The sequence below is a fragment of the Cherax quadricarinatus genome, chromosome 35, assembly GCF_038502225.1.
Source record: "Cherax quadricarinatus isolate ZL_2023a chromosome 35, ASM3850222v1, whole genome shotgun sequence".
In the NCBI taxonomy this organism is placed as follows: Eukaryota; Metazoa; Arthropoda; class Malacostraca; order Decapoda; family Parastacidae; genus Cherax; species Cherax quadricarinatus.
The window spans coordinates 8,637,118-8,739,355 of NC_091326.1; the positions used below are offsets into that span (position 1 = coordinate 8,637,118).

The window sequence follows — 102,238 nt, forward strand, 5'->3', positions numbered from 1 at the left end:
ATTATTATTATTATTGTACCACATAAAGAAATACAAACATGCATTTGTATTTCAAGGACCTCATTGAAAATAAGTTACTTTGTCTACCCTTTTCTGGATTATCATCAGCAGCTTACACTATGCATGATAATTATACTTAAGTGCAGCGCTGTATGACCCTTATGAGTTTAGTACTTAGTTATGACTGTAATAATAATGTACTTACATGTGCCTGTGCTTCAATAGACTTATTTACAAAGATGTAAGCTTTAGCGGCCCTTAATCCTGCCAACAACAAGAGCCGCCTGGACCAGCGGTCAGTCTCATTACTGACACTAGTTCCTTAATGTGTTAGAAAATTCCCTTCATATTTTCATCATGGGTGAATTTGAGGTGTCTACGAGGGACAGGGTGAGTGATATAAAGCAAGTGTTTAGCCTTATAATGAACCTAACATATTGTCACAAGTAGTGTATTCATTATCTCGCTGTGTCAAACAGAATTATACAAATGGATAAAGAAATACTTAGACAAGTCAAGTTTCTGTATCTCTCAGTAAATTAAACTAGTTAATTATGTAAAATTAATTCCTGCTATAAATTTAGGGTATAGCATATTAACCCTACTGAAAGCACTTTTGACTGGTCACTAATTATCATAACATTGTGCATAAAGTGCCACAAAGAACCACAAGCATTAAGTAACCTTGTTAAGTAACACTACTGCAGTGTTAGTATATATGTAAGAAAGTTTATTTAGGATGATTGCAATTGTCTTACATAGAATAATAAGGGACCCTCGATCCAAGGAATCGGAGTGGGTTCCCAGCAGGAAAGTACAAAGAGCAATATGTCAGATGATACATGCCCTAGTTGGAGAACAAGTTGAACTAAATGATGAATGATAAATAAGGCTTCCAGTTAAAGATCAGAAATAATCAGATTACTGTATTTCTGAACAGTAAGCTTTTAGTTTAACAAATTTTAATTTAACAAATTGTTAAACTAAGATTAAAGATGAGATTGTTTTGTCATTTTCATAAAAACAACATCCAATTCTGTAGCCAATGGACTTTGTCCATTGTTTCTGATTCAGTGGTTTCAGGAGATTTTGTCTTATCTTTCCAAAGTCTATTAAATTGAGGTCCATTTAAAAAAGGATTTCTCTTAAATGGGTTATCTTTATATTACTGTAGAGTACGTATATAGATTCAGTATCTCTATTTATTTTATTTTAAATACAGTAACTTTTTTAATCAGGTGGTGGAACTTCTGAATGCTGCTGCATTTATGCCATCAGAGAAGGAAAAAATTGCAAACCTTGCTCAGGTCCAAGAACTCATCATTCATCATAACCCGCAGCTGCTAGACTCTTTCTTTGAGGAAGTTGCTGCATTTCAAAATGATAGAAACTCTGATGTTCGCAAATTTGTCGTTGGCTTTATCGAAGAAGCATGGTAAGTGGGCAGGATGGTGATTGCTTAGCTAAAAGCAACATAATAAGTAGTAATGATGAAACATTTTGGCCCCAGAGCTGAAGCTTGAACTCCTGTAAGTCTTAATCATGTACATTACAGAAAACCTTAACAGAACTTACTCTGATTTAACAGATTTTGGATTTAATGCACAAAACTTTGCCTAGACAATGAGTGACCACAAAGAACAGAAACCCATTAAATCTGGAACTATCTGTTTGCTGGGTAAATTGATTTTGGATTTAACAGGTAGTCTGTTAAATCCAGAACTGAGTGTTACTGTCATGGTTTGCTGGGTGAATTTATTTTGATTTTAGCTGACAAAGTCCATGTAATCTGGAGTTTTCCACTATTGTTGAGTCCATGGTAAAACAACTTTATAATAATACTGATTCTGATTTAACAAGACATCTTGCATTAACAGACACCCCCTTCCCATATTAGTTCATTAAATTGAGGTTTCACTATACATTATAATTTTTGGTTACCTCTATATAAGATCAAAATTAAAATATTCAGTTTTACTAGGACATCTTGACCATAAAGAACATAACATGGAAAAAGCTGTGACATTATAAAATATTAATTACAAAGAAAGAAAAAGAGACCAAAGACACATTGGTAGTATACAGGAGGACAAAATGGTGATAAGATAACCACACAACAGGTTGTAAAAGGATATGAAAATAGATAATGAAGAGTTTTTGACACAAGTTACTGGATACAAATTACAATATGTTTTAATGCAGAGTAGTATGTATATGTCCCTCTTTTTCCATATTTAGTTTATCACAAAGTTTCCTGTGGTTGCAACATGTATACAGTACCTGACTCGTCTTGTATCTCATTACAGCTGCTGCATACTTATAGCACTGTATCTAAAAAATAATTCTGGCCTTGAAATATTACAGCAAAAAGGATGTGGCTATGTTGCCACGGTTGGTTCCCAATATCCAGTTGCTGCTCAGCGATCAGGCAGTTGCTGTTGTGAAACGTGTCATCCAGGCTGTTGCCCAGCTTCACCGGGCCACTCTTGCCTGGCTTTCATCAGCTCGTTCTACAACTCCAGAAATGGAGCAAGTTTGGCTTATTATCACAATAATTAAAACTACAATTATCACCATGATTGATCATGATAATGATGGGTAAGTTTCTGGATTTTATACCATCTCTTCATTTGAAATATTGCATATTATGTGTATATATATAGTACAGGTCGGCCATCACTAATCCGGCAATCAGTTATCCGGTTCCATAAGTAATCCGGCACTGATTTTGGCTAGCATACTTTTAAATTTCATCATTATACTGACTCAGAAATTGTGCAGATAGTTGTAAATCCACAGCAGCAAGCCAGTGGAGGTAAAAGCAGTGATGAAAATGAGGAAGATGTGGCAGAGTCTCTCTTGATAGGTTTATTAAGTTCTCTAACCAAACCACTCTGTAATCCAGCAACCTCACTAATCTGGCACACTACAGGTCCCACTGATGCTGGATTAGTGATGGCCAACCTGTACCATGTATAAAGTGGGAAAAGGATATTGATAAAATATACAATGTGTGTAAAGCAGTCAATACTCATTGCAGCTCTTACCCCCTCAATGGAAGCACTATGCACGACCCACCATGTCTCCCAGTCTTGCAAGAGGCACTGATTCACATTCCATAGTTTTCCAAGAATGCTCCTCCCATGCCAATCAATGGCTTCTTCTATACAGTCTCTTATAGGTTTAAATTTTTAACAATGTACAAGTGTGTTATTCTCAACACTATCTGATCCTGTCTTGTCTGTAGTAACTCTCCATCCTTTCTGGGAATGAGCCTTCTTACCCCATTAAAATGGTTAACTGACATAATAAGAAGACAAAGACAAGTTGCAGAGCAAGCTTTTATTGGCACAACTTTTTATCTGGTGTAGGGCTTCATCAGGTCATAGAGATGTTGCAGTTATCACACACATACTGTTGTGTTATGGTGATGATAAAATTGCTCGTGAAAATACATCTAGTCACATAAATTTTGATTACAGAGTGAGAACACAGGCTATCAAGTTTCTAGAGGCACTGGTACTTCTGCAGACATATACAGAATCTGACTCGGTAACACGTGATGGAGAGTTCAATTTGGATCAGGTGCCTCTCACTCTCAAAGTTGCAAGACCCAGGAAACTGGAGGAGGAAGCAAGGTATGTAAAAAGTTTTGTATAAGAGTGGTGCTCCAAGCCGGGTCTGTGAGGATTAGAGAACCTTTAAACTTAAAAAGTGTTTATATACGGAAGGAATAAGTCATCTACTTGTATTGTGTGTACATTTCTCTTTATTTTCTAATAATAGTAACTAATAATAAAACACATTGTTGTTCTTAACCTTAGTATTTATAAGTGCCTATTTGTATTGCAAATAAGTATTTTTGTATTGTTTTATGAGTACTGTATATGTCGTTATTTTGTCCTTTCTTTTTCCTCCTACAGACTAATGAAGATATTTTTTTGTTAGTCTTTCTCTGTAATTTGAACATTTTACCTCTGAGATCCACTGGGCATTTTTTTTTAGTGCATGTATGTCTTGGAATATGTAGCTTTCTGATCGCAATTTTCTATTCCCATAAAGTTGCTTATTGTTAAATATGCTGGGAAGGAAAACTGGATACCTCTGTGTTTGCATTTTTGCAGTTTGCCATTAAAACTTTTATTACTTGTAGATTATAATTTTTCTTCTTCCTTTCAACGCACCGGCTGTATCCCACCGAGGCAGGGTGGCCCAAAAAGAAAAACGAAAGTTTCTCTTTCTAAATTTAGTAATTTATACAGGAGAAGGGGTTACTAGCCCCTTGCTCCCGGCATTTTAGTTGCCTCTTACAACACACATGGCTTATGGAGGAAGAATTCTGTTCCACATCCCCATGGAGATTATAATTTTTATTTATTATTATTATTATTCTTTCTTTCAACACACTGGCCGTATCCCACCGAGGCGGGGTGGCCCAAAAAGAAAAACAAAAGTTTCTCTTTTTAAATTTAGTAATTTATACGGGAGAAGGGGTTACTATCCCCTTGCTCCCGGCATTTTAGTCGCCTCTTACAACACGCATGGCTTATGGAGGAAGAATTCTATTCCACTTTCCCATGGAGATAAGAGGAAATAAACAAGAACAAGAACTAGAAAGAAAATAGAAGAAAACCCAGAGGGGTGTGCATATATATGGTTGTATATGTATGTGTAGTGTGACCTACGTGTAAGTAGAAGTAGCAAGACATTCCTGAAATCTTGCATGTTTATGAGACAGACAGAAGACACCAGCAATCCTATCATCATGTAAAACAATTACAGGCTTTTGTTTTACACTCACTTTGCAGGATGGTAGTACCTCCCTGGGTGGTTGCTGTCTACCAACCTACTATCTAGGATTATTATTATTATTATTATTGTGACTTGCATGTTTGATGCTGAAGCCCTGTATAATCAGCATCTGTCCTTTTATACTCTCTTCTATCTGTCTATAGGTAACTTCATTTATAGGCCTTCTTATTTCCAATTTTTTAGTGCAGTACACACATGAGAATTTTGAGTTAGCTTTTGTGGATATGAGCATCATATATCTTTGATGTATTTGTCCATGTAACTTTTTTTTGTATGATGGTGGTATACTGACAAATGTGCTTTCTTTTCTTTTATACAGAATGGTTCTGAATAAACTGCTAGCTTTTCAAGGGTCTATCCACATCAGCTCGGTGAACCTAATGACTTGCATGTCTTCACTCACCATTATTGCTCGAGCACGGCCACAATTCCTGGGCAAGATTATCAATGCCCTAGAGATTCTACATGGTGAGTTTCTTATGTATTTTGTGTTTCATAATACAGTATTTCATATTCCTGTAGATATCATTTCCAACTTAGGAGACCTGGTTTGAGATTGGGCTGTGAGGCTGATGAAGCCAGGAATCATTAACATATAGAATATATATCATATGACAATAGCATGATGATGAGTTGAAAGTAGAATACACATAGGCCTAATGACAATAGCATAGTGATAACATTGAAGGTACAGTATGTGCCACATGACAATAATGTGATGATTAGTTTGAATACAGTGGAGAAAATTCTCTATAAAATGTATTTTTTGTTAATATTTTTGGGTGTCATAGGTAGTAGGTTGGTAGACAGCAACCGCCCAGAGAGGTACTACCGTCCTGCCAAGTGAGTGTAAAATGAAAGCCTGTAATTGTTTTACATGATGGTAGGATTGCTGGTGTCCTTTTTTCTGTCTCATGAACAGGCAAGATTTCAGGTATGTCTTGCTACTTCTACTTACACTTCGGTCACACTACACATATATGTACAAGCACATATATACACACCCCTCTGGGTTTTCTTCTATTTTCTTTCTAGTTCTTATTCTTGTTTATTTCCTCTTTATCTCCATGGGGAAGTGGAACAGAATTCTTCCTCCGTAAGCCATGTGTGTTGTAAGAGGCGACTAAAATGCCAGGAGCTAGGGGCTAGTAACCTCTTCTCCTGTATATATTACTAAATGTAAAAGGAGAAACTTTCGTTTTTCCTTTTGGGCCACCCCGCCTCGGTGGGATACGGCCGGTGTGTTGAAAGAAAGATTTTTGGGTGTCTGGACCAGAATCAATTAACCCTTAAACTGTCCAAATGTAGATCTGTGTTCATGTGCATATTGCTCCGAACATAGATTTACGTTTGGACAGTTTAAGGGTTAATATGTTCCAGACACCCAAAAATATTAACAAAAAATATATTTTATAGAGAATTTTCTCCAAGAATTTTCTCCAACTAGGACATACGAAAACCGAGGTTCCACTGCACTTTTGAATGTCTCCAGAAAGGACATGTTGCAGAAATGTTAAGATATTCTAAGGGTTTTGATGTTACAATTTCCAAGAGCTTGAGTGAAGATGACATCATTGATTGTCATCACTTACTCATTTCACAAGGCCTGATAAAAAACAATTTTTTTTTACAGGAGGACCCCGCTTTATAGTTCTTCGCTTTATGGTATTTCACTAATACAGCGGTTTTCAGTTATACCCATTCTTCATTTATTCAGACTACTACTTTCAACAAACCAGCCGTATCCCACCATGGCAGGGTGGCCCAAAAGGAAAAACAAAAGTTTCTCCTTTTAAATTTAGTAACATATACAGGAGTAGGGGTTACTAGCCCCTTGCTCCTGGCACATTAGTTGCCTCTTACAACACGCATGGCTTACGAAGGAAGAATTCTGTTCCACTGCACTGTGGAGATCGGAAATAAACAGGAACAAGAACTAGTAAGAAAATAGAAGGAAATGCAGAGGGGTGTGTATATACGTATATGCATCTACATGCATGTGTAGTGTGACCTAAGTGTAAGTAGAAGTAGCAAGACATATCTGAAATCTTGCATGTTTATGAGACAGAAAAAAGACACCAGCAATCCTACCATCATGTAAAACAATTACAGGCTTCCGTTTCACACTTACTTGGCAGGACGGTAGTACCTCCCTGGGCTGTTGCTGTCTACCAACCTACTACCTAGGTTATTCAAACTTCCTACAATAAATATATTCACTACTCAATATAATCTAAGGATGAAAATATTTTAAGGTAAGTAATATATGTACTGTATGTGCATTTTTTAAGCCTGGTTCAATTGCTCACTTAATATATAATAATGTAAACATGTTATCAGGCTTTCATGTGGATTTGAAAGTGAAAAAAAGGTTGTTTCATAAGAACATAAGAAAGGAGGAACACTGCAGGAGGCCTGTTGGCCCATACTAGGCAGGTCCTTTACAATTCATGCCACTAACAAAACATTTGCCCAACCCAATTTTCAATGCTTCCCAAGAAATAAGCTCTGATGGGAAAGTCCCACTTTCACTTTAGTGATTTTTGCTTTACAGCAGTAGCCCGGAACTAACCTGTATAAATAGGGCCTGCCTGTAGTTTTTTATTTAACTTTTCATCTCTTTTACAGTCATTGTGGTCCCATTACATATATTCTGTATTCATTTTTTATATAACGGAAGCCTGTAATTATTTTACATGATGGTAGGATTGCTGGTGTCTTCTGTCTCATAAACATGCAAGATTTCAGGTACATCTTGCTACTTCTACTTACATTTAGGTCACCCTACACATACATGTACAAGCATATATATCCACACCTCTCTGGGCTTACTTCTATTTTCTTGCGAGTTCTTGTTCTTGTTTATTTCTACATCTCCATGGGGAAGTGGAATAGAATTCTTCCTCCGTAAGCCATGTGTGTTGTAAGAGGCGACTAAAATGCCAGGAGCAAGGGGTACCAGAAATCTTGCATGTTTCTTCTTTCTTTCAAAGCAATGGCCGTATCCCACCAAGGCAGGGTCGCTCAAAAGGAAAAACGAAAGCTTCTTTTACATTTAGTAACCCCTTCTCCCGTAAATATTACTAAATGTAAAAGAAGCTTTCGTTTTTCCTTTTGAGCGACCCTGCCTTGGTGGGATACGGCCATTGCTTTGAAAGAAAGAAGAAACACGCAAGATTTCGGGTACATCTTTCTACTTAGGTCAAACTACACATGCGTGTACAAGCATATACATGTACATATACACACCCCTCAGAGTTTTCTTTTTTCTTACATGTTCTTGTTCTTGTTCATTTCTTTTTATCTCCACGGGCAAGTGGAACAGAATTCTTCCTCCGTAAGCCATAGTTGTTGTAAGAGGTGACTAAAATGCCAGGAGCAAGGGGCTAGTAACCTCCTTCTCGTGCATACATTACTAAGTTCTTAGAGAAACTTTCGTTTTTCTTTTTTGGGCCACCCTGCTTTGGTGGGATATGGCTGGTGCATTGAAAGAAGAAGAATATTATTTATTTAGAAGCCTCTTGAAAGCTTACTTCATTTGTAAGATAGAAAAAATATTTGTGCTAACATATATATATATATTTTTTTTTTTTCAACAAGTCGGCCATCTCCCACCGAGGCAGGGTGACCCAAAAAAGAAAGAAAATCCCCAAAAAGAAAATACTTTCATCATCATTCAACACTTTCACCACACTCGCACATTATCACTGTTTTTGCAGAGGTGCTCAGAAATACAACAGTTTAGAAGCATACACATATGAAGATACACAACATATCCCTCCAAACTGCCAATATCTCAAACCCCTCGAAAGGGTTGGAGAGAGGGGGTAAAGGAGGTTTTGTGGGCAAGGGGCTTGGACTTCCAGCAAGCATGCGTGAGCGTGTTAGATAAGAGTGAATGGAGACGAATGGTACTTGGGACCTGACGATATATTTTTATCATCATTTAATCTCATTTTGGGACTTATTTTAATTGCAGTACAACAGTTGATTATTTAAATACAGTGGACCCCCGGTTAACGATATTCTTTCATTCCAGAAGTATGTTCAGGTGCCAGTACTGACCGAATTTGTTCCCATAAGGAATATTGTGAAGTAGATTAGTCCATTTCAGACCCCAAAACATACACGTACAAACGCACTTACATAAATACACTTACATAATTGGTCGCATTGGGAGGTGATCATTAAGCGGGGGTCCACTGTATTTCCTTTTACTTAATGTAGTAATCTTCTTTTTTCAACATACCAGCCGTATCCCACTGAGGTGGGGTGGTCCAAAAGAAAAAACTAAAGTTTCTCCTTTTAAATTTAGTAACATATACAGGAGAAGGGGTTACTAGCCCCTTGCTCCCGGCATTTTAGTCGCCTCTTATGACACGCATGGTTTACAGAGGAAGAATTCTGGTCCACTTCCCCATGGAGATAAGAGGAAATAAACAAGAACAAGAATTAGAAAGAAAATAGAAGAAAACCCAGAGGGGTGTGTATATATATGCTTGTACATGTATGTGTAGTGTGACCTAAATGTAAGTAGAAGTAACAAGACGTACCTGAAATCATGCATGTTCATGAGACAGAAAAAAAGACACCAGCAATCCTACCATCATGTAAAACAATTACAGGCTTTTGTTTTACACTCACTTGGCAGGACGGTAGTACCTCCCTGGGCAGTTGCTGTCTACCAACCCACTACCTAGAATGTAGTAATATCATCATATAATATTTGAATATTTGATGGGTTGTTGGTGTGTGAGCAGGGTAATATGTTGTGAAGGGATTCAGGGAAACCGGTTAGTTGGACTTGAGTCTTGGAGATAGGAAGTACAATGCTTGCACTTTAAAGGAGGGGTTTGGGATATTGGCTGTTTGAAGTGATATCTAAATTGTTGTATCTGGGCACCTCTGCAAATACAATGGTTATGTACGAATGATGGTGAAAGTATTGAACGATGATGAAAGTTTTTTTTCTCCCTTTTTGGGTCATCCTTCCTCGGTGGGGAATGGCTGATGTGTTAAAAAAAAAATGAATTGTGATGTAGAGCACTTCTGGCAAGACAGCTAAGAATTACTGATGGTGAATGTGCTGAGTTATTCTTTAGGTCACCCTACCTGTGTGGGGAACATCTGACATGGACTTTATATTGCATTATTCCAAATTTGTATAGTATTAATCCCTATTAAAATATCAGTAAAATATATTTATTTTGTTTTCAGCCAATCTGCCACCAACACTAACAAAGTCCCAAGTGAACAGTGTTAGGAAGCACCTGAAGATACAGATGTTAAACTTATTGAAGCACCCAGCATCCTATGACTACCATGAAAACATTACTACAGTCCTCAATGATCTGGGAATTACAGCAGCTGAGGCATGTTTGTTAATGGAATTTATTGATGTATAATTTCAAGTGGTACTGAATTTTATATACAGTAGCTCATTGATTGTCCAGTGACCAGTTAACTGGTGTCCAACAGTGATCAGGGCCCCTAAACAGATAATGCTAAAATAAGGAGTGCGCAGAAAATAGGACTGTAAACTAATGTGAACATAAGGTGATGAAAATCCAGGAGTTTCCCTCCTAACCCTGGCATTTCTGAAGGCACTGGGTATCAATGGTATACTGTATCTTGTACAGTGCTTGTTTTATTTTGGTCTTGATGCATTTTTGCTGTTTAGTTACAATGTAAAAATCACTGGGAATAATGTAGCAAGTGCTCACATATGATAAAGAAAAGGGCATAGTAGTAGGATTGCAGTTGGTAGAGTTTTCGAGGATTTAATAGATGTTTGGAGAGGGCAGAAATACTTAACATAAATTTAATTTAATGCTGACAAGTACATAAAAGCTGTATACTTGAGATTTTAGGGGACTGAATAAAATTAATATTTACCAAAAATAATTTTCTTGGCTTTCTTTCATAATTTTGCAGGTCAACAAATCAATGCCAACTAAAGAAATGATTCGTAAGAGAGTGAGAAGGGATAAAAGAGGTGAGGAAGTGACTGAATCCTCAAGTAAGAAGGCTCGAATAGAAAAAGAAGAGAAGAAAAGCAAGACTGAGGAAGTTGTTGGGAAGAATTCTGCTGTAGACATTACCCAGCGGTGGTTAGTGGAAAAACTTACTGCAAAGACTGTAGCCAACTTGGTTATGGTCACAATGGTGAGAATGATTTTGTCTTGAATCCCTTGGATTTTTTTATATAATAACTATATCTATTTGCTTTGTGTTTAACCTTGAAAATATTGTAGGAATATTAAATTTTCATAAAAATGTTTCTATAGCATATTGAGGATGGGTATCTTAAACTTCAGAACATAAGAATGGAGGAAGGCTGCAGAAGGCCTATTGGCCCATACAAGGCAGGTCCTTATCAAAACAACCCCTATGCAAAGCTTTCCAAGAATATCCTCCTGTACCCAATGACACCAATCAAACCCAGTCCCTCCCACTCACATTTTTTTATTAAATAGAAAGTAGTGGGTATGTCAAAGAAGGAAATTAAATGTGAACATAGGAAACAGCAAGGTGATGAGGGCAACAAAACAGTCTAGGCACTGCTATATTGAATGACACTGCTATATTGAATGACATCCACTTCCTCCATACTGAGGAAGTGGATGCATTTAAATATGTACCGGCGTACACTGGTACCAACACTTTTATGCAGGTATGAGCCATGGGTTTAAACATTGTGGTGTGAAAGAGGCTGGAGGCATTAGAGATGTCATGTTTGAGAGCAATGTGTGGTATGGCTTTTGTGCAGAGTTTGAAGCATAGTCATTAAAAACCAATGTGGAATCAAGGATATAATTCAGAGGGCTGAGAAAGGGTTGTTGAGGTGTTATGGCATGTAGAGAGGACAAAGAGGGTGTAGGAAGGGTAGGGATCATCCTAGGAATAGTTGGAGGGAGGGGGTAAAAGAGGCTTTTTGAGTTGTAGGGCTTGAGCATCCAACAGGCTTGTGTGAGTGTGTTAAATAGCAAGTAGTTTTTAATGGACATGCTGTTGGAATGTAAGCATGGAAACTTTTATGAAGGTCTTTGGGGAAACTGGTTACTAGCCAGGACTTGGGTCCTGGAGATGAGAAAGACAATGCCTGCAGTTTGAAGGAGGGTAGAGGTATTGCAGTCAGAGAGTAATCTGATTGTAATGTCAGCATACTTCTGGAAAGATGATGATTGAATGAAAGTTGATGGATACAGTTTCTGCTTTACATCACCTTGCCTCAGCAAGAGACAGCTGTTGAGTTAAAAAAAATTTTTTAAAATTTTGTGTTTCAGCTAAATCTTCCTGATGAGATGCCAGCTTTGTTTAGTGTTGGGTACAGCCCCATAACAGCAGCTGGAACACCAACACAGATACAGCATGTAGCTCGACTTATAGCATCCCAGTTGACTGCTGCAGGTGTGGGACCTGGGGTGGAGCAAACTGAGGAAGATGAGGTAACATTTGTTATTTTTCTACTCAAAGTTTATTTTTTACAAGGTAAGTGCTGTTATCTTGCTTCTACTGACATCAAAGCCTAGTTCTTGCTATTGATTATTACTTTTCAGAATATTACCCACAACTGTTGACCTATACCTATATTTTGCTAAGTTAACAGTGATAGTGGGTGTAAGGCAACTTACCTGTACCTCCTACTCTGCTCAGGAATTGAACTGGGACCTTTTGTTTGTGAGAGAAATGCTCATCATTATTATATATACCTTATAGTTTCTGCTTTACTTCTTTTTAAACTAGAGAACCTTGAAATATTTGTATTTTATATGTGAACCTGATTTTAATTTTGGTGAGGTAATGTAGCTCCTCTGATTGCATTTTATACAATTACCTCCTTGGCATTTGTTAGTTTTCATTTCTATTTAAGATCTCTCTCATTATAACGAAAAAAGGTTATTTTGGTATTCTGGTAGCGGGTGGTTAATGATAAACTTCTTCGGAGGCTTCTTTGTTTATTAATAATGTCGTGGTGGGTACACAGGCTTGTGTTGTGCCCATGGCCCGGGAGGGCCATCCCACGAGAGAGAGCTGGGAGGCCTTGTGTCTTGCTGCTAGGCCGCTGTGTGAGTGAGAGAGAGGCAAGTCTGGGCATACTGAAGTGGCAAGGCCTACAGAGGGCAGCACCTGAGTGGCGCGAAATATGAACTAAGCTGGCAGACAGCAGGGGCTGTCTGCGCAGACAGTACAGGCTGTCTACACACGCTCGGCCACCTACCGCACGTCGTCCCGACGCGACAATACTGGTGGTAAAAGAAACTCAGTCTCTCTCTCATAGGAACAGGGCACAGAACACAAAATAAAAGCATATATATACATATGGACATGGAAAAAAAACTTCCTACAGGGAGGGAAGAAAAAAACCTGTCGGGTGTGCTAAACATCGTGGTCATAGGCAGTGAGCGTCGAAGGGCATCACTGCACGCCTTCCTGCATCTGGACAGATACTGCAACACAGGAGACATCGCTGCGGCTGAGCTGTGACGTAACAGGTTACGGTCTCCTCTGGAACGGTGAAGCAGTCATCGTAGGAGTCGCTGCAGGTTTTCACTCAACCTGGGGCACGACATGCTGGTGCCCTCGAGTGAGGCGTCGACAAAACTCAGCAACTGGGCAGGACTTCTGGCAAGCGACTCAGGAGGACACTTCTCGACTGGTACTGTCGCTGGGCTGTCACTGCCGGCGAGCGTGGAGCGAGTTGTGGAGCGAGTCGTGGCAGAGACGACTGGGCGAAACATCTGGGAGTCGTAACATCATACACCAGACTGCAGTGAGAGAGCTAGCAGTCAAAGTGACATCTTTGTGCAGGCTGCTCACTGAAGCTTGTGACACGAGGCTGACACAGTGTCTGCTGACAGGCCTGCCTGCGGCTTGACGAGTATCATCTCTCGACAGTTGGAGTTATAGCAGAGGTTAGTCTAAGCATCCCCAGACTTGTTTCTCTACATATAACTGCACTCTGACGGTCTGGAGGTGAAGTGAAACAAATCTCGATGGGAATCGTAGCAGGTACGATTCTGCAGAACAACACGAGCGACGAGCATAAAGGCTTTCTGTACAAGAGGGCTCATACGCTCAGGGCTGAGTAATCAGCTGTCAAACACACTGGTCACATGGGTGACTTAGCACAGTGGTGCTACTCAGGTCTGGCTCAGACCTCACTGGACACACGGAAACTTTAAAAACACACCGCGGTACAACATGTGAGAACACTGACTGAGAGGAATTAATTAGCACACGACATATATTTTCTCTCAATCTTCTCGACAATATTAAAATAATTACTAGAAACACTCGATGTGACATCATGTGATGTCAGGCGTGATGTCGCGAGGTGACGACAGCAGCACTGTGACGTCAGCAGACATCTCGAGGTGACGTCAGCAGACATCTCGAGGTGACGTCAGGCAGACATCGTGAGGTGACGTCAGCAGACATCGTGAGGTGACGTCAGCAGACACCTCGAGGTGACATCAGCAGACATCTCGAGGTGACGTCAGCAGACATCTCGAGGTGACATCAGCAGACATCTCGAGGTGACGTCAGGCAGACATCGTGAGGTGACGTCAGCAGACATCTCGAGGTGACGTCAGGCAGACATCTCGAGGTGACGTCAGGCAGACATCGTGACGTCATGAAGTCGGGCAGCATCGTCGGTGACGTTAATGTGATGCGAGCAGCAGACCACAGCATGTGGCCTGGGACATCTGGTAACTCACGTGGCATGTAGATCCACGTGACATCGTCCACACCCAACGTGGCGTTGTGATCCACGTGGTGTCGTGATCTACGTGGCATGCTGATCCACGTAACTTCGAGTGGCCTCGGGCACTCGGATACACAGCTCTGGCAATGAATCACATGAAAAACAGCAGAAAACACAGCAGAGGGAGAGGACAGTGGCGAGTGGTGTATGGTAGACGGGTGAGCGAGGAGCGTGGGTGAGTGTATGGCAGGGGAGCATCTGGCCATTCCTCCTCCTCCTCCACCCACAAACACGTGGAGAAGCTCACACTGGATGCAGAAATCACCAAAAAACTCACCTCTGGCTTGCTGAAACAGCTGTGCTGAGCTGAACAACAACAGCAACATACAAGTGACGCTGAACACGTGACTTGAGAAACAGCGTGGGACACTGTAGCGTGGAGTCACTGTAGCGTGGGGTCACTGTGACGCCACTTACAATTCTCGGAGAATTTCGGCAAATTTCGGCCTGGATCCTGCTTGTCCCTGTGTCTGGATGCTCAAACGTGCAGACACGACATCAGGATAACTTGTTGAGAGACGGATGCTTCTTGTGTAGGGTGATGAAGTGAAGATGACTTCATACCTCTTCCTTCCTCTCTCACGGGCAAACAACTGCTGATCCCACCGCTTTCCACCAATTATAACGAAAAAAGGTTATTTTGGTATTCTGGTAGTGGGTGGTTAATGATAAACTTCTTCGGAGGTTTATTTGTTTATTAATAATGTCGTGGTGGGTACACAGGCTTGTGTTGTGCCCATGGCCCGGGAGGGCCATCCCACGAGAGAGAGCTGGGAGGCCTTGTGTCTTGCTGCTAGGCCGCTGTGTGAGTGAGAGGCAAGTCTGGGCATACTGAAGTGGCAAGGCCTACAGAGGGCAGTACCTGAGTGGCGCAAAATATGAACTAAGCTGGCAGACAGCAGGGGCTGTCTGTGCAGACAGTACAGGCTGTCTACATCATTTTCTGTTCTTGTCTCCACCATTAGTAGTGAACTCTGCCTCTCGGTCTCGTCTCTTAACTTTCTGCTCACTGACATCAAATATCTTTGTCATACTTAGACTTTTAAATGAAACCTACTTCCGCTGTGTTATTCTTAAGTTTACTCCATATCTTTTGCTCCTGTATATTGAATAGATGTTTTCAGATCTTTCTTTCTTTCAACACACTGGCTGTATCCCACCGAGGCGGGGTGGCCCAAAAGGAAAAACGAAAGTTTCTCCTTTTCTTTCTTTCTTTCAACACACCGGCCATATCCCACCAAGGCAGGGTGGTCCAAAAAGAAAAAGGAAAGTTTCTCTTTTACATTTAGTAATATATACAGGAGAAGGGGTTACTAGCCCCTTGCTCCCGGCATTTTAGTCGCCTCTTACAACACGCATGGCTTACGGAGGAAGAATTCTGTTCCACTTCCCCATGGAGGTAAGAGGAAATAAACAAGAACAAGAACTAGAAAGAAAATAGAAGAAAACCCAAAGGGGTGTGTATATATATGCTTGTACATGTATGTGTAGTGTGACCTAAGTGTAAGTAGAAGTAGCAAGACGTACCTGAAATCTTGCATATGTATGAGACAGAAAAAAAAAGACACCAGCAATCCTACCATCGTGTAAAACAATTACAAGCTTCAGTTTTACACTCACCTGGCAGGACAGTAGTATCTCCCTGGGCGGTTGCTGTCTACCAACCTACTACCTAGTATGTTTTCAGATCTTTCTTTCTTTCAACACACCGGCCGTATCCCACCGAGGCGGGGTGGCCCAAAAGGAAAAACGAAAGTTTCTCCTTTTACATTTAGTAATATATACAGGAGAAGAGGTTACTAGCCCCTTGCTCCCGGCATTTTAGTCGCCTCTTACAACACGCATGGCTTACGGAGGAAGAATTCTGTTCCACTTCCCCATGGAGGTAAGAGGAAATAAACAAGAACAAGAACTAGAAAGAAAATAGAAGAAAACCCAAAGGGGTGTGTATATATATGCTTGTACATGTATGTGTAGTGTGACCTAAGTGTAAGTAGAAGTAGCAAGACGTACCTGAAATCTTGCATGTGTATGAGACAGAAAAAAAAAGACACCAGCAATCCTACCATCGTGTAAAACAATTACAGGCTTCAGTTTTACACTCGCCTGGCAGGACAGTAGTACCTCCCTGGGCGGTTGCTGTCTACCAACCTACTACCTAGTATGTTTTCAGATATCTCTAGATATTTTAATGTGTGATTTTCAAAAGTGTCTGCTTAATCTTGGTTTATCTCTGATAAAGAGCCTACCCTTGTTGACCCTGTACATGCCCCACAGTATTTTGTGTTATGATCCTACCCTCTTTTGGTCTTCATTCTTCCAGATTCAGGAGACTTGTTGGTTGCATTTTTCATAGCTTATTTTCCTCAGCTCAGACATTAATTTGAATGTACTAATTTTATGCTTTCTTAAGGGTTCCATTGTGGTGCTGCATACTCAAGAATAGGTCACAGGTATGAAGTACAAGTGTTTGGAATATGTTTTATTATTTTTTGGTTTCTGAATGTGTGTGAGCTTAGCTCCCCTGCCCCCTCCTTTTTTTTTAAGCCTTATGGGTTTCAGGTTTAGGGTAGTGTTCATTCTAGAGTCTTTCCTTAACTAATTTCTTTATCTTCTCCCCTTTCAACAAATGTTGTTTTCAATCTCCTTTCTTTCTCTGTCATTTAATTTTATTACTTTACTTTTATTGAGGCTGAACTCCATTAAACATTTATTTGTCTGTTACTGAAGTTTGTTGTGGTTCTCCTGTAGACTTCCCTCACATTTCTCCATTTGTTTTTTCCTCATCAATTTGTCACCTGTTGCTGCAAAAAAAAAAAAAGTACGTGTAGTTTATTTACATTGTCAGGTAATTATTATTCATTGGGATTAACATGGGATCTATCATTAATCCTCATGGGATTCCACTAGTTACACAGAAATCTTGGTATTGCATCCTTCACAGAAACATTTTGTTTTCCATCATTTAAGTACATGTACTGTATTCTGTTACTCATGTTAATGTCTATCCTGTTATATTTGTGCATATCTCTGAAACAGCTTGTGTTCTAAGTTGCTAACCAAAAGCTAGCCATCCGCACAGGATTTTATAAGGAAATTCCATTTGTATTTAGCCTTAATATATTATTGTTCAAAATGATAAACCTTTTTTTTTTAATGTAGTTTAATTGACTAAAACCATTATCATTTTTTTTTTTCAACAAGTCGGCCGTCTCCCACCAAGGCAGGGTGACCCAAAAAAGAAAGAAAATCCCCAAAAAGAAAATACTTTCATCATCATTCAACACTTTCACCACACTCGCACATTATCACTGTTTTTGCAGAGGTGCTCAGAATACAACAGTTTAGAAGCATACACATATAAAGATACACAACATATCCCTCCAAACTGCCAGTATCCCAAACCCCTCCTTTAAAGTGCAGGCATTGTACTTCCCATTTCCGGGACTCAAGTCCGACTATATGAAAATAACCGGTTTCCCTGAATCCCTAATCCCTAATCCATTATCATTAATGAGCATAAATGTAAGTATAGGAATTTACTCAAACTTTGTTTCATTTTTTTTTATTTTGTTAAAATTACCTATGTACTGTTTTTGTGCTTGCTTCTATAATATATTTTGAAATACTACAGGACAGCTACTATACCATTAGGTTTTTCTGGAACATTGATGAATAAGCCCTAAGAGGGAATCTGCTCTGATGCTGGTGAAGGGCTTTCAGTCCAAGGAATTGGAACTACTCTACTGTTGAATCATACCTGCTTATCTCTCATTTCCCATTCACTTCACCATAATTATAATTTTTTTTTTTTTTCAACAAGTCGGCCGTCTCCCACCGAGGCAGGGTGACCCAAAAAAGAAAGAAAATCCCCAAAAAGAAAATACTTTTCATCATCATTCAACACTTTCACCACACTCACACATTATCACTGTTTTTGCAGAGGTGCTCAGAATACACAGTTTAGAAGCATACACATATAAAGATACACAACATAAGAACATAAGAATGTAGGAACACTGCAGAAGGCCTACTGGCCCATACGAGGCAGGTCCTTATCAAAACGACATCTACCTAATGCTACCCAAGAAATAACTCCTGTACCCCATGACACCAATCAAACCCAGCCCCTCCCACTCATATATTTGTCCAGGCCCTTCTTAAAGCTACCCAAGGTCCTAGCCTCTGTCACCCCACTGGGAAGACTGTTTCACGCATCTACAACTCTGTTAGAAAACCAGTACTTACCTATGTCCTTTCTAAATCTAAATTTATCCAACTTAAATCCATTATTCCTGGTTCTTACCTGGTTCAACACCCTCAGTACTTTATTAACCCTTTCAGGGTCCAAGGCCCAAATCTGAAGTGGTGCCCCAGTGTCCAAGAATTTTCAAAAAAAAAATTTGTTATTTTTTCTTATGAAATCGTAGAGAATCTTTTTGTGAAGGTAATAAAACAAAAAGTACGAAATTTGGTGGAAAATTGACGAAATTATGCTCTCGCGAATTTTGATGTGTCAGCGATATTTACGAATCGGCGATTTTGCCGACTTTGACTCCCATTTTAGGCCAATTACATTATTCCAATCAACCAAATTCTTAGCTATTTCACTAGTATTACTTCTATTCTATCGATTGAGCACAAGAAATCGCCAAGTCAACTGTTTCAACTACAAAATAAAGTGATTGGAAATTGTTAATTTGGCCAATTTAACACAAAGTTCAAAATATTCCAATTTCAAAATAGGCTCCAGAATAAACAATGTAGGTATTCCTGGAACTAAACTAACATTTCCTCTGTTCATTAGTTACATTTTGAGGCTTTACAAATAAATTCCATTTTGATTTTTTATTCACATAATGAATTTTTATTCACACCAAAAAATAGAAGATTTACTGTTATGCAATACTGTAATAATTGTATAAATATCATCACCATATTTGTGAATGTATATTAGACCCACCAGCTGACGTGTATTAGATGTGTGAGGTCGTTTGTTTACTCTTGAATATCGGCAAAAATTTAACATTTCCACTACTTTGAGCTCAGTTTCAAGCCATTTCCAGTGCTAAAACCAATCAAAATCATCTCTATTTCTGTAATATGTCTTTCATTCTATCAAATGAGATCAAGAAATCGCAAATACAACTATAAAAAATATACGAAAAAACACTGCAAAGTCGCTGTTTTAATCGAAAAATCATGATTTCAGCTTTTTTCTCTCATTATACACAGTGTGCTGCAGGATCTGTTTTATGTGGTGCACACATACCACATAGATGTATTCTCTCATATCTAGGCCCAAATGTACCACTCACAGTTTATCAGAGTGAGCTGAGCTCATGGCGTAGATCTACGGTTTGGACACTCACCGTAAAGCCGTAGATCTACGGGACGGACCCTGAAAGGGTTAATGTCTCCCTTGTTTATGCCCCTCATCCACTTATACACTTCAATGATATCTCCCCTCATTCTACGCCTCTCCAGAGAGTGGAGATTTAAGGCTTTAAGTCTATCTTCATACGGGAGGTTCCTTACACAGTAAATCATTTTAGTCATTCTTCTCTGTATGTTCTCTAATGAGTCTATGTCTATCCTGTAGTAAGGGGACCAAAACTGAGCAGCATAATCTAAATGAGGCCTCACTAGTGATGTATAGAGCTGTAAAATAACTTTTGGACTTCTGTTACTTACACTTCTTGAGACAAATCCAAGTAACCTGTTGGCCTTGTTGCGCACACTAAGGCACTGCTGTCTTGGCTTTAGATTTCTGCTTACCATGACTCCCAAGTCTTTTTCACATTCTGTATGACCAAGCTCTACTTCACCTAGATTATAGCTTCGAGGGTTATTTTCATTACCAAGGGCAAGTACCTTACACTTATCCACATTAAACTTCATCTGCCATTTTTCAGACCAAGACATTAATTTGTTCAAATCGTCCTGGAGTTCATTGATATCCTCCTCAGAGTGAATTATACGGCCTATCTTTGTATCATCGGCAAACTTACTCATGTCACAAGTAATCCCTTCATCAAGGTCATTAATGTAAATTATGAACAGGAGAGGGCCTAAAACTGATCCTTGTGGAATGCCACTAGTGACTAATCCCCATTCAGATTTCACTCCATTAATGGTAACTCTCTGCTTTCTATTGGTAAGCCATGCCTCAATCCATGGTAGAACTTTACCTCCTATACCATGAGCTGCCACTTTTCTTAAGAGTCTCTTGTGAGGTACTCTGTCGAAGGCTTTACTAAAATCCAAATAAACAATATCATATTCCTTATCACTGTCAACTGCCTCAAATGTTCTATTGAAGAACGTCAGTAAGTTTGTCAGGCAGGAACGACCTCTCGTGAATCCATGCTGAGATTCATTTATCAAGTTATGCTCTTCAAGGTGACTTCTGATAATGTCAGCTATAATTGATTCTAATAACTTGCCCACTATAGATGTCAGGCTTATTGGACGGTAATTTGAAGGAGTGGACTTATCCCCTGATTTGAATATAGGAACCACATTAGCCATCTTCCACAACTCTGGCACAACACTGGTAAGGATGGACGCATTGAATACACTCGTTAATGGCTGACTAAGCTCCATCTTGCATTCCTTAAGTACCCTTGAAAACAACTCATCGGGCCCCGGGGACTTATTTTGTTTCAGTTTGTCTATCTGTTTAATAACCATGTCCCTCGTGACAGTAATATTAGTTAACTTAAATTCATCAGGAACTAAATAATTGTTAATTACTGGAATCTCATTTATATCTTCCTGTGTAAAAACTGACAAAAAATAGTCATTAAATAAGGAACACATTTCCAGTTCATTATCTGTCAGATGTCCATTCCCAGTTTTCAGAGGTCCTACTTTTTCCTTCACCTTCGTCCTATACACTTGAAAGAACCCCTTTGGATTAGTCTTTGATTCATTAGCAACTCTAATTTCATAGTCACGTTTAGCCTTTCTAATCGCCTTTTTTACTTCTCTTTTAAGCTGAACATATTGGTCAGTAAGGTTAACCTCTCCTCTTCTGATGTGCCTATAAATTCTCCTTTTCTCCCCTAATAGATGCTTTAGCCTCCTGTTAACCCATTTGGGATCGTTATTATTAGACCTAATTTCTCTCTGGGGAATGTATATACTCTGGGCACTGTGTACATTATTAAGAAAACAATCATAAAAGCAGATCCCTTCATATTCATAAGTATTATTATCGTTAATAAAATCATTAGCTAGATAACCCCAATCAAGATTAGACAGATGTTCCCTAAGTCCATTATAATCGGCAGAACGAAAATCAGGGATTTTTACTGTATTATCATTATTCTTGCATTCCCAATTAATGCTAAAAGTGATGGATTTGTGATCACTTGCGCCAAGCTCTTCAGTGATCTCCAGATTATTCACAAGTGTTTCCTTATTTGACAAGACTAGGTCTAGCAAATTATTACCCCTGGTAGACTCAGTTACGCTCTGTTTCAGAAAACAGTCCTGAACTGTTTCCATAAAGTCACTGGACTCTAGATTACCTGTCAAAGAATTCCAGTCAATTTGACTAAAGTTAAAGTCCCCTACTATGACTATGTTACTGTGTCCAGAAGCCCTAACAATTTCGTCCCAAAGAAGTCTCCCTCTATCGTGATCCAAGCCTGGAGGTCGGTATATTACACCTAGAATTAGTTTTTCTTGACCCTCCACGAACTCTACCCAAACAGACTCTGTTACTGCTCCATCTATTTTTATACCTCTTTTTATGCAACAATTAATATTTTCTCGAACATACAGTGCAACTCCTCCCCCCTTCCCATTACATCTATCCACATTGAACAACTTAAATCCCTGAATATTACACTCAGCAGTCATATCCCGACTCTTTAAATCATACCATGTTTCAGTTAATGCAATGATATCAAAGTTCCCAGCACATTTACCAAACGTAGTTCATTAAACCATACCCCGGCCGGGATTGAACCCGCGGTCATAGAGTCTCAAAACTCCAGCCCGTCGCGTTAGCCACTAGACCAGCTAGCCACAATAAGATTCATCCAACTAGGTATATTTCTACACCATAGGAAAGTTAGCACAGGCACCTCTGTGACCACAAATGCAAGTTTTTACAGACGAATCTCCAGCTAGCGTGGCCGTGACGAACTGGAGATTCGTCTGTAAAAACTTGCATTTGTGGTCACAGAGGTGCCTGTGCTAACTTTCCTATGGTGTAGAAATATACCTAGTTGGATGAATCTTATTGTGGCTAGCTGGTCTAGTGGCTAACGCGACGGGCTGGAGTTTTGAGACTCTATGACCGTGGGTTCAATCCCGGCCGGGGTATGGTTTATTTGCAATCGTGTCATTACGATTTCTTGAGTCATGTAGTTCATTAATTTTATTTCTTGCACTTTGACTGTTAGCATAAAATACCATCATATGTTTTTTCTTCTGCACATTTTTCCTATTCATCTTTGTTTTTACACAATTTCTGAAATTATCATTACCCAGAGTTACTCCATGACAGTTACTATTAAGATTCTTAATATCAGAGCATAAGTCAATATATCCATACTCATTATTTATCATTTCTAAACCCATACCTCTAACTAATCCTAGTTTAAAGTCCTAACAACCCCCTCAACTGAGTTAGCAAGAAAACCCACACCTGCCCTGGATAAGTGAACCCCATCCCTGGCATACATGTCATTTCAGCCATAGAAGTTGTCCCAGTTGTCAATGAATGGTACTGCATTATCCTTACAGTGTTTATCCAGCCAACAATTAATACCAATTGCTCTGGACAACCATTCATTACCAACACCTCTTCTTGGCAAAATGCCACATATAACAGGGCACCCCCCCCTTCTTCCTAATTATGTCTATAGCTGTCCTGAACTTTCTAACTAAATCCTCACTTCTACGCTTGCCTACATCATTGCCTCCAGCACTGAGGCAAATAATAGGATTGATCCGATTACCGTTCATGATGTTGTCAAGCCGGCTAACAATGTCCTCCATCCCAGCCCCAGGAAAGCATACCCTTTGTCTCCTACTCCTGTCCTTCAAGCAGAATGCCCTATCCATGTATCTAACCTGGCTATCCCCAACAACAACAATATTCTTACCTTCCTTGTTGTCGTTCGTCGTGACGATCCCAGTAGTCGACTCACATTCGTCAGGTAGCACCGAGAATGCGTTGGAGGTTTCCACAGGAGTTTCCACAGCAGTCTCTTTCTTCTTCATCGTTTCTGGCTTTCCATTCGTCTTCTTGATTGTCAACTTCGTCGTCCCCTGCTGTCCAGCCACTGACCACGATCCCTTCTTGACCTGAGGACTCGAAACAGGAGGACTACTACGAATCCTCTTGTTTTCCTCGGTCAATCGCCGTATCTCCATCTTCGCTGCCCTCAATTCTTCCTTAAGTTGCTGGTAAAGTTGCTCGATGGAGGGCATCTTGGTTCAGTCCACGGGAGCACACAAGACACTTCTTCACAGAGTTAAGTACAGGTCACCACTGGGTTAAGTACAGGTCACCACTGAGTTAAGTACAGGTCACCACTGAGTTAAGTACAGGTCACCACGAACATATCCCTCCAAACTGCCAATATCCCAAACCCCTCCTTTAAAGTGCAGGCATTGTACTTCCCATTTCCAGGACTCAAGTCCGACTATATGAAAATAACCGGTTTCCCTGAATCCCTTCACTAAATATTACCCTGCTCACACTCCAACAGATCATCAGGTCCCAAGTACCATTCGTCTCCATTCACTCCTATCTAACACGCTCACACACGCTTGCTGGAAGTCCAAGCCCCTTGCCCACAAAACCTCCTTTACCCCCCTCTCTCCAACCGTTTTGAGGACGACCCCTACCCCGCCTTCCTTCCCCTATAGATTTACATGCTTTCCATGTCATTCTACTTTGATCCATTCTCTCTAAATGACCAAAACACCTCAACAACCCCTCTTCTGCCCTCTGACTAATATTAACTCCACACCTTTTCCTAATTTCCACACTCCGAATTTTCTGCATAATATTTACACCACACATTGCCCTTAAACAGGACATCTCCACTGCCTCCAACCGTCTCCTCGCTGCTGCATTTACCACCCAAGCTTCACACCCATATAAGAGTGTTGGTACTACTATACTTTCATACATTCCCTTCTTTGCCTCCATAGATAACGTTTTTTGACTCCACATATACCTCAATGCACCTCATCAATTCTATGATTAACCTCATCCTTCATAAATCCATCCGCTGACACGTCAACTCCCAAGTATCTGAAAACATTCACTTCTTCCATACTCCTCCTCCCCCATTTGATATCCAATTTTTCTTTATCTAAATCATTTGATACCCTCATCACCTTACTCTTTTCTATGTTCACTTTCAACTTTCTACCTTTACACACATTCCCAAACTCATCCACTAACCTTTGCAATTTTTCTTTAGAATCTCCCATAAGCACAGTATCATCAGCAAAAAGTAACTGTGTCAATTCCCATTTTGAATTTGATTCTCCAAAATTTAATCCCACCCCTCTCCCGAACACTCTAGCATTTACTTCCTTTACAACCCCATCTATAAATATATTAAACAACCATGGTGACATTACACATCCCTGTCTAAGACCTACTTTTACCGGGAAGTAGTCTCCCTCTCTTCTACACACCCTAACCTGAGCCTCACTATCCTCATAAAAACTCTTTACAGCATTTAATAACTTACTACCTATTCCATATACTTGCAACATCTGCCACATTGCTCCTCTATCCACTCTATCATATGCCTTTTCTAAATCCATAAATGCAATAAAAACTTCCCTACCTTTATCTAAATACTGTTCACATATATGCTTCAATGTAAACACTTGATCTACACATTCCCTACCCACTCTGAAACCTCCTTGCTCATCCACAATCCTACATTCTGTCTTACCTCTAATTCTTTCAATTATAACCCTACCGTACACTTTTCCTGGTATACTCAGTAAACTTATTCCTCTATAATTTTTACAGTCTCTTTTGTCCCCTTTCCCTTTATATAAAGGGACTATACATGCTCTCCGCCAATCCCTAGGTACCTTCCCCTCTTCCATACATTTATTAAACAAAAGTACCAACCACTCCAACACTATATCCCCCCTTGCTTTTAACATTTTAACATTTCATTGTCCTTTCCAGGTGAAAGGCGGATATGACAGTGATGAAGAGAGCAAGATTTCACGATTAGTGGGTGGCCAGGTGCAGACACAAGAAGACACAATGCAGGTTGTAATCCATTGTAAATTTGTAATTCTTTTAATAGTATACAGAAGTTAGTTTGAGTAAATTACATAAATTGTACATTAGGTTGATTGTGGAAAGCCATAATCATGCACAAATGCACTAATTCTAATTACTACTGCATCATGTTTTTTCACAGTTTCTTGTTTGATCTTCCTGGTGTATACCTGGAGGGTGTTCCGGGGCTCAACGCCCCCACAGCCCGTTTACGTCTAACTTTAGAGGCCATAATTAAATCACAAATGCATTTTATGTCTCAAATTTTTCATCACAACTCTTAACTAAGGCAAATTGTACCACAATTGTCACTTAACTAGAATAAATTGTACCTCAAAATTACCATAACTCCAGCCCATTGTATCTCAAGGAACCACTGTACTCTGTAAGCAAGTACATTACAGAATGTACTTACAGTGCCATTTTTTTTTACCCCAGTAGATTTAATATGCTCCATTGATCACTGCCCTTATAGTATTCTTAGATTTTGAAATCAGGTCTGAATATTAAGGAAGGCATGCCTGTACTGTACAGTGGTACCTCAAATTTCGCACAGCTCCCAACTCAAACAATTATGTAAGTGTATTTTTGTAAGTGCTTTTGTAAGTGTATTTTTGGGGGTCTGAAACAGACTAATCTAATTTACATTATTCCTCATGGGAACAGATTCATTCAGTAACGGCACTCGAACAGCCTTATGGAACGAAATATGGCCGAAATTCGAGGTACCACTGTATTTGTTAGTTGGATTTTCTATTCATGTTGTGTTGCACTTGTGTTATCAGGTGATTATAGTTTCAGAAATAAGCACAAATACATATTATTTTGATGTTGCCAAAAAACTTAGTCACTCAGAACTTTGTATTACTTTCATCAGTTAATACAGTTCTGTAACCTTTATCATCGTTTCATGGGGAATGAATGTATCATGGACAATAATGCTATCAATTGATACAACAGGTAGAGTCGATAATTTTAGTCTTCTTGAAATCTGCCTCTGCAAACCATTTTTTCTTTCCATGATTTTCAGTTTCTTTATAAAAGCTCTTAAAAAAAAAAGCATGTCCATTACATGAAACTCACCAACTTATGACCTCCTGACCCTTGGGGATTCTCCTCTTCCTCTGCCCCTGCATTTTTGGCTATTTTTACTTGGTGAGATAAGGCTACAGTAACCCAAACTTTAAGGTATGCAATTAATTTCCAGGAATGGAACCCTTATTTATAATATTGTGCCTGTGGGCAATAATGATTCAGGCTGTAGCTGCTGAACAAATGATGGCTCTCTTCATGCCAGTTAGGTCATGAGTACTAGGATTACCTGTATGTAATGTCATATGCCACTTTACACTGTAATCTCTGCCAGTATTGTATTTTTTCACCAGTCTTTCATTAGATATGAATTCCAAATGGACATACTTTCTCAACCATCTCCTGTTTCTGTTCATTGGCTGCTTCATTATATGGATATTTTTTGCATCTTAACAGTACCTTTTCTTAATTTTAATTATGCTACAAAAGCAGCATGTGATGCTCTTTCTAAATTAACAGATGCTAAGTACTGCCTTCTCCAGATCTTTCTACATACACACTTGCCTCTCAATTTTTTTTTATCCTGTTGTCTCTACTTGGCTACCTTGTGTCCTCCCAGATATTTTCTCACATGAAGCATTACTTCTCATTAAGTCTTCTGTCCATGTTTGCTCCATTTGCTTGTCTAGTTCCTTGTCACTCTGGCAGTTGTTTTTATCCCCCTCCATCATTTGCACTTTTCCTCATTAGGTAATTCTCCTCATAGATTTTCCCCTCTCCTAAGTTACAGCTTTTATTGATTATCTTCTGTGATCTGTAATAAATTTACTGAGCATGAAGTTTTCTGCATTGTTTCATTGTTGTATTCAGGAAGAACTGATTTTATTCTTTCATCTTAGCCATGATACCTGGGACATTAAACTTCACTTTATGCATTTTTCTTCATATGTGTATTTTGTTTGCAGGGATAAAAATTTAATTTTTTTCTGCATGCATACCTTAAGCATATAACCTTCTCAGTGGCACTTTGTTTCATTTGATTGAGGTCTGCCTCTGGCTAATTAATCTATTCTGTAAAAAATGAAATATCCCATAAAAATGTATTGGTAGGTTTTCCACTTCAGTAACTTTCAAAAAACTAAAGATCACTGTGCAGTATAGTTAAGTTTCCTTTAGTACAAATTGGTGTTTTAGTCTCATTTAATACATATTTTTACCCTTTTTCATAATGACTGACATCCTTAACTGTGGGACCGACCCTGGCTTTGAAGCCAGAGTCGGTCCTGTAGTTCTACACCATGAGCTCAACTCATTCATATAAGCTGTGAATGGTAAATTTGGGCCTTGAGATGAGAGAATGGGTCTATGCAGTAAGTGTGCACTATATAAAAAAATCCCGCAGCAAGCATTGCATAATAAGAAAAAACTGTGAGCGTGTTTTTGGTTTAAAACAGTGACTTTGTGGTGCATTTTTGTATGGTTTTTATAGTTGTATTCACAGTTTCTTGGTCTCATTTGATAGAAATAGAAATGGTTTTGATTGGTTTCAGGACTGAAAATACAGTGGACCCCTGGTTTACGATCAGCTCCCAATGCGACCAATTATGTAAGTGTATTTATGTAAGTGCATTTGTATGTGTATGTTTGGGGGTCTGAAATGGACTAATCTAATTCACAATATTCCTCATGGGAACAAATTCAGTCAGTACTAGCACCTGAACATACTTCTGGAATGAAATAATATCGTAAACCGGGAGTCCACTGTAGTTTGAAATTGAGCTCAAAGTAGCGGAAATGTTCGATTTTTGCCGATATTCCAGAGTACGCAAATGATGTCCCTCATATAATACATGTCCATCTGTCCAGTCTAATATGCTTTTAGGAATGCACTGACATTATTTATACAATTATTACAGTACTGCACTAGTCTTCATAACAGTAAATTTTCCATTTTTGTTTGAATAAAAATTCTAAGTGGAATTCATGTGTAATATTGGAGAGGCCTGGGGATGTAACTAATGAACAGAGGAAATTTTAGTGCCAGAAATGTCTGCATTGTTTATTCTGGACACTATTTTGAAACTCTACAGCCTCTCCTTACTTAGCGATGTACTCGTTTTAGATTTACGATGGGCTCTCTGACCAGTATGCATACATAAATATTGTATATTAGAGCTGATTTCCTCTATTCTGTTCCCTTACCTGCAAAGCGCTGTTTCTCTAATTTGTTAAGGATACAGGGAAAATATAAATGTAATTCTTTCTTTCAACACACCGGCCGTATCCCACTGAGGTGGGGTGGCCCAAAAGGAAAAACGAAGGTTTCTCCTTTTACATTAAGTAATATATACAGGGGAAGGGGTTACTAGCCCCTTGCTCCCGGCCTTTTTGTCGCCTCTTACTACACGCATGGCTTACGGAGGAAGAATTCTGTTCCACTTCCCCATGGAGGTAAGAGGAAATAAACAAGAACAAGAACTAGAAAGAAAATAGAAGAAAACCCTGAGGGGTGTGTATATATATGCTTGTACATGTATATGTAATGTTACCTACGTGTAAGTAGAAGTAGCAAGACGTATCTGAAATCTTGCATGTGTCTTCTTTCTTTCTTTCAACGCACCGGCTGTATCCCACCGAGGCAGGGTGGCCCAAAAAGAAAAACAAAAGTTTCTGTTTTAAAATTTAGTAATTTATACAGGAGAAGGGGCTACTAGCCTCTTGCTCCTGGCATTTTAGTTGCCTCTTACAACACGCATGGCTTACGGAGGAAGAATTCTGTTCCATTTCCCCATGGAGATAACAGGAAATAAACAAGAACAAGAACTAGTAAGAAAATAGAAGAAAACCCAGAGGGGTATGTTTTTTTTGTTTTTTTTCAACAAGTCGGCCGTCTCCCACCGAGGCAGGGTGACCCAAAAAAGAAAGAAAATCCCCAAAAAAGAAAATACTTTCATCATCATTCAACACTTTCACCTCACTCACACATAATCACTGTTTTTGCAGAGGTGCTCAGAACACAACAGTTTAGAAGCATATACGTATAAAGATACACAACATATCCCTCCAAACTGCTAATATCCCGAAACCCCTCCTTTAGAGTGCAGGCATTGTACTCCCCATTTCCAGGACTCAAGTCCAGCTATATAAAAATAACCGGTTTCCCTGAATCCCTTCACTAAATATTACCCTGCTCACACTCCAACAGATCGTCAGTTCCTAAATACCATTCGTCTCCATTCACTTCTATCGAACACGCTCATGCACGCCTGCTGGAAGTCCAAGCCCCTCGCCCATAAAACCTCCCTTACCCCTTCCTTCCAACCTTTTCGAGGACGACCCCTACCCTGTCTTCCTTCTCCTACCGATTTAAATGCTCTCCATGTCATTCTACTTTGATCCATTCTCTCTAAATGACCAAACCACCTCAACAACCCCTCTTCAGCCCTCTCACTAATACTTTTATTAACTCCACACCTTCTTCTAATTTCCACACTCCGAATTTTCTGCATAATATTTACACCACACATTGCCCTTAGACAGGACATCTCCACTGCCTCCAACCATCTCCTCGCTGCTGCATTCACAACCCAAGCTTCACACCCATATAAGAGTGTTGGTACTACTATACTTTCATACATTCCCTTCTTTGCCTCCATAGATAACGTTTTTTGACTCCACATATACCTCAACGCACCACTCACCTTTTTTCCCTCATCAATTCTAGGGGTATGTATGTATGTATGTATGTATATATATACTTTTTTTTTTTTTTCAACAAGTCGGTCGTCTCCCACCGAGGCAGGGTGACCCAAAAAAGAAAGAAAATCCCCAAAAAGAAAATACTTTCATCATCATTCAACACTTTCACCACACTCACACATTATCACTGCTTTTGCAGAGGTGCTCAGAATACAACAGTTTAGAAGCATATACGTATAAAGATACACAACATATCCCTCCAAACTGCCAATATCCCAAACCACTCCTTTAAAGTGCAGGCATTGTACTTCCCATTTCCAGGACTCAAGTCCGACTATATGAAAATAACCGGTTTCCCTGAATCCCTTCACTAAATATTACCCTGCTCACACTCCAACAGATCGTCAGGTCCCAAGTATCATTCGTCTCCATTCACTCCTATCTAACACGCTCATGCACGCTTGCTGGAAGTCCAAGCCCCTCGCCCACAAAACCTCCTTTACCCCCTCTTTCCAACCCTTTCGAGGACGACCCCTACCCCTCTTTCCTTCCCCTATAGATTTATATGCTTTCCATGTCATTCTACTTTGATCCATTCTCTCTAAATGACCAAACCACCTCAACAACCCCTCTTCTGCCCTCTGACTAATGCTTTTATTAACTCCACACCTTCTCCTAATTTCCACACACTGAATTTTCTGCATAATATTTACACCACACATTGCCCTTAGACAGGACATCTCCACTGCCTCCAACCGTCTCCTCGCTGCTGCATTTACCACCCAAGCTTCACATCCATATAAGAGTGTTGGTACTACTATACTTTCATACATTCCCTTCTTTGCCTCCATAGATAACGTTTTTTGACTCCACATATACCTCAACGCACCACTCACCTTTTTTCCCTCATCAATTCTATGATTAACCTCATCCTTCATAAATCCATCCGCCGACACGTCAACTCCCAAGTATCTGAAAACATTCACTTCTTCCATACTCCTCCTCCCCAATTTGATATCCAATTTTTCTTTATCTAAATCATTTGATACCCTCATCACCTTACTCTTTTCTATGTTCACTTTCAACTTTCTACCTTTACACACATTCTCAAACTCATCCACTAACCTTTGCAATTTTTCTTTAGAATCTCCCATAAGCACAGTATCATCAGCAAAAAGTAACTGTGTCAATTCCCATTTTGAATTTGATTCCCCATAATTTAATCCCACCCCTCTCCCGAACACCCTAGCATTTACTTCTTTTACAACCCCATCTATAAATATATTAAACAACCATGGTGACATTACACATCCCTGTCTAAGACCTACTTTTACTGGGAAGTATTCTCCCTCTCTTCTACACACCCTAACCTGAGCCTCACTATATATTTATATATATATATATATATATATATATATATATATATATATATATATATATATTTTTTTTTTTTTTTTTTTTTTTTTATCACACCGGCCGATTCCCACCAAGGCAGGGTGGCCCGAAAAAGAAAAACTTTCACCATCATTCACTCCATCACTGTCTTGCCAGAAGGGTGCTTTACACTACAGTTTTTAAACTGCAACATTAACACCCCTCCTTCAGAGTGCAGGCACTGTACTTCCCATCTCCAGGACTCAAGTCCGGCCTGCCGGTTTCCCTGAATCCCTTCATAAATGTTACTTTGCTCACACTCCAACAGCACGTCAAGTATTAAAAACCATTTGTCTCCATTCACTCCTATCAAACACGCTCACGCATGCCTGCTGGAAGTCCAAGCCCCTCGCACACAAAACCTCCTTTACCCCCTCCCTCCAACCCTTCCTAGGCCGACCCCTACCCCGCCTTCCTTCCACTACAGACTGATACACTCTTGAAGTCATTCTGTTTCGCTCCATTCTCTCTACATGTCCGAACCACCTCAACAACCCTTCCTCAGCCCTCTGGACAACAGTTTTGGTAATCCCGCACCTCCTCCTAACTTCCAAACTACGAATTCTCTGCATTATATTCACACCACACATTGCCCTCAGACATGACATCTCCACTGCCTCCAGCCTTCTCCTCGCTGCAACATTCATCACCCACGCTTCACACCCATATAAGAGCGTTGGTAAAACTATACTCTCATACATTCCCCTCTTTGCCTCCAAGGACAAAGTTCTTTGTCTCCACAGACTCCTAAGTGCACCACTCACTCTTTTTCCCTCATCAATTCTATGATTCACCTCATCTTTCATAGACCCATCCGCTGACACGTCCACTCCCAAATATCTGAATACGTTCACCTCCTCCATACTCTCTCCCTCCAATCTGATATTCAATCTTTCATCACCTAATCTTTTTGTTATCCTCATAACCTTACTCTTTCCTGTATTCACCTTTAATTTTCTTCTTTTGCACACCCTACCAAATTCATCCACCAATCTCTGCAACTTCTCTTCAGAATCTCCCAAGAGCACAGTGTCATCAGCAAAGAGCAGCTGTGACAACTCCCACTTTGTGTGTGATTCTTTATCTTTTAACTCCACGCCTCTTGCCAAGACCCTCGCATTTACTTCTCTTACAACCCCATCTATAAATATATTAAACAACCACGGTGACATCACACATCCTTGTCTAAGGCCTACTTTTACTGGGAAAAAATTTCCCTCTTTCCTACATACTCTAACTTGAGCCTCACTATCCTCATAAAAACTCTTCACTGCTTTCAGTAACCTACCTCCTACACCATACACTTGCAACATCTGCCACATTGCCCCCCTATCCACCCTGTCATACGCCTTTTCCAAATCCATAAATGCCACAAAGACCTCTTTAGCCTTATCTAAATACTGTTCACTTATATGTTTCACTGTAAACACCTGGTCCACACACCCCCTACCTTTCCTAAAGCCTCCTTGTTCATCTGCTATCCTATTCTCCGTCTTACTCTTAATTCTTTCAATTATAACTCTACCATACACTTTACCAGGTACACTCAACAGACTTATCCCCCTATAATTTTTGCACTCTCTTTTATCCCCTTTGCCTTTATACAAAGGAACTATGCATGCTCTCTGCCAATCCCTAGGTACCTTACCCTCTTCCATACATTTATTAAATAATTGCACCAACCACTCCAAAACTATATCCCCACCTACTTTTAACATTTCTATCTTTATCCCATCAATCCCGGGTGCCTTACCCCCTTTCATTTTACCTACTGCCTCACGAACTTCCCCCACACTCACAACTGGCTCTTCCTCACTCCTACAAGATGTTATTCCTCCTTGCCCTATACACGAAATCACAGCTTCCCTATCTTCATCAACATTTAACAATTCCTCAAAATATTCCTTCCATCTTCCCAATACCTCTAACTCTCCATTTAATAACTCTCCTCTCCTATTTTTAACTGACAAATCCATTTGTTCTCTAGGCTTTCTTAACTTGTTAATCTCACTCCAAAACTTTTTCTTATTTTCAACAAAATTTGTTGATAACATCTCACCCACTCTCTCATTTGCTCTCTTTTTACATTGCTTCACCACTCTCTTAACTTCTCTCTTTTTCTCCATATACTCTTCCCTCCTTGCATCACTTCTACTTTGTAAAAACTTCTCATATGCTAACTTTTTCTCCCTTACTACTCTCTTTACATCATCATTCCACCAATCGCTCCTCTTCCCTCCTGCACCCACTTTCCTGTAACCACAAACTTCTGCTGAACACTCTAACACTACATTTTTAAACCTACCCCATACCTCTTCGACCCCATTGCCTATGCTCTCATTAGCCCATCTATCCTCCAATAGCTGTTTATATCTTACCCTAACTGCCTCCTCTTTTAGTTTATAAACCTTCACCTCTCTCTTCCCTGATGCTTCTATTCTCCTTGTATCCCATCTACCTTTTACTCTCAGTGTAGCTACAACTAGAAAGTGATCTGATATATCTGTGGCCCCTCTATAAACATGTACATCCTGAAGTCTACTCAACAGTCTTTTATCTACCAATACATAATCCAACAAACTACTGTCATTTCGCCCTACATCATATCGTGTATACTTATTTATCCTCTTTTTCTTAAAATATGTATTACCTATAACTAAACCCCTTTCTATACAAAGTTCAATCAAAGGGCTCCCATTATCATTTACACCTGGCACCCCAAACTTACCTACCACACCCTCTCTAAAAGTTTCTCCTACTTTAGCATTCAGATCCCCCACCACAATTACTCTCTCACTTGGTTCAAAGGCTCCTATACATTCACTTAACATCTCCCAAAATCTCTCTCTCTCCTCTGCATTCCTCTCTTCTCCAGGTGCATACACGCTTATTATGACCCACTTCTCGCATCCAACCTTTACTTTAATCCACATAATTCTTGAATTTACACATTCATATTCTCTTTTCTCCTTCCATAACTGATCATTTAACATTACTGCTACCCCTTCCTTTGCTCTAACTCTCTCAGATACTCCAGATTTAATCCCATTTATTTCCCCCCACTGAAACTCTCCTACCCCCTTCAGCTTTGTTTCGCTTAGGGCCAGGACATCCAACTTCTTTTCATTCATAACATCAGCAATCATCTGTTTCTTGTCATCCGCTCTGCATCCACGCACATTTAAGCAACCCAGTTTTATAAAGTTTTTCTTCTTCTCTTTTTTAGTAATTGTATACAGGAGAAGGGGTTACTAGCCCATTGCTCCCGGCATTTTAGTCGCCTCATACGACACGCATGGCTTACGGAGGAAAGATTCTTTTCCACTTCCCCATGGACAATAGAAGAAATAAAAAAGAACAAGAGCTATTTAGAAAAAGGAGAAAAACCTAGATGTATGTATATATATATATGCATGTGCGTGTCTGTGAAGTGTGACCAAAGTGTAAGTAGGAGTAGCAAGATATCCCTGTTATCTTAGCGTGTTTATGAGACAGAAAAAGAAACCAGCAATCCTACCATCATGCAAAACAGTTACAGGTTTTTGTTTCACAGTCATCTGGCAGGACGGTAGTACTTCCCTGGGTGGTTGCTGTCTACCAACCTACTACCTATATATATATATATATATATATATATATTCTTTCAACACACCGGCCGTATCCCACCGAGGCGGGGTGGCCCAAAAGGAAAAACGAAAGTTTCTCCTTTTACATTTAGTAATATATACAGGAGAAGAGGTTACTAGCCCCTTGCTCCCGGCATTTTAGTTGCCTCTTACAACACGCATGGCTTACGGAGGAAGAATTCTGTTCCACTTCCCCATGGAGATAAGAGGAAATAAACAAGAATAAGAACTAGAAAGAAAATAGAAGAAAACCCAGAGGGGTGTGTATATATGTGCTTGTACATGTATGTGTAGTGTGACCTAAGTGTAAGTAGAAGTAGCAAGACGTACCTGAAATCTTGCATGTTCATGAGACAGAAAAAAGGACACCAGCAATCCTACCATCATGTAAAACAATTACAGGCTTTCGTTTTACACTCACTTGGCAGGACGGTAGTACCTCCCTGGGCGGTTGCTGTCTACCAACCTACTACCTTGAATATATATATATATATATATTATATATATATATATATATATATATTATATATATATATATATATATATATATATATATATAATATATAATATTATATATAATATATATATATATATATATAATATATATATTATATATATATATAATATATATATAATATATATATAGGTAGTAGGTTGGTAGACAGCAACCACCCAGGGAAGTACTACCGTCCTGCCAGATGACTGTGAAACAAAAACCTGTAACTGTTTTGCATGATGGTAGGATTGCTGGTTTTCTTTTTCTGTCTCATAAACACACTAGATAACAGGGATATCTTGCTACTCCTACTTACACTTTGGTCACACTTCACAGACACGCACATGCATATATATATATACATACATCTAGGTTTTTCTCCTTATTCTAAATAGCTCTTGTTCTTTTTTATTTCTTCTATTGTCCATGGGGAAGTGGAAAAGAATCTTTCCTCCGTAAGCCATGCGTGTCGTATGAGGCGACTAAAATGCCGGGAGCAATGGGCTAGTAACCCCTTCTCCTGTATACATTTACTAAAAAAGAGAAGAAGAAAAACTTTATAAAACTGGGTTGTTTAAATGTGCGTGGATGTAGTGTGGATGACAAGAAACAGATGATTGCTGATGTTATGAATGAAAAGAAGTTGGATGTCCTGGCTCTAAGCGAAACAAAGCTGAAGGGGGTAGGAGAGTTTCAGTGGGGGGAAATAAATGGGATTAAATCTGGAGTATCTGAGAGAGTTAGAGCAAAGGAAGGGGTAGCAGTAATGTTAAATGATCAGTTATGGAAGGAGAAAAGAGAATATGAATGTGTAAATTCGAGAATTATGTGGATTAAAGTAAAGGTTGGATGCGAGAAGTGGGTCATAATAAGCGTGTATGCACCTGGAGAAGAGAGGAATGCAGAGGAGAGAGAGAGATTTTGGGAGATGTTAAGTGAATGTATAGGAGCCTTTGAACCAAGTGAGAGAGTAATTGTGGTAGGGGACCTGAATGCTAAAGTAGGAGAAACTTTTAGAGAGGGTGTGGTAGGTAAGTTTGGGGTGCCAGGTGTAAATGATAATGGGAGCCCTTTGATTGAACTTTGTATAGAAAGGGGTTTAGTTATAGGTAATACATATTTTAAGAAAAAGAGGATAAATAAGTATACACGATATGATGTAGGGCGAAATGACAGTAGTTTGTTGGATTATGTATTAGTAGATAAAAGACTGTTGAGTAGACTTCAGGATGTACATGTTTATCGAGGGGCCACAGATATATCAGATCACTTTCTAGTTGTAGCTACACTGAGAGTAAAAGGTAGATGGGATACAAGGAGAATAGAAGCATCAGGGAAGAGAGAGGTGAAGGTTTATAAACTAAAAGAGGAGGCAGTTAGGGTAAGATATAAACAGCTATTGGAGGATAGATGGGCTAATGAGAGCATAGGCAATGGGGTCGAAGAGGAATGGGGTAGGTTTAAAAATGTAGTGTTAGAGTGTTCAGCAGAAGTTTGTGGTTACAGGAAAGTGGGTGCAGGAGGGAAGAGGAGCAATTGGTGGAATGATGATGTAAAGAGAGTAGTAAGGGAGAAAAAGTTAGCATATGAGAAGTTTTTACAAAGTAGAAGTGATGCAAGGAGGGAAGAGTATATGGAGAAAAAGAGAGAGGTTAAGAGAGTGGTGAAGCAATGTAAAAAGAGAGCAAATGAGAGAGTGGGTGAGCTGTTATCAACAAATTTTGTTGAAAATAAGAAAAAGTTTTGGAGTGAGATTAACAAGTTAAGGAAGCCTAGAGAACAAATGGATTTGTCAGTTAAAAATAGGAGAGGAGAGTTATTAAATGGAGAGTTAGAGGTATTGGGAAGATGGAGGGAATATTTTGAGGAATTGTTAAATGTTGATGAAGATAGGGAAGCTGTGATTTCGTGTATAGGGCAAGGAGGAATAACATCTTGTAGGAGTGAGGAAGAGCCAGTTGTGAGTGTGGGGGAAGTTCGTGAGGCAGTAGGTAAAATGAAAGGGGGTAAGGCAGCCGGGATTGATGGGATAAAGATAGAAATGTTAAAAGCAGGTGGGGATATAGTTTTGGAGTGGTTGGTGCAATTATTTAATAAATGTATGGAAGAGGGTAAGGTACCTAGGGATTGGCAGAGAGCATGCATAGTTCCTTTGTATAAAGGCAAAGGGGATAAAAGAGAGTGCAAAAATTATAGGGGGATAAGTCTGTTGAGTGTACCTGGTAAAGTGTATGGTAGAGTTATAATTGAAAGAATTAAGAGTAAGACGGAGAATAGGATAGCAGATGAACAAGGAGGCTTTAGGAAAGGTAGGGGGTGTGTGGACCAGGTGTTTACAGTGAAACATATAAGTGAACAGTATTTAGATAAGGCTAAAGAGGTCTTTGTGGCATTTATGGATTTGGAAAAGGCGTATGACAGGGTGGATAGGGGGGCAATGTGGCAGATGTTGCAAGTGTATGGTGTAGGAGGTAGGTTACTGAAAGCAGTGAAGAGTTTTTACGAGGATAGTGAGGCTCAAGTTAGAGTATGTAGAAAAGAGGGAAATTTTTTCCCAGTAAAAGTAGGCCTTAGACAAGGATGTGTGATGTCACCGTGGTTGTTTAATATATTTATAGATGGGGTTGTAAGAGAAGTAAATGCGAGGGTCTTGGCAAGAGGCGTGGAGTTAAAAGATAAAGAATCACACACAGGGTGGGAGTTGTCACAGCTGCTCTTTGCTGATGACACTGTGCTCTTGGGAGATTCTGAAGAGAAGCTGCAGAGATTGGTGGATGAATTTGGTAGGGTGTGCAAAAGAAGAAAATTAAAGGTGAATACAGGAAAGAGTAAGGTTATGAGGATAACAAAAAGATTAGGTGATGAAAGATTGAATATCAGATTGGAGGGAGAGAGTATGGAGGAGGTGAACGTATTCAGATATTTGGGAGTGGACGTGTCAGCGGATGGGTCTATGAAAGATGAGGTGAATCATAGAATTGATGAGGGAAAAAGAGTGAGTGGTGCACTTAGGAGTCTGTGGAGACAGAGAACTTTGTCCTTGGAGGCAAAGAGGGGAATGTATGAGAGTATAGTTTTACCAACGCTCTTATATGGGTGTGAAGCATGGGTGATGAATGTTGCAGCGAGGAGAAGGCTGGAGGCAGTGGAGATGTCATGTCTGAGGGCAATGTGTGGTGTGAATATAATGCAGAGAATTCGTAGTTTGGAAGTTAGGAGGAGGTGCGGGATTACCAAAACTGTTGTCCAGAGGGCTGAGGAAGGGTTGTTGAGGTGGTTCGGACATGTAGAGAGAATGGAGCGAAACAGAATAACTTCAAGAGTGTATCAGTCTGTAGTGGAAGGAAGGCGGGGTAGGGGTAGGCCTAGGAAGGGTTGGAGGGAGGGGGTAAAGGAGGTTTTGTGTGCGAGGGGCTTGGACTTCCAGCAGGCATGCGTGAGCGTGTTTGATAGGAGTGAATGGAGACAAATGGTTTTTAATACTTGACGTGCTGTTGGAGTGTGAGCAAAGTAACATTTATGAAGGGATTCAGGGAAACCGGCAGGCCGGACTTGAGTCCTGGAGATGGGAAGTACAGTGCCTGCACTCTGAAGGAGGGGTGTTAATGTTGCAGTTTAAAAACTGTAGTGTAAAGCACCCTTCTGGCAAGACAGTGATGGAGTGAATGATGGTGAAAGTTTTTCTTTTTCGGGCCACCCTGCCTTGGTGGGAATCGGCCAGTGTGATAATAAAAAAAAAAAATATATATATATATATGATAATAAAAAAAAAAAATATATATATATATATATATTTTATTTTATTATCACACTGGCCGATTCCCACCAAGGCAGGGTGGCCCGAAAAAGAAAAACTTTCACCATCATTCACTCCATCACTGTCTTGCCAGAAGGGTGCTTTACACTACAGTTTTTAAACTGCAACATTAACACCCCTCCTTCAGAGTGCAGGCACTGTACTTCCCATCTCCAGGACTCAAGTCCGGCCTGCCGGTTTCCCTGGATCCCTTCATAAATGTTACTTTGCTCACACTCCAACAGCACGTCAAGTATTAAAAACCATTTGTCTCCATTCACTCCTATCAAACACGCTCATGCATGCCTGCTGGAAGTCCAAGCCCCTCGCACACAAAACCTCCTTTACCCCCTCCCTCCAACCTTTCCTAGGCCGACCCCTACCCCGCCTTCCTTCCACTACAGACTGATACACTCTTGAAGTCATCCTGTTTCGCTCCATTCTCTCTACATGTCCGAACCACCTCAACAACCCTTCCTCAGCCCTCTGGACAACAGTTTTGGTAATCCCGCACCTCCTCCTAACTTCCAAACTACGAATTCTCTGCATTATATTCACACCACACATTGCTCTCAGACATGACATCTCCACTGCCTCCAGCCTTCTCCTCGCTGCCACATTCATCACCCACGCTTCACACCCATATAAGAGCGTTGGTAAAACTATACTCTCATACATTCCCCTCTTTGCCTCCAAGGACAAAGTTCTTTGTCTCCACAGACTCCTAAGTGCACCACTCACTCTTTTTCCCTCATCAATTCTATGATTCACCTCATCTTTCATAGACCCATCCGCTGACACGTCCACTCCCAAATATCTGAATACGTTCACCTCCTCCATACTCTCTCCCTCCAATCTGATATTCAATCTTTCATCACCTAATCTTTTTGTTATCCTCATAACCTTACTCTTTCCTGTATTCACCTTTAATTTTCTTCTCCTGCACACCCTACCAAATTCATCCACCAATCTCTGCAACTTCTCTTCAGAATCTCCCAAGAGCACAGTGTCATCAGCAAAGAGCAGCTGTGACAACTCCCACTTTGTGTGTGATTCTTTATCTTTTAACTCCACGCCTCTTGCCAAGACCCTCGCATTTACTTCTCTTACAACCCCATCTATAAATATATTAAACAACCACGGTGACATCACACATCCTTGTCTAAGGCCTACTTTTACTGGGAAAAAATTTCCCTCTTTCCTACATACTCTAACTTGAGCCTCACTATCCTCGTAAAAACTCTTCACTGCTTTCAGTAACCTACCTCCTACACCATACACTTGCAACATCTGCCACATTGCCCCCCTATCCACCCTGTCATACGCCTTTTCCAAATCCATAAATGCCACAAAGACCTCTTTAGCCTTATCTAAATACTGTTCACTTATATGTTTCACTGTAAACACCTGGTCCACACACCCCCTACCTTTCCTAAAGCCTCCTTGTTCATCTGCTATCCTATTCTCCGTCTTACTCTTAATTCTTTCAATTATAACTCTACCATACACTTTACCAGGTACACTCAACAGACTTATCCCCCTATAATTTTTGCACTCTCTTTTATCCCCTTTGCCTTTATACAAAGGAACTATGCATGCTCTCTGCCAATCCCTAGGTACCTTACCCTCTTCCATACATTTATTAAATAATTGCACCAACCACTCCAAAACTAAATCCCCACCTGCTTTTAACATTTCTATCTTTATCCCATCAATCCCGGCTGCCTTACCCCCTTTCATTTTACCTACTGCCTCACGAACTTCCCCCACACTCACAACTGGCTCTTCGTCACTCCTACAAGATGTTATTCCTCCTTGCCCTATACACGAAATCACAGCTTCCCTATCTTCATCAACATTTAACAATTCCTCAAAATATTCCCTCCATCTTCCCAATACCTCTAACTCTCCATTTAATAACTCTCCTCTCCTATTTTTAACTGACAAATCCATTTGTTCTCTAGGCTTTCTTAACTTGTTAATCTCACTCCAAAACTTTTTCTTATTTTCAACAAAATTTGTTGATAACATCTCACCCACTCTCTCATTTGCTCTCTTTTTACATTGCTTCACCACTCTCTTAACCTCTCTCTTTTTCTCCATATACTCTTCCCTCCTTGCATCACTTCTGCTTTGTAAAAACTTCTCATATGCTAACTTTTTCTCCCTTACTACTCTCTTTACATCATCATTCCACCAATCGCTCCTCTTCCCTCCTGCACCCACTTTCCTGTAACCACAAACTTCTGCTGAACACTCTAACACTACATTTTTAATCCTATCCCATACCTCTTCGACCCCATTGCCTATGCTCTCATTAGCCCATCTATCCTCCAATAGCTGTTTATATCTTACCCTAACTGCCTCCTCTTTTAGTTTATAAACCTTCACCTCTCTCTTCCCTGATATATATATATATATATATATATATATATATATATATATATATATATATATACACACAGAAACACACACACATATGCATGCATATATATATATATATATATATATATATATATATATATATATATATATATATATGCATGCATGCATGCTTGTACATGTATGTGCAGTGTGACCTAAGTGTAAGAAGAAGTAGTAAGACTTGCATGTCTATGAGACAAAAAAGATACGAGCAATCCTACCATCATGTAAAACAATTACATGTACAGGTTTCCGTTTTACACTCACTTGGCAGGACGGTAGTACCTCCCTGAGCGGTTGCTGTGTACTAACCTACTACCTAATACAGTGGACCCTCGACCAACGATGGCATCGTCTAATGTTAAATCCGACTAGCGATACATTTTAACGCAAAAATTTTGCCTCGACTAGCGCTAAAAAACTCGACCAACATGATTCGTTCCATCTGAGATGCGTCCACTTGTGGCCAGTGTTTACAAGCCAGCCAGCCAGCCACCACGGTCCCATCCAAACATACAATTGGAACATTTCATATTATCACAGCGTTTTTAGTGATTGCACCTGCAAAATAAGTCACCATGGGCCCCAAGAAAGCTTCTAGTGCCAACCCTACAGCAAAGAGGGTGAGAATTACTATAGATATGAAGAAAGAGATCATTGCTAAGTATGAAAGTGGAGTGTGTCTCCGAGCTGGCCAGGTTGTACACAAAACCCCAATCAACCATCGCTACTATTGTGGCCAAGAAAACGGCAATCAAGGAAGCTGTTCTTGCCAAAGGTGCAACTATGTTTTCGAAACTGAGATTGCAAGTGATAGAAGATGTTGAGAGACTGTTATTTGTGTGAATAAATGAAAAACAGATAGCAGGAGATAGCATCTCTCAAGCGATCATATGTGAAAAGGCTAGGAAGTTGCATGAGGATTTAATTAGAAAAATGCCTGCAACTAGTGGTGATGTGAGCGAATATAAGGCCAGCAAAGGTTGGTTTGAGAGATTTAAGAATCGTAGTGGCATACATAGTGTGATAAGGCATGGTGAGGCTGCCAGTTTGGACCAAAAAGCAGCTGAAAAATATGTGCAGGAATTCAAGGAGTACATAGACAGTGAAGAATTGAAACCTGAACAAGTGTTTAATTGTGACACTGACAATGTTGTGAAACACTTTAAGAATGCCATAAAGGAACGAGAGGTACAGGCCTCTATGGACAGAGATGTTGTGCGACAGAGGTCCAGTGACTCTCAAGCTGGTCCTAGTGGCATTAAAAGAAGAAGGGAAGTAACCCTGGAAAAGGACTTGACACCTCAAGTCCTAATGGAAGGGGATTCCCCTTCTAAACACTAACACCATCCACAGTCCCCCCTCCTCCCATCCCATCAGTCATCACCAGATCTTCAATAAAGGTAAGTGTCATGTAATTGTACATGTCTTCTTCAGTTTGTGTGTATTAAACTTAATATTTCATTTGGTAAAAAAAAAAATTTTTTCAATACTTTTGGGTGTCTTGCACGGATTAATTTGATTTCCATTATTTCTTATGGGGAAAATTAACTCGACTAACGATAATTTCGATTAACGATGAGCTCTCAGGAACGGATTAATATCGTTGGTCGAGGGTCCACTGTATAAATGTAATTATCCTAATAAATAATCAGGCATTATTATACTTAACGGTAATAGGTTTTGGGTTGGAAATCTGAAAGTGCAAATGTAATGGAAGTCCGTAAAAAAAAAAAAAACTCTTCATTTTGCCTGCAAGTTAAGTAATTCTGTTTGCTCTCTAATGCAAAACTACAGCTCAAATTTCTCTAATTCTCAGCACTCATACAACATTTTATTATCAGTACAGTATATGTAATTTCAACACTGGCAGATGCCTCTGTTATTAAGTGCACAGCCTTTTGTAAATCCATGAATGTAACAAATATCTTCTTACCTGTATAAATATTTAAAAATAAACCAGAAATATTTTAAATGGTGCAAAGTTGACATTAAAACAATATCAAAGATGGTTGACACAAACCCACTACCATTTTAGCATGCTTCTCACTTAGCAACGAATTCATTTGCCGACATGGTCTTAGGAGTGGAACTCCATTGTTAAGTGAGGAGAGGCTGTAATTGGCCTAAAATCGGACTGAAAGTGGGTAAAATCGCCAATGTGTAAGCATCGCTGACGCAGCAAAATTCACAAGAGTGTAATTTCTTTAGTTTTCCATCAAATTTGGTACTTTTTCTTTTATTACCTTCAGAAAAAGATTCTCTATGATTTCCAAAGAAAAAAATAAAAAAATTTCTTTTTTAATTTTCCAACCCTGAGAGTAGGGGTTCTGATTCTCAAAGGGTTAAATTTTTTATAGCCATTGTTTGTATGAAGTCCTTGTTTGCTGTGGACTATATTTAGGAAATGTTGCAAATGGAAATTAATGTACACAGTTTCAGCTGAAGAAGTAAGCTAAATTTTGTTAAATCTGCAGTCAGGGCCAGTGCTGGTTCCTGCAGGAGTGGCTGGTCGTGCGTCAAGACCTAAAGCGAAAACCATGAAGTTGGATGAGGTTACCAAACCATTGTTTGCTGCCGGCAACAGTAAGATGCAACGATTACTTCTCCTTCGGCTATTGCAGTGTGATAAGATGCTATTTGACAGTGCATCAAAGCACCGTACAAGAATTCTAACCATGCTGTCAGGATGCATGTCATCCAAAGAAAGTGAAGGTAAAGTTATACTGTATTATAATGTGCACTTAACAGCAGTGACATTTCAGATGCCGCTGTTATTAAGTGCACAGCCTTTTGTAAATCCATGAATGCAACAAACATCATCTTACCCTTATATAAATATTGTTCACTAGTGTGCATCAGTGTGAACACTTAGTCTACACATCCCCTACTTTTCCTAAAAGCTCCTTGTTTATCTGCAGTCCTGCTCTCTGTCTTACCCATAATTCTTTCATTAATAACTACCATACACTTTACCTGGTATACTCAAAGGCTTATTCACTAAAACATTTTTACACTTTTTTTTTTGTCCATTAATATATATTTATTCCCTTTTTCAGAGCTTGAAGATTTTATTCTCGAGGACCTGCACAACCGTGCTGACCTTCTTTTCTCCTGGCTCTATGCAGAATATTCACTAGAACATGATTTTTCACATATCAACAAAATTTTCAATACAGACATTACAACAGCAAACAAGAAGGAAAAGAAGTACTCGGATATTATCAGCAGTATTGCATTGAAAGTTCTAGCCAAAGATTCGACAAAGGAGAGAGATGAGTAATTAAATTATATTTTTTATAAATATTGCTGATTATGTTAATAATATTTTTGTTGTATTATTCCTTTTATCTTGAAAGTAATTACTTATAGGTATGCTTAAGGTATAGACCACTGGGTGACACTTGTATTGCTTCATCAGTCAGGATAAGCAGTGTTGAGTCTGGCCATTAGCTAGATGGGTGATTTGTATGGATAGTTTCAATAAGCTAAGAGCTTTCTGTCCCTTGTAATAGTACAGTATACTTAACACCATGCTATATATATACAGTGGAACCCCGGATTTCATACTTAATCTCTTCCAGAAGGTCATTCTAAATCCAAAACACACAAAAACGAAGTAATATTTCACATAAGAAATAATGTAAATCCAATTAATCCGTTCCAGACACCCAAAAATATTCACAAAAAAAATAAATTTTTTGAAGAGTAACTATGGTTTTACATACAGAAAACAATGAGAAGTAAATATAAAGCACTAATGTTAATGATAAATGAACATTACATACCTTTATTGAAGATTCCACAAGAGGCGTAGGGTCATCAGGGTCAGCCTCAAACCCTTCAAAATCCTCGTCGAGGACACATTCTGGCCTCAGTTTTCTCCAAGCAGAGTTCAAAGTCCTGGAAGTCACTTTCTGCCAAGCCTTACCTATAAGGTTTATGCAATGGAGGATATTGAAGTGATCCCTCCAGAACTCTCTTAGGGTATTTTTCTACAATCTCTTTCTTCAATTCTGTCATGTTTCTTACTTTCTTTACCAAAGGGCTGGCACTAGGAACTTCCTTTGGGCTTATTTCGCATTCGCAGTCAATAAACGAGCACAAAAATTGTGAAATGTTTTGGATGAATGTTCACTCAACCAGTGACAAAGCCAGACTGGGGCGGCATCCCGACGGTTGAACGCTTCTGATACATATGATTCCTGAGACAAGGTACGAAATCTGGAGCAAAATTTCGCCCAAAAAACTGTTCTAAATCCTAAACATCCGGTGCGTGCAAAATCCGGGGTTCCACTGTATAATTATATATTTTTTTTTTAACACGTCAGCCATCTCCCGCCAAACCAAGGTGACCCAAAAAAGAAAGAAACACTCTCACAATCATTCAATACTGTCATTATCATTCACAGATAATCACTGTCTTTGCAGAGGCACTCAGATACAACAGTTCAGATGTCATTCCAAACAGCAGGCATTATTGTACTTCCTACCTCCAGGACTCAAATCTGGCCAACCAGTTTTCCTGAATCCCTTCACAAAATATTACCCTACATTTAATTTGTGGGAAATCTTGTCTGTTCAACCCATGAGACTAAATTAAAAGTCTTAATAGATATTTATTTTTGTCCTAAACTCTTAATAAATCCAAATGCAGAAGAGGTACATTAACATTATTATTTAAATTCTTTATTACTGTTGTAAAGTAATTGTTTATGCTGTACCGTATATGTAGTAATAGGAAAATTTCCCATAATGGTGGGCACCTTGATTTTTGAGAAGGGTTTTTGATGTGATTTTCTGATTTTACCAAAATTCCATTATTTAACCCTTTCAGGGTCCAAGGCCCAAATCTGGAGTCACGCACCAGTGTCCAAGAATTTTCAAAAAAAAAATTTGTTATTTTTTCTTATGAAATCGTAGAGAATCTTTTTGTGAAGGTAATAAAACAAAAAGTACGAAATTTGGTGGAAAATTGACGAAATTATGCTCTCGCGAATTTTGATGTGTCAGCGATATTTACGAATCGGCGATTTTGCCGACTTTGACTCCCATTTTAGGCCAATTACATTATTCCAATCAACCAAATTCTTAGCTATTTCACTAGTATTACTTCTATTCTATCGATTGAGCACAAGAAATCGCCAATTCAACTGTTTCAACTACGAAATAAAGTGATCGGAAATTGTTAATTTGGCCAATTTAACACAAAGTTCAAAATATTCCAATTTCAAAATAGGGTCCAGAATGAACAATGTAGGCATTCCTGGCACTAAACTAACATTTCCTCTGTTCATTAGTTATGTTTTGAGGCTTTACAAATAAATTCCATTTTGATTTTTTATTCACATAATGAATTTTTATTCACACCAAAAAATAGAAGATTTACTGTTATGCAATACTGTAATAGTTGTATAAATATCATCACCATATTTGTGAATGTATATTAGACCCACCAGCTGACGTGTATTAGACGTGTGAGGTCGTTTGTTTACTCTTGAATATCGGCAAAAATTTAACATTTCTGCTACTTTGAGCTCAGTTTCAAGCCATTTCCAGTGCTAAAACCAATCAAAATCATCTCTATTTCTGTAATTTGTCTTCCATTCTATCAAATGAGACCAAGAAATCGCAAATACAACTATAAAAAACATACGAAAAAACACTGCAAAGTTGCTGTTTTAATCGAAAAATCATGATTTCATTTTTTTTCTCTCATTATACACAGTGTGCTGCAGGATCTGTTTTATGTGGTGCACACATACCACATAGATGTATTCTCTCATATCTAGGCCCAAATGTACCACTCACAGTTTATCAGAGTGAGCTGAGCTCATGGCGTAGATCTACGGTTTGGACCCTGAACGTAAAGCCGTAGATCTACGGGACGGACCCTGAAAGGGTTAAGAAACCAGTATTATAAATTCATTGACGAAAATGTTACTAAATTCCTTCTCCAAACATAAACAAATTTTGGGTGAGAGCTCCCATCAACACTTTTTCCCTTCAGTTCCATTGTCACACTAGATTTTAGGTTTTTTATTTCCTCCCTACATCCCTATCATATTTATTTTTATGGCATCTTTGTGCTAAATTGTAATACAGCCTCTCCTCACTTAGCAGCGTACTCGTTTACTGATGACTCAGACTACGATGGGCTCTCTGACCAGTATGTAGTATACTGTTTTATATACTTCATCTCAACTATAAATTTAATTACTGTAAACCACTAGCTACCTCTGTTGTAATAAGGAACTCAGTGTATAATTAAAATTTACCACTCTATATGTCTAGTATTAAGTGGTCTGTAAGCATTAGGTTTAGTCTGCTCGAAATGCCTCGGCATGATAGTGGCTTTCTTTGTACTTAACCAATCAAAATTGTAATTACACACTGTAACCTTTGCAAAGAAATAAAACCTTTATCTTTTATCTTATCTTCATACATTGTCATCTGTGCTGTTTCTCACTTAACGATGGAGTTCCGTTCCTAAGACAATGTCGGTAAACGAATTCGTCGCTAAGTGAGGAGCGTGCTATAATGGTAGTGGGTTTGTGTCAACCATCTTTGATATTGTTTTAATGCCACCTTTGCACCATTTATTACATTTCTGGTATATTTTTAAATGTTTATACAGCAGTGTACTATATATTGTAATAAAAAGAATTGAGGAAATCAGCTCTAATATACATTATTTAGGTATGCATACTGGTCAGAGAGCCCAACGTAAGTCCATGTCATCAGTAAACGAGTACATCACTAAGTGAGGAGAGACTGTACTGTCATTAATTTTAATTAATTATTTTTTTTTTTAGGTTTTTATCACGGTTGTTCCTGGAATGTCCATATGTACCAGAGGATTTGATCACTTCACTTGTGCGTGTAGGAAGTCAAGGTGCTGAATCCATACTTGTTATTGCAAACATATTAAAAGATACAGTCCATTGGCGGCCCCTGTCGGCTAAACCTGCTCTTAAAACGCTCTCTCTTCTTGCAACGCATGATCAAGACTCTGTAAGTATATGTTAAGTTAGATAATTGGTAGTTAGAAGTAAAAATATAAAAGCCATGAGATATGATAGAACATAGTGTGAGAATGTAGCATGTATATGCTAGAATGTTGTTTCACAGAAATTTTCATTAGGGAATTAAAAAGTGTAGAATTTTAACCCTTAAACTGTCCAAACAGATCTACGTTCACATGCGTAGTGCTCCAAAAGTAGATCTACGTTTTTTTACATATTTTCAAATATAACAAAAAAAAAATGTAGATCAAAGTTTTTTTACACATTTTCAAATGTAAAAGAAAAAAAAGAAGGTCTACGTTTTTTTACATACTTTCAAATGTTGAAAAAACGTAGATCTACGTTTGGACAGTTTAAGGGTTAAGGGTAGTTACATGAGTAGAAATGGAAAGCTGTAATGTACAGTATATGATAAAGAAAAAATGAAGTAGTATGTATAATAAAGAAATGAATAACTGACAGTGATACAGCTGATAGACAGGGACTCTTCAAGGAGGGTGCCTTTCTGCTGATGAAGGTCTCTTGAGCCAAGAAATTGGAGCTACCCTTCCCTTCTTTAGATGAGACCTGATTACATGTGCTTCCCATTACTCAGACTAATCTTTTTTTTTTTTTTTTTTTTTTTTTTTTTGTGTGTGTGTGTACTCACCTAGTTGTACTCACTTAGTTGAGGTTGCAGGGGTCGAGTCCAAGCTCCTGGCCCCGCCTCTTCACTGGTCGCTACTAGGTCACTCTCCCTGAACCATGAGTTTTATCGTACCTCTGCTTAAAGCTATGTATGGATCCTGCCTCCACTACATCGCTTCCCAAACTATTCCACTTCCTGACTACTCTGTGGCTGAAGAAATACTTCCTAACATCCCTTTGATTCATCTGTGTCTTCAGCTTCCAACTGTGTCCCCGTGTTGCTGTGTCCAGTCTCTGGAATATCCTGTCTTTGTCCACCTTGTCAATTCCTCTCAGTATTTTGTAAGTCGTTATCATGTCCCCCCTATCTCTCCTGTCCTCCAGTGTTGTCAGATTGATTTCCCTTAACCTCTCCTCATAGGACATACCTCTTAACTCTGGGACTAGTCTTGTTGCAAACCTTTGCACTTTCTCTAGTTTCTTTACATGCTTGGCTAGGTGTGGGTTCCAAACTGGTGCCGCATACTCCAATATGGGCCTAACGTACACGGTGTACAGGGTCCTGAACGATTCCTTATTAAGATGTCGGAATGCTGTTCTGAGGTTTGCCAGGCGCCCATATGCTGCGGCAGTTATTTGGTTGATGTGCGCTTCAGGAGATATGCCTGGTGTTATACTCACCCCAAGATCTTTTTCCTTGAGTGATGTTTGTAGTCTCTGGCCCCCTAGACTGTACTCCGTCTGCGGTCTTCTTGAACTCCAGGAGCCAGTTGCTGGACCAGGTCTGCAGCCTGTCCAGATCCCTTTGTATTTCTGCCTGGTCTTCGATCGAATGAACTCTTCTCATCAACTTCACGTCATCTACAAACAGGGACACCTCGGAGTTTATTCCTTCCGTCATGTCGTTCACAAATACCAGAAACAGCACTAGTCCTAGGACTGACCCCTGTGGGACCCCACTGGCCACAGGTGCCCACTCTGACACCTCGCCACGTACCATTACTCGCTGCTGTCTTCCTGACAAGTATTCCCTGATCCATTGCAGTGCCTTCCCTGTTATCCCTGCTTGGTCCTCCAGTTTTTGCACTAATCTCTTGTGTGGTACTGTGTCAAACGCCTTCTTGCAGTCCAAGAAAATGCAATCCACCCACCCCTCTCTCTCTTGTCTTACTGCTGTCACCATGTCATAGAACTCCAGTAGGTTTGTGACACAGGATTTCCCGTCTCTGAAACCATGTTGGCTGCTGGTGATGAGATCATTCCTTTCTAGATGTTCCACCATTCTTCTCCTGACAATCTTTTCCATGATTTTGCATGCTATACATGTCAGTGACACTGGTCTGTAGTTTAGTGCTTGATGTCTGTCTCCTTTTTTAAAGATTGGGACCACATTTGCTGTCTTCCATGCCTCAGGCAATCTCCCTGTTTCGATAGATGTATTGAATATTGTTGTTAGGGGTACACATAGCGCCTCTGCTCCCTCTCTCAGGACCCATGGAGAGATGTTATCTGGCCCCATTGCCTTTGAGGTATCTAGCTCACTCAGAAGCCTCTTCACTTCTTCCTCGGTTGTGTGTACTGTGTCCAGCACATGGTGGTGTACCCCACCTCTCCGTCTTTCTGGAGCCCCTTCTGTCTCCTCTGTGAACAATTCTTTGAATCTCTTGTTGAGTTCCTCACATACTTCACGGTCAGTTCTTGTTGTCTCTCCTCCTTCCTTCCTTAGCCTGATGACCTGGTCCTTGACAGTTGTTTTCTTCCTGATGTGACTGTATAACAGCTTCGGGTCAGATTTGGCTTTTGCTGCTATGTCGTTTTCATATTGACGTTGGGCCTCCCTTCTTATCTGTGCATATTCGTTTCTGGCTCTACGACTGCTCTCCTTATTCTCCTGGGTCCTTTGCCTTCTATATTTCTTCCATTTCCTAGCACACTTGGTTTTTGCCTCCTTGCATCTTTGGGTGAACCATGGGCTCATCCTGGCTTTTCCATTATTCCTGTTACCCTTGGGTACAAACCTCTCCTCAGCCTCCTTGCACATTGTTGCTACATATTCCATCATCTCATTAACTGGCTTCCCTGCCAGTTCTCTGTCCCACAGAACCTCATTCAGGAAGTTCCTCATTCCTTTGTAGTCCCCTTTCCTGTAGTTTGGTTTCATTTGTCCTGGCCTTCCTGCTTCCCCCTCCACTTGTAGCTCTACTGTGTATTCGAAGCTCGAAACCACATGATCGCTGGCCCCAAGGGGTCTTTCATATGTGATGTCCTCAATATCTGCACTACTCAAGGTGAATACTAGTCCAGTCTTGCTGGTTCATCCTCTCCTCTCTCTCTTGTAGTGTCCCTTACGTGTTGGTACATGAAGTTTTCCAGTACCACCTCCATCATTTTAGCCTTCCATGTATCTTGGCCCCCATGTGGCTCCAAGTTCTCCCATTCGATCTCCTTGTGGTTAAAGTCGCCCATGATCAGGAGCTTTGCCCTGCATGCATGAGCTCTTCTCGCCACTGCAGCCAGTGTGTCAACCATCGCTCTATTGCTCTCGTCATACTCTTGCCTTGGCCTCCTGCTGTTCTGTGGTGGGTTATACATCACTGCAATTATCACCTTGGGACCACCAGAGTGAAGCGTTCCCGCTATGTAATCACTTTCTTCTCCACTGTCTCCTCTCTCCAGCTCATCAAAATTCCATCGGTGTTTGATCGGCAATGCCACTCCTCCACCCCCCCCCTGTTCCTTCTGTCTTTTCTCAGGATCTGGTATCCCGCTGGAAAGATGGCATCTGTTATCATACCTGTAAGCTTGGTTTCTGTGATCGCTATGATGTCTGGTGATGCCTCTTTGACTCTTTCGTGCCACTCCTCCCACTTGTTTGTTATTCCATCAGCGTTTGTGTACCATACCTTCAGTTTCTTTTCCAACACTGTGGTTTGGGGGGCCTGTGGGGGTGGGAGACCTGGTAGCATACTGTGGGATTCTATGGTTGGGGGTTGGGTGGAAGCTGTGGGTATGGATTGTATTGTGTGTTGGGATGGTGTGATAGGTTGTGGGGTTCTGAGGATAGTTGTGTGTGTGCTTGCCCTTGCTGCTCTGTTCTGCTCTGACTGACCTCTGCTGGTTCCATCCTTGTCTCCTTTCCTAGCTCCTTTCGCTTTTTTGTCCTCTCCCTCAGCTGCCGTCTCTCTGTTTGTGTTCTGTCTCTGTCTAGGAACACCTTCTTGTACTCTTCCAAGCTTTTCAACCGTGGTTTCTCTTGGAGGATCCTGTTCCGCACTGTTTCTGTCCTGAGAATCAGCTTGATCGGTCGGTTTCTCCCTTCAAGTACCCCCCTATTCTCTGAAAATTTACAATCTCATCCATGTCTTCTCCCACTATTTCTGTGATGATTTTCTCACTCTCCTTTCTTTCTTCCTGCCGTCTTTCAGTGTGTGTCCTTTCCTCTCTCTCCCGAAGCCCATGGATAATCACTGATTTTGCCCTTTCCTTCTCCCATTGCCTCTCCCTCTGTGACTCTGGTTCCTGTCTGTATGTGGTCATTTTCTCCCTTGATTTTTCCAGTGGCTCTTGGTAGCATGGTTGTGCCTCAGCATTCGACCTATCTCCCTCTCCATCTGCACCCATCTGCTCTTCCCTTCCACTCCCTGGCCCTTCTTTGCAGGCTGATATGACCTTAGCATAATTCATATCTCCTTCCTGTTCAGCCTCTCATCTTCGTATGGTGTGTCTTCTCTGGTCACTACCCCTGAGACTTGCTTCAGCCTGTTTACCTCAAATTCTAGGACCTTTACCCTGGCTACTGCAGTTTCGACTTGTGCCTCCCAATCCTTCGTCTCCTTCTCCAACCTCTTTTCCCATTTCACAGAGAGCTCTTTCTCCATTTTTTCAGAAAGCTCTCCTAATTTTTTCTCCCATTCTTGCTCTATCCTTTTCCACTGTTCCTCCATCCATTCCTCCCTACCAGTACCATTGTCATCTGATCCCTGATTCCTGCGAGTCCCAACCATTTTTTTTTTTTTTAGTGAAAGAGAGAGAGAAAGAGAAAAAGAAAAAGGGGGAGAGAGTGAGAGATAGGGAGAGAGAGAAGGGGAGCCTAGAAGGAGGGGAAAAGAAGGGAAAAGGGGGGAGAAAGTGAGAGAGAGGGAAAAGGTAAGAGAGAGGGGGGAGTGACAAGGGAAGAGAGAGAGAGATAAAAGAAGAGGAAGAGAGAGAGGGAGAGGGAGAGAGAGAGGATGAGAGAAAGGGGGAGAGAGAAAGAGAGAAAGGGGGAGAGAGAGAGGGAGGAAGAGAGAGGAGAGGAGAAGGAGAGAGATGGGGGAGAAAGGAAGGGTTATAGGGTCACTTCACAGGAAGGTGTAAAATCCTGTATATGTGTGTGTGTGCGTGTGTGTGTGTGTGTGCTACAGCTATTCAAGTGCCTAACAGCAGAGCTGTCCTCACCTAGTGTGTGCATATGTTTATGTAAACAGTCCTTATTTCCCAAGTATGTACTACATATGTATTGTATATGTACCCGATCTCTTGGTTCCCACTGTACTGTCTTATGCGTTTAAAATTACGTTTAAAAATAAATACACTAGGCTTCGCCTATATGCCGCTACCTCTAAATTTTATTAAATGCCAGTAAATGCTGCTTATTCTAATTCTGATAGCTCGAGGAGAGTGACCCCCAATTCCAGCTAGAGACAGGTACTATTGACCCCATGCAACTCAAACTAGGTGAATATTACTTGCGGCTGGCAGTGGAGTAACGTTGCAGGTCTGTCCTGTCCCAGAAGTTGAAGGTGTTTGATGCTTCTCGGTAATTTTTCCACTAACTTCCTGTATGCACTATAGTCTCTAGCTCTTCTAATTTTTTCACTCACTGTATTTACTGACACATCTATACATATCTCTTATCTCCCTGGTCTTGAGTCGCACTTATTCTTCAAAATACCCCACAGCGTTATTATGGCAACACTATTTAGGCCTGACACAACCGTTCACCCTTCCAACGGCCCTCACTAAACACTCAGCCAATATTTCCTTTTTTTTCTTTTCTGTGATCACTTATATTTCCCTTTTTCGGGGCTTAAGTGATTATATGCACTCTTATGCGTGCACACGCCTATATCCCACACTCTATTCCTTATGGCACAGTCAGAAATTACCACCAAAACACGAGCTCAAACCGCGTGACTCCTCCACGAGAGTGTGTGTGTGTGTGTGCGCGCGCGCGTGTGTGCGCGTGTGCGTGCACGCGCTCACCCAATTCACCTAATTGTGGTTGCAGAAGTCGAGACTCAGCTCCTGGCCCCTCCTCTTCACTGACTGCTGCTGTGTCTCCCTCTCCCTGCTCCATGAGCTTTATCATACCTCGTCTTAAAACTATGTATAGTTCCTGCCTCCACTACATCGCTTGCCAGACTATTCCACTTCCTAACTACTCTATGACTGAAGAAATACTTCCTAACATTCCTTTGACTCATCTGAGTCTTCAGCTTCCAATTGTGACCCCTTATTTCTGTGTCCCATGTCTGGAACATCCTGTCTCTGTATACCTTGTCTGTTCCATGTAGTATTTTGTATGTCATTATCATGTCTCCCCTGACCCTCCTGACCTCCAGTGTCGTCAGACCGATTTCCCTTAACCTTTCTTCACAGGACATTCCCCTTAGCTCTGGAACTAGCCTTGTTGCAAACCTTTGCACTTTCTCTAATTTCTTGACGTGTTTGACCAGGTGTGGGTTCCAAACTGGTGCTGCGTACTCCAGTATGGGCCTGACATACATGGTGTACAGTGTCTTGAAAGATTCCATACTTAGGTATTGGAATGCTAATCTCAGGCTTGCCAGGCACCCATATGCTGCAGCAGTTATCTGGTTGATGTGTGCTTCCAGAGACGTGTTCGGTGTTATACTCATGCCAAGATCTTTCTCCTTGAGTGAGGTTTGCAGTCGTTGGCCACCTAGCCTATACTCTGTCTGCGGTCTTCTTTGCCCTTCTCCGATCTTCATGACTTTGCATTTGGCAGGGTTAAATTCGAGAAGCCAGTTGCTGGACCACGTGTCCAGCCTGTCCAGGTCACTTTGAAGGCCTGCCTGATCCTCATCTGATTTAATTCTCCTCATTAACTTCACATCATCTGCGAACAGGGACACCTCTGAGTCTATCCCTTCCATCATGTCATTCACATATACCAAAAATACCACTGGTCCTAGGATCGACCCCTGTGGGACCCTGCTCATCACAGGTGCCCACTGTGATACCTCATCACGTACCATGATTCGTTGTTGCCTCCCTGTCAGGCATTCTCTGATCCATTGAAGTGCCCTTCCCGTTATACGTGCCTGATCCTCTAGTTTCTGCACTAATCTCTTGTGAGGAACTGTGTTGAAGGCCTTCTTGCAGTCCAAGAAGATGCAATCACCCCACCCCTCTCTCTCATCTCTTACTTCTGTTACTTTATCATAAAACTACAGAAGGTTTGTGGCACAGGATTTGCCTTCCATGAAACCGTGCTGGTTGTCATTTATACTTTTATTCCATTCCAGGTGCTCCACCACTCTCCTCCTGATAATCTTCTCCATGACTTTGCATACTATACACATCAGTGACACTGGTCTATAGTTTAGCGCCTCTTGTCTGTCTCCTTTTTTAAAAATGGGAACTACATTTGCCATCTTCCATACCTCAGGTAGTTGCCCAGTTTCAGGGGATGTGTTGAAGATTGTGGTTAATGGGACACACAGCATTTCTGCTCCCTCTCTAAGGACCCACGGAGAGATGTTGTCCAGTCCCATTGCTTTTGAGGTATCAAGGTCACTTAGCAGCTTCTTCACCTCCTCCTCAGTTGTGTGTATGTCATCCAGCACTTGTTGGTGTATTTCCTGTTGGTGTCCCCCTCTGTCCTGTCTACCCAGAGTCCTTCCTGTCTCCACTGTGAATACTTCCTTAAACCTCTTGTTGAGCTCCTCATATACCTCTTGATCATTTTGTGAGAGTTCCCCACCTTCTTTCTTCAGCCTGATCACCTGGTCTTTGACTGTTGTCTTTCTCCTAAAGTGGCTATACAGCAATTTCGGGTCAGACTTGACTTTCGATGCTATGTCGTTTTCATACTGGCTCTGGGCCTCCCTCCTTATCTGTGCATACTTGTTTCTGGCTCTTTGACTGTGTGTGTGTGTGTGTGTGTGTGTGTGTGTGTGTGTGTGTGTGTGTGTGTGTGTGTGTGTGTGTGTGTGTGTGTGTGTGTGTGTGCATGTGTGTGTGTGTGTGTGTGTGTGTGTGTGTGTGTGTGTGTGTGTGTGTGTGTGTGTGTGTGTGTGTGCGCGTGTGTGTGTGTGTTTGTTTTTCAACAACTCGGCCGCTTCCCACCAAGGCAGGGTGGCCCAAAAAAGAAAAATGAAAGTTTCACTTTTTAAATTTAGTAATTTATACAGGAGAAGGGGTTACTAGGCCCTTGCTCCTGGCATTTTAGTCACCTCTTACAACATGCATGTCTTATGGAGGAAGAATTCTGTTCCACTTTCCCATGGAGGTAAGAGGAAATAAACAACAACAAGAACAAGAAAGAAAATAGCAGAAAACCCAGAGGGGTGTATATATACGTATATGCTTGTACACGTATGTGTAGTGTGACCTAAGTGCAAGTAGAAGTAGCAAGGCGTACCTGTAATCTTGCATATTTATGAGACAGACAAAAGACACCAGCAATCCTACCATCATGTAAAACAATTACAGGCTTTCGTTTTACACACTTGGCAGGACGGTAGTACCTCCCTCGGGTTTTCTTCTATTTTCTTTCTAGTTCTTGTTCTTGTTTATTTCCTCTTACCTCCATGCAGAAGTGGAACAGAATTCTTCCTCCGTAAGCCATGTGTGTTGTAAGAGGCGACTAAAATGCTGGGAGCAAGGAGCTAGTAACCCCTTCTCCTGTATATATTACTAAATGTAAAAGGAGAAACTTTCGTTTTTCCTTTTGGGCCACCCTGCTTCGGTGGGATACAGCCGGTGTGTTGAAAGAAAGATAGATAGATAGATATATATATATATATATATATATATATATATATATATATATATATATATATATATATATATATATATATATATATATATATATATTTATTTATTTATTTATTTATTTATTTATTTATTTTCATATAGTCGGACTTGAGTCCTGGAAATGGGAAGTACAATGCCTGCACTTTAAAGGAGGGATTTGGGATATTGGCAGTTTGGAGGGATATGTTGTGTATCTTTATATGTGTATGCTTCTAGACTGTTGTATTCTGAGCACCTCTGCAAAAACAGTGATAATGTGCGAGTGTGGTGAAAGTGTTGAATGATGATGAAAGTATTTTCTTTTTGGGGATTTTCTCTCTTTTTTGGGTCACCCTGCCTCGGTGGGAGACGGCCGACTTGTTGAAAAAAAAAAAAAAAAATATATTTATATATATATATCTTCTTTCAACAAACCGGCCATATCCCACCTAGGTGGGGTGGCTCAAAAAGAAAAACGAAAGTTTCTCCTTTTTTTTCTTTAACAAACCGGCCGTATCCCACCAAGGCAGGGTGGCCCAAAAAGAAAAACGAAAGTTTCTCTTTTTAAATTTAGTAATTTATACGGGAAAAGAGGTTACTAGCCCCTTGCTCCAGGCATTTTAGTCGCCTCTTACAACACGCATCGCTTACGGAGGAAGAATTCTGTTCCACATCCACATGGAGGTAAGAGGAAATAAACAAGAACAAGAACTGGTAAGAAAATAGGAGAAAACCCAGAGGGGTGTGTAAATATATGCTTGTACATGTATATGTAGTGTGGCCTAAGTGTAAGTAGAAGTAGCAAGACGTACCTGAAATCTTGCATGTTTATGAGACAGAAAAATGGACACCAGCAATCCTACCATCATGTAAAACAATTACAGGCTTTCGTTTTACACTCACTTGGCAGGACAGTAGTACCTCCCTGGGTGGTTGCTGTCTACCAACCTACTACCTAGGATATATATATTCTTCTTTCTTTCAACACACCGGCCGTATCCCACCGAGGCGGGGTGGCCCAAAGGGAAAAACGAAAGTTTCTCCTTTTACATTTAGTAATATATACAGGAGAAGGGGTTACTAGCCCCTGGCTCCTGGCATTTTAGTCGCCTCTTACAACACGCATCGCTTACGGAGGAAGAATTCTGTTCCACTTCCACATGGAGGTAAGAGGAAATAAACAAGAACAAGAACTAGTAAGAAAATAGGAGAAAACCCAGAGGGATGTGTATATATATGCTTGTATAAGTAGTAGGTTGGTAGACAGCAACCACCCAGGGAGGTACTACCGTCCTGCCAAGTGAGTGTAAAACGAAAGCCTGTAATTGTTTTACATGATGGTAGGATTGTTGGTGTCTTTTGTCTGTCTCATAAATATGCAAGATTACAGCTGTAGCATGTCTTGCTACTTCTACTTACACTTAGGTCACACTACACATACATGTACACGTTTATTTATACACACTCATCTGAGTTTTCTTTGATTTTATCTTAATAGTTCTTGGTCTTATTACTTTTCCTTTAATATCCATGGGGAAGTGGAATAAGAATCTTTCCTCCGTAAGCCATGCGTGTTGTAAAAGTCAACTAAAATGCCGGGAACAATGGGCTAGTAACTCCTTTTCCTGTAAAGATTACTAAAGAGAATAAGAAGAAAATTGTCAAAGTGGGAAGTCTGAATGTGCGTGGATGTTGTGCAAATGATAAGAAAAAGATGATTGTGGATGTTATGAATGAGAAGAAACTGGATGTCCTAGCTTTAAGTGAAACAAAGCTGAAGGGGGTGGGAGAGTTTCAATGGAGAGGAATAAATGGGATTAGGTCAGGGGTTTCAAATAGAGTTAGAGCTAAAGAAGGAGTAGCAATAATGTTGAAGGATAAGCTATGGCAGGAAAAGAGGGACTACAAATGTATAAATTCAAGGATTATGTGAAGTAAAATAAAGATTGGATGTGAAAAGTGGGTTATAGTAAGCGTGTATGCACCTGGAGAAGAGAGAAGTGTAGAGGAGAGAGAGAGATTCTGGGAAATGTTGAGTGAATGCGTGGGGAGTTTTGAATCAAGTGTGAGAGTAATGGTGGTTGGGGATTTCAATGTTAAAGTGGGTAAAAATGTTATGGAGGGAGTAGTAGGTAAATTTGGGGTGCCAGGGGTAAATGTAAATGGGGAGCCTTTAATTGAGCTATGTGTAGAAAGAAATTTGGTAATAAGTAATACATATTTTATGAAAAAGAGGATAAATAAATATACAAGTTATGATGTAGCACGTAATGAAAGTAGTTTGTTAGATTATGTATTGGTGGATAAAAGGTTGATGGGTAGGCTCCAGGATGTACATGTTTATAGAGGGGCAACTGATATATCGGATCATTATTTAGTTGTAGCTACAGTTAGAGTAAGAGGTAGATGGGAAAAGAGGAAGGTGGCAACAACAAGTAAGAGGGAGGTGAAAGTGTATAAACTAAGGGAGGAGGAAGTTCGGGCGAGATATAAGCGACTATTGGCGGAAAGGTGGGCTAGTGCAAAGATGAGTAGTGGGGGGGTTGAAGAGGGTTGGAATAGTTTTAAAAATGCAGTATTAGAATGTGGGGCAGAAGTTTGTGGTTATAGGAGGGTGGGGGCAGGAGGAAAGAGGAGTGATTGGTGGAATGATGAAGTAAAGGGTGTGATAAAAGAGAAAAAGGTAGCTTACGAGAGGTTTTTACAAAGCAGAAGTGTTATAAGAAGAGCAGAGTATATGGAGAGTAAAAGAAAGGTGAAGAGAGTGGTGAGAGAGTGCAAAAGGAGAGCAGATGAAAGAGTGGGAGAGGCACTGTCAAGAATTTTTAATGAAAATAAGAAAAAATTTTGGAGTGAGTTAAACAAGTTAAGAAAGCCTAGGGAAAGTATGGATTTGTCAGTTAAAAACAGAGTAGGGGAGTTAGTAGATGGGGAGAGGGAAGTATTAGGTAGATGGCGAGAATATTTTGAGGAACTTTTAAATGTTGAGGAAGAAAGGGAGGCGGTAATTTCATGCACTGGCCAGGGAGGTATACCATCTTTTAGGAGTGAAGAAGAGCAGAATGTAAGTGTGTTGGAGGTACGTGAGGCATTACGTAGAATGAAAGGGGGTAAAGCAGCTGGAACTGATGGGATCATGACAGAAATGTTAAAAGCAGGGGGGGATATAGTGTTGGAGTGGTTGGTACTTTCGTTTAATAAATGTATGAAAGAGGGGAAGGTACCTAGGGATTGGCGGAGAGCATGTATAGTCCCTTTATATAAAGAGAAAGGGGACAAAAGAGATTGTAAAAATTATAGAGGAATAAGTTTACTGAGTATACCAGGAAAAGTATACGGTAGGGTTATAATTGAAAGAATTAGAGGTAAGACAGAATGTAGGATTGCAGATGAGCAGGGAGGCTTCAGAGTGGGTAGGGGATGTGTAGATAAAGTGTTTACATTGAAGCATATATGTGAACAGTATTTAGATAAAGGTAGGGAAGTTTTTATTGCATTTATGGATTTAGAAAAGACATATGATAGAGTGGATAGAGGAGCAATGTGGCAGATGTTGCAAGTATATGGAATAGGTGGTAAGTTACTAAATGCTGTAAAGAGCTTTTATGAGGATAGTGAGGCTCAGGTTAGGGTGTGTAGAAGAGAGGGAGAATACTTCCCGGTAAAAGTAGGTCTTAGACAGGGATGTGTAATGTCACCATGGTTGTTTAATATATTTATAGATGGGGTTGTAAAAGAAGTAAATGCTAGGGTGTTCGGGAGAGGGGTAGGATTAAATTATGGGGAATCAAATTCAAAATGGGAATTGACACAGTTACTTTTTGCTGATGATACTGTGCTTATGGGAGATTCTAAAGAAAAATTGCAAAGGTTAGTGGATGAGTTTTGAGAATGTGTGTAAAGGTAGAAAGTTGAAAGTGAACATAGAAAAGAGTAAGGTGATGAGGGTATCAAATGATTTAGATAAAGAAAAATTGGATATCAAATTGGGGAGGAGGAGTATGGAAGAAGTGAATGTTTTCAGATACTTGGGAGTTGACGTGTCGGCGGATGGATTTATGAAGGATGAGGTTAATCATAGAATTGATGAGGGAAAAAAGGTGAGTGGTGCGTTGAGGTATATGTGGAGTCAAAAAACGTTATCTATGGAGGCAAAGAAGGGAATGTATGAAAGTATAGTAGTACCAACACTCTTATATGGATGTGAAGCTTGGGTGGTAAATGCAGCAGCGAGGAGATGGTTGGAGGCAGTGGAGATGTCCTGTTTAAGGGCAATGTGTGGTGTAAATATTATGCAGAAAATTCGGAGTGTGGAAATTAGGAGAAGGTGTGGAGTTAATAAAAGCATTAGTCAGAGGGCAGAAGAGGGGTTGTTGAGGTGGTTTGGTCATTTAGAGAGAATGGATCAAAGTAGAATGACATGGAAAGCATATAAATCTATAGGGGAAGGAAAGAGGGGTAGGGGTCGTCCTCGAAAGGGTTGGAAAGAGGGGGTAAAGGAGGTTTTGTGGGCGAGGGGCTTGGACTTCCAGCAAGCGTGCATGAGCGTGTTAGATAGGAGTGAATGGAGACGAATGATACTTGGGACCTGACGATCTGTTGGAGTGTGAGCAGGGTAATATTTAGTGAAGGGATTCAGGGAAACCGGTTATTTTCATATAGTCGGACTTGAGTCCTGGAAATGGGAAGTACAATGCCTGCACTTTAAAGGAGTGGTTTGGGATATTGGCAGTTTGGAGGGATATGTTGTGTATCTTTATACGTATATGCCTCTAAACTGTTGTATTCTGGGCACCTCTGCAAAAGCAGTGATAATGTGTGAGTGTGGTGAAAGTGTTGAATGATGATGAAAGTATTTTCTTTTTGGGGATTTTCTTTCTTTTTTAGGTCACCCTGCCTCGGTGGGAGACGGCCGACTTGTTGAAAAAAAAAAAAATATATATATATATAATTTATTTATTTATTTATTTATTTACAAATCTGAGGACAAACTGGATGAAAGAAGCTAATAGTGTACTGTATTTTACATGGATTGTGTGTAAGGTAGATATTTCAACTCCAATACCAAACCAAAATGTAAAAAAAAAGTGTACAAAAATTGAGTAGTTTACCAGATAAAATATGAATACAGGAGTTAGGAGTTAGCAGCAAGTGAAGCTAGTCATTGAGTAAAGGTAAGACAAAGTACTGTACAGTACTACATTAATTTAGTGTGATAAATATTTGGATACTATTAAACTGATAAAGAAGACTGAATAAAATAATAATGATATAGAGGAGTTAAATTGTTATTGCTCATAAATCTTGAGGAAAGCAAAAGTTTTTGAAGGTATACTCTGTAGGAGGATGCTAAAAGAGTAGCTGTTTGTACATTCGTGGAAATTATAATTTACTTTTTCTCAGATGTACTAGTTAATAATATTCACATAAATCTTTCAGGTACGTGATCGGGTAACCCCAATACTTCTCGAGTTGTGTGAACAAGATAGCCTGCGTACTGTTGTTACAGAAGCCGCTATCAAGTACCTTAAGTACCTTTACCAAGATGCCCCACCAGAGTCTCTGTGTACACACAATTTAGGCAGACCAAACCAGCCCAGTGAATGGACAGAGGCAACAGTTAAAGCTTGCCTGTATATTTACCTTGCTCTACTGCCTCTCAATCAGACTTTAATTCATGAGTATGTTCATAAAGTTTTGAGCTTATTACCCTTCAAGAGTGGCACCTTGCAAAAACATACATACATACATACATATTCTTTCTTTCTTTCAACATACCAGCCGTATCCCACCGAGGCAGGGTGGCTCAAAAGAAAAAACTAAAGTTTCTCTTTTTAAATTTAGTAATATATACAGGAGAAGGGGTTACTAGCCCCTTGCTCCCGGCATTTTAGTCGCCTCTTACAACACGCATGGCTTACGGAGGAAGAATTCTGTTCCACTTCCCCATGGAGGTAAGAGGAAATAAACAAGAACAAGAACTAGAAAGAAAATAGAAGAAAACCCAGAGGGGTGTGTGTGTGTATATATATGCTTGTACATGTATGTGTAGTGTGACCTAAATGCAAGTAGAAGTAGCAAGACATACCTGAAATCTTGCATGTTTATGAGACAGACAAAAGACACCAGCAATCCTACCATCATGTAAAACAATTACAGGCTTTCGTTGTACACTCACTTGGCAGGACGGTAGTACCTCCCTGGGTGGTTGCTGTTTACCAACCTACTACCTAGATACACACACATATATATATATATATATATATATATATATATATATATATATATATATATATATATATATATATATATATATATTTTTTTTTCAACAAGTCGGCCATCTCCCACTGAGGCAGGGTGACCCAAAAAGAAAGAAAATCCCCAAAAAGAAAATACTTTCATCATCATTCAACACTTTCACCTCACTCATACATAATCAATGTTTTTGCAGAGGTGCTCAGAACACAACAGTTTAGAAGCATATACATATAAAGATACAAAACATATCCCTCCAAACTGCTAATATCCCAAAACCCCTCCTAAATATATATATATATATATATATATATATATATATATATATATATATATATCTTTCTTTCAACACACCGGCCGTATCCCACCGAGGCGGGGTGGCCCAAAAGGAAAAATGAAAGTTTCTCCTTTCAAATTTAGTAATATATACAGGAGAAGGGGTTACTAGCCCTTTGCTCCCGGCATTTTAGCCGCCTTGTACAACACGCATGGCTTACGGAGGAAGAATTCTGTTCCACTTCCCCATGGAGATAAGAGGAAATAAACAAGAACAAGAACTAGAAAGAAAATAGAAGAAAACCCAGAGGGGTGTGTATATACAGTGGACCCCCGGTTAACGATATTTTTTCACTCCAGAAGTATGTTCAGGTGCCAGTACTGACCGAATTTGTTCCCATAAGGAATATTGTGAAGTAGATTAGTCCATTTCAGACCCCCAAACATACACGTACAAACGCACTTACATAAATACACTTACATAATTGGTCGCATTCGAAGGTAATCGTTATGCGGGGGTCCACTGTATATGCTTGTACATGTATGTGTAGTGTGACCTAAGTGTAGGTAGAAGTAGCAAGACGTACCTGAAACCTTGCATGTTTATGAGACAGAAAAATGGACACCAGCAATCCTACCATCATGTAAAACAATTACAGGCTTTCGTTTTACACTCACTTGGCAGGACGGTAGTACCTCCCTGGGCGGTTGCTGTCTACCAACTTACTACCTATAACTTAGTAAACTTATTCCTCTATAATTTTTACAATTTCTTTTGTCCCCCTTCCCTTTATATAAAGGGACTATACACGCTCTCCGCCAATCCCTAGGTACCTTCCCCTCTTTCATACATTTATTAAACAAAAATACCAACCACTCCAACACTATGTCCCCTCCCCCTGCTTTTAATATTTCTGTCATGATCCCGTCGGTTCCAGCTGCTTTACCCTTTTTCATTCTACGTAATGCCTCACGTACCTCCCCCACACTCACATCCTGCTCTTCTTCACTCCTAAAAGATGGTATACCTCCCTGGCCAGTGCATGAAATTACCGCCTCCTTTTCTTCGTCGACATTTAAAAGTTCCTCAAAATATTCTTGCCATCTACCCAATACCTCCCTCTCCCCATCTACTAACTCCCCTACTCTGTTTTTAACTGACAAATCCATTCATTCCCTAGGCTTTCTTAACTTGTTTAACTCACTCCAAAATTTTTTCTTATTTTCATTAAAATTTCTTGACAGTGCCTCTCCCACTCTTTCATCTGCTCTCCTTTTGCACTCTCTCACCACTCTCTTCACCTTTCTTTTACTCTCCATATACTCTGCTCTTCTTATAACACTTCTGCTTTGTAAACCATTCATTTTTCCTGTGTTAATTTTTTTTTGTGCTTCTTTCCAGTAGAAATTCTGTTTTCTGTAAACATTTTAGTTCCATTTTTTTTTTTTTTTGGACATCCACTATGAGCATTTATAGATCACATAATATGTTTCCACTTTCTTTTGGGTGATATTTTGCTTCAGTATCCCATTTATCTATTTTCCATTGCACACATCTACATTTCTAACCCCTTTTTATCTTCTTGCAAGCACCTTATTTTTTATAGTCACTGCAGAAAATTACTGTATCCTCAGACAGCTATTTTACCTGTTTCTCAGGTTCTCTGCTATCCCATAATGTTTTTGGCTTAATATCTCATTTCCCACAAAGACAGGGTGAACTAAAGATGAAAAAATGCATTCCCCATCACTGATTTTCTAACTGTTATCTCTGCTTCACTGTTTTTTCTAACCCACGATAAACTAAAAAAAACTTTTGTTCCCATTACTCAGTTGCTAATTGCTCTCTCTTCAACACAAAGCAGAGAGACTAAGAAAAAAGGCATTCACCATTATTCATTCCCTAGCTGTCATCTCTTTTCCTGTGGTGTAAATTGTCTTGAAAGTTATTGTGAGTTAAGTTATTTTCGACATAGATGTTAATATGTGTAGTATATGCCGTCATATATAAAGTCAGTCAGTATTAAGTACAGTAATTTATATTTTATTACTGTAATGCTTATAATTATTTTTTAAATGAATTGTATGAATTTTTTTTCCAAAATCAAGAGGTAAATAAACACTTATTAATGTTTAATAAATATTGTAATAATAATAATAATAATAATGATGATAATTTGGATTTTATGGAGCAAGGGGCTAGTAACCCCTTCTCCTGTATACATTGCTAAAGTTAAAAAGAGAAACGTTCATTTTTCTTTTTAAGTCATCCTGCCGTGGTGGGATACGGCCAGGTCGTTGAAAAAAAAAATAGATTTTATTCTTGAGTGCCTGTTCTTTCCAGGATTTCACAAGTGCTTGCACACCAAGCTGTAAATGCAACAACAACAATGAAACAGAAATACTTAAGTGTATATTCAAGAGTGACAGTATGATCATCAGGATCTTATTTATATTTATGTATTTATATTTTTAGCCTGGCTCAGGTGTATGTGAAGACTGTGAATGAGGCAAAACGGTCAATACTGAGATTGTTGGAAGGTCCTATTCGACATATGGGTATGGATTCACCTCAGCTTTTGACACTGGTAGAGACTTGTCCTAAAGGTGGTGAGACACTTATCACCAGAATCATCCACATTCTCACAGAAAAAGGTGGGTTTAAACTCTCTTAGAATAAACAACTTATTAATCTCAATCACTATGAAGGTTTAAAATCTCAGTGTTATTTCTCTTATCTGAACTAAAGTAACATTAAAATATTCCAGTAACTAGGTTTTCTTAAAAATTTAATGTTGTTCCTTTCTGAGTGCTGCCCTAGTAACATTTTAAGTTTTTGAAACAAAACCTGAATGTTCAGCATGGTTTGCCTGTATGTATAGGTATGAGTAATTCTAACATATTTGTGGGGGATTCATTTCTAGAAGTCCTAGTCAGTTCAGAAGTTGTGAGTACGTTCATATAAGAGCTGCTATGATACATGGTACATGTACATATTAAATGCTTAACAGTAGGTCCTCCTCCTCCCCTCACCTTATGCAGACTTGCTTTATGTAATTTTATTGTATCTGTAATTCTATATATGTAATATACATTCACCATTTATGATCAGTGCAGTTCAAAAGTGTAATGAAGTTTATTCATGTGTGGAATTAAGTTTTTATGGCCTGATTGGGCCTGGAAGTCACCTACAGCATAAAATGAACATCTATTAAATAACAATAAGGCACAATACCGTAACTGGAATAATACACAAATAACCCGCACATAGGGGAGAGGAGCTTACAACAATGTTTTGATCTCACTTGGACCATTTACAAAATCACACTAACAGAAAGGAGAGAAGGGGGCAGTATATATAGGCCTGCAGTGCTCCTCTTTCTTGGTCTTTGACTCCACTATTACTGCTACTACTACCACACTACCTCCCTACTTCCTGTCCTGCTACCTCTCTTGTCCCATCCCTGTCTGCTGGCCCATATATATATACTGCCCCCTTCTCTCCTTTCTGTTAGTGTGACTTTGTAAATGGTCCAAGTCAGACCAAAGTGTTGTCAAAAGCTTCTCTCTCCTATGTGTGGGTTATTTATGTAATGAACATATGTTGTATAATACTGTGATAAATTATGATATTGTAATCAAGATAAGGTGATGATGATATTACTGGATGGGAATTCACAGTCAATTTTCTTCAATAATAGTCACTCATTGGAGTGAAATACATTAATTACAGTGCTCCTGGAAAATTTTCTCCAAATTGCAATTACCCCATTACATTAATATGTGCCCAAAGACAAGTCATGATATACAAACATCATCTTGACCAGTTGTTCTTCAGCACTCACCACTTTCTATTTATGGATCATTTTCAGCTCCCCCAAGTGAGGCTTTGGTGTACCGTGTCCGTGAGCTATATAATCGCCGAGTGTCAGATGTTCGATTCCTTATCCCTGTTTTGACAGGTCTTAGTAAAAAAGAGGTGATTGCTGTTCTTCCCAAACTTATTAAACTTAATCCACATGTTGTGAAAGAGGTAAGCTTATGTACAGTATTAAGTCATAGTTAATAGTAGAGGTAATATATATTTTGTCTTCCTGTGTAAAAGGAAGGTGACGTACAGTAATAATACAGCTGCCATCATCCTCATAATAATTAGGTAGTAGGTTGGTAGACAACAGCTGCCCAGGGAGGTACTACTGTCCTGCTAAGTGAGTGAAATGGAAACCTATAATTGTTTTATATGATGGTACAATTGCTGGTGTCTTTTTTCTGTAACATAAACATGCAGAGTAACAAGTATATCTTGCTACTTCTACTGACACTTAGGTCACACTACACATTCATGTACAAACATATATACACACACCCCTCTGGGTTTTCTTTTATTTTCTTACTAGTTCTTGTTTGTTTCCTCTTATCTCCATGGGGAAGTGGAAAAGAATTCTTCCTCCATAAACCATGCATGTCATAAGAGGTTACTAAAATGCTGGGAGCAAGGGGCTGTTAACCCCTTCTCCTGTATAAATTACTAAATTTAAAAAGAAAAACTTTTGTATTTCTCCTTAAGCCACCCTGACTCGGTGGTATATGGCCAGTTTGTTAAAAAAAAAAAAATAATAAAAGCTGAACACCACCTTTCCAACTGTCCTTGTAATTTCTGATTTGTAGATTGTAAGTACAGTAATTTGGTCATGATCTTTCAGGTGTTCAATCGACTTTGGGGGGTGACACTGGATACAGGAGCTTCTCCACTAACGCCTGTTGATTTATTGGTATCTCTTCATCTAATTGATAGTGATAAATGTGACGTAAAGACTGTTATCAAAGGTATGGTAAATAATTCTGGATATGGTATTATTGTATTTTAAGTAGTTCATGTCAGTGGCTGCCCATTTTACATTTTGGCATTTTTGAAATTGTCTGCTATTATTATTTTTTTTTTTCAACAAGTCAGCCGTCTCCCACCAAGGCAGGGTAGCCCAAAAAGAAAGAAAATCCCCAAAAAAGAAGAATACTTTCATCATCATTCAACCCTTTCACCCCATTCATATATAATCACTGTCTTTGCAGAGGTGCCCAGATACAACAGTTTAGAAGCATATGTAAAGATATACAGTGGACCCCCGGTTAACGATTTTAATCCGTGCAAGAGGGCTCATCGTTATGCGAAATAATCGTTATGCGAATGAATTTTCCCCATAAGAAATAATGGAAATAAAATTAATCCGTGCAAGACGCCCAAAAGTATGAAAAAATTTTTTTTTTACCACATGAAATGTTAATTTTAATACACACAAACTGAAAAAGGCATGCACAATTACATGACACTTACTTTTATTGAAGATCTGGTGATGATTGATGGGATGGGAGGAGGGGAGAGCATTATCTTCTTACTGTTTAGAAGGGGAATCCCCTTCCATTAGGACTTGAGGTAGCAAGTCCTTTTCTGGGGTTACTTCCCTTCTTCTTTTAATGCCACTAGGACCAGCTTGAGAGTCACTGGATCTCTGTCGCACAACAAATCTGTCCATAGAGCTCTGTACCTCCCGTTCCTTCAAGACTTTCCTAAAATGGGCCATAACATTGTCATTGAAATAGTCACCAGCACGGCTTGCAACAGCTGTGTCAGGGTGATTTTCATCTATAAAGGTTTGCAGTTCAACCCACTCTGCACACATTTCCTTAATCTTTGAAGTAGGCACAATGGATTCCACAACTGGCATAGGCTTCTCAGGGTTAGCCCCAAACCCTTCAAAATCTTTCTTAATTTCCATACTAATTCTCACCCTTTTTACCACAGGGTTGGCACTAGAAGCTTTCTTGGGGCCCATGGTCACTTATTTTCCAGAAACAGCACCGAAAACACTGTAATAATACGAAATATTCCGAGTGTATGCTTGGATGTTACCGCGGAGGCTGGCTGGTAAACAATGGGACGGCCGGCACATGTGAGGGCACATTGGACGCGTCTCGGACGAAAATCGGTAAGCGGGTTTTTAATCGGTATGCGCGGCAAAAATTTTGCGATAAAAGTAATCGTTATGCGGAAAAATCGCTATGCGATGCCATCGTTATGCGGGGGTCCACTGTATAACATATCCCTCCAAACTGCCAATATCCCAAACCCCTCCTTTAAAGTGCAGGTATTGTACTTTCCATTTCCAGTACTCAAGTCCGTCTATATAAAAATAACCGGTTTCCCTGAATCCCTTCACTAAATATTACCCTGCTCACACTCCAACAGCTCATCATGTCCCAAAAACCACTCGTCTCCGTTCACTCTATTATTATTATTATTATTATTCATTAGGAAGCACTAAGCAAGCAGTAATTAAGTACTTGGGGAATGGAAGGCAATCAAGATTGATTCAAAGAAGGGGAGGCAGCTCCAGTTCCCTGGATCAAGAGCCTTTCACCCCCCCCCCCCTCCCTTGAAGGTTCTTTAATACTGAATATTAAACAAGGATATAAAATCTGTAACAGCAGTGACATTGAACACGTACTATTGGAAAGAAAAGTAGGATACGTAATATGCAAAGATTTTATTTTCAACAGTGTGCTAAATTTGTAAAATACAGTGGACCCCTGGTTATCGGCCAACTCGGTTATCGGTGGGTTTTTTGGCGCCCGGTTATCAGCCGTTCGCTCGGTTATCGGCCGTTTTGGACACATCCATCCGCCGGCTGGGGCAGCTTGCTCTTCAGTTTGGCTTTGTCTCTCGGTGGCTGAGGAAGCTTCTGCTCATACATCCAAACATTTTGCTTGTTTACCGTTGTTTTTAGTGTTTTTTTTTTTTTCAGTGTAACTGTGAAATAAGTAAAGTTGGCTCCAAAGGAAGTTCCTAGTAAAGTTCCTGTGGTAAAGAAAGTGAGAAACACCATGGAATTTAAGCATGAAGTGATAGAAAAGTTTGAGAGTCATACGAAGATGGTGGAACTTGCCAGGATGTACAGCAAGAATAAATCAACAATTACATCCATCCTGGCGGCAAAGAAAGAACAAATCAAAGACGCTGATGTTGCAAAAGGAGTAACTTTTCTAACTAAACAAAGGCCACCAATAATGGAAGAAATGGAAAAGTTATTAGCATTGTGGATTAAGGAAAATGAATTAGTGGGAGACAGTGCTTTGGAGTCGATCATTTGTGAGAAGGCAAAGCAGTTGTGGCACTGGGGAAGTCCCTGGGGTTGGCGGTGAGTGTCGAGGATGTGGAAGAGTTGGTGGAAGACCACAGGGAAGAGCTAACCACTGAAGAGCTGCAAGAGCTTCATCTCGAACAGCAACAGACTGCAGCTGAGGAACTTGCTTCAGAGGAGGAAGAGGGAGTGAGGGAGGTGCCTTCTTCAGAGATAAAATGGAAAACATATTACAGAAATAGAGATGATTTTGATTAGTTTCACGATGAAAATGACCTTGAAATTGAGCTCAAAGTAGAGGAAATGTTCGATTTTTACAAATGTTCAGGAGTAAGCAAATCACACCACGTCCAATACACGTCAACTGGGGAGTCTAATATTCTTTCACTAGTGCACTGATATTATTTATACCATTTTTACAATAATGCAGTAGTCTGCATAATAGTAAATTTTGTATTTTTTGTATGAATAAAAAATCAAAATAGAAAGCAATAGTAATATAAGAGGGACCTAGAGATGTGACTAATGAACAGAGGATATGGTATTTTATTGCCAAGAATATCTACATTGTTTATTCTGGACCCTATTTTGAAATTGGCATCTTTTTTAATTTGCGTGAAATTGGCCAAATTGCCAATTTCTGACCACTTTATTGGGTAGTTCAAATCAGTAAATGGGCAGTTTCTTGTACTCAACTGATAGAAAAAATGGAGTTCCAAAGAAATAGCTATGAGTTTGGTCAACTGGAACAACAGAATTGGAAAAAAACAGGGCTCAATGTCGGCAAAATAGCCGATGCGTATATGTCGCTGAGACCGCTAACTTCGCAGGAGCATAGTTCTGTGAGTTTTCGACCAAATTTCGTACTTTTGGTGTCATTACCATTGGGAAAAGATTCTCTATCATTTCATAAGAAAAAAATAAAAAATTTTTCCAAAAATTTTGCGACATAGAATGACAGTTTCAGAAAGGGGCTTGCGACAGTCAAAGGGTTAAATGTCGATGAAGAAAGGGAGGCGGTAATTTCATGCATTGGCCAGGGAGGTATACCATCTTTTAGGAGTGAAGAAGAGCAGGATGTGAGAGTTGGGGAGGTGCGCGAGGCATTACGTAGAATGAAAGGGGGTAAAGCAGCTGGAACTGACGAGATCATGACAGAAATGTTAAAAGCGGGAGGGATATAGTGTTAGAGTGGTTGGTATTTGTTTAATAAATGTATGAAAGAGGGGAAGGTACCTAGGGATTGGCAGAGAGCATGTATAGTTCCTTTATATTAAGGGAAGGGGGACAAAAGAGATTGTAAAAATTATAGAGGAATTAGTTTACTGAGTATACCAGGAAAAGTGTACAATAGGGTTATTATTGAAAGAATTAGAGGTAAGGCAGAATATAGGATTGTGGATGAGCAAGGAGGTTTTAGAGTGGGTAGGGGATGTGTAGATCAAGTGTTTGCATTAAAGCGTATATGTGAACAGTATTTAGATAAGGGTAGGGAGGTTTACATTGCATTTATGGATTTAGAAAAGGCATATGATAGAGTGGATAGGGGAGCAATGTGGCAGATGTTGCAAGTATATGGAGTAGTAAGTTACTAAATGCTGTAAAGAGTTTTTATGAGGATAGGCTTAGGTTAGGGTGTGTAGAAGAGAGGGAGACTACTTCCCGGTAAAAGTAGGTCTTAGACAGGGATGTGTAATGTCACCATGGTTGTTTAATATATTTATAGATGGGGTTGTAAAAGAAGTAAATGCTAGGGTGTTCGGGAGAGGGGCGAGATTAAATTATGGGGAATCAAATACAAAATGGGAATTGACACAGTTACTTTTTGCTGATGATACTGTGCTTATGGGAGATTCTAAAGAAAAATTGCAAAGGTTAGTGGATGAGTTTGGGAGTGTGTGTAAAGGTAGAAAGTTGAAAGTGAACATAGAAAAGAGTAAGGTGATGAGGGTATCAAATGATTTAGATAAAGAAAAATTGGATATCAAATTGAGGAGGAGTATGGAAAAAGTGAATGTTTTCAGATACTTGGGAGTTGACGTGTCGGCGGATGGATTTATGAAGGATGAGGTTAATCATAGAATTGATGAGGGAAAAAAGGTGAGTGGTGCGTTGAAGTATATGTGGAGACAAAAACGTTATCTATGGAGGCAAAGAAGGGAATGTATGAAAGTATAATGGTACCAACACTCTTATATGGGTGTGAAGCTTGGGTTGTAAATGCTGCAGCGAGGAGACAGTTGGAGGCAGTGGAGATGTCCTGTCTAAGGGCAGTGTGTGGTGTAAATATTATGCACAAGATTCGGAGTGTGGAAATTAGGAGAAGGTGTGGAGTTAATAAAAGTATTAGTCAGAGGGCTGAAGAGGGGTTGTTGAGGTGGTTTGGTCATTTAGAGAGAATGGATCAAAGTAGAATGACATAGCGTATAAATCTGTAGGGAAAGAAAGGCGGGGTAGGGGTCGTCCTCAAGAAGGTTGGAGGGAGGGGGTAAAGGAGGTTTTGTGGGCGAGGGGCTTGGACTTCCAGCAAGTGTGCATGAGCGTGTTAGATAGGAGTGAATGGAGATGAATGGTATTTGGGACCTGACGAGCTGTTGGAGTGTGAGCAGGGTAATATTTAGTGAAGGGATTCAGGGAAACCGGTTATTTATATATAGCCGGACTTGAGTCCTGGAAATGGGAAGTACAATGCCTGCACTTTAAAGGAGGGATTTGGGATATTGGCAGTTTGGAGGGATATGTTGTGTATCTTTATACATATATGCTTCTCAACTGTTGTATTCTGAGCACATCTGCAAAAACAGTGATTATGTGTGAGTGAGGTGAAAGTGTTGAATGATGATGAAAGTATTTTCTTTTTGGGGATTTTCTTTCTTTTTTGGGTCACCCTGCCTCGGTGGGAGACAGCCAACTTGTTAAATAAATAAATAAATAAATAAATAAATAAATAAATATATATATATATATATAATATATATATATATAATATATATATATATATATATATATATTATTTTCTTTAAGTTCCATTTCTATACAAGTTTACTTTACAGCAACTGGATTATGCTTTGCTGAACGTAGCATCTACACAGCTGAGGTGTTGGCATTTGTTCTCCAACAACTGATGGAACAGCCAAGCTTGCCAACATTGTTTATGAGAACTGTTATTCAGACACTCACACATTACCCAAAGTTGCTGGGCTTCATAATGAATGTTTTGCAACGCCTAATTGCACGACAGGTTAGTCCTGTGAACATATTTTATACTCAGTGTGTATTATTGCCTTCACAGTTTTGAAGCTTCTAAAGGTATTGTCAGGGAAAAATATGATGACTTCAGTATGTTAGGTATACCTAGAAAAGGATAATTTATGGACTCGCTAATTTTGTTTTATCAAACTCCTTTATAGACCCATAGGGGTCAGTCAGTGCCTGGAAAATAGAAGGTAATGAGGTCTGATTCAAGGAAGGGAAGGTAGCTTCAGTTTCTTGAATCAAGGCACACCCTTTGGAGGATGTATCTTGTTAAAAGTCTCTCCTGTGTGTTGTTAAACAGTGAACTGGATGTATTCATTTTAAGGTTTTTGTTTTCATAAGCTAATTTTTTATATTATTTGTATCAAGGATTTTTATTTTTGTAGCTTTTAGTGTTTCAACCAGCAGTATTACTATCTTCCTCCTGGTTCTTACTTTTGTCATTTCCGCACACTTGGTGGTTTTCCTTGAATTCTATCTCATTTAGTACGGTAAATGTTTTTCCAGTTTAGATTGTTATATGGTTCATCCTCATATTATTACCATGCTGTTATATCACCACAGCACTAATGTACTTGCAATAATATTAAAAAAAAAAAATACTGTTGACAAGTACATTAGTGCTGTAGTGATATAACAGCATGGTAATAAATGTGGATACAGGAGGGCCCTGCTTTACAGCATTTTGCTAATGCAGTGGTTTTCAGTATACCCATTCTTTATTGTCATTCGTATTAAATTATGTATTTTCATAAATAAAATAATACAGTAATATAATTTCATATTTTTTTGCAGAATTATACTTTCTTCAATGAGTTTTGAATTGATGTTGACTTTAGTAAGGTAGATTATTATTGTACACTATTCATAGAAAGCTCTTAGTGGATTATAAAATTTAATATGCACGTAATAAGCTGAATCATGTCATTGCCTTTGTTCAGGTGTGGAAGCAGCGAAAAGTGTGGGAAGGCTTCATAAAGTGTTGTCAGCGTGCTGGTACCCAGAGTTTCACAGTGTTGTTGCAGTTACCTCCAGCACAGCTTTCAGATGTTTTCACAAGCGCTCCTGATCTACATACACGATTGGTTTCACACATTGCAACTCTTACCGAAAATCAGGTAAGAAATAGCAACTGCTTTAATAGTAGTGATATGCAGGTTTAAAATTCAGTGTCATATTGTCGTTCCATTTTTGAAGGAATGTACAGTGGACCTTAGGTTATCAGTCATAATCTGTTCCAGAAGGTTGGCCTAAATCCGAAAAGGCCGAAAACCGAAATAATATATCCCATAAGAATTAACCCTTAAACTGTCCAAATGTAGATCTATGTTTGCTCGCATAGCGCTCCGAACGTAGATCTACTTTTTTTTTTTTTTACATTGTTTCTTATGGTGAAAATCAAGGTCGGAGCACTATGCATGCAAACGTAGATCTACGTTTGGACAATTTAAGGGTTAATGTAAATCCAATTAATCCGTTTCAGACACCCAAAAAATATTAACAAAAATACATTTTTTAAAAATTAACTAAAGTTTTACTTACAGAAAACAGTAAGAAATAAATATAAAGCACAAATTTTAATGATAAATGAGCATTACATATCTTTATTGAAGACTCTTGTTGGCATATTGAAGAAGGCAGGAGGGAAAAGGGAGTTGGGAATCCCCAACTACCTCTCCCCTCTGTGTAGTGTAGACCCCCCTGGGCTACACTACACAACCATGTTATTACCATGTTCACAGAGTTTAATCGTTTCTAACAACTACCTTTAGATGCCATCATAAACAAAGGCAGAAGTAATGAATAATTCATGCCGAGAATTGTAAACAAACGCATATGAAGGGCAGTTACTGGGCAAGATGCCAGATTCACAGTTTTCTCTAACGCTGAATCTTCTATAGAAAACGTAATGTTTACTCTCCACCTGACTCTCCACTCGATACCATAAAACATTGCATATTTTTATATACTATGTAACGTGTTTCTTATATAATTTTGAAGGAAATATCATAGATGGATTAATGAAAATGTCTAAATGTCTTATTTTAGGTTAATATAATGTGCTCAAGAGTGATTGATTACGTGTCCAATACAGCTAATCTCCGAAATAGCGGCCAATAATTGGGATAGATTATAATAATAATAATAATTTTTTTTTATTATAATAATCAAAAAGAAGAGCTAAGCCACAAGGGCTATACAGCGCTGCAGGGCAGGAAGGAAGTGAGGGCATCAGGTGGCAAAAGGGAGGTGGATGAGTAATAGGTTACGGATAACAGCGGAGCAGTGGATGGTGAAAGGGTAAAGGGCAGCAAGAGACTGAGCTAGAAAGGGCTGAGGGGAGTGCGTAAGGTATCATCATCAGAGTTTGTGGAGTAAATCAGTCGTTGTCAAGAAGTCAATGAGAGAGTCAGGATTAAAGGAGGGTCCATCAGCAAGAAGGGAAGGGAAAGAGAGAGTAGTAGAACAAAGACGGCGTTGGAGGTAAATTCTGCGTGCTCGTTGATAGAGAGGGCAGTCTAACAGAATGTGGCTAATCGATACAGGAACTTGACACTGCTCACAGAGAGGTACAGGGTGCCTCTCCATGAGATACCTGTGAGTAAGACGAGTGTGGCCAATGTGAAGACGGGAGAGAGTGGTCTCCCAACCACGGCACTGATGACAAGAAGACGGCCAGTAACCTATGCTCGGTTTAATAGAATGAAGTTTGTTACCAAGCAGAGTTGACCAACGTTGTTGCCAACGGGCGTGAAGGTGGGTAGCTATTGCAGCAAAATAGTCCAGAAATGGAACACCTCTATAGGAAATTGGTAGGTCATGTACTGCTGACCGCACAGCAGTGTCTGCCTGTTCATTGCCCTGTACGTCAACATGACCAGGGACCCAACAAAAAATAATATCTTTATGCTTCGTAGAGATACGGCGTAGCCAAAGTTGGATACGGAGAACTAGGGGGTGAGATGTATCAAATTTTCGTATAGCCTGTAGAGCACTAAGGGAGTCTGAGACTACCACAAATGATGACACAGGCATAGATGCGATACGAATAAGTGCTGCAAGAATGGCATACAATTCAGCAGTAAAAATGCTAGCCGAAGATAGTAAATGCCCCCGCACGACGCTGTCCTGAAACACTGCTGCGAATCCGACGCCGTCTGAAGACTTAGAGCCATCTGTGTACACAGCGATGGCATGAGAATGGGAGTGGAAGTGATCAAGAAAAAGAGAGCGGGAAGCCACCGTAGGCAGTTGAGCTTTCGAGCACGGGAGTGAGAAAGAACAGACCCGAACAGCTGGAACTTCCCAGGGGGGTAGGGAAAAGTGAGATGCTACATGAACATATAAAGGTGGAAAAGGCGTATGACAGGGTGGATAGGGGGGCAATGTGGCAGATGTTGCAAGTGTATGGTGTAGGAGGTAGGTTACTGAAAGCAGTGAAGAGTTTTTACGAGGATAGTGAGGCTCAAGTTAGAGTATGTAGGAAAGAGGGAAATTATTTCCCAGTAAAAGTAGGCCTTAGACAAGGATGTGTGATGTCACCGTGGTTGTTTAATATATTTATAGATGGGGTTGTAAGAGAAGTAAATGCGAGGGTCTTGACAAGAGGCGTGGAGTTAAAAGATAAAGAATCACACACAAAGTGGGAGTTGTCACAGCTGCTCTTTGCTGATGACACTGTGCTCTTGGGAGATTCTGAAGAGAAGTTGCAGAGATTGGTGGATGAATTTGGTAGGGTGTGCAAAAGAAGAAAATTAAAGGTGAATACAGGAAAGAGTAAGGTTATGAGGATAACAAAAAGATTAGGTGATGAAAGATTGAATATCAGATTGGAGGGAGAGAGTATGGAGGAGGTGAATGTATTCAGATATTTGGGAGTGGACGTGTCAGCGGATGGGTCTATGAAAGATGAGGTGAATCATAGAATTGATGAGGGAAAAAGAGTGAGTGGTGCACTTAGGAGTCTGTGGAGACAAAGAACTTTGTCCTTGGAGGCAAAGAGGGGAATGTATGAGAGTATAGTTTTACCAACGCTCTTATATGGGTGTGAAGCATGGGTGATGAATGTTGCAGCGAGGAGAAGGCTGGAGGCAGTGGAGATGTCATGTCTGAGGGCAATGTGTGGTGTGAATATAATGCAGAGAATTCGTAGTTTGGAAGTTAGGAGGAGGTGCGGGATTACCAAAACTGTTGTCCAGAGGGCTGAGGAAGGGTTGTTGAGGTGGTTCGGACATGTAGAGAGAATGGAGTGAAACAGAATGACTTCAAGAGTGTATCAGTCTGTAGTGGAAGGAAGGCGGGGTAGGGGTCGGCCTAGGAAAGGTTGGAGAGAGGGGGTAAAGGAGGTTTTGTGTGCGAGGGGCTTGGACTTCCAGCAGGTATGCATGAGCGTGTTTGATAGGAGTGAATGGAGACAAATGGTTTTTAATACTTGACGTGCTGTTGGAGTGTGAGCAAAGTAACATTTATGAAGGGGTTCAGGGAAACCGGCAGGCCGGACTTGAGTCCTGGAGATGGGAAGTACAGTGCCTGCACTCTGAAGGAGGGGTGTTAATGTTGCAGTTTAAAAACTGTAGTGTAAAGCACCCTTCTGGCAAGACAGTGATGAAGTGAATGATGGTGAAAGTTTTTCTTTTTCGGGCCACCCTGCCTTGGTGGGAATCGGCCAGTGTGATAATAAAAAAAAATAAAAAAAACTGAAGGGAACACAAGAGTGAATGTAGGCGAAGAGAAAAGGGACGGAGCAAACAGGGGCGGCGAACGAATAAAGAATGTCTACTAATATCAGTGACCATTCTATAAATGGAAGGATTGTGGAGATCGTGAGAGCGTACATAGTAGCGAAGGCAATGGGCATCACGGCGATCAGACAAGGATGGAACATTCGCTTCTGCATAGAGGCTCTCAACAGGGGAAGAGCGAAAAGCACCAAGGCACAAACGTAATCCTTGGTGATGGATAGGGTTAAGGATAGAGAGAGTAGTAGGAGAGGCCGCTGAATAAATCTGGTCACCATAATCGAGTTTCGATAAAATGAGGGCTGAATGTAGGCGAAGCAGAGTTCGACGATCAGCTCCCCAGGAAAGATGAGCAAGGGTTTTAAGAAGGTTTAGCCGGCTGTGACAAGTTGCCTTCAGAGAGGTAATGTGAGGTTTCCAGGATAACCTACGGTCAAAGAGAAGGCCTAGAAACCTGACTATCATGTTCGGGAATACGGGAGCCATAGAGATACAAAGGATGATCGGAGATGACAGAGCGTCTAGTGAAAGTAATTTGGTGAGTTTTGGTGGTGGCCCAAGTGGAAACACGATCGACCACATGCTGGAGAGAAACTGCAATGAGATGACAGTCAGCGCCTGCACAAGCAATAGCGAAGTCATCAACATAGAGTGATGACCAAATATTGGGTGGAAGAACAGAGGTCAAATCATTTATAGCAAGGAGAAAAAGTGTTGTGCTTAGAACACATCCCTGAGGGACACCTTCAGCTTGGACGAAGTCCGGGGAAAGAACATTGACTCGAACACGGAAATGTCTGTCAGTTAAAAAGTTCTTAAGGAAGGATGGTAGATTGCTTTGGAGGCCTAAGGAGTGGGCCTGGGCCAAAATATTATACCTCCAAGTTGTGTCATGTTACAAAAAACGCGATTCTAAAAGCTTAGAGATCTCCAGTGAATACCAGAAAGGACTGCCCTTCTAGCATCCAGCCTGTTACTGGGTTTTCGTAACAAGTAGTCAGTATCCTTGTCCAATTATCCAATAGAATTCAGTATTATTCAATAGTGCTTCAGGATTACAACTGGTAGGCTACTAACTAGAGAAATTAAAATTTAATAAATTTATTAAGTCTAGAGGTATATTATCAAATTAAATTAAATTAAATTAATCACAGTAATCAAAATAATATCACATCTCTGGAGTACAATATTATTGTGCTGAAAGCACATATCACATTTATAATTCTTAAGTACCGTCTGGTACATTAACATTTAATAAGATATTACAAATATGTACAAGTGTGTATGTATGTGTGTAAGTGCTCTAAGTAGTTCGCTATGTCTCACGACTCGACTAGACTTAAACAAGTGACTGACAAAGTCCTCAAATAAACTAACTTCTTGGCCAACTGGCAACCAGAACAGTCTGCTTGAACAATAAAAAGAATGCTAAGCCCAATAGCAATATAACAAGCAACTGCGACACAGAATCAGGAACAAGGAGATAATATAACGACACTAAGTAGGGACCATCTGCAGATCCTCCACAAAAGTCACAAAACTCCCATACTACTGAATCTAAGTTCAGCATAAGAAAATCCCTGACTGTGATAATACACAGATACCAGTACAAGTTAAGTGAGAAGTTACAGCTCAGGACCTGAGATGTTTCGAGTGTCTATGTGACACACAACCTCAGTACAACGTCAAAAATCACTAAGTCTATACAATGTTCTGTGAACAGAGTTCTACAGAACTAACAAGAATAATGAGACAGACAATCTGTCCAACCACCAAGAGAGTCTACAGCAGACTGAATACTTTAGGCGAGGTGAGGACCCCCCCCCCTCGATCACGTGATAGCAACGTGGACAACTGCAGCTCAGAAGCCGGCAGACTAACAGCTACAAGCGATAATTACAGTAGTTTGACAATCAAGACTTGAACTGAGCACTTAATATGTTACATCCTAACAACATAAGTCAAATAACAATATAAAGCAATACATTTACGATTTAGCTATTATCGCAAATATAAGCAATATAAAATTATATGAAAAGGTAATAATTATATATATATACATAATAATCATTGCAACCCATTCAGGGGTTGCAACATGTCATATGCCTTCTCAAGGTCAAAAAATATGGCAATAACTGAGTGATTATTCGCAAAGGCATTACGAACATACGTATCCAAGCGTAGTAAGGGGTCTATGGTAGAACGGCCCTTACGAAAGCCATATTGACTAGCGGAGAGACTGTTGTGTGTCTCTAAATACCACATTAAACGTCAATTTACGAGACGTTCCATCACTTTGCAAACTGCACTAGTAAGAGCGATGGGACGATAGTGGGAGGCATCATGTCCTGTAGTACCCGGTTTGTGGAAAGGGAGAACAATGGCAGATTTCCACAGCTGGGGAAGAACTCCTTATGACCAAATAAGATTGAAGAGGTGTAAGAGGACTACAAGGGCTGACCGATGTAAATGTTGTAACATACGAATATGAATGTCGTCAGGCCCAGCTGCCGATGATCGGCAAGCTGAGAGCGTTGCCTCCAGTTCTTGAAGTGTAAAAGGCACATTATACTGTTCTTCTCTGAGAGAAGAAAAGTCCAAGGGTACTAACTCTCTGGCAGACTTTGAGGAAAGAAACGAGGGGCATAGATGGAGCCCCCGGGAAATACGGACCAGATGTGTGCCAAGTTCAATGGCAACGTCGAGAGGGTTTGCTACATCAACACCAGCGACCCGTAGAACAGGAGCCGGGTCAGGAGAGCAGAGCAGAAGCAGAGGTGATGGTGGAAACATAGTCTCGCCAGCAAGTGCGTTTAGCTTCACGGATGACACGGCGAGCGATCGCACGCTTCTGCTTAAAATCAAGAAGTCTCTTAGCGGTTCTATTGTACCGGTACCTGCCCCATGCAGTGCATTTCAAACGTACTGCACGAGCACAAGCAGGAGACCACCAAGGCACGCACTTCTGAGAATGCCTGCCTGAGGTTTGGTTTATAGAATGAGAAGCTGCGGTATAAACTGACGTCAAGAAGAGGTGTAGGAGCTCATCAATGGAGGATGAAGAAGGAACCTCACTAAAAGCAGTGAGTTGCGAGTAAAGATCCCAATTTGCCTGATCAAATTGCCAGCGAGGGCTACGGAAAGGTGGTGAATAGGAAGGAGAAGTAAGAATGATTGGAAAATGATCGCTGTCATGTAAGTCCGGTAGAACAGACCAGGTGAAGTCTAGTGCAGTGGAGGAAGAGCAGACTGATAGATCGATGCAAGAGAGAGTATGAGTACGAGGATCAAAATGGGTGGGAGTACCCGTATTTAAAACATGGAGGGGGTGAGAGGCGAGAAAAGCCTCCAACTGGATGCCACGTGAGTCACAATGAGACCCCCCCCCCCAGAGGAAATGGTGTGCGTTAAAATCACCAAGTAACAGAAGTGGTGGTGGTAAGGATGAAACAAGAAAGGTAAAGTCTGGGATAGAAAATGCTCGAGAAGGAGAGAGATATAAAGAACATATTGTAAACCACTTATTCAAGTGGATACGGGCTGCAGTGTAATGCAGCGAGGTATGGACAAATAGTTGACAGTACGGAATACATCATGGTGGAATGATGATGTAAAGAGGAAGAGGGTAAGGTACCTAGGGATTGGCAGAGAGCATGCATAGTTCCTTTGTATAAAGGCAAAGGGGACAAAAGAGAGTGCAAAAATTATAGGGGGATAAGTCTGTTGAGTATACCTGGTAAAGTGTATGGTAGAGTTATTATTGAAAGAATTAAGAGTAAGACGGAGAATAGGATAGCAGATGAACAAGGAGGCTTTAGGAAAGGTAGGGGGTGTGTGGACCAGGTGTTTACAGTGAAAAATATAAGTGAACAGTATTTAGATAAGGCTAAAGAGGTCTTTGTGGCATTTATGGATTTGGAAAAGGCATATGACAGGGTGGATAGGGGGCAATGTGGCAGATGTTGCAGGTGTATGGTGTAGGAGGTAGGTTACTGAAAGCAGTGAAGAGTTTTTACGAGGATAGTGAGGCTCAAGTTAGAGTATGTAGGAAAGAGGGAAATTATTTCCCAGTAAAAGTAGGCCTTAGACAAGGATGTGTGATGTCACCGTGGTTGTTTAATATATTTATAGATGGGGTTGTAAGAGAAGTAAATGCGAGGGTCTTGGCAAGAGGTGTGGAGTTAAAAGATAAAGAATCACACAAAGTGGGAGTTGTCACAGTTGCTCTTTGCTGATGACACTGTGCTCTTGGGAGATTCTGAAGAGAAGTTGCAGAGATTGGTGGATGAATTTGGTAGGGTGTGCAAAAGAAAAAAATTAAAAGTGAATACAGGAAAGAGTAAGGTTATGAGGATAACAAAAATAATAGGTGATGAAAGATTGGATATCAGATTGGAGGGAGAGAGTATGGAGGAGGTGAATGTATTCAGATATTTGGGAGTGGACGTGTCAGCGGATGGGTCTATGAAAGATGAGGTGAATCATAGAATTGATGAGGGGAAAAGGGTGAGCGGTGCACTTAGGAGTCTGTGGAGACAAAGAACTTTGTCCTTGGAGGCAAAGAGGGGAATGTATGAGAGTATAGTTTTACCAACGCTTTTATAGGGGTGTGAAGCATGGGTGATGAATGTTGCAGCGAGGAGAAGGCTGGAGGCAGTGGAGATGTCATGTCTGAGGTCAATGTGTGGTGTGAATATAATGCAGAGAATTCGTAGTTTGGAACTTAGGAGGAGGTGCAGGATTACCAAAACTGTTGTCCAGAGGGCTGAAGAAGGGTTGTTGAGGTGGTTCGGACATGTAGAGAGAATGGAGCGAAACAGAGTGACTTCAAGAGTGTATCAGTCTGTAGTGGAAGGAAGGCGGGGTAGGGGTCGGCCTAGGAAAGGTTGGAGGGAGGGGGTAAAGGAGGTTTTGTGTGCGAGGGGCTTGGACTTTCAGCAGGCATGCGTGAGCGTGTTTGATAGGAGTGAATGGAGACAAATGGTTTTTAATACTTGACGTGCTGTTGGAGTGTGAGCAAAGTAACATTTATGAAGGGGTTCAGGGAAACCGGCAGGCCGGACTTGAGTCCTGGAGATGGGAAGTACAGTGCCTGCACTCTGAAGGAGGGGTGCTAATGTTGCAGTTTAAAAACTGTACTGTAAAGCACCCTTCTAGCAAGACAGTGATGGAGTGAATGATGGTGAAAGTTTTTCTTTTTCGGGCCACCCTGCCTTGTTGGGAATCGGCCAGTGTGATAATAATAATAATAATAATAATACGGAATATCATTGCGTAGAAGAAGGGCACTTTCATTCAAAGGTCCCATCTGAGAAAGGATCCGAAGAATACAATAAATTATAGCCTGAGATAGGTTGGAAAACAGCCGAGTGTAATTTTGGTTCTTGTAAGCAAGCACCAACAGGGGAAAACCTGGAAAGCAACATCTGAAGCTCACCCCAATTACCCGAGGCCGCGGATATTCCACTGTAAATAGGCCATAATTGGCGATGAAGAAAATACCAGGAATCCGTAGGGAAAGGCACCTACGGACTAGAGGGGTTAGAAAAGTCAACGTGTGGTGGCATTGGAAGACGTTCAAGCAGCGAAGGAACAGAGCGTTGCGAAGAATGGGGTTGTGAAGATGGAGGAGAGGGAAGAGAAGGAACAGGAAGTGAATCAGTGTCCATTGAAGGTTTAGTCTCTGCAATATATTCTGAAATGGCTTCAAGTGTTTCTGAATTCAAAGATGTATGGGAGACCATATTGGAGATAGAAGGGGGAGGGTGAGTAAAGATTGGGACAGTAATGGACTGTACCAAAGTAGAGGGGGAGGAAAGAGTGTAAGGGACTGGAGATGAAGTGTGGGGGGGGGACAGAAGAGGCAGAAACCTGGGAGGTGGCAGAAGAGGGAGAAACTTGGGAGGGGACGGGGGTGGAAGGCATAGTACGAGGAGGAGGGGGAATCTCCACACTTGTAATAGAGCCAGAGAAAGGGGAAGAACTAGGCACAGAGACTGGAAAGGGAAAGTGTGGAGGTGGAAGAAGGGAAGGAAGGGGCAAAGAAGATTTGAGCAATGTGGATTTTTTGGACTTCTGAGAAGTAGAGGGGCGATTGGTATTAGGTGTCGTACGAGGTCTTGTCGATACTGGGGCTTGTGAGGAAGGACACAAAGATGTGAGAACAGACTTGAGTTGTAGTCGGGACGTCAGAGCCAAGGACAGCAAAAGGATTAGATTCCGGAGTGGCTATGGGAGGGGTAACAACAGAGGAGGCTGCAGAAGATGGGACCCCAGAAGTGGGGGGGATGTTTTGAAACACGAGAATAAGAAACACGGGGTAGTCTCCCTTGGAGGCGGAGATGAGTAACTGCCATAGCATAAGGGAGACCTTCTGCCTTTTTGAGGCAACGGATTTCACGTTCATTTAAGTAGACCTGGCAACAGCGGGAGTACGAAGGGTGAGCTTCATTACAATTAAGGCAAGATGGAGGTTGACTGCAAGATGTATTAGAATGGTTGTCGGCACCACAGACTGGGCATTCGGCCATAGATCTGCAATATTTCGCTGGGTGACCAAAACGCCAGCAATTTCTACACTGTTGCAGTGTAGGTATCACCTTTCGAACTTGTAACCGATGTACCGCGACATATACAGAGGACGGGAGTTCTCGGCTGTCAAAAGTTAAACGAGCTACATTGCAAGCGTAACGTCTCCGCCCACGGGCAGGAAGGACATAAGTGTCTACTTTGAGGATTGGGAGATCCTGGAGTTCCAGCTGTTCAAGAATGTCATTGCCACATGACTGGAAATTCTGTTGGACTATGGTATGGGGCAGAACGACAGTACCACTACAAGAATTGAGAGAAAGATGTTTTTCAATAGTGATAGGAGTAGTATCTATATGCGAAAGGAGAGAAAGATCATGAGCTTGGGTAGCATTCTGGACAGTGACGATGCTCGTACCACTCTTGAGAGCATGAAATGAAATATCTCTACCAACATGACGCAGGAGCGCTTTGCCAATACTATGGTCAGAAAGGTAGGCAGAAGAAGAAGTCGGTCTTAAAGTAAAGAATTTAGTCCATTGTGTGGGCCGAAACTGAGCATGGAGAGGGAGTGCATGACGTGTCGGTCTTTTCCGAGTAGAATGGGAAGGTAACGAAGGAGCATCATCAGGAGATTGACGTTGGCGTTTAGGAGTAGGACCGGAGTTGGTCCGGCGTGAAATGGGCGGGCAATTCGAAAATTGCCGTACCCTAGAGGGAGAAGCCGGAAGCATAGTCAAAGGAGAGCGGAGTTCAGACCAATCGAAGGAGTCAGTTGAAGCCCCGGTACCTGAAGCGGGTGAGGAAACAGCACCAGCAAGAGGTACAGGGGCATCAGGAGTGTCCAAAGAGTGGTCTAAAAACAAGGTAGGGTCAGAATGGGGTGCGGTATCAAGAAGGGGCCCGGGGGTAGTGGGTTCATGGATTGGGTTCTCCATGGTTAGGTTACTCCTTTGCTTTTTGTTTTTAAGGAAAAAAAAGAAAGAAGAAAAGAAAATAAAAATAAAAAAAAGATTAAAAAAAGGGGGGAGCGGGGAGGAATAGTTCCCAGGAGGAATGAAAGGGCCGGAAATCTCCCTCCGCGCCCAAGAGGACCTCAGCACCGCTAGTAGCGCAGATGCAGCATGGAACCCGTGCCATACCCTACCCTTCATGCCAGTAAACCAGCAATCCGGGATAGCAACCTCACATCTGCCGAGCTACCTTGGTGGACAAAAGAGAGGGCAGCCGGATATCCGCCACAAAGCATACCTCCTTCGGCCACCACCCCGGAATCCGAAAGGTGGCTTCCAGAGATACACCCGTTGCCCGAAAGACACCCAAAGCAACTCCAGGATACCGGAGAGGGATCGGGACATCCCCAGGCGATCCAGATTCCACGGCAAACTACGCCACCGCCAAGAACGTCAACGGAATGGGATGGACCCCGGTATCCTTTCCCCTACCTAGGAACTAGCGCGCCTGTGGGAGAAATCCCAATGGCCAAAAAGAGGAAGGGCAAAAGGGAGGGGTGGGGAGGAGGAGGAGGAAAGGAAAAAGGGGAGGATGGGACAGGGGAGGGGAGATTGGGGGGTAATTAGGTTCGGTCTGAGGAAGAAGACCGACAGGTCTAATTCCTCAGACCAAGAGCCTCTTCACCACGCCAAGGAGCCCCCCTTGAAGAGGATAATTGGGATAGAATTTCGGCCAAAAAGCAGGCGAAAACGGAATTGGCCAATATCCGGAACGGCCGATAACCGAGGGTCCACTGTACACGAAATACTAACACAGCCTCACTTTTTGTTACATAATAGAAACTTGGTATTTTCAGTGGTACAATAATGGAATGGGATGCAAGAGATAGAAAGTTCTATCTATTACCACTGTATTATTTATTAAGGGAAGCACTAAACCCTCAAAATAAATAGGGAAGACAGGGCTTCATGAGCTTAGCTTTGCTTCTGTAGCTATAAAGATTATTTGGGTATTCCTGATTGTTTACTACTTGATGTTTGATCTGATTGGCTTTATTTTCAGTGCTGGTGTACTGTAACTTGGAAACCAAATAGTTGCGAACACCTTTTCCATGTTGTAACTTGATTGGCTTAAAACTCTCAATACTGGTATATCATCCTTAGAATATCTGGATTCTTTATTGGAATATATAGATGCTAGTTTCATTTTTAAAATGGTGGAGTATTTGTCATTTTATTAATATGATAAACCTGTGATTGAAAGATGTTGAATCTGGTACAAAGTGGAAGTTTATCTCAGTTGCTTTTTGCTAATGACAGTTCTTGTAGGGGATTCTAAAGGCAAATTACAAAGGTTGGTGGATAAATTTGGGAGAGTATGTAAAAGAGAGAATTAAAGGTGAACATAGAACAGTGGGTGATATCTGTGGAAAGAAAAGTTTTATCAATAGAGGCCAAAAAAAAAAAAAGCTATGTACCAGAGTATAGTGGTACTGTACTATTACTTATATGGGTGTGAGGCATAAGTTTTCAATGCTTCTGCAAAAAGGAGACTAGAGGGTGCAGAGATATCATGGAGAGCAATATGTGGTGTGAATATCATGCAGGAAATTTAGAGCACAGAAATTATTTGGCAATGTGGGGTGACCAAGGGTATAATTCAGAGAGCTGAGAAGGGGTTGATGGGGTGGTTTGGGCATGTAGAAAAGATGGACAGAGGTAGGTTAACAAAGACTAAAATTTTGGGGTGGAAAGTAGAAGGGAAAGTGGTTCCAGGAATGGATTATAAGAGGCTTTGAGTATTAGGGGCTTCAGAATTCAGATGGCTTGTTGGAGGGTGAGCAGGGTAACTTTTATGAAGTGATTCAAGGAACCAGTTAGCTGATCTTGAGTACTGGAGGTGGGAAGGGCAGTACCTGCACTCTCAAGGTAGGGGGGAAGGAAAGAGAGATGATGCAGTCATAGAGGTAATCTGCCTGTGATGTTTCTCTCTAAGGTAAGTTCCCTGATGCCAGTGAGGGGCTCTTGATCCAAGGAATTGGACCTACCCATCCTTTTCTTAGATTGAACCTGAATGCTTCCCATTTCCCCAGGTGCTGTATGACCCCACCATGACTAATAATCATATGTTAACATATTTTACTAAAGCATAAGTGTTAAGTGATCTATAAAGAATAGTATTTAGATAAAGGCATGTTTTTTCTTAAAATTTCATCACATTATTACAGGACCTGTAGGGGTCATACAGCACCAGGAGAATACAAGGCAAACAGGTTTGATTCAAGGAAGAGAAAGTCGGGTCTGTTTTTTTTTGGATCAAGAGCCTCTTCACTGTATACAGGAGCCTATTTTGAAGGGTTATCTTTGCATAAAGGTTCTTTTTAATGGTTGTTATAGTGAGAAATCAAAGTGGGTTAAATTTAAATGTGCATTAAACTGTAGAAGACTGTCTTTTTAGCAGAATAAAATTTATATGATGATTGTATTTTTCTGACGTTTTTAATGTTTAAATCGACTGCAATATTTCCATTAAAAAATTTCACCAGTTCAGTTTTTTTTATCATTGTATTTCTTTTTCTTACAGAGAGCTCACATACCAGTTAACTTGTTGGAAGTGATTGAAGGTCACAAATCCTCTGAGGAATCTCAGTCCATCCCAATTGAGCCTTCACCTAACTCACAAGAGGTAGCTGCCTTTTCAGAGGAGCATTGAAAGTAATTTTGTAACAAGAAATTAAATTGTAGTACTCATCAATTATACATCCTCATCATAACATGACACATGGGAGCTAAGAGAGATCATGGAATTTCTTTTAAAATAAGATATGTGCAGTGTTAGGATATTTTATTGAAGCATTTAACCATGAATTACTCGTTCAGTTCCACAGAGACAACCACAGACAAAATATAGTGAACAAGAGGGTACGGCATGAAAAAAAATGGGGCAGGCCCAGTACAGACTGCTAGGGTGGGAGAGGTGAGGAACTTACCAGGCATAGGCTAGTAGGTCCATTGCAGTATTCAAAATTCTTGTCAGGTGATTACTGTCTTGATGCTGCAGGATTAATTCCCCTTGATGCTGGTGAAAGGCTCTCGATCTAGGGAATTGGATCTGTGCTCCGGTTCCCTGAATTGAACCCGAATACCTTCCATATCCCCCCACATGCGGTGTATAATCCTACGAGTTTAGCGCTCCCCCATTTTAATAATAATGAAGGATTAATTTAACTACAATCTCTATAATTATAAAGCTGCTATAATTCTGGGAAATAGTGATGGTGGTAGCAATCAATTTACTTAACAGACATTGCTACCACCATTATTTCAGAGAACTCAAGGAGCTTTAGTATTATCATGGGAGAGAACTAATTATTATTATAATCAAAAAGAAGCGCTAAGCTACAAGGGCTATACAGCAGGGAGAGAACTAAACCTGTAGGGATTATCCTGCACATGTGGAGGGGAAAATGGAAGGCATTCAAGCTCAATTCAGGGAACTGGAGCACATATCCAATTCCCTAGATCAAGAGCCCCTCGCCAGCCTCAAGGATCCTCCCTTGAGGGGTCAAGCCGTATTATGACCAGATTACTTTTTCATCACTAAGATGCAGCAGTCACCTGAAGTTGGAATTTTGGAGTATTACTGAGGGCCTACTGGCCCATGAGCAGTGGGTTCCTCATCTTGGCTACCCTTGCATGTCTGTACTAGCCCCACCACTTTTTTTTTTTTTTTTCCTATACCCTACCTATTTATGTACTCTACCTGAGCTTTTCTTTCATAGAACTGGAGCTATTTGTGGCCAAACGTTCTATCTCTTACCCATGGAATCTCGTGTACATTGAGGAACTACATTACATGGTATGAAAAAGTCCAGCAGTCACTTTTTTTAGTACAATACCCCTAATATAATAATACTAAAATTATTGCTTTATAATTATCCTAGATAAATATATTTTTGGTCTTTTATACAGTATAAATAAAACCAACTATTGTTATTGTTTCCTTCCATCTCCTTAAAAATAATGACATGGTTACTGCTAACATGTTTAGTAGCCTCACATTTAACATAATCTATTGAAACAACGACATATGAGGAATTGTGTATGGCCATCCTAACTGTTGTGTATAACACCCTTTCCTACTGCAAGTAAGGCCTTATGAAGGTCATTTAATCAGACTGGTGTCTAAAATATTACATTAGACTCAAGGGTAAAGCATTGAACTCTCAGATGTACAATGCTTGGGAAAATAGGAAGCAATCGTATTTGATCCAAGAAAAGGAAAGGTTCTATTCCTTGAACAAGAGTACCTTACCAGCATTAAGAAACCTCCCTTGAGGAAAGGGGACACCCAGAACAAAAAACTTTTGTAAAGAGTGACCTCCCCCCTTCTTCCAGGTAGGTGCTTTAATGCTGGAGAGGGGCTCTTGATCCAAGGAATTAAACCTTACTTTCCAAGGATTGAACATGATTGCTTCTTATTTTCTCAGGCAGTATGTATTCCCCCCCCCCCCCATTAGGGTTAAGTGCCTCCTCTTCATCCCGTGGGAATTTAACGAATATTCTAGTCTGATCAAATGACCGTCTTAAAGAGCATTACCTCCAATAATAAATTTTGTGTAGGACAATTAGGATGGGCATACAGAGCCATACACAATGCCTCATATATCATCTTGGTATATAAATAATTTAACATTACATTCACAGAGGCACAATAAACCTGTAGGGGGCCAAAAATAACTATCAAATATCACACAAAAGTTAAGTATTAATGTACTTATTCATACTATTATCATAGGAAAATGCTAAACCCATAGGGGTTACAAATTATTACATTAAATCACTGAGCAGGTGAGAAATGTACCCATGGCAAGTCCTGAAACTCTCAGGCCAGTGCATTAACCACTATTCCAGCTGGCTCTAATAAGATTCATCCAACAAGGTATAGTTGTATACACAACAGGGAGGTTAGCATGGGTTGCACTGTGACCACAAATGCAAGTTTTAGGACTTGCTTGCCTTGGGTTCAAGCTTCGCCCATTCGGTGATTTGTTTGCAACTGTGGTGTTACGATGGTCATACAGCACCTCTGGAACTGGGAGGTAGTTTGATCCAAGGAAAGAGGTCAGATCTAATTCCTTAGATCAAGAGCTCAGCAGTATCAAAGCTAGGGGTGTACTAAAGTATCAATATCAGTATTGGTCAATTTTTTATGGTACATATCTGCGTATCTGCCTAAAATTGAGTACTGGTGGCTATCTGCTAATTTTGGCAGTATCAGTATCTGCCTAAAATTATCGGTAAAATTTTTAACATCTCACCCCTAATCAAAGCACATTCTCCAAGGGGTAAAATATATTATTTAACACATTAAACAGTTTAGTGAAATTCTTAGTTTTTGAACAAAACAATCACTGACTTTGTTGTAAAATTCTTTTTCAATCGTCACATGAGCAAATAAAGAATTTTCTATTCATCAAAACCAGTTCCATCCAGCCTTCATAAATGAATCCTGGTTACACACTCACACACAATTTCATCATTTTAGAAGCTTCAGTATGCAATGACAAGCCAGACTTGCCTAGTGGAAGCGGCATCACCCTCTTAACACAGAACAGACTCACACGCAAATCCATAATATTTGACCAATATTCAAATGGGGATGGGACAATATCAATTTTTTTTTTTTTTTTGCCAATACTGATATTGATGCTCAGTTTTTGGCTGATACTATCAAAATTAGCCAATACACAGATAATACTTTACCACACCTCTATTTGAAACATTAACAAGATTAATTTACCCCTCAAAGGTACACATCTCTTGTAGCAATACCCAACAGAATCTTTAAAGATCTTTAGTAGGAATACAAGACCAGAAGGAATGAGTATAGCTGAACTAGATTATTTACAAACACCAATAATTATTATAGGCGATTCTAATGCAAACCAATATAAAGCAAAGACAGGGCAATACCTTACCTTACCTTTCAAGAGTTTCACTACTCTCGGAGCCCGGCCATGGGCCGGGCTCGTCTGGTGCTTGCCTGGTCAACCAGGTTGTTGCTGCTGGAGGCCTGCTGCCCCACATATCCATCACAGCCTGGTTGATCTGGCACCTGGTGACAATACTTGTCCAGTTTCCTCTTGAAGGCTTCTACACTTGTTCCAGCTGTATTTCTGATATCTCTAGTAAGATGTTGAACATTCTGGGACCCTGGATGTTGATACAGTGTTCCCTTACTGCCCCTTCCGCACCCCTGCTCCTCACTGGGTTTATTTTACACTTCCTCCCCTATCTCTCACTCCAGTATATTGTCATGGCAGTGTGCAGATTTAGGACCAGGCTCTTGAGTACTTTCCAAGTATATACAGTGGTCCCCTTTTTTTTTTTGTAGTTAATCCGTTCCTGGAGTTGCTACTATTATCGAAATCTACGATTTTCGAATCAATTTTCCCCATAAGAAATAATGTAAATACAATTAATCCGTTCCTGACACCCAGAAGTATTAAAACAAAAAAAGTTTTTACATGAAATATAGATGTAGTACACAAACAATACAATGGGAAATGATCCCAAACCATACCCCCGGCCGGGATTGAACCCGCGGTCATAGTCTCAAAACTCCAGCCCGTCGCGTTTTGAGACTATGACCGCAGGTTCAATCCCGGCCGGGGGTATGGTTTGTTTGCAATCATGTCATTACGATTTCTTGAGTCATGGGAAATGATGAATGAAACATTAACAGCATAACACTCACCTTTATTGGAGATTCTTCTTAGTGTATGGGAGACTGGAGGAGGAGAGAGATTGGATTGTTTACAGTTTGGAAGGGGAATCCCCTTCCATCAACACCTCAGGTACCAATTGCTTTTCTGGGGTTGCTTCTCTTCTCTGTTTGTTAATGCCACTAGGACCACCTTGAGTCACTGGAGTCCTGTCTCGCAAAATAACTGTGGAGAGAGCTCTGTTTCTGGCGTCTCTTTAACACTTCCCTAAAAATGGCCCAAGACTTTGTAACTGTACATGTTGCCAACATGGCTTGCAACAACCTTGTCAGAGTGATGTTTCTCCATAAAGCTTTCCATCTTACCCCACATAGCAAAAATCTCTCTAATTTCTGAAGAAGGCACCTTCTTCCATCTCTCTTCCTCCTTCTCTGCAGCAAGATTCTGAGCTGCGATCTGTTGCTGTTCCTGCTGATGTTTTTCTTAAATTCAATTGTATATCTCACCTTCTTTACCACAGGCTTGGCACTAGGAGCTTTCTTTGGAACCATGGTAGCTTATTTAGTACTTGCAAGCACTAAAATGAGTGGAATATTATGAAATATTTCATAGGAGCACGTGAGGGGACCTTCGCTCACTGGTAAACAATGCCAGACTGGCTGGGTAGGGAGGCCGCCCCGGCTCACACCGTGCGTACGCGTCCCGGACGTACTACTATTCGCGAGTCAACCTATGATTAGCAAGCCCATGTTTATACGAAAATATCCCTATGATTTCCGAAATCTATGATTCCCGAGAACTACGAAAAACGAGGGACCACTGTATTATCACGTATCTCTCCTCAGCTCCAATGAGTACGTGTTCAAGACTTGAAGGTGTTCCTAGTAATTTAGGTGCTTTACTGGCTCAGTGTGAGCCGTAAATGATCTCTGTCTTTGTTCCAGCTCTGATATTTCTCCTGCTTTGAATGGAGCTGTCAGTATGTCTAAAATTACCTAGCTACCTTGCCATATACCTCTATACCTTCCTAAATATTTTAACTACAAAACTCATACTCTGCTCAATTTAAACATTAAATCAAATCTCATACTATACTTGACACTGGTAGTGATCACAAACCACTTAGGAAATTCCCCAATTTTGAGACACTACCTTACCCATTTTCACTTCCAAAATGGAATGCTAGAAAAGCTTCATCAAAGCCCAGACTGCAGATACTTTTAAGATTCATGATTCACATAGTATAGATAACACAAACCTTTAGATAAGATTATGTGAACTTACTGCTCTAAACCATGCTATTGCATCATTTATAAATAATAATACAGTGGTACCTCGAGTTTCGAACAGCTCCCAAGTGTATTTTTGTAAGAGCTTTTGTAATCGTATTTTTGGGGGTCTGAAACGGACTAATCCAATTTACATTATTCCTTATGGGAACAAATTCGTTTGGTAACGGCACTCAAACAGCCTTCTGGAATGAATTAAGTTTGTAACTCAAGGTACCACTGTAATTTAAAAGTACACTACCTGACTGCACAGGCATTTACATGAAGATGGAGAGCTATACAAAAATAAAGTCCAGCTCCTTGGATTAAGAGCCCCTTCCTGGCAGCAACAACAGCTTCAGAGGTATCAATAAATTCAAAAGAATGAATCATAGACAATTCTGTATAAATTTTATGCCCACCACTCAAGACTACAATACTACATGCAACATTTAACAGCATAACAGAATGCCCAACACTATTATCCTTCTCAATTACAATCAATGGGGTACTCTGTCAAACCCCACAGAAGCAGGCAGATGCCTTAGCAGACCATCAAGATTGTTAACCACTCTCACACTATACATGCTTATAGTCCATGATAAGTATGGATACCATATTCACCTCCAGAGCACCAATATGCACTTGCACAATCATCCAGCTATGAAGATGGCATTTCACATGAATTCATAAACCTCACTTCATCCCAACACCCAATCCTTCTCAACGTATTTAACCAATGCTAGACAACAAAAACACCCCAGTACAATGGAAATCTAGTATTATTCACTTCCTCAAGTCAAGACCTATCAGAACCTGCATCACACAAACCTGTTTCACTACTATTTTGCCCATATAAGGTCATGGAAAAATTGTCAACACTTGTATTCTAATCTTACACCTTCATTACAAGCAGGTTTTGAACCCAAATGTTTAACCTTTGACCATGAAACCCACTCATCAATTAAAAAAACCTGCATTGTCTGCCTTTAACAGTATCCCACACAGCAGCCTGTTCACAAAACTCACATTTCAAAAAATAAGAGGCAGAGCACTCAATGGGTTGAGATATCTCACCAGAGATAAGTTCTCCTTCCTGTTTTTGGCAACATTCAGGGTTTAAAAAAAAAAATAAAGTTAACAATATAAGTAGGCTCCTCACGGATGAAAATGCTATTTTTGGTGCATCTGAATAAACACATACAAGAGACGTGTTGGAGAGCGAGTTATGGGTTGAAAATGGTGTTTATAGAATCGAGTACTGTAAATAAATCACGGGGAGTTGTAGGACCGTGAAGAAGACACACTGCTCCACAGAAATGACGAATTCATCAAATGATACAACATAAGTACTACAGTACTCTTCATTAAGGTGTATCAGCTTCCCCCTCTAAAGTCACGACCAAATAATATTGTCCCTTGCACTTTTGAACATCCTTCAAATGCCTAGGAAGTGATTAACACACATTCAAGATTTCATGGGGTAAATTCTCCCACAACTCATGGATAGCATCCTAAAGCTGTGGGAGTGAGTTCATATTTTCTCCTAGTGGATTGTTCTTTATCTTAGTCCCCAAGGCTTTCAATTGTGGTTTACTTCTGGGAAGTTATCTGGCCAGTCATCAAAAAAAGAGTGCTTCAATCACAAAGCTATTGAACAACAGATTTAGTAGTGTGGCAAGGAACACTTATGCATAAAAACCTTGCACCATGCACGAGCTATTAAATCTCTGCACCAAATTCACTTTAAACCAGCATATATGAGAGCCTACAAGACTAGAAAACGCGCCGGACCTCATCTTCACTAACAACAATGATCTGATACGTAATATAGCTGTACCAAAGACAATACACTCAGATCATAACATAACAGAGGTACAGACACATATGCACAGGGCTCCTGACCAACAAAATGTGATCAGTCATGAGGGTGTCTTCACAAAATTTAACTTCCGTAACAAAAACATACAATGGGAACAAGTCAACCATGTCCTAAATGAAACAAGCTGGGAAGATATCCAAAACAACGTGGATCTGAACCTTTGCCTAGAAAAAATTAATTCTGTGGCATTTGAGGTCTGCTCAAGGCCCATTCCATTAAGAAAAAGAGAAGAAGTAAACTAGAAAGAGAGAGACGCTCCCTATACAGACAAAGGTGAAGAATCACAGAGCTGCTGAGAGGGGCCAATATATCTGAAATACAAAGGGAGGCACTGGTCAGAGAAATAGCAAATACTGAACTTAAGAGTAAGGAATCTTACAGGAGACAAGAATCTCAGGAAGAACTAAAGGCCATAAAGGAAACTGAAAAAAAAAAATACTACTACTATTGCCAAATCTAAGATTAAAACAACATCCAGTATTGGGCCTCTGCTTAGGTGAGATGGGACCAGTGGCATCCCCGAGGCCACCGCCCCTCGGGCGGTGGCCTCGGGCATCCAAATGGATGGGGGGGGGGGGAGAGGATCCAATTAGAGAGGGGAATAAAATAGTGATTTGGGGCATACAATCAAGGAGTCTTTGGAGTATACAATCAAGGAGTTGACCCTGGGCATCACCACACCTCTACCACTGGATGGGACATACACAGATGACAGCCAAGAAATGAGTGAGATACTAAGGTCTCAATATAACTCAGTGTCGACTAAGGGTCAACAATTTGAATGAATTCTATGACTGAGACTCAAAATTTGGTCATCTCAAAAATCTCTGATATTATCCTAACACCACAAGACTTTGAAAAGGCAATTAATGACATGCCCATGCACTCTGCCCCAGGTCCAGACTCGTGGAACTCCATGTTCATCAAGAACTGCAAGAAGCCCGTCACGTGCCTTCAGCATTCTATGGAGAGGGAGCATGGACACGGGTCATCCCACACTCACTAAAAACAACAGACATAGCCCCACTCTACAAAGGTGGCTGAAAAGCAATTGGCAAGAACTACAGACCGATAGCACTAACATCCCATATCATAAAAATCTTTGAAAGGGTTCTAAGCAGCAAGACTGCCAACCACCTAGATACCCATCACTTACACAACCCAGGGCAACATGGGTTTAGAGCAGGTAATTCCTGCCTGTTCCAGCTACTGGACCATTATGACAAGGCCCTGGATGCTATAGAGGATAAACAAAATGCAGATGTAGTATGCAGAGACTGCAAAAGCCTTCGACAAGTGCGACCACAGTGTAATAGAGCACAAAATGCGTGACAAAGGAATAACAGGAAAAGCTGGTAGATGGATCTGTAACTTCCTAACAAACAGAACACAGAGTAATAGTAAACAGAGTAAAGTCTGAGGCAGCTACCTTGAAAAGCTCTGTTCCAAAAGGCACAATACTTGCTCCTATCCTATTCGTCATCCTCATATCTGACAGAGATATAGGCCATAGCTCCGTGTCTTCCTTTGCGGATGACACCTGAATTGCCATGACAGTGTTCTCCATCATAGACACTGCAAGACTCCAAGTGGACATCAACCAAATCTTCAAATGGGCCACTCAAAACAATATGAAGTTCAATGAAGAGAAACTACTCAGATATGGAAAACTTGAGGAAATTAAAAATGTATCAGGGTATACAACAAATTCTAGCCATAAAATAGAGCGAAAAAGTAATGTGAAGGACCTGGGAACGATACTGTCAGAGGATCTCACCTTCAAAAACCACAACAATGTATCTACCACATCTGCTAGAAAAATAATAACGAGAACCTTCAAAACTAGGGACGCAAAGCCCATGATGATTCTCTTCAAATCAACTGTTCTCTCTAGCCTGGAATACTGCTGGACACTAATTGCCCCCTTCAAGGCAGGCAAAATTGCTGACTTGGAGAGTGTACAAAGAACTTTCATGGCACACACAAGTACGATACAGTACCTAAATTACTGGGAACAGTTAAAAGTTCTTTGATTTGTATTCCCTGGAATGCAGGCAAGAGAGATACAAGAAAATATACACTTGGAAAATCCTAGAAGGATTAGTACCAAACTTGCACATGAAAATCTCTCCCTATGAAAGCAAAAGACTCTGCAGGAGATGCAATATACCCCCAATGAAAAGCAGGGGTGCCACGAGTACACAGAGAGAACACAATAAGTGTCATAAGCCCAAGACTGTTTACCTACTTCCCAGCATACATAAGGAGGATTACAAATAGACCCCTGGTTGTCTTCAAGGAAGAACTGGACAGGCACCTAAAGTCAGTACCTAAGCAGTCGGGCTGTGGTTTGTATGTCATTTTGTGTGTGGCCAGCAGAAACAGCTTGGTTGATCAGACCCTAATCCACCATGAGGCCTGGTCTCAAACAGGGCTGTGGGGGCACTGACCCCTGAAACCCTCTCCAGGTATACTCCAGGTATGCAAAGATTTGGGCAAATGATAACAGACCAATTCTAGGTACACTAGTACAGTCAATGGTAGTGGGGACACTTCCCTGGACATGTTTTTGGTGTGGGCATATCATAAAAAATTCATTCAAGGAACTGATGCACCCAGATCCTCACTTGACAAACACACATTGCTGACTTCAAATATTCCCATCATTTGATGGCTGCCTTATGTAATCTAATGATCTCAGCAATTCTTTTGTGTCAAGAACTTCGTCCTGCCCATATTAGTCGATAGACAAAAACTGTCCGACAAACTTGGCCCTCAAGATCACATGGTGCGGGAGACCATGAACACAAAGCCTTCCAAAGGACAAGCCCAGAAGTCACTTAAGATGTAGCCAGTAGACAAAGGGAATCCTGAGACGCCATGTTTCAAATTGCCAGGCCAGCATAACTCATCAACAAAAGCACCAAGGTAGGATATTACTTTGGACATTAAATTGCACTGGGTGCCTTCTAGCCATAACATTTTAATGATGAGCACTGTAGATACTGATGGGGAGAAAAATAACCTGATATTTATCCTTTTATATAAACCACCAACACCACTCAGGAGTTCACAGAATGGATAGAGATGGCTACCTCGAAAATCTCAAAAAATCCTACACCAAATATTATCCTCCTCAGATATCCACCTCCCAAATGTGAAATGGAAGATGGTAAACAGCAACATTGCACCAGAAATAGTGTCTGGAAGCATGTTAGCCCAGCCAATACATGCCAGAGCTAATGGGCCTTAAAGAGTGTGCTTTGATCCATCAGATAAAAAAACCTACTAGAAATAACAATACATTATTGATCTTCATGAACAATGAGGAACAAGCCAAAGGCAAAAAATTTCACAAACAATAGACTTGGATAACAACCTTATAAAAGTACAAGTATAAATTCACGGATGAAAAAAAAATGAAAAGGAATATTTAGTAAATTTAACTTCAATAATCGGAGAACTGATCGGGAGAAAATAAACAAAGAACTACATGTAGGTGACACTATCTGAGCACCTTCAATTCACAACAGTGCATGAAAAGGTTGAATAAAGAAGTAAGCAAAGTCTTCATGAAACTTGTTTTGCTAAGCCAACAAGATCAAGTACAGTGGACCCCCGCATAACGATTACCTCCGAATGCGACCAATTATGTAAGTGTATTTATGTAAGTGCATTTGCACGTGTATGTTTGGGGGGTCTGAAATGGACTAATCTACTTCACAATATTTCTTATGGGAACAAATTCAGTCAGTACTGGCACCTGAACATACTTCTGGAGTGAAAAAATATCGTTAACTGGGGGTCCACTGTATATGTTACAATATGTCACAATGAAGGAAAGACAATTTAAACTGAGCAAATACCAAAATAGAACAGAAACTTAATTATTCATGTCAGACAAAAACAGTACAAAGGGTTAATTACTGTTGGCAGCATATGTGGGCCCATTTACATTTTTTTTTTTTTGTAGTGCAAATCAGTTATGGTTGTTTCCCAATAATTTTTTTTTTTAAATATTAGGACATTTTTGGACCACATTAATCAAGAGTTGACTATAAACTTCTTCCCATAGATGCCTTAACATACCACCTACTTCTCCCCCCCCCTTACCTATTCTATGATTTACCTTGCCTTTAATAGACCCTTGTCTTTAATAGACACCTACACTCCCAAAATGTATCTAAATACATTCACTTCCTCCATATTCCCTTCTCCTATTAGTAACTATGCAACAATAATGATTTTTTGAGTAGGTTCTCATTACCGCATTAAATCTTCCCAGGGGCCACATTCGGACAGCATATGTGCTACAGCCAGTTGGTGATGACTGGCCGTAGCACATATAGTGCTACATACAGAGAGAAAAAGGTATCTAAGCAATAAAACTGATACTGAAGAAAAAGATATGTGAAAAGAAATCTGAATAAACAAGAAAACTCAATATATGGTATCAGAGGAAGCGAGGACAAATTCCAGGAAAACATACCATAAGCAGAAAGAAGCCCAATATTGCCATGAAGTTTAATTTCTTGCAAGTAGTTTTATAGAGGTGGGAAAAACAGTCAATACCTGAAGCTTTCCCCAATTTTCCTTCAAGACTCCATTATAAAAGACCTAAAATGATGATGCATCTGCAAAAACAGAGCAATTGATCAAGACCAGGATATCAGGTGGGGGAAGAGACACACACACACACACACACACACACACACACACACACACACACACACACACACACACACACACACACACACAAAGTATGGTCATTCAGATAACAAAAAACCTGTCCTCATCTTACCATTCCTCCCCATTATGCAGCAATTGAATAATATTCTATTATTATTCATCTTTAGTATAACAGTGTTGTATGTGATCTACACTATATTGAAAATATACAATTGTACAATATCCAAGGAAAGTAAGAATTCTTTTTAATACTGAAAATTATTTTTAATGTAAAATAATGAGGTATTCATACATTTGAAATAGGTCTTAAATGTACAAAATTAAATCTTGGATGGTTCATACCAGAAAGAAATCAATAATACAATTATCACTATACTGTAACGAGAATCTCTTCCTGTAAGGCAAAACTACAACTGAAAAACATTACAGATTTCCATTAATAAACTATCCTTATACAATAATATTATGATAAACCTTTTAATA

At 40.2% G+C, this 102,238-nt stretch overlaps 1 protein-coding gene across 1 annotated transcript; it reads left to right on the plus strand.

The window, feature by feature from the left end:
- The first annotated feature begins 234 nt into the window (after window positions 1–234).
- On the plus strand, window positions 235–90,293 carry Sym (symplekin scaffold protein). Its single transcript, XM_053785367.2, has 19 exons — window positions 235–390; window positions 1,239–1,435; window positions 2,365–2,598; window positions 3,483–3,638; window positions 5,132–5,280; window positions 10,030–10,184; window positions 10,747–10,977; window positions 12,099–12,260; window positions 25,767–25,853; window positions 44,850–45,087; window positions 45,432–45,651; window positions 49,188–49,386; window positions 63,486–63,727; window positions 67,054–67,232; window positions 68,450–68,610; window positions 69,281–69,404; window positions 74,767–74,954; window positions 75,910–76,086; window positions 89,773–90,293. Exons 1-19 carry the CDS (start codon window positions 358–360, stop codon window positions 89,899–89,901), a joined length of 3,261 nt encoding a protein of 1,086 aa, XP_053641342.1. The 5' UTR covers window positions 235–357; the 3' UTR covers window positions 89,902–90,293.
- The last annotated feature ends 11,945 nt before the right edge of the window (window positions 90,294–102,238 follow it).

What these genes read in the sequence shown, in the direction of transcription:
- Sym (XM_053785367.2), top strand. Translation starts at nt 358, where the DNA reads ATGGGTGAATTTGAGGTGTCTACGAGGGACAGG. An exon ending in CACAAGAAGACACAATGCAG is followed by an intron (nt 25,854 to 44,849) that starts GTTGTAATCCAT and finishes TTAAATCTGCAG; the next exon opens with TCAGGGCCAGTGCTGGTTCC. An exon ending in ATCCACATGTTGTGAAAGAG is followed by an intron (nt 68,611 to 69,280) that starts GTAAGCTTATGT and finishes ATGATCTTTCAG; the next exon opens with GTGTTCAATCGACTTTGGGG.